This window comes from Danio rerio, chromosome 11 (assembly GCF_052040795.2).
Source record: "Danio rerio strain M-AB ecotype USA chromosome 11, GRCz13ab, whole genome shotgun sequence".
Taxonomy (NCBI): Eukaryota; Metazoa; Chordata; class Actinopteri; order Cypriniformes; family Danionidae; genus Danio; species Danio rerio.
The window spans coordinates 28,829,404-28,973,582 of NC_141031.1; the positions used below are offsets into that span (position 1 = coordinate 28,829,404).

The following is a 144,179-nucleotide window of genomic DNA, read 5'->3' on the forward strand; positions in this document are numbered from 1 at the left end:
ATAAACCTCTTATATTATATTATATTATATTATATTATATTATATTATATTATATTATATTATATTATATTATATTATATTCAATGTTGTATATAATATTTCTAAAATATATATAATAATTACCACCTTTACAACACAAAGTTATAAACCCTGGAACTTTTTTCTATTTAATTTTTTTTAGAATGGATAAATATCACATTCAAGTTTTTATTGCACCAGCCATAAATGTATGCAAAATGATTTACAGCTACTTCTTAACCCTGATTGCTTAAACAATACTGCCCCCTGTGATCCTGGAGGTGGACCACATGTTAAACCCATGCCTTGCATAGGCATTTATTACAGGTTGAATGGGTAACACTGTCTATTGTCTATAATAAATAAATAAAAACATTAAACAAATAATTCAGTAAAGTCTGTCTCTTTTACCACTGCTGTCTTGTGCACTTACTTTTGTCCCTCATCCGCCTGTGCTCCTTGTACACTATAAAAGCAGACAATAATGGAAATCTGAAACCTTTATTTTGGAATCTACGCAGCAGCCCTGTGAAGGAGCCAATCACAACAGCGAAAGCTGCGCATGCGCACTTTCAATCATAATAAGTTGTAGGAACTGCTCCTGCCGATCTGTCACACACTCAGTTCAAGTTTATAAGGGTCATTCGCAAAGGAAATATTTTAGTCCGCAGGTTATTTGTGAGTGAGCAAACAGGTAAACCTTTACTACGCTTGTTATGTTAATTGTTCTGTATTAGCGCGATTATAAGAGTAGCATATACAATGACATCGACAATGTTATATTGCTTTTAGAAAGCCACAGGTTTTGTATAGTACAGATTTTTCCTACTGATGCATTATACTGGTGAAAGATGACAGTGATGATACTATTTCTAACATTTAAGTTGAAATTAGTGCAAGTGCTGGGTCATATATTCATTTGACACTCGTTTATTTATTATTAGTTAAAATGCTACTTAGTAATAATTATGTAAGATATTATTTTGGGTCTGGAATCGGCTTTGGTATATTTTATTCAAAGGTTATATACCCGTAATCATTTTACTCGTGTTACACATCATGTGCAGTTTAAAATTGGTGAATTTATAAGCACTTGGTTATTTATTTATTTCATTTATTTATTTATTGCAAAATGAATGAATTCTAGTTGTGGCTAAAATTGAAAGTGTTTTACAAAATAACCAAGGCACTTCAACAAAAAACCCTTTATCTTTCGTTAAACACAATGATCCAAATTTGGAGAACAGCAATAATTACAGCACAGAGAAATGTTCAAGGTAAACTTTCTTGTTACAGCAGTCAAAAATGAGTAGAAATAGTGAAATACATTAATCTTTCTTTACTAAAGGGAACTTTGTACCAGAAACGTTCTGAAACGTTGTAAATAAAAAAAAATCGAAAACATTTCACATTGAAATGTTTTCAAATTGAAAAGATTTTACATGCCTTATAATAGGTGATTGAGTTTAAGAGTTTTGGAGCAAAAAGCAAAAGGAGTTAAACAGTTAAAATGGCAGAATCAGAGGAACGGAAACTGGAGTGATGTGTTCTTTAATTTTGGTCTCTTTCAGAATTCTATCAGCTGAATTTTGGACACAATTTATTTATGGTGTTTTTTGAAATGCCGGCAAGCAGACTATTGAAGTATTTAATGTGGGAGAAAGTAAATGTGTTAACCAGTTTTTCAGCCACCATAAAGGACAGCATGGGTTGAATTATTTTTTTTTTCAGTTCAATTAATCTTTATTTCTATAGTGCTTTTTACGATGTAGATTGTGTCAAAGCAGCTTAACATGAAGTTCTAGTGAATTAAAACTTTTTCCGTTCAGTCGTCACAGTTAAAGTTCAGTTTAATTCAGTTAAATGTAATGCAAATGTCACTGCTGAAAGCCAAAACACTGAAGAGCAACTTTCAGAGATACTGTACACTATTACAAGAAAGTACAGCTGAAAGGTCTCCAGGTTTTGAATCAATGTGGATTTGAAAATCGTCTCCACAGGCCAAGAAACCTAAAAGGTGACCAAAAGGTGAAATGTGCATGGAGTTGTAATGGACTTAAGATTGAACCATAAGCTGAGCCAATTTTGGACTTGTATCCACACCAGGTGACCAACTGCATGTGGTTTAAGATGTGTGATTTGAACCAGTTTAGTGCAGTCTAAGCAATGCCAAACACAGATTATATTTGAGATGTAAAAAGAGTCATCCATCATGTTGAAAATGCACCAAGGTCAAGAAGGATAAAAAATGACAAGCAGCCAGGATCCACAGCTAGAGGCAAATCATTTCTATGCAATGAAACTTGCAGAGGCCAGATTGAAATGGCTCAAATAAATGTTAAGTGTACAGTGAGTTTGTAATTAATATGCCAAAATTCACTCAAGAATTTTGTGTAAAAACATACAAGTTTGACATGGGATCGTAGTTATTGAAACTGTTCCAGGCATTGTTGATCCTTTTTGGAATGGGTGTAATCGAAGCAGTTTTAAGAGGCTTCTCTTGCTATGGCTGAAAGGCTCATCCCTTTTTCTGTACAACCTGCTGTCAGAGGGTTTCGGGCACGATAGAAAGTTTCAGTGAAAACTGGAAAGTTCAGCTGCCATTTAAATAAAGTTTGTCAGATACTATAGGTACCAAATTAATGACCATACTAGGAGGAGTCTAAAAGTGTTCTCTAATTTTGATCAGTTTTTTTTTTCTCAAATGTATCAATTAAGTATTTTATTCTGTTTCATGAAATATGCTTTAAAAAACTTCTCCTGTTAGGATGTCTTCAAACAAGGCTGAACCACTTCTTAGCCTTGAAGATATCCTAACAGAAGATAGATATTCTAAAAAGACACCTACAGGGTGGGCCATTTACATGGATACACCTTAATAAAATGGGAATGGTTGGTAAAATTAACGTCCTGTTTGTGGCACATTAGTATATGCGAGGGGGCTTGTAAATAACTCATTAAAGTATAAAGTTACGTTAAAAAACCAAGCACATCATTGTTTTTCTTTTGAAATTCCCAATAAGGTTTGTTGGGGTGTATCCATATAAATGGCCCACCCTCTAGAAATCTACAAATGTAGTTTTTTAAATTTTTAGTATGTTTAACTGATCATAATAAATTATTAACTGTGATAGTAATTAAGTTGTAATTAATTTGCAACCTAAATTATTTATAATTGCATGCAGTAACCTTAAACTGAACCCTAGTCCTAACCTTCTAGAACAGAGATGCCCAAAGGAGCGCCCGTGGGCCAAAGTTGGCACATGGTGACTTTTGATTTGGTCCTCTGTCCCTTCTGAAAAGAGAGAGAAGGGATGGGAAGGTAATTTTGGTGAATACCTTTGACAGAGATTTGGATTTCAAATTTAACTAAACTTTTTTGTTTGTGTTTGTTTGTTTGTTTGTTTTATTCCTGAGCAACAAAAAAGCCAACTGCTTAATTATATATTGTAAAGGAATCAGACTTTTAAAATGTAAATTCTGCCACTTGACAGATGTTTAGGTTTTTCTAGCTTTTTACATTTTTTAGTTATTTTTAAATATTAGCAAAAAAATTTACAAATTTCCCATGGCAAATTTAATGTAATTTGGTTTGGTGTAGATACATTCGGCCCACAACCCTCAATCAAGGTTGTTTTTGGTCTATTATAAGAAAAACTTTGGACACCCATGTTCCAGAAAGTTAAAGAATGTTACTAATTGTAAAATAATTTGTAACCCAAAACTCTCATTCATAGTCATATGCACATTAATACCATTTTAATAACTAAAATGTTTTCATTCAGGTTTGCCATGGCCCACTCCAACCCCTCAGCCTCAAGTGCAGAAGACAGAGGACTGTCTGAAGAGTTTGCAGTCCCCTCTCACGTGGAGGAGGTTAAGAAACTCATGGCAGACTTTGCCGAACATCATGGGTCGGCTGGCCGCAGAGTAGTCCTCATTACCTCTGGAGGAACAAAAGTACCTCTGGAATCCCGAACGGTCCGATTCCTGGACAACTTCAGCAGTGGTCGGCGAGGGTCATCTTCTGCTGAGTATTTTCTGGACTCGGGCTATGCAGTGATTTTCCTGCACAGGCATCGTTCTCTCTATCCATACACTCGCTTATACACAGGGGTCAATATACTGGACAGCCTACAGTTAGAGACTGATAAAGGGGACACTGGTCATGTACTGGTTAATAAGGAAGCACTTCCAAACATTGCCAAGGTTTTAAAGCGCTATCAGGCGGTGAAAGTGTCTGGATTACTACTTCCAGTGGAGTTCAACACATTGTCTGAGTACCTCCATCTTCTCAAAGCTGCAGCCCAAGCTTTAAGCTCCATTGGTGAACAAAGACACTTTAAAATGATTTTAAAGCAAATAAATTAGTAGTGGGATTACTTGTTATATTAATTTGTGGCTTTTTTTTCTAGGGTCCAAGGCTATGTTTTATTTGGCTGCTGCCGTTTCTGATTTCTACATCCCAGCGTCTGAAATGCCAGAACACAAAATTCAGTCCTCGAATGGGCCACTTCAGGTGTAGTATAATAAATACAATGTTATTTAGTCTATGAGATCACAGGATCTAGATCTAATTAAGCTATTTTCACTTATGTTCATCACATATAAATGGAAATAAAAGGAAAAACACAAGTCAATTAATTTTTAATTTACAAAATCTTTATTATATCTTCGTACTTTGTATACTAATATAGAAAAAGCACTGTTTGATAATAGATCTTTTTAAAATATATTTTATAATATACATTACCATCAAAAGTTTGGGGTCAGTAGGATTTTTAAATGTTTTAAAATAAGCTTCTCCTCCTCAACAAGGCTGCATTTATTTAATCAAAAGTACTGTTAGTATTACAAATGGTAAAATTGTGAAATGTTATTGCATTATAAAATAACTGGTCAAAAGTAGTTTATAATTTAATTTAATCATTTATTCCAGTGATTTTAAAGATAAATTTATAGCTTCATTACTCCAGTCTTCAGAACCACATGATCCTTCAGAAATCACTCAAATAATAATAATAATTATTATTATTATTATTAATGGTAATAGTAATAAAAGCAATAATGACTGGATTAAAAATTTCATTCAACTACATACAAAAAAGCAGTTTTTTGTTTTTTTTTTAATAAATATTTAACAATTTTTTTACATTTAATAAATGCCGCCTTAATGAACAGAAAAAAAAAACTGACCCCAAACTTTTGACTGGTAGTGTATTAATTAATATAATTCCTTTTTATAACAGTTGTGGACAGGGTTATTATAGTCAATTACAGGCAAATAACTTTTTCTCAATTAGTTGCCAAGCATGATACATGAACAATAAATATGTACAGCATTTTTATTATTTTAGGTAATTTTCATATTCATTCAGTGTATAAACTTAAGTATTTAATAACGTAGTCGAACATTTACCAGGGTTTCTGCCGGTTTCACCAAGTCAAATTTAAGATTTTTTAGGACGATTATGAATTTCATACCTCCATTAAGACCATTCTTTACCCCTTATGGTCTACAAATACATGGAGAACTTACAAATGTTATTGAATCATATTGTTAAATAGAGTTGTAAATAGAGATTTGTAAAAGTTTTATTGAGATGTGGTGTTAGGTGACTGTGTACAGCAGGGATGTCAAACTCAATTCCTGGAGGGCCACAGCCCTGCAGTTTAGTTCCAACACTAATTAAACACACCTAATTAAACTAATTGAGTCCTTCAGGCTTGTTTGAAACCTACAGTCAAGTGTGTTGGAGCAGGGTTGGAACTAAACTGTGCAGGGCTGCGGCCCTCCAGGAATTGAGTTTGACATCCCTGGTGTACAGGATTTGGTCGGACTGGGTAGTTTAACAATGGGCAATGGAAAATTAAGTCCTGTTTAAAAAGATTTAAGACCTACAAGTCAATGTTTTAGCAGATTCAAGACTTTTTAAGACTCCACAAACACCCTAATTTACAAATCAATATTAAATACGTTTGAACAATTAATACACTGTTACATAAGAAAAGGCATTTATAACTAATAAACTCTCATTCAAAGTGTTACCAAAATGTTTTTTAATCGTTATGAATGTATTAAAAGTAACTAAAAATAAAATAACAGTATTTAAATTTTTCTTAAATAATACTATAGTGTATTCAGACTCCAACAAGTCAATGCTCGGGCTGTTTTTGTGTCCTTTAGATAAGTATGAAGATGGTTCCCAAGATGCTGTCTCCACTAGTGAAGGACTGGGCTCCTCAGGCGTTTGTCATCTCTTTCAAGTTGGAAACGAACCCCTCCATCCTTCTGGAGAAAGCACGGCGTGCATTAGAAACCTACAACCACCAGGCTGTGGTTGCGAATGTTCTTGACACACGTCGCGGTTATGTAGTCGTGGTCACCAAAGACACTCAATACGAGCTGCTCCTCACAGACGAGGAAGTGCAGAAAGAGGCCGAGATTGAGGACAAGATCGTCACTAACCTGACCGCTGCTCACAGTCAGTTTATTTCTCAACAAATATGAAAAACCTTGCTGCGATTGCATTGCATGTAGACTCAAGTTGCTCTATGCGGCAGATCTAGCATCAAGTTTTTTTGTTGTATTCTAACAATCATGCTTCAAATTTAAAAAATAAAGTTGATTCTGGAAAGCTGGCTTCTGCAAATAAGGAAGTTTGAACTTAATTATTTAAGATCTAATACTTCAGATTAATTTCCTCTGTTAAAATAGATCAGCGTACAAGTCTTAATTTGTCCTTCAAGCATAGCGTTCAAAATTATTATATTATAAATGTATGCCTTTGTAACTATAATCTTAAGCCTAATATTACATTTGTCTTTGATAATAAAACTTTAGACTGATGATGGGAACTACACTGTAAAAAGTGATTAGTTACGTAAAGTGTTTACACCGATTGCCTTAAAAGCAACAAGTTGACTTTAAGTAAACCCATTGTAACTTGAACCAGTTAAGTTGACTTGATTTTTATAATTATGCTACTCACATTTTTTTAAAATGAACTAATCCTTTATACAGTGTCAGACTATTTTAGCACGTCTGTTTGTAATTATTACAATATTACATATTTGGTGACTCACTAAGTCGATAAAATCTGCAATTATAGCCTGCATTGAATTCAGAAGACACACTGGAGTCTGGAGGAGCAGATTTATTTTACTGTATGTCATTTTGCCTTAAGCTGGAAAAAACTAATATAATAAAGAAATATTGAAAAAAAGTGATTAGTTTACTCTTATTTATATTTTAAAAAGTGAGTACAATTAACATATAAAAACTTAAAAGTTCCAAGTTACAATGGATTTACTTGCATTATTTTCTATAAGTCAACTTGTTGCTTTTAAGGCACTTGGTTTACTCGCTTTAGGTAACTAATCACTTTTTACAGTATATATTATGAAGCAAGTATGTATAAATTATATATTTCTGCAATAAACATTAAATGCTTCAATGACTTTGAAGTTCAAAACATTTTTAATATGGCAACATTTTAGCATGTCGATGTTATCAGAACTCATTTTATCTCATTGTACAAAGTGTCATTTGCATACACAAAAATAACTGATCGTTAAAACGTCTTGCGTAAAATGTGTAAAAAGAGTATTTTTTACGGTTTATTTGGGACAATTTAATTGTTTTATGTTCAATCCACTTAAATTTGTAAAAACAATTGAGTTAACTTAATTGATTTGTGTTGGGAACCAGCATTTTTTACAGTGTATGTTGATGTTTGAAAAAAATAAGTATAATATTTTTGCAGAAACACTAGAAAAGTCCATTTTAATAGCACATTCTATCTTTTATGAGGATCATATGTAGATTGATCACTTGAGTTTGACACTTCTCTTAACTCCAGCACGAATACCAGACCATTCTCCACTGTATCTCGCTTCCTCACGCCGCACCTCACGAACCTGACAAACAACCCCAAAAAAAGCATCAATTAGTGCCTGTTTTAAACGCCACTGCCTTACATTTTAAAAATGAAAGTGATGAATCCTAAGACACTTACCTGACCCTTGCGGCGAATCTGAGCACGTCTAAATTTCTCTCTGTGCTTGACTCTTGGATTCCGGTCAATCTTCTTCCTCTTGGGTGTGAGTCCTTTATTCTTGGACATCTGTTGGTAAAAAAAAACAACAACAACAAATGATGGCTCTGGATATAATATTTCATATGTGGAAAATGAGTGTGACTTCCAGGTCATTTGTTGCTAAAACCGAAATATAATTTGTCTGCAAGTTGCATGGATAATTTAGACCACAACAACACCTCACCTCATATGTGATTCTTCTTTTAGCATCTCCCTCCATTTCTTCATTCTCCTCCAATCTGAAAATGAATCGGTGACAGTCACATTTCTGAAGCAAGCGTTTAGCTAAAAGTATACACTATTAAATAGACTTTTTTACATGTATAGTGCGTGTGTGATGTGAATTTTGTCATCAGAACATATTGCATGTGCACAAACCCAGATATGTAACACTAGAGATGTTCTGCTGTAGTAGACATTCACATTGGGAGCTTCTCAAGATACCAAGAACAAACTAGCTTGTTCTCATGGAGACCTCAGAAAAACGTAGTCGGAAGGGGCGTACTGCTTGGCGATTTTCAAAAATCAAATTCACTTTATTAAACTATTAGAATTACCATATTTTATCCATAACCTACAGTAGAAAAAAAAATAGTTAATAGGTATCAGGTGGTTCTCAAGAGCTCCCTGTGGTAAAGGAGGAGAAGGGGTGGATGGGGGGGTTTCTTCGGAAAACAAGGTAAGGGTGTAGTTCTAGCTAGGCTACTTATAGTGAGTTTGGATTAATCTGATTGGCAAACTAATGATTGTAGATGGCTGCAGTCAATCATATCACATGCTCCTTTTGAAATTAGTTTGTGAAACTTCACTTAGACAGCACATTCATTTTATGGCACCAGGATGAACTTCGACACCTCTATGGCACTCACAAACATATAAAAAAAATTAAATATAGGTCACAACTGAACATGGAGGATGGTCTCCGAGTGACGTTCTTCAAAATGAAATGATGAATAAACTTGGGCCTATTGGTATGTGTGCACTGTTATGTGCAAGGTTTATATATTTAAAACCACCTCATAGGATATTAAGAGTCGCGAGTCTCTGGCATTGTTATTTAGGGGGTCACGGGGTGAAAAGTTTGGGAACCCCTTGTCTTAAGTACTGGAAAAGAACTTTGGTGGTTAATAATGATGTTCCACGAGAACACACGGATGCAAGATCGCTTAAGCACCCATATTGACAAATAGCCATTATGTAACACTATAAATACTCACTTGTCGTCGTTCTGCATCTCACTCTTCTTCCTCTTGAGTTTCTGTTTCTCCGCCATGGCGTTATAGAAGCGCAAATTTGCTTCCTCATCCGATTCTGACTCTTCGGCTTCTTCCAACCCAGCCTTTTCTGTTAACTAAAAAATAAATAAATAAATAAAAACGTCAGATTTAACATAAAAGGAGCCCATCCTATAACTGGCTAATTCAATTGGAAAAAGTAATTACTTTGGTATGTTTGCTGCCTGGTAATCTCTTTGGCGGTCTGTCTGGCTTTTCTCCAGAGAGAAGCTGACGCAGTTGAGGAGCCAGTCTAGCATCTACTGCTCCTAGTTCATTTATCAGCTGTAAAGATAATAAGAGATTTTTAGGTTTTGAGAGCTTACAAATTTACAGATTTTTTATTTATTTACTTTGCTAAATAGAAGTGTGTATTTGATTGCACTTACATTTCTGTAGGTCAGCAATCTTTCAATCACAGGATGGTTATGTGCAGGAATTCGCTTAGCTTTCAAAACCAAATAGAAACTAATGTTTGTGCAGTAGCTGGAAAGAAAAGAATATTCATAGTGAAAAAGAGAACCGCACTAAAGTTCAAATGTTTTCAGTCTGTACAATTTTCTAGAATCAGCCAAGCTGCATTTATTTGATTAAAAATACAAAAATACTGTGTCTTATTATAATTTAAATTTAAATTATTATAAAATGTAATTTAATTCTATGATAGCAAACCTGAAGTTTCAGCACTCTTACTCTATGCTTATTTGCACTGTCTCAACCACGTTCCTGAAGGACCACCAGCTCTGCAAATGTTCCATGTCTTCTTAACCAAACACACCTGATATAAATCATCAGTTGATTATCACAAACTGAAAGACCTGTAATGGGTGTAAGAGACTAAGGTGACATTGACAACACATGCAGTGCTGGTTGTCATCCAGGAACGTGGCTGAGAAACACTGCTCTGTCATATTCTTCAGCAGTCATTCTAAAAAAATAAGATTTACTCATCAATTAATATTTAATAATATTTTGAATATTGAAAACAGCTGTGCTGCCTTATTTTTTTTTTACAGATTAAAGAGTTATTCATTTATTCAGTACTCATTTCATGCATTATTGCTAAATAAATATAGAATTTACAATCATAAAGTTCTACTGACCAAAGACGTTTGATCTGCAATGATACAATTTTTGTAAATAAAATTAATCGTTTTTAAAAAGTAAATAAGGCTTACTTGAGATAAAGTTGTTGTTTTGTAATGATGTAATTGGCACCCTGGTAAATGAAATGGAAACAAAAATAACTTGGTTATTATCTTTTTAAAACCGTAAAGTCCAATTACATAAAAAAACCTAATTATATATTTTTATAAATCAACAATTTAGATAAAATTTAGCAGATTTAACTTGCCTTTCCAGGAGGAATCTGTCCATTCTTGACCATCTTCACAAGTGGCTGAACTTCATCCCTCAATTCTGTAAGCTGAATATACAGTAAATACTCTAATTTAGCATAGCATTAACAGAATTAAGAGAAAGACCTTGGTAACAAATGTCATTGGTGCAAGCCTCTACCTTCGCTTTAAAATCCTGAATAAGTTCCAACAACTCTGGTGATTCTTTCTTCAGAAGTTTGAGTTTTTCCTTTTGTGACAAGGTCTTTAAATCTTTCACAATCCTTTCCTCTTTCTTCACCTCCTTCTCCACTTCAGCGTCCACAACAAACTCCTAATAAACCACAGGAAAATTACAAATACTAAGCAGAATGATGGAAACATATGGCCTCTACCAGTGCCTTTATTAAATAAATAAAATATAGTACCTCAAGCAGATTTAAATCATAATCTTCTTCGCTCAGTTTAGCTGCTAATCTCTTTTGAATTTTTGTGGCCTCGTCTTCCTCTTCTTTGTCTTCTGCCTCAATTTCTTCAAGAGATTTGCCCTCTGCAAAATATAATGTAAACATGCTAGAATGTGTTGATAATTCTATATATATGCATCTATAATATTTCAGCAATATATATTAGCTAATATATAAAATGTCTTACTTTTTGTGGCATAATCAGTATCATAGAAAATCTTCTTTTTGTTTCCCCAAGCCAAGTCATTCGGGAGATCTGTAAGAATAAAAGTGTCAGAGACTCAAATATTTGAATAAATGAAATAAAAAACTATTTTCTAAAATACTGTCATAAATATGTATTTAATATCACTGTGATGTATTCAAAACTCAGTTATATTGAGGATATTTCATTTTAAAGCACATTACCATCATCTTTCTTTCCTTCTAGATCGCTCTCCATGTCTGTCCCATCTTCCTCATCATCATCTTCCTCTTCTTTTTCTTCATCATCATCTTCATCTGACTCAGAAAGTGTCAAGGGCATGACCTCCACCTAGAAAACATCATCAAAAGCAAGCATGAGACTCAAGTTAGTAATAAAAAAGTCTTATTATACATGATTAACTAACTATTCCCTTGCTTACCGCTTTATCTTCATCCTCTTCATCACTGATTTCTGGAACTCCTCGAGCTAAGAGTTTCTACAGATCAAAGTTAATGGTTAAATATATATAATTTGGCAAATACAATTACAAAATAACATGTAATATATAAAACTCACTGATATTTTTTCATTGTGGAATTCATCTACTTTATCTTCCACATAAGATGAAGATTTCTGAAAGGGAAAATACGACAAAGTTACAATTATAAGGCGCACATTAATAATGCAAGCAAAGTTTAATCCAAAAATGTACCTTATCAGGAATGGCTTCATTTTTATACGCTTCAGGATCATCACTGTCGTATTCTTGTTGCTTTTTTGTTCTAGGCTTCTTTACTGCCCTTTGAAATGGATAAAGTATTAACTAAATTAGTACAATGTAATGGTTAAATTATACAGATCTGAATTGCTATAGACGTTTGTGCTGACATAATGTGCAAGTGTCAGAATTTGAAATACTCCTGCATTCCTGTATCATTATCCATGTGCGACTATACAATTTGTCTATGTATACATATTAGACGGTCTTAAATCGTGTTTTTATATGTTTAACGCCCCGAGAGATCGAAGTTATATCATTGACTTAACGTGCAGAAAAGAAAACATTTAAAAGTAAGTAAACATTACGTACCTTCTTGCTCGGACCATTTTGCCGAAGAGTTATAAAAGTACTGTTTAATCTAATTACCTGATTATTACAATAGTTCCCTAATAGAATATCGCTCATCAAGCAAGATACAACAGGGTGAAAACAGACCAAAAACCACCCGCGTGGACTTTCCACATGAGTACAGAACAGGAAGTAAACTATAAAGGAGTACTTCCTTTACTAGCTGTCAAATTAAAAGTCTCGGAAAGTAAATATATATATAGATATATATATATATATATAAAGTTTATATATCAGTGTGTGTGTGTGTATATATATATATATATATATATATATATATATATATATATATATATATATATATATATATATATATATATATATATATATATATTAAGAGTTTACTTCACTATATTAGCTTGTCTGAGAAAATGTACATCTATCTATCTATCTATCTATCTATCTATCTATCTATCTATCTATCTATCTATCTATCTGTCTATCTGTCTATCTATCTATCTATCTATCTATCTATCTATCTATCTATCTATCTATCTATCTATCTATCTATCTATCTATCTATCTTTTTTATTAACTCACAAGCATACAGGATTATATGATGACGTATGTAACAGTCATGAAAACTTAGCCAGTGATGCAGAACATAAAAATAAATAAAAAATTAAATAAATAAATAAATAAATAAATCCATCCATCTATCTAGACCTGCCTACTCCGCTTTGCGTCACTGTAGTGCGTTTACAGATTGGCCCACAGCAGCGCATGCGTAGTTCCAGCGTCGAAACTGAACAGATTGAGCACGACCAGACGCAGAAGATCAAGAGTTGGAAGAACACAACAGGAGCGCCTCGTCTTTATTATTTAAAAAAGATAATTTAAGACAAATTATTTCGGTAAGAATATGCAAAGTACACCAGTTCACACAAACGTATTTTTACACACAACACTCTCGACATTTGCTAAAATGCAGTGGCTTTCTAAATGTCACGGAGGGCAGGGTGATTGTGAGCCATAAGCAGACTACATAGTTTTGTTTAAATGGGCAAAACGCAGATAGCCAGGCATTTGTGCTTTTACGTGCAATTGTTGTATTTTTTTGGTTTCTGAGAAGTGCTGTGTTTGATCAAGTAATGAGAAAGTATTTCCGAGCTTTGTTTCTGCTGAAGACGGCATCGGTCCATTTACGGTGGCAGATACAGACGGCGCCATTTTGTCGTCTCGCTGGTTTTGAGGTTTGAATGGCTTATGACGCCATGCCATGGATGTTATTGTTAACTCTCTTTAACTAAATAATATAAAAAAATCAGAGTGCTGTGTTTAGAAGCTTTTCTTGAACACCTGGTTATGCTTGCCCATTTTTGTTGTTTTCTGCTATACTTTGTTGTTTCAGTGGTTCCTTGTATAAGTACGCTGCAAACGTTGTATTTTGATGGCTTGTTTCATCTTAAACGTTATTTAAAATTTCTAGTCATATTTTTGCATCAGCAAAAAATTAACACATTTTTTCTGATATTGGGGAGTTCTTTTTATTTTTTATATTTAAATCTTGTTAAAAGCGTTGCTCCTATAGAAATGAATAATTGTGTCTGTAATATTTTTAAACAAATTAACAGGCATCATCCCTGAAGTCTTATTGTGAGGATTTGGGTTTTAGTAGGTTGGCCTAAATGTATTTAGGTTTGATTACATGATTATTGGCCTTTGGTTGTGACCTGCTTTTACTTGGTGTGTAAGGTCTGGCAGAATTTCTGAGGCATTGATGGTCTTGCATTTCTGAACTCTGTGATTTTTGGACACTAAGTGCTGTAAGTTTTTGAGGTTTCTGGTAGAAAGTACTTCAATGCATTTTTATTAAGCAGTTCACCTCAAAAATAAAATAGTGTAATTTGTGCCCCTTTGTTTCAGTTAAAACTTGTTATTGTTGCATATCCAAAATTGCAAAAAACTGAACCATAAACGGATTATTTTGATTTTAAAGTTTGATTGCATGGAGGGAACAGTAGTCTTTCAGTTGTGGGGCATTGATTCAGATGTGGCGGTTGGACTCTTATTCACAAGCTCAGATTCTAATTTAGATAATATTCTTAATTTGATCCTTGATTAAAATTAAAAGTCTTTATTTTTATAGTTTATAATAAAAAAGGTGTGTATTTATTTGCCCATGTCTACTTTTATTGAATGGACACATTTGTTTTCTTTTTGAATGTGTAACTTTTTCAATTGTTGTGGATATCGTTGGTGGCTCATTCTGCTGGCTTTGGTGACCCCTTATAATGAGTGGAATAAGCTGAATGTGAGTGAGTTGAAGGTTAATTTAACATGTCTAGTATGGTAGAGTAGAAAGATTTCTTAACATTTGCTGTAATTTATAGTCAAACAGGCTTTTTTGGTTTTTGCAATGTTTAAAGTTCAGATTAATAATGCACAAGTTAGGTTGAAACGAGCTCAAGCTAGATGCATTTAAAGGTGTTGTCTAAGTTCATTTTTACACATTCACAACTTTTACTTCACTACATGGAAAGTCTCAACCTGTTTTTGTAGCTTAATATGCTTTGACATGTTATATTCTTTTTCACATTTGAAATGGGAAATGTTCAAAAATGTGTTTAACGTGTGATGCTGTTTAATGTGGATGTTTGCTGGGAGTCATGAAACATGACATGCATGCGTTTTAATTTTTAATGTGTATGGCTTTTGCGAAGCAGCTGGCCATCGTCTATGCACAAGTGGTGGATTAATAAATTTTTTTGCTGATTCACAGTATGTTATACTAAATGGGCTGGAAATGGCTGGCACTGAATGGTTTTCTTGGAGACTCTTATGGGTACACTTGTTCTAATGCTGTTTACATATATTTCCCTCCGTTTATTCTTTTTATTACAGTCAAGAATTGATTTTAAATGATTGCCGTCAGGATTGGCTTGGGTGTCCTGTGCATCTTGTAACGAAGCAGCACGTTTAATACAGGTAAGCATTTGAGGGATCTGTCCGTTAAATATTTGGTGTAGAATTACCGTTCTTAATGGTCTAAAAAATAATAAAACATTAAGAGAAAGAATTGACTTTAGAGTGTAGACATTTTTATTGTTGTCTAGAGTAATATAGTATTGTAGTATTTAATAGTTGCGATTGGTTTAAAATATATATTTTTTTTGTCATAATATTTATATTAATGCTTTGTGGGACAATAGGAAATTTGTTGCTAAATTTTCTTTCAGGTTATTGCAATTTTAAAAAAGCTAAGTGGTTTTTATGAGTCTGAAAAAATTTATAATTTCTGTTGGTGCTTGCCTCATTATGAATTCAAGTTTGGAACTCAAGTTATAAATTGCCTTTTGTTTTTAAAAATGCTTATGCATCAATTACGCATGACAAAAAAAAACAATGGAAATTCATTGGCCAAAAGGTGTGAGAATCTTGTGATTTAAGACAGAGAATGTGTAGAGTTTTCTGCACCATTAGTTTGGTCGGGCGCCCAAAGCACTGCTCCACTTTTTTTTTTGAAAACAGATTTGGTTTATAAGCTCATTAGGAAAAAATCTCAATGTAGTGGACATGGTTATATAATATAACTAAATATTCTGGAGTAGAGCTGCATGATTCTGGATAAAATTAGATTTTTTTTCTTTGAAAATATATAATTGTCCTTTATAGATTTTCATTTTTACAATTTTCAAAGAAATATTTAACCATGTGCATCATGCTCTTAAGCAAAATGTTAATAAAATAAGACCATATTCTTAGCGCTTTCTTTTTCTGTGTAATACCACTTATGTCAGTTGGAAAAACATGCATTCAAATCAATTACTAATCACAATGCACATCCTTTGACTGAGCTTTTACGAAGCTAAATGATCGCTCCGTACAACAAGCTGGATGTTAATAAACCCAAATACATCATTATGCCACAGTACATAGACAGAATTTATGTTTTTGTGAATTATACCTTATCAATACAGTAAGCTGACTCCTTCAACGCCATTTCGTCACATGTCTGTCTGCATGCTTGGCAACGTATAGCAAATGTATGTAAAGACGTGTGACCCCCTTTATGCTTGTCTCCTGTAATTTTCTGATTTGTATTAATGCTGGATTAAGATAATGTGGGGTGTCAAATTGAGATAGCTGTCTTTTTTTAAAGATTAATCGTGCAGTTCTAAGCTGGAGTGATATGGATCCTTGTGAAAAACACCTGGCTACATGATATTTGCTTAATACAAAAGACCCCTATATTAATGTTGTTAGTGGTGATTGTTAATTTGGTATATTTGAAATTTTTGACTTTAGTTCTCCTTTAAACCACAGGCATTTGTCGTGTTTAACAATGTTTTATTTAGTGATTTGAATGTTTAAAAAAAATGTTTTAAGTGTTTTGTTCAGTTGAGTCCATGTTTTTAGATTCTGTTGTGTACTAAATTGTTGTTGCATGCTATAAAGTGAAATGCTTGTATGCTTTGGCTACAACGGTAAAACCACTAAATGGTGTGTTGAGCTCAGAATCTTTGTTTCAAATGGGCTTTGCTGTGTTTTAAAAAAATCAAGCTCTATATATTTTGCTGTTGACGTGATTTTTTAATTTTATTTATTTAGATAATTTAGTCTTGCTGTTTATTTATTGATTTTTTTTGTGGTTTGAATTCTGGTTCTGTGTTATCTTTTTACTTTTACCATAGCCTGACAGTCGTTGCCTTCTTTCATCTACAGGTGTGTGTTGTTGCACCTCAGCATGGCTGTGGTCATCCGTTTGCAGGGTCTCCCCATTGTGGCTGGGACTATGGATATACGCCATTTCTTCTCTGGATTGACCATCCCGGATGGTGGTGTGCATATTGTAGGGGGTGAACACGGTGAGGCTTTTATCGTGTTCGCCACAGATGAAGATGCAAGGCTTGGAATGATGCGCACAGGGGGGTCAATCAAAGGTTCCAAGGTGTCTCTGTTGCTGAGTAGCAAAACTGAAATGCAAAATATGATTGAGCTGAGTCGTAGGCGCTTTGAAACTGGTAGCGCAGATGTTGCCGCAGGAAATGGCAGTAGGCCTGGGCCACCTGTTAGCACTGGTGGAAGTGGAAGGGGCAACTTGCCTACCACAGCACAAGGGTTTAGTAACACAACTTCTACTACTTCCACAACAGCAGTGTCAACACATGAGCCTGTTAGCAACAAGACTGTCCCTACCTTTTCAACCACAACCATGGGCAGCATGCCCCCAAACTTTAATAATTTCACCAGCCCAAGCCTTAGTTTGGGATCCACAATGACAACAGCAATGTCATCCTTGAATTCTGTACCTCCCCCAATACCTCCGTTGCCCGCCATGCCAACACTACCACCAATGCCCCCTATACCAGTACCACCACCAGTATCTGCATTGCCACCAGTACCAACTGTTAATCCACTAACATCAGTGCCTCAAGTCCCTCCCATTGCACACATGCCTCACCTGTCTGCGCTTCCACCATTCAACCCAGGCATTCCTCCACCTGTTGGCCCCGTCCCTGGTGGTTTAGCTGCCTCTGGTCCACTGTCTCTCGGAAATTCCAATCCAATGTTCCTGAATCCGTTAAACCCTCTAAACCCCCTGAACCTCCAACCTCACATGAAATCAGCCATTACAAACCCAGATGACTTTTACGTTCATCTGCATGGCCTTCCCTTTTCAGTCCTTGAACATGAGATTAGAGATTTTTTCCATGGACTTGGAATCGAGTCTATTCGTTTGCTCAAAGACAACTTGGGTAGAAACAGTGGCAGGGCATTAGTTAAGTTCTACTCGCCACATGAGTCTTTTGAAGCCCTAAAAAGAAACGCAGGAATGATTGGCCAAAGATATATTGAGGTTTCTCCAGCTACAGAGCGACAGTGGAGAGAGAGTGTTGGACATTCTAAAGCAGGTGGAGACAGTGAACACAACAGACATCGTCGCAGAAGCGCTAATTCGCCAACACCCTCTAGTGGTGAGCGAGCTAGATCCCGATCTCCTCACAAACTAGACTATTGTGTATATTTGAAAGGACTCCCATATGAAGCAGAAAATAAGCAGATCTTTGAGTTTTTCAAAAATCTTGACATTGTTGAAGATAGCATTTACATTGCATATGGACCCAATGGCAGGGCAACTGGTGAGGGATTTGTAGAGTTTAGAAATGAAATGGACTATAAAGCTGCTCTTGGATGCCATATGCAGTACATGGGTAGTCGTTTCATACAAGTGCATCCAATCACAAAGAAAAACATGTATGAAAAGATTGATGCCATTCGCAAACGAATGCAGGGCTCTCAGGGTGATCAAAAGAGTAGTTCTGGAGGGGGAAAGAGTGCCAAGAGTTGTGCTCACATAACCAATATTCCCTATAACGTGACAAAAAAAGATGTTCGACTGTTTCTTGATGGCATAGAGTTGTTTGAAGAAAGTCTTAAGGTGCTAGTTGACTCTAATGGTAATGGTCTTGGCCAAGCTATTGTGCAGTTTAAGTCAGATGAGGATGCACTTAAAGCCGAGAGGCTGCATAGGCAGAAATTGAATGGCAGGGATGCCTTTGTTCATTTGGTTACTTTTGACCAGATGAAAGAAGTTGAAAGAAATCCACCTCCGCAAGCAAAAAGAGGACAGAAATCCCAACAAAATGCCCATGCTCATCTCCATTCACATGTCCATGCACATGCTCATGTTCAACCCCAAGCCCAAGTTCCCCAGGCACCTCACGCTTTTCCAACAATGACAGGCGATGAGTTCAGTTTTCTAAGAAATGCTGTAGGGACTCTTGGAAATGGTCCTCCTTTTGTCAACCCGTTTGTTGCTCCAGGCAATGGTCTGACATGTCCGCCACCTTTGCCCCCCCTTGGCACAGCTTTGGCTGACGTCTCGCTTAGTGTTCCACCACCTATGGTTGGAGGACCTCTGCCTGGTCCTATTCTAGAGCACCCTGGTTTCAGACCCAGTGTCAATACGGCACCACCTGGTTTTGTTGGCGCACCAGAGCCTTTAAGGGTGATGCCACCATTTGATAATGGGTCTTCTCGTAAAGCTGTCACTCAAAATCGCGCTGGGAATCAAGGTCAGAGGCCACCTTCTGACAATCTTAGAGGACCATCCCCTGGTGGTCCAGGTAATTCACGGCCTACAATTGTCAAAATTCAAAACATGCCATTTACTGTGACTGTGGATGAGATCATCGATTTCTTCTATGGCTATCAAGTTTTGCCTGGTTCTGTATGCTTGCAATTCAGTGATAAAGGTTTGCCCACTGGGGAAGCAATGGTTGCTTTTGATTCCCATGATGAAGCTATGGCTGCTGTTATGGACTTGAATGATAGGCCTATTGGGGCAAGAAAAGTTAAGATCACTTTGGGATAAAAACAAGAACTTTGTCATCGCAATGTGTCTTTTCTTTTGACACAGTTTTTTTGAAAAACTGACTAATCTTGTTGTTTTTATGTACAGAAGAAGAAGCTGACAAGTATTAGATTCTTTTTCAATGGCCACATTATTTATCCAAGACTGTCGTTACATGAAGCATGACATAACTGAGAAAAGACTGTTTATTTTAAAACTTCAAACAGCATTGTTTAAGACTTTAGGCCAATAATGTGTTTGTTTGCATATGCAGATCTGAATAAGGGGCATCTTTATAGTGGTATGTATGTTTAGTAGAGTTTAATAGCTGCGCAGAGGATTAGTTGCTTACATCCCAGAATTATTGTTTTGCATTTGTGCTCAAGGTTTACACATATGTATATGCTCCATGCCGAGTTTTCTTCTGAGGTAAAGAAAAAAGTGCTGCCATGCATTGTTGAATACATGCTCACACTTCAATTTCAATGTTTGCTCTGCTGCAAAGTTTTTTTTTCTATGTCAATAAAAGGCAACTGTCATGTCTTTATCATTTTTTGTTGCTGTCATGTTGGATTGTGCTAAAAGCCTGATGTCAAACCATGAATTCATTGTAAATGCTAGGCGGAGATGTGAAGCAATTGCAGCATTGTAATATAATGTATATGAAAGCATTTTACTCTCTTTGCTTAGCTGTCTTCATAACATGTTGCTGTGGTGTTTGATAGCTTTCACTTCATTTTTTTTTGGAGGTTTGGCTTGTTTTAAAATGTCTAAAATGGATCAGTTGTTATACTTTTTGTTTTGTTTTTTGACTTTCCAGCGCTTTTCTCTTGTAAATACTTTCCAGCTGAACTATTTTGTCAATAAAATGCCATTCCTGAAATGATGACCATTAAGGTATTGTATTCTGTCCTGTCCTTCTTTTTCCTTCAGTTCAGATATTAACAATAAAATGTTTTGCTTTGACTTTCTTGTTTCTCATATTGAACTGCATATGTATAATTGATTTTTTTTCCTCTAAAGATGTGTCTCTTGTTGCTTTAGACTGTTGTCACAATATAGGATCATCAACCTTTTACGACAATGTGTTATATTAAATATTTGGAGCAGGCACTATTTTTAATTGTTTCAGATTTTCTGCTATCAGCATTTGAGGTAAAAATCATGCAGGTAAATTGGGGTTGTGGTGGAAAAATACATAATGTGAGCAGAAATAAATTAATTTAGCTTGTATTGTAATTAAAAACAAGCTAGATTTATTGTACGTCATGCCTAAAGCATTACCCAGAACCCTTTTTAATTGTGAATGGATCAAAAAGACATGAAAATGCCACAGGTGGCTTTATAAAGGCAATTTCTTACGATAAAAATGTTAAAGAGGAAAATTGCTTGTGGAATGTCTCTTGTTTTGGCTGTGGTTTATGATGGCAAATAAGATCTTGCATAAAAGCTTTTAAGAAGATTTTCCAAGAAGCAAATGCTTACAGTTTCTCTCCTTGTTTTCAAAGAGATCTCCACATTCTCTGTGCATTTTTATCAAAGCAGGTCAAGTGGGATTGCTCTCAAACGCTGGTTTTGATGCTTTGAATCTGCTTGCAATGGGTCTTTTCAGAAGCCCATAAGTTCACGGTTGTTTATTCACTTTTTTTTTTTTTTTGGGTTGAGCTTTTGTACTTTTTGTTCTGAACGTCTCGAGTGGTTCTTGTGCTTTGTGGACTGTATATTTTGCTTTGTGCCTTTTTTGATGCTGAGCCTTGCTTCCTGATTAACGTGTTAATGTTCAGGTAAGTTCAAATAATGGATTTTAGTACTGTTATAAACTACCTGTGAGAATTTGAATTCATTTCAGATTTATTAGGGTTGGCTTTTTGTTGATTTGAAAAGAATGCATTGTGTGGAGGAAAAATTGGAGAGATTTTGTGGAGGTATGCAATTGAAATATGCTTGTGTAAATAAAAGTTTTAACAATGTTTTGTTGTAATGATTAAATTGAAAAGAAAAAAGTCAAAAAGCCATTCGAGATGTAGGTGACTTATTTCATATTTTAAATGGAAAATTAAGAATGTGTAGTTAAAAGTGTAGTCATTGGTGTTTTATAAAATGTAGGTCAAAGTTACTGGCACTTTAAAGAGTCATGCAGTCAACATTTCACCTTCGCGTCTATAAAGCTAAAAGTTCTGTGTGTTTCAAGAAACTGAACATTATTTCCAGCATTACCTTAAATCCAAACCTTACAGCACACTGTCCTAAACACATTCAAGTCTACCAATTGTGCAGTTTTTGTTGCATCTAAGATGTATGTGTTATTGCAGACACGCACATGAGCTTATTTGGCAATGGAGAATGGGAAAGTGTGAATTGGATTGTTTATGAATAAACAAAGATTGATATATTTTCCCAAGTTTGTAAATTATTGTTATTGGACAGCAAGCTTGCTCTCCTGACAGGTAGAAGTGTGTGGATTTAAAGCTTGCAATGCTGTAGTTCAGTTTTCTTAAACGACTAGTTAACTAGAATTTTACCATATTTGATCATAATATCTCAATCTGCAGCTCTATACAACAGTACTAACCCTCATTAGATTTGTTTTAGTAATGGTATAGGGGCATTTAACATTAGCAGTGAGTCCTATAGTAAAACATTATACAATACAGATGTGAACTGCCCTAAAGTCCAGCATGTACTTGGGAATGATGCTTAAAATAACGCTTTTTTTTAAATAATTAATTTTACAAGTAACTGGAGTTAACTAGTTGAGATTTATTTCTTAATCCATTCAGTTACATTAATTATATCAGGGCTGCCCAAACTTTTTCTTACAAAAGGCCAAAAACCAAAGTTGATTGAGGGATGTTGGCCGAAACGGAAAATGTTGCATTGTATAACATAAACTTTGCTATGGGTTATTTCCTAATTTTCTTGCTAATATTTAACAATAACATGAAAATGTTGATTTGAGTCAAATTAACTAATGCAGTATAATATTTAACATTTTATAACAAAGTTATTATGACAGTAAAAACAATCTTATTTCTTCCACAATGGAGTTCAATGCTGAAAACACTTGTCGACCTGCGCCCGCCTTTTCCTTGATTTGCTCGCCAATGTCTTCTGTGTTGCTTTTTGTCAAGTGACATTTTTTCCATTTTAAAAGTCTGATTAATTTACAACGTTTGATAGAAACTTTTATTTTCAGTTGCCTTTTTTTTTTGTAAGCTCAGCAAAGGGTTACGTTCAAATCAAAATAACAATCTCTGTCAAAAGCTTTCGCCACATCCATCATTCCCTTCCCCTTTTAAATTAGATGGTGGGCCAAATGGGCCCTATTTTGGGCATCTCTGCATTAAAGCATTAGCATTTCACTCAAAAAAAAAAATTTTTTTTTTTATTTAAAGCTTGACTTTTGTATTTAAATTGTGTGTTAAAAATTAGATGTTAATATGGCTTGGAACTGTATTTTGTACATTGTATAACATTACAGTACCTTGATTATAACGCCGAATTGGGAGTATAGATCCTAGCCATATTGACCTAGAACAAAGCAACTTTTAATTTGACATTAATCTAAGTGCACCATGTAATGATAAAAGAGTAGAGGTTTAAAAAGAGAAAATATCAAAAAAAAAATCTAAGTTTTTTTTCTAAGTTTATTTCTAGTATAGTTGTAAAATTGGTGTTCTTTTTAAATATAGCAACCAGCGTTGATAACTTTGCCCACAAAGCATTTTTACATTTTTTGGCGTCTAAACATTGACATTTTGATTAAAACAAGGCTAAATTTGGTCTTTCAGTGAGTTTAATAGTTGTTTTAGAACCACCCAAAACTAAACTAGTCATCAAATGCACAGATTAGACTGACTTAACATGTGTAGTCATTCACTCCTGTCGATTCGATAATTAGTCTAGTTTTGTGCTATTAAAAGCGTATTAGATTTTTCACTGACTGCTTAAGATGCAACATTGTTACAATTGTTGTCTGTTAGAAAACCATATTAGAGAGTAGCAGGGTCATGAATTTGGATACAAATGTAAATGTTTTATTACCAAACACAGTACAGTTTTACAAATTGCAAGTCTTATCTTATGTACATGTGTAAATCATCAGATTGATTGATTATAGCAACCACACTAACCATAGTTTTAAAAAATAGCTAAACTTTTTACTTTCTACTGCATTTCTATACTTGTGGAAAAAACTAAGGAGGTTAAGTATAAAAAGCACAACCCTGCTCAAAACCCCCCAGCTTATACCATCCTGGTTTTAGAGGGGTTTTGGCCATTTCCAGCCTAGCAAGGCTGGGAAACCAGTCAAACCAGCTAGTACAGCTTTAACCAGGCTGATCAAGCTAGTTTTAGCTGGTCATTTTCCAGCCAGACCAGCTAAGACCAGGCTGGAAATAGCCAAACCCCTCTAAGACCTTTTTTTTTTCTTTTAGCAGGAAACTTCTAAGCTGTAGTAAATATAATTATACTGCTTTACTCCGTTAATATACTTCATATATTACGACCATACAATTTTCTCTTTATGTTTATGCCAAGGATTCACTTTAAATCCAAAAAGGGATTGTTATATAAACAATGCTAAAACAACAAAGCTAGTGACCGGCTTAACACATTAAGAACATACAATCCCTCCAATATGTTCAAATGTTATGCCAATAATTCACTTTAGCATTACTAGTTATATCATTGTAATTAGGGTTGTCGAGATACGATTAATTTACGTTACGATACTATACCAGCTAAAGTTTTGTGATACCAATTAGTATTGTGATACTGTAATTCATAACTCTTTTAAATAAAGAATACTGTCAAAAGTACTATATTTTGTGGTATAATAGGCTCACTTAAATTGAATTTGTAATTCCTTAATTATTGAAAAAAGTATTTGCACATCACTTCACCTTTTGTAGATAACTAATCCACAAAAAATACATTAAAATAAAGATATAAATTGTACCAACGAAATTCATTACTAAAAGTATTTTTCAACATTATTAGGCTATATAAAGTGTTCAAAATAGTTTTAATGCTTCCATTGACAGGAACAGGAATAAACTGGTTCAGATGTGCCTTCGAACTGAAACCTCAAAAAACGTGCAATAGGCTACCATTAAAAGTGAAAATTCTACACAGTTTTGCTCTACAGACTATTTAAATAAAATGGTCTATTGTTGCACAAACATGTGAGCGTTTTAGGGACTTTTCCACTCACATTATTTATTTTATACAAACCGTTAATGACGATACTACCGTTTACAAACTACAGTAGCACCGTCAGTATTTTAGAGCCATAACATCATGATACTACCATAGTACTGGTAAACCGTGCAACCCTAATTGTAATAGTTGGTTATTTGTAGTTAATGTAACCTAATGTTTGTTTGTTACGCTATAAAACATAAATATGAATTGTTAACAAAAAAAAAAGCTATGCTTGAACAATAGAGCTTGTGGCAGCTTAACTTTTTTCAGAAGATACGGTTAATATTTTTATTTTGCTTACTCTCAAAATGCTGGTAACTTTAACTCGAGTATAATATGAGTCTGTGAGACCAAATCAGAAAAAAGCCCCCTACATCTTGAACAGGCTGAATTGTTTATTTTTAAGCAAAGACTTCTTGTTTATATTGTTTAGCAATATTAAGAAGGAAGAGACTATATTAATTTGCAGCAGATATGGGCTTATCTGGCCTCTATAGCAACATATGCAGTGTTTGAGCATTTTTGGAAAATGATTTGGCTCAGTTGGGGCAAAGAGCTTAGAATGATGATGCTCTTTGGTTGGGGGATGTGTGTTGCCATGGAGACAACTGTCACACAAAAATTCTCTCTCTCTCTCTCTCTCTCTCTCTCTCTCTCTCTCTCTCTCTCTCTCTCTCTCTCTCTGTGTGTGTTAAACCAATTGCCACAACTGGTTCATTTAAACCAGTTAAGGCTAGGTACTACCCTGTGAAAAAGAAACTCAGAATTTGTAACCTTAATGGATACAGTGGGAGTTGCTGTGATGTGATTTAATGGAAACCGAAATTATCTTTACTGGTAATTCCTTGTTTTGTTTTGTTTTTTTTATTGATAGTTCCAAACCTTTATCTTTTTTTTCCAACCAGAGGGTTCGTTTTTGTATGTAATGTCCACAATTTTTCCTTTAAGAGATGATTTGTATTATTGTAACGATATTTGCTGTGGAAACCGTGTGTAAGAGTTAAATTGTTGTCGAGTTTTCATGTTGTTTATAAACTGATATTTTGTGGTTTTGTTTACTTGTGTTAAAACGTGGTGTGTGAGGGAAAGCGTTAGATTTATTACGCTGCGATGCTGTTATACATAGACGGTGTTATTTTGTGGTTTTGTTTACTTGTGAGTTTTTTAAGTGTCTTGTAGTTTAAGGCGTTTATCAAAACTAAAGGCTGTTCATAGTGTTCAGTGATGAGTCAGTCCTCGCTGGTTTCAGGCTGTGAGAGTCTGTGCTCTGCTGCCGGCTGGTGCGGTGATTGACAGGAGTTTAACCAATTGCAGCGTAGTTTAGCTTCCTCGTCCACCAATAGCAATGCACGTCTGGAACGGAACCCAATGGGACCGCCTTTCTCATTTTATATTACATGAACGTGTCAGACAGGGTGGAGACGCTAGTATTAGGCAGTTTTGGTGCACGGTATATACGAGCAGTTTCAACAGTTCGACAGTTAATAAAGGGTATGATATTTTTAGATTCACGGACGCATTTGTCAGCTTGTACTAAGCGGGTTGTGTGTTTTTTGTGTGCGGTTTGCTGAAAGTTGACCATTCTTATGTAGATGTACTTTAATCTAGTAAGTAATGGCACATTAAAGGCGTGCCTTCAAGAAAGTTTTCTTTTTTACATTTTAGGCCCTCAAATATGACATTTAGCAGCACTTTGTATGCTTATTTTGCAATAGTTTCAAATCCTAATTCGTGGAACCGCTAGCAATGTATAATGTGGTATGTATGAGTCGAATGTTGTTGAACTTTTGTTTCACTTTACAACGGAACGGAGCTTATTGAACTTCCTCACGTTCATTAAAGCGGTTTCAGCTCGAGGCCAAATCTTAATACATGTTTTTATCTGTTGTGGTTTTTTTTCAGATGGCCGCTCAGTGTGTGTCCAAAGTCGAGCTCTCCATCTCTTGCAATAATCTCCTGGATAAAGATGTTGGATCCAAATCTGATCCTCTCTGTGTTCTGCTGCAGAGCGTCGGGGATGACAAATGGACAGAGGTATGGGCTTTAAACCTGGAAGTGCAGTATAATAACTGACTCTCTCAAAAGCCACCGTTCATATGGGGGGAAAATATTTTCAGTTTGCTAAAGCCATACAACAAAATATAACCACTATATGTCCTTTTTTACCTTCCATGTACCTAATATGGTAATTACAGTTATGCATAATATTTTACTTAACCAACCAATCTGCATTAACTATATAATAAATGCAGGGGATAGTTAATCCAAAAATGAATATTTGCTCACTGGAAGTGGTTCCAAACCTTTGAGTTTCTTTCTTGTCTTGAACACAAATGAAGATATTCTGAAGAAAGCTGAAAACCTGTATTCATTGCTATTCAGGGTAGGAAAAACAAACTGTGGAAGTCTATGGTTACAGGTTTTAAGCTTTCTTCAAAATATCTTGTTCAAAATATTAAAGTCAAACAGGTTTGAGCGAAGTATAGGATAAGTAAAGGATGGTAGAATTTTTACTATACTTTTAAAATAGTAACCGCACATTAATTCTTTTAAAAGTGAATGTTGAAGAAATTATTAGAAATTGGAAAATTGTCAAAAATGTGAGTAAGAGTTTCAGCATAATAAAAGTATTTATGTAATAGAGTAAAATTCTATACTGTACATATTAAAATGTGTAAAAAGCAATTAAGGTAAATTGTATTATTTTACATTTATGCAACTTTATTCAGATAAAGGTATGAAAGTGTATTGTAGAATAATGTTCTAAAGTGACGGGTAATTCATAATTATTATTACCTTAAATAGTTTTAAATATTGTATTTAATTGTTCAAAAGCAGCAAAATCAAACAGGACAGTTTGATATTTTGTAATTAATTTCACAATTTTAAAAGAAATCCTAATTTAAAAAAAGTATCTTTCATTTCAGTGATTTAAGTAACCTTACCTCCTTCGTAAACCGAAAACGCATCAACAGAAAACATTCACATTAGCATTGTAAATGCTGATTATTTACTTTAATACTGGTGCATATCTAATATACATTTATTTATATGACTTGTAAATAATATGTTATTATTGCAGGTAGCACGCACAGAGAGAGTGAAGAATTGCCAGGATCCTCAGTTCTCCACAAAACTTCACATTGACTACTACTTTGAAAAGGTGCAGAAGCTAAAGTTTGGTGTCTATGACATTGACAACAAGTCTGTGGACCTCGGTGATGATGACTTTCTGGGAGGCTTTGAAGGCACCCTTGGACAGGTATGTATTGTGAGGAGCAAAGCTTTTGTTAGAAATTGTTTACCATGAATAGTATATTTCAATCTCAATACACTGCAATGACCTGATGGTTTCGTTCACACACCAATTGTCACAATAGATCGTGTCAAGTAGGAAGCTTACCAGACCACTTCAACTCAAGGCAGCAAAGCCAGCTGGGAAAGGCACAATAACAGTAAGTGTTCTTAAACAGACTTGGGTCGTCTTTATGCAGCTGGTGTAAGGCGGCCTTAAAGCGGGCCGGTGTCTGCTTTAGTGTAAAGAAGGTATGCCGCATTAAACCTTTCATCTATATACACATTTTTGAAATGTATGCCACTTCAGGTTTGGTTTATGTGCTAACTTTGCTGTTTTCAACATGGCAACACTGATAGAAGTCTTGCAACGTTCCTGGTGAACAATTTTCTGGCGTCACTATTTGAAAGAATTTGCATCTACAGTATCTTAGGAGAGTTTAATGGCTTCACAAAAAATTATTTATTTGCATACAGAACAGTTTTTAACAACTCACAATAACATTTGCATATCTGAATTTATGGAAAGTTGTTAATTCCTTTATATTATCCTGTAGCTATTTACTTTTGAGTTATAGTGGCAATTTGTATTCTAATGCAGCTCTGCCAGTTAAAAGGTTTTCTATGTATAATCTAGCAACGTTGTGTCATTTTATTTTTTATTTCTTACGTGTAATGTATAGATTACAGCTGAGGAGGTGAAGGATAACAGGGCTATTGTGATGGAGATAGAGGCCAAAAACCTGGATAAAAAGGTAAACAAAGTCAGCCTTTTTGTTGCATCTTTTAAGAAGCCATTGCAGTTTAGTTAATTTGTTATTGCACAAAAATCGTTGTAATAATTGACGTTAAAGACAGTTATTGGATTTGGCATCAATCTCTTCCATCTTTTTTTTTTTTTTTTTTTTTTTTTAGGATTTGTTTGGAAAGTCTGATCCATTCTTGGAGTTTTTCAAGCAAGATGAGGATGGGAAATGGCAGCTAGTTCACAGGACAGAGGTTTTTGGTCACTTTTATTCACTTAGAAAACTAATGTTGGTTTGCACATGCAGATTTTGCTGACTTTCTTTTACCAACCACTCACTGTAGGTCATCAAGAATAATTTAAACCCATCTTGGAAAAAGTTTACTGTCTCCTTGCACACATTCTGCAATGGTGATCTGAACAAACCAATCAAGGTAAATACATGGTGTTATTATGCCCACTTACATGTGCATTGGTCAGGGAATCTTGTCAGTATTATATATAATTTCACTACACATTTATTTTGCTTTGCACATTTATCTTTAGGATAAAAAGGCAGTTGTTGCATCTGACGCTCAAATATAATGTGGAATTTGAAAAAAGCGTTATTAAAAGAATCACGTCAAACATAATTTTTTTTTTAGCAGTTATTTATGCTCTTATTTCTATTAATTATAGTATTACATGTGTATGCTACTGATCAAAAGTTTGTTGATTAGTAAGATTAGGAGTGTTCAGTATTTGCAGTCTATATCTAACATTGCTATTCTTATTCACATTTTTTATTTTTTGATAATTTTTACTTTTACATGTTGGGTAAGATAAAAAAGAAATACATTTACCGTGCTCAGCATAATTGAGTACACTTCATTGTGAAAATTAATAATTTTATCCATTTCACATTGAATATAGGCAATGTATTTTGGTGCATTTAAACAAAACAGATTTAATAAACAGATATTTTAGTCACTAAAGATATTTAGAAATTGAAAGATAGATAATACAGTTAAATTCAAGCAAAATATTACTAAAAAAATTACAACCTGCAAAATTCTCTTTCAAAAAAGTTTTCCCCCTTTTTTTAAAAATTGTATTTAATATCTTCTATAACATACATTTGGGTGTAATAGTTTTTTTTTCTGTTATCATAAGTTATTTTGTTAGATAAGTTCCAAATTTGGCTTCAGTACTGACTAATTTAAGGTATATGCACAAATATAATATTATATAGCTTCCTATTAAAAATATGAATTTTAAAGATTGATTTGTGATGGCTGTACTTATGAATGCTGACCACTTTATGTATTTATATACATTTATGACAAAAGCACGGTTTGCTCTATGTCGCTAGCCAACTACTGAATCAGCTGCGTAATGTGCGCGAGTGTTGCTGTTGTCATTAATTTAATTAGAAAAATTAATAATATTGTGAAATTCAAGATTTGTGAGTCATACAACACTGGATAACTCAAAACGGCAACCACAAGTCTCTCCTCCATCTTTAAAATCTCTGTAGTTGTCTTAACAACACAAACACTGCAGGCACTCAACGGAAACCCCAACTCTGTTTTCATTTGATTGGGAAATGAAAAAAATGCGGCTGACGTAATGCACTTTTTCCGCTCAGAGTTTTTAACTGCAACTGCATTCGCGCAGGGTGCATAAGCAGCGTGCCCACAATGCTCGCGGCTGTTAGTAAATCATTTTTAAAAAGGCGCCTCTCGACGCAAAAGGTGTGATAAGAGTGCATTTATTTTATTAATACTACTGAACACTTTTTTTTTTTTACACGTTTTTCAGGGATAATAATAAGTTTGGTGTGTTTTTTTCCCCCCAAATAATTTGCTTTAGTTTACTATGTGAACTGTTATCCAATCATAGCAGTCAGTGTTTCCTTCAATGCAGCCTTTCCATAAAATCTGATCGTCTGATGAACCAGCATCAAAACCAGAGTAGAAAATAAGCTTAATCATTGATTTTGATGTTTTTGGATGTACAAAACATCTTTTGTTGTTTTAAGATGTACAAACCATTCAAACATCATTCGTGGACTTCAGAAAACAGTATAAAGTAATTGAAAAGGTCAGTTTATGACCACTTTAAATATAATATTTCGGAAAAACATTTATTATTATTATTATTATTATTATTAATATTGTTATTATTTATTTATTATTTGTTCATGTACAGATGTTAAAATCTAAAGTAACAATCAGTTTTTAGTGGTCATTTGGAGAATATAATTACTATTTCTTAAATTAAATATTGACCCAAACTTTTGAACAGTAGTGTATACAAAAGGTCAGATAAAAATGCTTACTATTAAAATAAAACCATAAAGTACCATGTTTTGAGAGGACAAAGGCACTATCAGTTTCAGTTTTTCTAGTTTTTAGACTAAAGCTTTGTCTAATTGCTAGGTAACTTGTTACGATAAGGATGAAGACACGAGTTCAGACATGATAGGAGAGTTCACCTGCACCACCGCTAAGCTAATGGAGGCTAAAGACAATGCGGTGAGCAGGATGCATGTTTGTTAGTCTCCTCTAAATGGCTCTCTTTCTCTTTCTGTTTGTCTGTCTGTCCGTCGCTTTTTGTTTTAGGTTGAGTGTTTTGATTATGATAGCGATGGCTCTCATGATCTGATTGGTGTGTTTCAAACTAATGTGTCAGATCTGCAGAAAGCAGTTCATGGCTCACCGGTGAGACACCTTCACTGATCCAAGCTTGCTTTCGGTCCTTGTTTTAACAGTAGAAAGTTTCCTTTTCATCACATAAAATTGGTTTCTGCTGATATTATATAGGTCAACCACAGTTTAAAGCCTAAAAAGTATTTAAATAAAAAAAGAATGTCTTAAATTCTTAAAGACAAAACATTCATGTAGCATTTCACTCAATATTTTTATTTTACAGGGCAAAATAAGCTTAAATTAAAATGTTTACTTAAGTAAACATTGTAAAAAAAAAAAAATCTAATTCTTAAATCAAATTTAAAAAAATTAAGTAGTTATAACAACATTAAGTTTATTTATGCTTAACAGAACAAATGCTTGTTAACAAGTATACAGATTTTCTTTTTGATATGTTGGATGAAGATTATACTCAGCCTTTTGACATATCCTTGTTTTAATGATAAAGTTATCTTTTTTAATGTATTAAAATAATTTTTATATTTCATATTGATGTTATGTAATTTTGCATCCCAAGTAAATGCATCTGGAAATAAAAAATGTTTGCATTGGAAAATACTGAGGGAGGATATTACTTTCTTATAGTGTTGTCAGAAGGTGCAATAAAAAAATATTTTCTTTATTTTGTTTTTGGAGCAAACCTTTTTTTTTTTTGAAAAAAAAAAAAAAGTATAATGTAATGGAGATGAGTGCAATTATTTATGTTCAACTTTTGGTGTGTGCTCCCTTTAAATGTTCATTTAGAAACAAACAGACACATTGACACCCAATTTTCATGACTTTCAAAACAAAAGCTTAAATGATCATCATAATACCTGCAGAAGCCATGGCTACATTTCCATTCTGTTTACTTCTATTATTTCTCTGAATTTTGCTGTAGAGTGAATGAGAAGTTCTAATTTTTTGTAGGTTGAGTTTGACTGCATACACCCAGAGAAGCAAAAGAAGAAAAAGAGTTATAAGAACTCAGGAGTCATCAAGATTAAAGATTGCAAGGTTTGAACAACCTTTCTGTAATGTTAAAAAACATTTGATTGCAGAATAGTTTTACAGTAATCATAATAAATCCCCACACTGTCTTTCAGCTTGAGACGCAGTATTCATTTCTGGATTATGTGATGGGAGGTTGCCAAATTAACTTCACGGTAAGATCAGTAACTGATAGCAGGTGGTTTTTCTTCATATTAAATAATGTTATTAATGGACCTGAGGCAGAACATTTACATCTTGTTTGTAAATATGGGGTTGTATAGATTAAGCTGTAAAGCAGCTGTGAATATTGTTTGATTTTTAGGTGGGTATTGACTTCACTGGCTCAAATGGAGACCCCCGCTCACCTGACTCTCTGCACTATCTCAACCCTAATGGTGTTAACCAGTATCTGTCTGCCATCTGGTCTGTTGGCCAGGTGGTCCAAGACTATGATAGGTAAAAGAAAGACTTTGATTATAGAAAGTCCACCAACTAAAAAACTAAAAGGCAACATCCAGTCAATGTTTATTCAGCGTTGTGCTTTGAAATAAATTTTTTTAAACCAATTTATACCCCTCCAGCCCCACTATGATGTATTAAATTGATAAAAAGTGAAAGTAAAGACATTTATAATGTTAAAGGTTTTTATCTCCATTAAATTTCATTGGTTATAAGTTATAACTTGTCAATAACCACATTAATGTTAAGCAGCGATTAGTAAAATTATCACATTGACATTAGGATGTAAAGCCATTATTTCACATTATATTATATTTGACATTATTTGTTTTCTGTATGTTTAAATACATTCAGCATGAGATTTTTTGGTAGCACCATATTGGAATAATTTGATCTGCTATTATTTAGTTAAATGATGTATTTGCTTTCTGTCTTGTTTTGTAGTGATAAGCTTTTCCCAGCCTTTGGATTTGGTGCCCAAGTGCCTCCGAACTTCCAGGTTAGACCTTATATGTTAGTTTTGCTGCATGATTCTCAACAAATGGCGAGTTAGTATATATACATGTATTGTGATTATGTAACCCTTTATGGAAGAAATGACAACAACAAAAAACAGTAGTACTAGAAGTTTAAACCAATTCTAAACAAGCAATATGCTTGAGGTTCTGACAGCTTCCCTCTATGTATTTTTATTATTTGGAGTTTAATGGGGAAATTTTTTTGAATGAATGAGACATTTGCTAAAGACTTGTTTTGATAATAGTTGAGTTGGCATTTTATAAATGATATCATGATTAAGCAGGCACTTGTCACCTTCTACTGCCTTAATGAGTTCATCGATGTAATTCATTGAAGTGTCAGAATACTTGTGATCTTCTCTAGTGACAGTTTAGTGGAACTATAAACATTTATCCCAGTAGAGTCGCACAAACCCAAATTTGAATGCTGTATTATGATCTTTGCTCTTTCAAAGGTTTAACCAGTCTGGTTTAATTTCTGTTTCACATTATACACGGGGCATCAATTGTGCAATTTGAAAGTGGAAGTAAAATCGAGCATGCATTCAAACGAAATTTCAGTACAGTATATGTTGATATGGTTATTGGTATACTGATAGACTGAACGGCATTTGGTGTATCAGTCTATATTTAGATCTTTAGCATTAGTTACTTTCCTTGGAAATTAGTTGCTTTTATAATTATGTTTTTCAGTTGCTAACTCACCCAACTCACCCAACACTGGTCTTAATTTAATCTTACAATTTTTTAGGTATCACATGAGTTCCCATTGAACTTCAACCCTAACAGCCCATATTGCCAAGGTGAGAGTTAGAATTAGAATGCAGAAATCTTAATTTAAAGACATTCGCTAATGTATCTCTGACGTGCTGATGTTTCATACCATGCAGGAGTGGAGGGCATTGTAAATGCCTATCGCTCAGTTTTGCCTCAACTTCGTCTCTATGGACCCACCAACTTCTCCCCCATTATAAATCATGTGGCCCGAATTGCATCAGGAGCCGCTCAACAACCAAATGCAGCAGTGAGTTACTTAAAGAAGCATCTTTTTTATGTTGTGTACTGACATTTGTAACAGGATGTGGTTTGATTGGCTTTTTTTTTTTGATTCTGTGGCCTGCAGTGGTGTATTTAGCATCAGCACTGTGTATCTAATGTTTCTTTTTTTCCCCCCTCTCTTATTCGTAATTAGCAATACTTTGTGCTGTTAATCATCACTGACGGAGAGATTACTGATCTCGACCAGACCAGACAATCCATCGTAAACAGCTCCAAACTGCCCATGTCCATCATTATTGTGGGTGTGGGTGAGGCAGACTTTAAGGCCATGGAGTTTTTGGATGGGGACAATGGAGTGCTTAAATCTATAACCGGAGAGTCAGCGGTCAGAGATATCGTGCAGTTTGTGCCCTTCAAGCAGTTTGCCAATGTATGAACCCCTTTTTTTTATTATTATTTTAAATGAAACAAAATGTAAGGTTTTAACTCTTTAAATGTAACTTTTTTTTTTAATCAAATTAGTTAAATTGTGTTTTTGACACTCCTGTAAACAAATTGAGTTTTTGTTATTTTATTGCTAACCTATTGACAAAAGGTCAGCCAGGCAGTTACTGTTTAAAGCTCCCAGTTATATAATTTTTAAAAAATCTTAAAGGCAGACATACACAGTACAAATTCTAATGGCCAGAAGATTGTATGCTACTGATGCTAAATGGTTGGTCTGCTGTTTACAGTTTGTCAGACACTAAACAAATAGCAATGTATATCCACTTGTATGATCAGAAATGTTGGTGTTGCTTTTACTTCATCAATTTGATTTGAAGTCCACATCCTTTAAATTTAGATAGGCATGAAAAGTTGATTTGGTTTTAAAGCACAGTGAGTATGTTTATGTGGACCCCAATTCTCGGATATTAATACGATTAAGACAATACTCTGATTAAGAGTCTAGCATGTAAACAGCGATTTTTATTTTTTTAAAATTTTTTAATTAATTAATTTATTTTTTAAATATTTGTTTATTTTGATTGATTATCTCCGATTAAGGTCATAATCGAACTAAACGGAAATCGAATTAAGACGTGGAGTATGCCAATTTTAGTAGCAGTGCAGTACAGACATATAAACACCTTAATCAAACTGTTCGCCACATTTTGTGACAGGATATTTCACACACACACGGCTGTTTGACACTATTCTCTGCACCTATTGAGTCAATAAATAAACACAGACAAATACACACTCCGTGAAATGCAGAGGGTTTTTTCCCGTACCATATTAAATTTAATAAAAATTAGTGGTGGGCCGTTATCGGCATTAACGTGCTGCCTTACTGCTAGACTCTTATCGCGCGATAAAAAAATATTCTTAAAGACTTATTATTTGGGTAGCACACATTCAACACTGTTTCATTTACTATGATCTTTTATGTGAAGCTGCTTTGACACAATCTACATTGTAAAAGCGCTATAGGAATAAAGGCGAGTTAAATTAAATATTTAGAATGCCTTCGGCTGAATTTAAATGAGCCATTTTAATTCAGATCAAACTAGATTAATTCTGAGCTTAATCTAGATTTTAAAAATGTATATATGCCCACCTATATTAAAAATACACTCTTCCAGCAATTTATATTGACATTCAATATCTCGTTTGTCACAGGGGACAAGCATGAGATGTTCCTGAATGAAAGTGAAAGTGCCAAACTGCAGTTAAAGTCGATGAATTAAAAATAGAATTTCCTGAAATTACATGAAAAGAAAAGAAATGTGGATAGCGCAGTGGCACAATGACATTAATCCAGTTATATGCTATAACTTGTAAAATGGGATCCTGAAAGGAACGTACTAAAAGCAGGTCATGAAAACACCTTAATCATATTACTGTCTTATGCAGAAAAAGACAAATAATTTGATTACTGAGCTCCATGTAAACAAAGTCGGTGTCAACAACACAAGCTAAACTCTAGTTATTATTAGTTTTTAAAACTAGTCTTTTTTTTAAACTAAGGTTATACTGAAAAAAAGTATATGTAAATAACAAGAGTTTTGACACATTGCTTTATATGTTGTGTTAGAAATGGCTAAATGTTAATAGTGTAAGAAAATCATTTGCACTGACCATTAGAAAAAAAACTTAGCATTTGACCCTGCTTAAGTCTGAAGTGTACTTTATAATGGCCTTACAAATGTCTTAAGTCCTTCATTTGACTTGTGAAACCTGCAGAAAGCCTTCAAATAAGCCTAATTTAGGCATGTTTTCTTTAGTTTTCATTGCTGTCAGTACTTACACCTTTCCTCTTTTTGCATCTCAATTTCTCTTTTAGGCTCCTAAAGAAGCACTTGCTCAGAGCGTTCTTGCCGAAGTGCCATCTCAGCTGGTGACATACTTCAAAATGAGAAATCTGCCTCCTGTCAACCCACCTGCACCGACAAAATAGACACAGGCTTGCTCTGAAGAGTGAATCATATGCATCTATAATGCATAGAAGTTTGAGTAAGTATGGATCACCACTAGAGGGAACCACAGCTCCATGGAAGAACTTGTAGAAAGACCACTTATCTTAATTTCCCTTTTTTTATATATTATGCAATCATTTTATTTTCATATATATTTCTTTAATCTTCCAGAATGAACATTATTCCTTATTATTCTATTCCAACTGGAAAAGAGTTTCTTTTTTTACAGAGCTATTTTTCTGTGAAGTTGCATATATTATATACATATGTGATGCTATAGTTTACGCACACAGATGCCTTGATTTTCTTTAGCCAATATTTGAAATCACTTTGTTGGCCTTGCCTTGCTTTTGGCACACACATATGCAAAATCTCAATCAGGAATGCTGGTTTATGTAATTCTCCGCACTTTCTGCTGTATAATAGTTGTCAAAGCAAAGTGAATGATACTCATTTACCATCTGCGCTAAAATAAATAATCATGCTGCCCTTATAGAGATGATTAGTAGCTAGAGACATACCAAAGAAATCACTGCATGCCTTTCACTAGCAAATTAGAGCTTTCAGAATCTTTTAGTAGAATTATATTGCCAATATGATTGTCGTTTTGACCAGGATATATAACATTCATATAATACTTAATATATAAAGTATGAACAATGGCTGAATTAAATAGAATTTAAAATGCTATTTTACTTTTACAAAGCATTATGTTGATCATAGAAATGCCTTATCAGATATGTTTTTCTAAACAGCTGTTGTTATGTTGAGGATCTAGAAGTTTTACAGTTTCCTTTGTGCCAAGAAGAATCTTTTAAAGATTTGTTTTGAGAGCCAGAAATTATGTTGTTCATTTGATTCCTCTAACACAAATCTTTGCACCTTAATCGCACAGCAAACTCAATCTGCATATGTATGTATGTATGCTCGCACTTGCCATGTAAAGCCTTATGGGACCATTAGCCTGATTAAAGCTTCTTTTTTTAATGTAGTGATTTAAAGGGAATGGGTTCTTAATCCTGTTATGAGCAGCCATTGGTTTTTCCTAATGATGAAATCTAATGTTTACACTGCAACATGTTCAGTTCTTCAGAAGCCGTTGTAGCTATTACACTGCTTTTTATAACTGTCTAAAAAGAAATAAAGACATTGCCTTATTAACACACATTACATTCTTGTTTGTGTGCTTTTTTACACTGAATGTGTGGTTTTTCATGTGATTTGCCCACATACAATAGTTTTATTTGTTATTGGTTAAATCAGTGTATCCAATACCCACTTGTATTAATTAGTTAAATCAATGTACCCAATACCCGCTGGCTCTTTAGGTGGTCAAAGTTTTTGTTCAACCTAGAAAGGAAACTTGTTGTGTCATTATTTACTTGCCCTTATAAGAACTGAATTTGTGTTTGGTTGAGAAATTAATGTTTGGTTAAATTTAAAATTCTGTTCTTCTGTGTTTTCTCCAAAAAACTTAAAATGCTCCTAAAGAAAGAAAGAATTCCATCTGAAGTGGTTTAATCCAAGTCTTGAGAAGAGGCACTATTACTTTATATGTCAAACCGATTTTATTTAAACTTGTATTCACATATAAACATTGAGTAACCAATATTTGCGTCTTTGTCACATAAGCTCCAGTAAGTTTGTTTGATGCGCGAAAACTAATGAAGTTCATTCTTGCCTGGCATGACAGATTAATTTAATTTGACGTACAATAGAACTACAGGCCCAGAGCCAGGGGGGTTCATGTGGTTCGAAAGACCCACCACCCACTGACAAAGTCCAGAATTTGGCACCTATATGAACTCATTTGTCCCATTTTTGACAGTACGTCATCATATATAGTGAAAAAAAAAAACGATAGAAGAAGCCTTTCAGACTGTTGTGCTGGGGTGCGCACCCCTGACGTAAAATGCACCCTCTCTGAAATGTGCATCTATTTACAGAAATTGATTTAAAAGAAAAAAAAAAACTATATATCTAATGAGAGTGGGGACTGAGGTGAGTATCATGAATGGAACTCTTCCCTTACTGAAGATAAATAAATAGATAGAATGACTTTAAATACAATGAAGATGAGATGAAGTAAATTGTTTAATGTGTGGTTTAGTAAAAAATGGCAACAACAATTTTATGTCTTCCATGTCTGTTTAAAATCAACCAAAAAGCCCAAATTTAAGCTACACAGTCATTATTAATATTTTACATTTATTGGTTAATCTATAGAGCGTTTTAAAATGTATTTCACTTTTTGTCCTTTATCCATCAAAATAATAATCTTTTCACATTTAAATCAATTATGCCCTTGATTTAAAAAAAAGTCTCTATGAGGGGGTTCATTTAGCAGCAGGGGTGCATTTATTTTTTTTATGTTCAAATGGACAGATTCTGAAGGAAATGAGCTGGGCTGCGTTTCCCGATAACGATTGATCTTAGCACTTAAGAGCGTTTTCTACGAGTCATTTTGCGAACGTTCGTTATTGTTTCACGTGCGTTTCCCAAAAATGCACTTAACACAATTGCACGTAGCCCAGCTTTAAGTGCAACTTAGGAGTCGCTATCCGTTTGTTAAGTGCTGAAATGTCACGCTATAGAATGGCTCGTTATTGTTGCACATGTTATAGCAATCCATATAATTCTTCTTCTACTTGTGTGAATGTATATTCAACTCGAATAACATAAAAAAAAATATTTTTGAGCCAGTTTAAAAACATAAATTAACTGGAAATGTCGTACTGTAAAAACACTGTCTTGCTCCAATCTCGCATAAAACTAATTCTAACAGTCCTTGCCGGAAATGACATCAGCATCATTTTCGATATTTATATGAAACCTTAATTAAGTAGAATTATTTATCAATTCATGATGATCAGCCAAGACATGTTCAATACATGGCTGGGTTTGGGGCACGCCAGCAAGTCATTGACACATTTTTTTGAGTTCCTCCTTTATTTGTGTCATCTTTAAATCACATTAAATATTTTCTGTTAAATACAACATATGTAGCCTACTACCCTCGAAATGTCCATATACAACAGTGTAATTTTTTTTTCATTCTAACATTTATTATGTAATTTTTATTTTTTTCTTTATTCATTATTATTTGTATATTGAATTGTGTAATGTGTAGAAAATATAAATGAATAGAGATATACGTACAAATAAAATGAATAATGACTTTGAAGAGAAGTAAATTGTAGGTGCAATTTGCCGGTTGTCCAGCAGGTGCCCTCATAACTCTGTCTCCTTACGATGCACTTAAGGCTTTACGATTACTCCAGAGCACTCGTAGATCCACTAAGATTTTCAAGTGCTACTTAAGTTACGATGCTTTTGGGAAACAGACCGTAATATTAAGATCAGTCGTACGATCATTTCTACGAACTTCTTAGGCTTACGATGCTTTTGGGAAACGCAGCCCTGACCAGTTAGTAATTTGCCTTCAGGTTACAGTTTTTTTTTTTTTTTTTTTTTAAGTATAAACAGGTTTCTAATTTTATTTAGTTTTTTAAATAACGTATAATAAATTTGTATTTTAAAAATATTTCAGATTTTTTTTGTTCAAAGTGTTAAATTTGAATTTCTAATCATAGCAATTTTTATAAAACTAGTTTAAATGCACATTTGTAAATTAGCACTTTGATAAAATAGTATGGTAAGCATTTTCACAAAATTGCAGGAAATATTTTTGTTGCATCAAAGTGTTGTTATATCTGACAAGATTAGTTTTTAAAATGTCACAATAATGCAGTATTTGAACCTCAATTTAATAAAGAATGAAGCAAATAACAAAAACCAAAGGTCGACTTTTTTTTTTTTAAATAAAAAGAACCAACCCTTTCATTACGGACCTTAACCATAACTTAAAAATACGGATTCTGTTTTAAACTTTTTGTATAATGAGTGTATTCACAATATTTGTGGTAAATATTATTTGTGTTTGGAGCTCACAAGTTATGAGAGCGAGTGAACGATGGCAGAATTTTCATTTTGTGGTGAACTAACCCTTAAAATGCTAATCTGAGGCGAGCCGGTTCACCATATTCTCAAATTACGCCATTGCTTGACTGACAATTCATTTGCTAACTTTTAAATTATCATAGGTAAATATGTCGTCTGGGGAGTTTCCTTCAGATGAGATTCCTGCACAGTTCCTCGAGATGAAGGATCGTGTGCTTTAACAGTGTATTGGAAGGCCTCGTGTGGTTTGGATATTTGAAAGCAGGTTAACGTTGAGGTTTGTCGTTCTGTCAGTTATTTCATGTAAGAGGTGAGCACTGAGCATCGTATTTGCAACTTTTAACAATGAGAACCAGATTCATCCAAAGATAAAACACCTGCTCAGGAGGATTACAAGACACAGAAACACCGCATCTCTCAAACATGTCCATCACTGTGCTGTTAAAGAAGATATTCAATCTACCCGGGAAATATGACAGGAAAGTGGAATTGTCTTTTAGAGGTAAGTAATAAGCATGTGATATATAAATAATAACCGTGGGTCAAAGTCAGAAATGGGTTACATGAATCCAAACAAAAACTAACAAATTATGGTTATCTTTTTAATCTGTGGGTAATTTACTATTAGCCATTCACTAAAATGTTCAGTGTAACAATAGTTCACTTACTAATAAATATTGTCTTAAAGCCTATATTTAAATTAGATAAAAATCGTTTAATTATATGTTAAAGACTCCATTTAAAATGATAGTTCCCCTAAAATGTAAATTTGCTCACCTTAAAGTGGATTTTTCTTCTGTTTAACACAAAATACGATATAAGAAAAAGCTGAAAACCTGTAACCGCCATTAACTTCCATAGTGGGAAAAGCAAATACTATGGAAGCCAACGGTAACAGGTTTCCAGCTCTAGAAGAAAGAAACTCGGTAAGGTTTAAAATGGTAAGTAAATGATGACCGAATTTAGATTTTTGGGTGGACTATCCCAGGATCACAGTGCAGCGACAATAATTGTAAATTTTAATTTATATTTTTTTAAAATTTTGCCACTTTTCTTTGTCTTACATTAAGTACTTCAAATATATATAAAAAAATATTATGATCCTATGTTCATTTATATTTGTGAAAAGTACACTGGTCAGAATAATTATGTTTCATGTTTATATGAATATGTACCACTTTGCAATAGGGTTATATTACTTACTGAATGTACTAAAGAATGAATGATGCAATTACTATATTTAATTAATCTTTATTAACATTATTTAATAAAGGAAGTCATTCATTGTTAGTTCATGTTAACTCAGTGCATTGATGTTAACTAGCAAATTGGATTTTAATAATGCATTAGTAAATGTTTAACTATGATTAATAAATACTGTACAAGTATTGTTTACATTAGTAAATAGAACTAATGGGAACTTTTTGTAAAGTGTGACCAATACAGTGCTCAGGATAAAGGAGTACACCGCTCACAGATCTCTCTTTATTTATTTTTATTTTCTATAGGATACTTTACATGAATATATTAGTGCATACACATTAGATTAGTCAGTACCAAAGCCAAATCTGGATCTATGATCCAACAAAATAATATAAGATGTTGGGGGGACATATTAAATAAACATTTAATAAACAGGAAAAGTGAAGAGAAACAAAAAAATACATTGTTTAAATTTTTTAGTATATATATATATATATATATATATATATATATATATATATATATATATATATATATATATATATATATATATATATATATATACATACATACATACATACATACATATATATATATACATACATACATACATACATACATACATACATACATACATATATATATATATATATATATATATATATATATATATATATACATACATACATACATACATACATACATACATACATACATACATATATATATATATATATATATATATATATATATATATACATACATACATACATATATATATATATATATATATATATATATATATATATATATATATATATATATATATATATATACTATATTTATACATATACTACAAATTTAATTGAATATTATTATACATTTCTTTTTATTTTATAGTATAGTAACATTTTTAATTTCTATAAATTTTAGTTTTGTTATATAAGAAACAATATGAAATATATATGTAGGAATTCACTTTCTTGAATGCCATATTAACTGCTAAATATGTTTGTTGTTGTTGTTGTTTTACTGTGTTTACAGGTTTTACTCACAAAACCAAGATTCTTCAGTGTGAGAATATAGCCATCTTCAATGAGGTAACTTGTACTATAGTGTGTTGTACTGTAGTTCATTTCACCACGGACTGTTTGCAAATGTATGTAATTATCACTACGGAATGGCTACAAAAAAACTCTACAAGTCATTTTAGCTCACATTAAAATGACTTTCAAACAAATTTAAACTTGTTCAATTAAAAAAAAAGAAAATGAACATTTCAATAACTTTACATATAACATTGATAACATTGATCCTGAACTACACGATCAAAAAAAAAAAAAAAGATTATTTATATACAGTTAAAGCCAGAATTATTAGCCCCCTGCATATTTTTTTCACCCAATTTCTGTTTAATGGAAATATTTTTTCAACACATTTAAACATAATAGTTTTAATAACTGATTTCTTGTATCTCTGCCAAGAGGACAGTACATCATATTTTAATAAATATTTTTCATTCATTCACTTATTCGTTCATTAATTTTCTTGTTGGCTTAGTTCCATTATTAATCTGGGGTCGCCACATCAGAATGAACCACCAACTTATCCAGCAAGTTTTTACGCAGCGGATGCCCTTCCAGCCGCAACCCATCTCTGGAAAACATCCACAAACACTCATACACTACAGACAATTTAGCTTACCCAATTCACCCGTACAGCATGTCTTTGGACTGTAGGGGAAATCGGAGCACCCGGAGAAAACCCACGCGAACACAGGGAGAACATGCAAACTCCACACAGAAACAACCACAGAGAGTCCAGACGTCAGTTTAACGTTTAATCCGAAAGGTAGCGCTTACTGAGCAGTATAGAGTTCCCTTTACTATTCTGGGGCATTAGGACCCATACAGACCACAGGTTGGGCGCCCCCTGCTAGCCTCACTAAAACCACTTCACGCAGCAACCTAGCTTTCCCATGTGGCCCCCATCCAGTTACTGACCGCGCACAGCCCTGCTTAGCTTCAGTGGGTGACCATGTGAGAGGTTCAGAGAGCTAGCTGCCAGCAAATGTACAGGAGGGTGAATCATTTTGACTTTTAACTGTGTATATATATATACAGTTGAAATCAGAATTATTAAACTCCTTTTGATTTTTTAAAAAACTTTTTAAAATCTTTCCCAAATTATGTTTAACAGACCAAGGACATTTTCACAGTATGTCTGATGATATTTTTTCTTCTGGAGAAAGTAAAAAAAAAAAATTTAAAACCATTTTAAGGTCAAAATTATTATCCCCTTTAAGCTATATATTTTTTTCGTTTGTCTACAGAACAAACCATGGGTATACAATAGCTTAATAATAATTACCCTATCCTGCCTAGTTAGCCTAATTAACCCAGTTAAGCCTTTAAATGTCACTTTAAGCTGTATAGAAGTATCTTGAAAAATATCTAATCAAATATTATTTACAGTCATCATGGCAAAGATAAAATAAATCAGTTATTAGAAATGAGTTATTACAACTATTATGTTTATAAATGTGTTGAAAATATACATAAACATACATAGTCAATATTTGAAGTGGATCAACGAGACGTGAACGGGTGTTGTTTAATAGTTCGATGTTTAACCTTTGATGAAAGATGATGTTTCACTTCAAACGTTGACTACTGTATATCTGTTACAGTTTTCATATATTTTAAAATATTATTTATGTTTTAAATAAGATTATTTTTCACCCATTACTTTAATCCGCAGTGAAAAGAATATATAAAGGAACATCATTTATTTATTTTTTTAAACATGTAACAATATTTATGTCTCTATTGCAAATTTGAGATCTGAGTGTACCCTTGATCGAAAAAAGTGTTCATTTCTAAAGAATTTCTTTGGACCAACCCTAAAATCATAAATGGTATATTTCCTCAGTGCAGCATTAATTTAGTACAGAGCAGGTGTCTCGACAGCCTTTTATAAAATGTTATATTTTCTAAATACTTTGCAAAATGTTGGGAGAAAAGCTGAAAGCAAAAACGCAGTTGCCCATTGCTATACATAGTGAAGCTGAAATCAGTGTTTGTGAATGTTGTGAGGAGATCTTCATGCTATCCCCACCTTCAGGCTAGTCACCAGTGCCAGATCTTGAACATTCCTCAAGACTTGTAAACAACCACTACTATGAGCTCAGATACAGTAATGAAAATAAAATATTTGACTAGTGGTCTGTCACGAGGTTATCCTTTAACTTAAGCTAACAGATATTATAATGATGGGAAGGACACGAAAGAAAAGCCGCTCATTCTGAGTGACGATAAATCAGCGCTGGCTTTATGAAGAGGAAGTCTTTTGGAGCTTTTCCTTTATGAAGAAATACATAGAACATAAAGAACGGAAAGACTTAACACACAGATGAATACAGGGCCAAAAATGAACTCAAGCAGCATCAAATGCGAGTAAAAATCTGGTTTTGTTGTGTATATAAAATGATGTTCTTCATCAGCAGGCTTTTTTTAGAAGTTTGTGCTTTTTTCTATTTTTTAGTATGTGAGTTTTATCGTGTCAATATAAAATCGCAAAAACTGTGATGTCATCCCGTAAACACATAACCAGTTGTGCAGGATCGTGATCTATTGACGTGAGCAGCTTATTAAAATTGTGCTTTCTGTGGCTCTGTTTGCAGTAAATCATCCACACTAAATACACAAAGAAAGATCGCTGTTGGACTCACTTACAAGTTATAACGTGGTTTTGAAAACTATTAATGTGTAAGTTATCATCCCAACTTTGAAAGGATGATATATAAATCTGTTCTTTTGTGGTTTCCTGCTAAAATAAAAGTAACAACATTACAAATGATATAAACAAAACATGTATTTTGTAATTTTACTGTTATAATAATAATAATAATAATAATAATAATAATAGTAATAATAATTTCATTTGATTTATTTTAAACAAAAAAATACACTTAACTAAATAAAGTGCTCAGCATAATTGAGTACACCCCATTTTGAAAATAAATATTTTTATGCATTTCTCAGTGAATATAGGCGATGTATTTTGGTGCATTTAAACAAAACAAATTTATTAAACAGATATATTTATTAAAATAATATTTTAGTCAACAAATGTTTAGAATTTGAAAGATAATCCAATTAAATTCAAGTCAAATATTGCAAAAATAACAAATTACAACCTACAAAATTTAAACTAAATTTTCAAATTGTTTGCTTCCCTTGATTTTTCCTATTTTTTAAAATTTGTATTTAATATTTTTCTATAACATATAATTTGGGCGTACTCGTTTTTGGACTGTTATCGTAAGTTATTTTGTTAGATAAGCTCCAGATTTGGCTTAGGTACTGACTAATGTAATGTATATGCACAAATATAACATTGTATAGCTTCCTATTAAAAATATGAATTTAAGATTTATGTGAGGAGTGTACTTATATATGCAAGCACTGTACATCAATCGTCTATGATTTTTTTACTCATCTCTTCTTTTTACATGTGTCCTCTTTCATCCTTTTGGCATCTTTTACATATTATATGGTTAATTCATCATCTCTTTTTAACACAGATCCAAAACATGCATGATACTGCAAACAGCCATCAACTGAAATTTTCTCATACCTTTCTCATTTTGTTCTTTTTTACAATCACATCTATCCATCAACATATTCCATTAATAATATATTTCATTACATTTAATACATTTTTGCAGTCACCTCTGTTAATCAATGCATTTCTATAATAGTATATTCTTACACAACATTTTAAATTGATTACTATCCTGACATAAAAATAGTAATACTAATAATTATAATAAGTAGTAATTTTTAGATGCTATAAAAATATTAATTATTTTATACATTGATACAAAAGGGGTATAAATATTTCCCAAGTGCTGTTTAACATAGAAATTTTAAACTTAAAAAAACTATTAATAATGTCAATAACTACATTTTGAATAGCTAAATTCTTTTGTTTTTGTCATAATGACAGGACACAAAATGTAGCTAGTTATGTTGCAAGATACTAGTATTCAGCTTAAAGTGGGGTTTCAAGGCTTAACTAGGTAAGTTAACTAGAAATGTTAGGTTAATTAGGCAAGCTTGTTCTGTAGACAATCGAGAAAAAAAAACGTTTAATAATATTGACCTTAGCAATTTAATATGTATTTTATTTATTCCAGACAAGCAAAAAAAATAATTCTATGATAATTTATACATAATTCAGAAATTCTGTGAAATGTATTTTGTATTTTTGTGTTAAAAACCACTTATTAATATTTGAAAAAGAATTAAAGAATAAAAATTTCACAGGAGGGCTAATTATATTGTCTTCAACTGTATGGTGCAAAAGTTTTTTTTTATTACTAATGAAACAAACAAAATAAATTACAAATACTTTATTGGCCATGAGTGTGTGTAAATTACTTTACATCACAAATATGATACATTATTAATAAGCAAATAAATACTATATACATAAAATATTTCAGATTGTTTTGACAGAAAAGCAATATGCCACAGTTCCTTCTTTCATTGAATGAATGAATGAATAAAGGAATGAAGGAAGGAATGGAAAAGCGAATGAACGAGTGAACGAGCGAACAAACAAGTGAATTTCTTTTTGTGTAGCATTTCAGATGGCCTCACTATGGGAAGGTGGAGAGGGATGAAGTTCTGTCCATCAGTGTATTCAACTGCAGTAAGATGTTCAGCAACAGGTCAGAGCATGAATCAGCCCTTACACTGAAAATATCCATTCTAGATTTTACAGCAGAAGGGAAATGAGAAGATTGTAAGACTCATAACGTGTAACACATGTTGTTCAATGTATAGATTAAATCAGAGTGCTGTATGTATGTGTGTGTGTTCAGACTGCTGGGGAAACTGGTGATCAGCCTGCAGCATGTGGTTTCTGTGGGTCAGCTGATCCTCCGAGAGCCTCTAACAGACGCTCAGCACAGTCTGACTGATGTGAGTGTCTCCTGACGCATATGGAGGTCCAGGAGTGCCAGTTAATGAATGAATAATTTAAGATTAAATTTAACAATATAAAATATGTAAGATAAAAAAAATAAAAGAGTCATATTATGTATTTAATTGAAACATAAAAATGTATGAATAAAAAAAATAAAATTACTGTTACCATCACAAAGTGTTGTTATTAGATAAAAAATACCTCGTCTACATTTTTATCTAACATTTTTAGAGAACTTGTATTACAAAATGTTGTTTTACCTGTATTCCTCTGCAGTGACTTCCTTAAATACAGCTGCTGATATTGTATGAGTGCGTGTTGCTCTTGTGCTGCAGATGTACATTGAGCTGGAGGTGAAGTACAGTCCTCTTCAGGGAGCAGCAGGAGGCTGGGACAGTCAAGACTTCATCAGAGAAGAGGACAGCGATGGGTTAGCAACAAACTACACATTTCAATCTATTCATCTGGTCATTGTTTTTTTCTGTATTTCTCTGTTTTGTCCCTCTTTTCATCTTACTTCGTTTAACATTTTTACTTTCCAATTTAGGCAAGTCTTTCCTTCCATCTGTTCAAATGCTTTCCTTTTTTCCTCTCTTTTCCATCCATTCTTCCACCCACCTAATCTCTTTTTCCAATCAATCAATCAATCAATCAATCAATCAATCAATCAATCAATCAATCAACTTTGCCTCCAATAGTTCATCCCTCCTTGGCTCCTTCCATTTATCCTTCTTTTCTTTTTTCTTTTAATGTATTATTACTTCTTACCTTTTTTCATGGTTTGTCAATTCATTTCATTTTCTCTTTTCTTTCACCACTTCCTTTTATTTCTATTAATTCATTACTTAATGTCTACCATTTTTCTTTATTCTAATTTTCTTTATTAGCATCCATCCATCCATCTGTTTATCTGACAGCTCACCTACACTTTTACCTCTTAATCCTCTATTTCCTTCCTTGTTGCTTGCTTCTTTCCTTCTTTCAATCTTTCCTTGTAAGAAGGAAAAAATCCACTGATCATTCTTGAGAAGTTTCAGCAGCTTAATTGGAGTTTACCTGTGGTAAATTCAGTTTATTGGACATGATTTGAAAAGGCATACACCTGTCTATAAAACGTCCCAGGGTTGACAGTGCATGTCAAAGCACAAACCAAACATGAAGACAAGGAATTGTCAGTAGACCTCAGAGACAGGATTGTCTCGAGGCACAAGGCATGGGGAAGGTTACAGAAAAATTTCTGCTGCTTTGAACGTTCCAATGAGCACAGTGGCCTCCATCATCCGTAAGTGGAAGATGTTTGGAACCACTAGGACTCTTCTTAGAGCTGACCGGCCATCTAAGCTGTGTGATCGGGGGATAAGGGCCTTAGTCAAGGAGGTGATCAATAACCCGATGGTCACACTGTCTGAGCTCCAGCGTTCTTCTGTGGAGAAAGGAGAACCTTACAGAAGGACAACCGTCTGTGCAGCAATCCACCAATCAGGCCTGTATGGTAGAGTGGCCAGACGGAAGCCACTCCCCACCTGGAATTTGCCAAAAGGCATCTGAAGGACTCTCAGACCATAAGAAACAAAATTCTCTGGTCTGATGAGACTAAAATTAAACTACTTTTAGTGAATGCTAGGTGTTACGTTTGGAGAAAACCAGACACCGCTCATCACAGTGCTAATACCATACCCACAGTGAAGCATGGTGGTGACAGCATCATGCTGTGGGGATGTTTTTCGGCAGCCGGAAATGGAAGACTAGTCAGGATAGAGGGAAAAATAAATGCAGCAATGTACAGAGACATCCTGAATGAAAACCTGCATCAACAAAGTATTGAGCAAAGGCTGTGAATACTTATGTACATGTGATTTTTCAGGTTTTTTTATTTTTAATACATTTACAAAAATAAAAAAAAATCTGTTTTGACATTGTCATTATGGGGTATTGTGTGTAGATTTCTGAGGAAATAGATGAATTTAATCCAATTTGGAGTAAGGCTGGAACAAAACTATGTGGAAAAAGTGAAGCGCTACGAATACTTTAATATTGTCACAGTAATCTTAAATTCAGGCGATGCAGTAAAGCAGTAAGTAGTGCTGTCACCTCACAGCAAGAAGGTTGCTGGTTCGAGCCTCTACTGGGCCAGTTGGCGTTTCTGTGTGGAGTTTGCATGTTCTCCCTGCGTTCTCCCTGGTTTCCTCCGGGTGCTCCACTTTTCCCCACAGTCCGAAGACATGCGGTACAGGTGAATTGGGTAGGCTAAATTGTCTGTAGTGTATGAGTGTGTATGGATGTTTCCCAGAGATGGGTTGCAGCTGGAAGGGCATCCGCTGCATAAAATATGTGCTGGATAAGTTGCCGGTTCTTTCTGCTGTGGCGACCCCGGATTAATAAACGGACTAAGCCGAATTGAAAATTAATGAATGAATAATCTTCAATTCATCCCTTCTCCTATCTTTTTCTATCCATCCATTTCATAACTAACTGAAAATTCATTTGTAATTTTGTGTTTTCTCTATTCTGTTGCAGCTCTGAGCTTGTCATTAGAAACACCGGCTTCACAGAACCGAGGCAGGACATCTCCAGCACATTCCATTTATATACACTATCATATCCTTTATTCAGTGCATTCAGATTGATTTTCTTTAAATAATTCACAGCTCTTCAGACGGTCTGCGTCCTCAGCAGCTGGATCGTGAAACCAGGATGATCGGTCGCGGACTTTTGAAAACCGAGGACGAGAACGGAGATGAAGACGATGATAATGACTATGATGATGATTATGACTTTGCAGATATGGAATGTGCCAATGTGACATTCACTCCCATTTTGAGGTGCCTTTCAATTCAGTGTAAAACATTCCTTTAAATGACATACACCGTTATACTATTGAATTTCAGTGACATACAATGAATCACACATTGCAGAACTCAATCTCCCATTATATTTTAATATCTAGATAGACGAATATACCTTATATTCTTATATTTGAAACCTAATAAGAATGTTCGGTCACACTTTATTTTAATGTATAATTCACACTATTAACAAACAATTAACCAAGATTTTTAGCTCAATAAACTACTAATTAATAGTTAGTAATGTAGTAGTTGGGTTTAGGTATTCTATACAATTGAATTCAAAATTATTAGCCCCCTTTTATTTTTATTTATTTTTTATATTTCCCAAATGATGTTTAACAGAGCAAGGAAATTTTCACAGTATGTCTGATTTTTTTTTTTTATTCTAGAGAAAGTCTAATTTGTTTTATTTCGGCTACAATAAAAGAAGTTGTTATTTTTTTATGAACCATTTTAATGGTCAAAATTATTAGCCCCTTCAAATGGATTTCCCCCTCGACTGTCTTCAGAACAAACAATCCTTATACAATAACTTGCCTAATTACCCTAACCTGCCAAGTTAATCTAATTAACCTAGATAAGCCTTTAAAAGTCACTTTAAGCTGTATAGAAGTGTCTTGAAAAATATCTAGTAAAATATTTACTGTCATCATGGCAAAGATAAAGTAAATCAGTTATTAGAAATGAGTTATTTAAACTATTATGATTAGAAATGTGTTGAAAAAAATATTCTTTCCTGTAAACAGAAATTGGGGAAAAATATACAAGGGGGGCTAATGATTCAGGAGGCTACTAATTCTCACTTCAACTGTACTTTACAAGTAATAAGCCAATAGTAAAAAGTGTGAATTGTTATTTAAACTAAAGTGTTAGTAAATGTTTCACAAGTAATACTGTAAAACTTATGTCTGTTTGTGTGTGTAGTCGTTGCAGGGCTCTAGCAAAACATGAGCTTGCTATCACACCTAAAGTGAAGTCTTTCCAGGTAAAACAATTTGATGAGGGAAACCTACTTACTATAGACAAAGAGTTTTGTAATTGTTATTTTTATAGCTGACTCTGTTTGATGGGAATTTAAAGAATCTTTTATTTCACTCTTTATTTTCTTCCCCTCAGGTGAATGTAAATGTGATTGAAGCTCAGAAACTGGTTGGGGTGAACATCAACCCAGCAGTGTACGTGACTGTTGGAGACGAGAAAAAGCACACAGCTACTCAGAAATCTACCAACTGTCCATTTTACAATGAGGTAACCGATTACAAAGATTTCTAATTTAAGAATCTAAAACTTAGATTAAGCTTCTCTCTGATTGTTTGTCTCTTTGTTTTGGTCCTCAAGAATTTCATGTTTGAATTCCAAGAAACACAGGATGTCCTCTTTGATAAAGTGATTGAGATTTCTGTAAGTATTTGCCGAGACAAATTAAACAGGCAAACATTGTGTGAAAAGGATTTTATGAAACTCCCCTTTATGTTAAATGTCACTGACTGCTCTGTTGTTTAATCCTTTGATACAGTGCACTTATTGTGAGATTCATGTATTTAGATTGTACTTCCTACTCTCAAAAAAAGACATTTGCTGTTTGTTTAAACTACTTATTTAAATTGAGCTGAAACAACACATTATTGAGTTTTTGGAGGGACAGCTTAATTGTTTTATGACCAATCTACTTAAATTTGTAAAAAAAAAATAATAAGTTAACTTATTTCCCTCATGTTGTTCTAAGACAAATCGATTGTGTGGAACCCAACATTTTTTTACAGTGTATTTTTTAACAATATTACATTTTTAAACTTTTTGTTTTTTAAAGAAAAAGAAAATTTACATACAGTACAACAGTAAACATTACAGTTTTCTTTTTACTATTTTTGTTTTAACCAAAGCCCCACCCTCAAGACCTGAACATGCCAGGGCAGCTTAACACAATAATTAGGGTCAAATATAATAATTACATAGTCTGAAGTCATATGTTGTAACAACAGTGGTGATGAAAAAAATTAAATAAAATAAGTGGGCCCCAATAGCCTAGTGGTTAAGTGCGCTGACATATAGCACCATGGTGCTCACGGCGACCTGGATTCAAATCCTGGCTTGAGGACCTACGCCAGTCCCTTCCCTCTCTCTGCTCCCCATGCTTTCCTTTCACGCCCCAAGTCTGGGGGAAAACAACATGGGCATAATAAACAGAAAAACAAATGTGTTGGGGTTGTGGATTTCCCAAACAAAATAAAAACTTAAGGCAAAAGATCCCCTTCGGTCAACAACCAAACTCGGACACTGCATTGAGAGTTATGGAATAGGTTTTTTATAAAAAAAGTAAAATTTTAAATGAGCTTTTCTTCAGGGTGGCCACAGGCCAAAATAACAAAACGAATCTGCAAAGTAAATGAACTAAATTACCTAAAAATATTTAAAGAAAAATACAGGAAGCTTACCTTTCTCCCTAAAAATAAACATAGTCAAAAGTAATCAAATAAATAGGCAGGCCACCCCTACAAGCTCAAACTCTCAAAAGAAGTTAAACGTGTGAACAATGTGAACAGGGGTAAGGGAAATCCAGGAGCTCCACTCCCAGCTACTGTCGCACCACAAATGAGCTCCTCGAACTCTGCCGGAAGTTCCTTTTTATATAGGCCTCCGAGACCAGCAGCCAATCAGAGCACGAATCACGCTGGAATGGGAGTGCATAGGATAACAAAAAAAAAACAACGAAACAACAAAAAGCAGGACAAAGAAAAAGACACATGCAATGCGCAATAAAAAAAAAACTTTAGCCTAAGCACCTGGCTGTTCTCCACTATCCTATCCCAATAAAAGGTGAAAAAAATTTAATTTAAAATATCAATAAAGAAAAAAACTGGGAGAAGAAAACAATTTGCAGGACAAACTACATTAAAGACAAAACACAATGGAGCATGTACAATAAAATATAAATGCTGTACAATAAAACATGATTACAAATATTTTTTTTTCAGAAACTTACACTGAAAAAATGCAGAGTTCCACACAGCTCATTCATGTTGTCCCAACACAAATCGATTAAGATAACTTAACACTTTAAACAAATTTATTTGGGTCGAGCATTAATTAAGTTGTCTCAGTGAAATCTCAAGAATTGTGTTGATTCAGCTTATTTTAGTTGAATTACTTATAACTACTTAGTTATAAGTAGTTTGATCAAGCAAAAAAATATTTTTTTAAGTGTACAGTTGGTCAGTATAACAAATGTTTTCCTTGTAGTCATTAAAAAATAGGGTTTGAATAATTTGAATTACGTTAAATTATATAAAATTAGGTATTGTGTTGTCTTAAAATGAATATAAACATATGAATACATGGCATTTTTAAATTATTTGACCGATTGTCATTTCATCCAATGGTGTATATGCACTAGAATTTTTAATTTTAAATAAGCCAGCTCAAGTTCTCAGACCAGACAAGAAACACTGCATTAAATTACAATTTTAAAATATGGAAATTAGAAAAATATTTAGCAGTTTTCCTGCTGCTGCTGATTTGATCTTTCATCTCATTTTACACCTGAACTTCTAAATGCTGAAGTCATTTGAGTGCTGAAGTCTATTTAACTGATTATACTTTAATTACATTATAACATCAATGCTGTAAAAGGAACGGTCAAATTAACTGAACAGAACAACTGAACAGAACACATTAACAGAAGTTTATCGTTGGCTGAAAACCAACAGCTGTCCACATACTCCATTGATGCTCTATATGTGTTTTTACTTGATATTTAGAAGAAATATTGTCCGCAGAAAAAAAAAATTCTTTAATAATTTTTTATACAAATAATTTGTTTTCATCCCTGTTGTTATCACTAAAACAATATATGTACAAGGTATTTGTGTTCTCTTGATATCTTTCCATTCTTTTAGGTGGTTCATAAGAAAGTCCTTGCCTTTTTGATGACTCACATAGGATCCTTTAAGATTGACATCAGCACAGTATATCAGCAGCCAGGTACTGTAGCTTGATACTTATTAATATTTACCTAAACCAGCTTAGGAAACCATAAATTCTAATTGCTTTGATATACATATTACTACAAAAAAACAGCCTGAGTGTTCAGTGCACTGCTAAAACAGTAATACCATTCCCTAGGCATTTTAATGGCGATAATTATCTCATCACCAGTGGAGAAAAAGAATGATTATAGGTCTACTTAGAAACAGCAGCATTGATTGCAACAACTTAACACGGCTAATATATCTCCCAGATCACCGTTTTTACCAGAAATGGGCTCCACTCACTGACCCAAAAGATACCCGCTCGGGTATTAAAGGTTATGTGAAGTGCACAGTGAGTGTGGTGATGAAAGGAGACCCCATGGGCATGGCCAGCCTGGCACCAGCTGGCAGCCAGAACGATGACATTGAAAAGTAAGAGTTTGCTTTGTTTTACATGTCAGTGTTCCTCACTGCTCTTTACTGTAACAGAAACCCCCTGTAAATTCAACATAGCACAACATTAGAGACAGATTGATGGCTCCCTGGGTTAATCTGGGTTAAAACACCCACAATAGCGTTTCATTTTAACATTTATTTTCCTTATAGTCTGATGTAGAGGATGCCAGATTAGGTTTAGCTTAATACATTAAAATTTTGAGTTAATGTAACAGTAGTTCAACAAAAAATAAAACATTTACTCACTTTTTACTTATCATCAAGTGGTTTCAAACCTTTATAAGCTTATTTTTTTCATTGAAAGAAAAAGCAGATATTTTGAAGAATGTTGAAAACCAGTATGCATTGACTTCCATAGTTGTTTTTTTTACTATGGAAGTAAATGGATAAGACATTTTATATCTTCTTTTGTGTTTAAAGCTCAAACAGATTTGTGACAAGTGAATGAGGAGTAAATGATGACAGAATATTCAGTTTTGGGTCAACTATTGCTTTAAGTACAATGCACTTTTGTGTGAAAGTTAATCAATTGATATAATTTCATTGTTCTGTTTCACAGTGTTCTCGTAGACTCATTCCCCTGAAGTGAAGACATTAGTATTAAATATTTGGTTCTTAGGTTACTAGCATTGATGTGTTTGGTTTAATATACATTTTTACATGTCTTGTAGAAACCTTCTCCTTCCGAAGAGGATGCCATCCGAACGGCCCTGGGCTAAGTTTATCCTGAAGATCTACAGAGCTGAAGGTTTGCCCAGCATGAACTCTGGTTTCATGGGGAAGATAATGAGAGACAAGAAGGTCTTCCTTGATCCCTATGTTCAAGTTACATTCGCCGGCCAGCAGGTGATTATCTGTTTCTGCTCTTTATGTTAGCTATTTTGTTTGAAATATATATATAAAGGGTAGGTTTGGCTGTGCTTTATTTTGGTAGTCTCTTTTAGACATTCTGTTGACTGTAAAAGTAACTTCACTACTACATGTCATATAATACTAGAATGTATTCTGAACGTTTGACCTTCAAAATAAAGTGCTGGCAGATTTTTTAAATCTGTCAAATTTTATGTCTAATTAGAGCTGTAGAATTATAATATTATTAGAGGTTATCATCATTTTATTTAGACGTAAATTTAACAGAGGGGTGGCACGGTGGCTTGGTGGTTAGCACTGTTGCCTCACAGCAAGAAGGTCCCTGGTTTAAATCCTGGCTGTGCCAGTTGGCATTGCTGTGTGGAGTTTGCATGTTCTCCCTGTGGGAGTTTCCCAGTATTGGGTTGTAGCTGGAAGAGCATCTGTTGTGTAAAACAAATACCAGAATAGTTGTTGGTTCATTCTGCTGTGGCGACCCCTGATAAATAAGGAACTAAGCTGAAGGAAAAGGAATAAAATAATGAATGAATGAATGAATATTATTTAACAGTCAAAATTATTTTTAACTGGAGAAAAATTGTCGTAAGATCAACTTCTCATTTGTAAAACATTTTTAAAAAATTAAGTGAAATTAAAAGTTTGAAATGTTACTGTTTTTTTAGAATGGTATTTGGTTAATCCTATTTTTTTTGTAAATTGCACATAAAGTGAACCTAAAGATGCATGTAAATGAACTAAAAGGGTTATTATTTTATTATTTTTTATTACCAAATGCATTACTAAAGTTTTAAAACAAAATAAAAAGTTTTTATTTGTTCTAACATTCACATTATCATGGAAAAATAACAAGTTTTCAAAACTTTGAACTCAGATTTTCAAATACTATTCCTAAATGTGTTTTAAATGTGAAAAGGCTAAAAAAAATTATTATTAATTATTTTATCTGCCATTGACAGTAAATGATGTTTGATTAGATATTTTTTGAAACACTTCTATCCAGCTTAAAGTGACATTTAAAGGTTTAATTAGACTAATTAGGTTAACTAGTCAGGTTAGGGTAATTAGGCAAGTTATCGTATAACGATGGTTTGTTCTGTAGACTATTGAAAAAATATAGCTTAAAGGGGATAATAATTTTGACCTTTAAATGATGTTTAAAAAATGTAAAACTGCTTTTTCCAGAAGAAAAAATATTATCAGACATACTGTGAAAATTTCCTTGCTCTGTTAAACATAATTTGGGAAATGTTTTAAAAAGAAAAAATTCAGAGGTGGTTTAATAATTCTGATTGCAACTGTATATATCTTTAACAAATGTAGCACTAATAAACCTTTTACATAAAGTATTTTTGACATGTAAATGTACAGCTTATATACCCTGCTTTAAAATGTCCCCATCCTGAAAGATTTACGTTTTTTAAAATGGTTCTTACTTATATAAATCTAATAATTGTAAAATTTAGATTAATAAATTTAAAAAGCATATAAACATGTTTTTCATTAATTTTAAAGCACACGATAATGATCATTCCTATATTAAACACTGTCTGTCTCTATGGTCAAAGCAAACCCAAATACATTATGAGAGTTAAACAGGAAAAACCTTCTCACGATGTGTTTGCTTGTGCTCTTTCCTTGATATATGCCTAGATGGTACTATTTATACAGTCAAATGATCAAATGAAAACGCTTCCCATGGCTTTCTTTTCCTAATATTGTTCTCCTCACTGTGTTTTCATTCTTGAATTCATTTCAGCATAACATATAACCTTGTGAAATATCATTTGGTCAAACGCCACACACTTACACACACACCCTGATGGTGGTTTGTTTGTTAAATGGGCAGAGGTGTTCAGTATTTGAACTGTTCTCGGAGTCTTGCTACACAGGGAGTTAGCAAACATTTCAGCGCTAAATAAATCATTATGATGTCAGAGCTTGTCTTATCTGAGAAAAGTTCAAGTGAAGTCAAACCTGAACCCTCTCTTCCTCATTACAGCCTAGATAGATTACAGAACTACATAGTAAAATTAACTAAAGTTTAAACTGAATGTCTTTATATGTTTGACAGGGGGAAACGTCAGTCGATAGCAACACCAATGCTCCAGAGTGGAATGAACAGATATCCTTTATTGAACAGTTTCCTCCTCTTGCTCGACGAATCAAAATCCAGATCCTTGATGATGCCAACATTGGAGATGTGGCTGTGGCAACACACTTCCTGGATCTTCTTCAGATCTCCAATCCCAACCGAAATGGTTAGTTTAAAGGTAGACCAATGAAGTTTGAAGTGAAAGTCCAGCCAAAAATGCTAATTCCTTTACTAACTCATGTTGTTTCAATCTTAGATTATTTTCTTTCTTATTTTTAACATGTAAGAAGATATTTTGAAGAATGTTGGTCAGCTAACCCTGTCAGTTTTTATTCGCCTATTTTTTTTATATATTTTTTTTCAATTGTAAGGTCAAAAACATATTTAAAGCCAATGGGAATCCAAACTGTTTGGTTTACAACATTTAAATGATGTTGGGACAAAAGTAGCAGGATTTGCAATTTTGGTTGATCTGTCTTTTTCCATATTTGTTTCTGAATTTTTTAATTACTTATTCATAAAATGACAATTCTGTGAAAACCAATGATTCAGGATGTCCTTTAGTCAAAAAACAACTCAAAAATACATATTTTAAATGTGTTTTTGTTTAATTAATTGATAGTATAATTCTTAGACTTTTGTAGTTAATTTTTATATTATTATTGTTAATCTAATCTAATATAATTTACAATATATGAAGAAAAAATCACACATTTCATTTTTGAATGTATCAAAAAATTGGAGAGAAAACATTTTAGAATGAACTTAAAAATATTATTCCACATTTATAAGGAATAAAAACAATGTCATAAATATTTTGTCCATGCATCAAATCAATGGATGTGTTATGATAAAAACAGAAAAGAAAATGGAATGTAATCGTAATTGAATGAGGGGACAATTCCAAAATCAGCATTTAAAACAGGCAACATTTTTTTTTGTCTGTTTATTTTAACGTAAACTTATAAATGTTGCTATTTTTAACAAAGTCTAATGTAACTATCTTCTTTTTACCAATATTTAAATCAATATTATTATAGGAAAATTATAGCTTATAACTTACTATTAAATGTCTCTTGTAAATACAGAAATAATCACAGCCTATAAAACTAAAATACAGTCAAAAAAAGTTAAACTGGGTTCTCGCCTGAAACTAATGCGTTATAATTTTTTTTTAATCATTCATTCATTTTTTATTGGTTTAGTCCCTTTATTCGTCAGGGGTCACCACAGCGGAATGAACCGTCAAGTTATTCAGTATATGTTTTTCAAAGCGGATGCCCTTCTAGCTGCAACACAGTACTGGAAAAGATTTATTCACACACATACACTACGGCCAATTTAGTTTATTCAATTCGCCTATACCACATGTCTTTGAACTGTTGGGGGAAATGGAGCACTTGGGGAGCACACGAACTTGGGTAGAACATGCAAACTTTACCAACTGGCCCAGCCAGGAGTCGAAACCAGCAACCTTCTTGCTGTGAGGCGACAGTGCTAACCACTGAGCCACTGGGTTGCCCTTTAATTTTTTCTATATACTTGATACATTTTTTATTCTTGATGGCATTTTCAACTGAAAATAATCTGCAGCTGAAAAATCAATGCATCCCTAATTTTAGCATTAAATTCCTTCTGGTGACCTCACGTTTTGACTCTTTACTGAACAACTTTTACTTCATTACACATTATGCAACCTTCTTCCCATTTTCTTCCCCACCTACCAGGTTTCAATCCCACCTTTGGTCCTGCTTGGGTCAATCTCTACGGCTCCCCCCAGAACTCCACTCTGAGAGACATCCACCGGGACCTTAATGAAGGTCTGAGTGACGGCATCTTCTACAGAGGTAGAATACTGCTGTCGCTCAGCGTGGAGGTTTACTTCTCACCTACGGCTGTGGTGACGGAGAGCAAGGCCATCGCTAATGTCAAGAGCACAATCAGCAGGCTCAATCTGAAACGCAGGAGCCGGAAGTCCAAGGAGAAGAAAACGGGCAGCAAAGAAGGTAGTATCATACGATTAAGGAAAAATCAGTTAATTGATCTTAAAGTCTGCATGAAGTTGTAGCTGTGACCGTTTTTTTTTTTTTTGACATATTGTGATGCAATTTTTATGGAAACGGAAAATTAAATGCGAAAACAGTGGTCATGGTTTATTCAACTGGAAGCTGATTGGATGTAGTAAACATGGCATTTTATTCAGAAAGCTCGAAACCTGCTTCTCACCATTTCTGTTTGACAGTTGAAGGGGCGGGGTTAAGTATGTTAACCACGTTCAATACCTCAGACCGACATAATCTGAAAATTTTACTAAAAACAAACAGGAAGTGCATTTTCAGATTTTAATTTTAGATTACAAGGGGAAACAATCATTTTTTCTTAATGAGATGCACAGATGAATTGTTCACCACAAAACCATCAATGTGAGCTAACAAAATCATAATTTTGATTTCATTTTTTACTTTAAAGTTGCCATGAAACAGAAGTTAAGACTGTCATTTTTTTAATATTGTGACGTACATCCAATTGAAACGGTCCTGAAATTAGAAAAAAAATGTACGGGTGTTCAATATTTCATTAATTGGGAACTAATTGGATTATTGCATTAAAATGACCAGAAAAAAAGCTATTTCAAGAGTTTTGGTATTTGATAGAAGATTATAAACCTTTAAAAACATTTTTCAAAATAATGAAGTACACAGATACATCATTAATTACAAGCACTACTTTGTGAATGAAAAATAAAAAGAGTAAATTTTGATTTCATGGCAACTTTACATACTGACTGTAATCATTTAAATCTGAACCCCTAGTGGTACTAAAGTATTTTTTTTTGTGCTCATCGATGTTTTTTTAAAAGTATTGGCTCCAGAAATATATTTTCTTTACAAAGAAATTTGTTAAAAAATAGATTCATTTAAGCATTACAATCATAAATCAAACCAACTAACTATGAAATGAATCTCAGCTTTACAAACTTTGATTTAAAGCATAGAAGTACATGAAATTTGGACAAACATGTAAGGCCTAAGATAGAAATCTAAGGCCTAAGGCTTTAGGTACTGAAAGGCCACATGATTCAGAAGTTGCTGAGACTTTTATTTCAGCATATTGATGTATTTCCAACTGAAATTGAATATTAAGTTGTTCTTTTGTGCATCATTCTCTCATAGCAAACTAACGATAAGAGGGGCATGGTTAAGAATATTGTGACTGAAGTCGTCAAGCTGACACCAATAGAGAATAACCACCACTGCATATGTAGAAGCAGATGATCAGACATTGGTTGAAGATTACCAAAACATTTTTTTCAGTGAAGTAAATTAGACAGTGGGCATCACTGTGGCGCAGTGGGTAGTATGATCGCTTCACAGCAAGAAGGTCACTGTTTTGAGCCTTGGCTGGGTCAGTTGGCATTTCTGTGTGGAGTTTACATGTTCTTCCTGTGATCGCGTGAGTTTCCTCCGGGTGCTCTGTTTTCCCTCACAGGTCCAAAGACATGCTGTATAGGTAAATTGGGTACGCTAAATTGTCCGTAGTGTATGTGTGTGAATAAGTGTGTATGGATGTTTCCCAGTGATGGGAAGAGCATTCACTGCGTAAAACAAATGCTGGATAAGTTCAATCTGCTGCGGCGACCCCCTATTAATAAAGGGACTAAGCCGACAAGAAAATCAGTGATTGAATTAAGTTAGACTGATTATGTGCGCCAGCGAAATAAACATTGTAAATTTATATTTTACACTAACTTTTTTTTTATCAGTGAAAGACTGTAAATGACACAATCAAGTAAAAAAACTACAGGAAACAGTTTTAAAATCGTTTATTTTTTTAGTGGAAAAAAATAAGTACAGCTTTTCCATACACAATGTTGGACTTTATTGGCCAGGTGTAACAACATTAGCCCAGCCAGGCATGAGGTTTTGGGGCGGAGCTACCTGTTTGTTCGACCAATGAAGAAAGTGTGGGAATTGCATTTGACAGTGGTGAAATAACTTATAGGGCCAATCCCAATTCTATTTTTGTACCTCTACCCCTTCGCCTTGGTCATTGAAACAGAGTGCGAAGGGGAAGGGCTTCAAAATTTACCCCTAAGAAATGGGACACCACCACAACACCTGGACATGCCTTCATATGTCATTGTGATCTCTTACTTCATATGAAATCGACGATCGCGACTGCTGTAATTATTCCAGTTTTTTGGTATTCATCTTTAGGAAATCACTGAAGGCAACAATATCATGTTATCATTGTGATATATTATGTCAATAAGCTTGTAACTGTACTGTGCATTTACACAGTGGCTATATTCATTAATGTAACAAACCAAAAACTACATTAACATTATAGCAGACACGGTAAAAAGCTCATACCCAGCCACTAGACCTTTCTGACAGGGTATTCGAGTGTGGGATTACTGTACAGGAATTACTATTAGGGATTATAGATAGCGAAATTTAGCAGTTTTAATTTTAGCGTTTTTTTAAAGCATGATGATGAAACATGAACGCTGTTATTAATGTATTAAAACATGTGCCTGTTTGTTGTAAAAATGAAAAATAATGACCAATTTGTCATTTGTGCTTCTCCTTACTTCCGTGTGCTGCCATGCTGCTGTTGTGAAACTACTATACAGGAGTTATTATTAGGGATTATAGGTAGCGAAATTTAGCGGCATTTGTTTTAGCAGGGTTTTTTAAAGCACGTTTTTTAAAATGACGTTAAAACACAAACGTCTTAATGAATGTATTAAAACATATGCTTGTTTTTTGTAAAAATTCATAATAATGACAAATAATACTACTTTGTGCAATTCTCTACTTCCGCGTGCAGCCATACTGTCGCTGTAGATAATGTATTTTGGGAAATATTCTTACCCCTTTGTTTCAAGTGTGGTCCTGAAAAATCTCAGTTTGAGGGGTATCTAGCCCTTCCACTTAGCCCTACGCCTTCAAGCTAAAGAGAATTGGGACACCCCTACCACGTCACGTGAATGTGCAAACTGAGGGGTAAGGGCAAGGGCTAAGGGGTAGAATTAGGATTGGATAATAATATCAATATGTAAAGTCAACTGTTTTTCACATATTGGAATTATAGATTCATATACCCCAATAAATGACAAGCGTTCTTTATTTATCAGTGCAGAGTCCCAGCGGGCCGGCAGAGGAATCTGAAGATGTCGGTGCTGAAGTACCAGCTGCCGTGACTGTGGAAGTGGAAGAAGTTCATCCTCTTCCTGAGGTCTGTGACCACTCTAGCTTGTTTAATATAATTAAATTGCCTATTTTTACCATTTTTTTGTATGTGTTTGTTTGTTTTTTGATTTTATATTGATTATCTTTTTATTGAATTTATGATAGCAACATTTAATTACTGTAACTGACACAGTTTGGGAGGGGAAGGGAAAGGCGCCATAAAAAGCATGCTAAAATTTATAAACTAATGGTGCTGTTAAATTATTGAAGAAAATTTTAAAAAGTGAATCATAAAAAACATATAATTAAACTTTTTATACAACAGTTAGTTCTGGATTTAGAGTACACTGTAAAAATTTTTTTGAGTCATCTCAACTTACGTCAAGCACAGTGACTGAACAATTAAGTTTTAAATGTCATAAATTCATTTAAAACATTGAAATAAAAACAAACAAATAGGAGGATCAACGAGTGAGTCGTAGAATTACTCACTTGAATCTCTTAAAACAGTGAATAGTTCCATGATGATTCACCACTATTGTGTGTGTTGTTTTAAAACTTGTGATTGATTTTCTCACTTGACTTGATTGTCTATTTCTCCTCTACATTCAGTATCACACTTGCAGTCATGCTGATGTTCGATGTTAATCACTGCTGTATCTGTTATTTCCTCTTGCAGAATTTCACTGGAGAGAAGGATGAATTTTTGTTGTTTGCTTCCTTCTTTGAAGTGACAATGATAGATCCTTCTATTGGCTCCAAACCTGTCACCTTTGAGCTCTCTATAGGTAAGACTAATCCAGTGCTATTTAGTATACTCTGTGGTCACTTTAGTGTAAATAAACTATTATTTTATATTTTACACAATTTGAGACATTTTTGTATTTTTCTTTTTATAATTAAAGGCTTAGTTTACCCAAAAGTTCAAATTACTTTTCGCATGTTCTCCCTGTGTTTGCGTGGGTTTCTCTGAGTGCTTCCTTCCCCACAAGTCCAAAGACATGCGGTATAAGTGAATTGTGTAAGCCAAATTGTCCATAGTGTGTGTATAGCCGCTTTTCCACTATCGTGCTGAATCGTTCTTTAAACAGAACTGTTCCATTCCGTGCCAAACCGGGCCAGACAGCACGGATACGGTTTCATTTTCCACTGTCGTGCTGCGACAAAGCTCTTTAAAACATTACACAAAACGCATCAGTAGTTGCCTTGGTAACGCAATGTAAACGGCTCCCTTTGTTCAACTAAAGTTAAATAAGAGCCGAAACTATTTATTTTTTTTTTTTCATAAAAGCAAAAGCAACCATGTGACTAAACACTGTTATGCCGCTCTATGAAATAGGGGTGCTAAATGTGCACCCTTATTTATTTATATGTTGCGCAGCTCTGGCTAAATTTTATTTGGAGGGAAAATTACCAAAATGTAACGTGATGATTAAAAATAATTGGAGGGGATATAAATAATATTTAAAATCTCTGAACATAACAGAAAAATAAACAATGATAAGACAACAAAAATAGTGCATTTGTATTATAGTGGCAGAAATATAATAAAAAAAAAAAATAAAATAAAATAAAAACACAGCACATAAATTATTTCATTTTTAACAATTAATTAAATTACACTGCGTTTTTATATCAAAAGTTGATAATGATATAAAATATACTACATTTTGATGGTAAAATGAAACCAGTTAAGCGATGGCTGTTATTTGTTTTAGTATTCAAACATTAAATAACGAATGCAGCAAGTGAAAATAAAAACGAATATGAAACAACACGTATATTGCAGGATTTAAAGCATTTAAAGCACTATTATATTTAGCAAAATGCTGCTCTATTATCTTTTTATTTTGATCATTTTATTTTTATTATAATAATTATTTTTGTGTTCATATTAACTAACAAGCTGTAGGCGAATTATTGCTAGACGTTTTAGAAAATATTTGCGTAGCTAGCCTATATAAAGATCACCACAAAAAAACTAAAACACAGAAACATACATGCCTCATAAATGTCATATAACTTATGTATAATTGAATCATATAATTGCCTATAGCTGAAATGATAAAAATGCTCATTTTATTTTTATAAAACATTTGTCAAAACGTATTGATATTTTTTGAGGAAAAGCAATTCTGACATTTAAGAATCCATATTTATTTAATTCATTCATTCTTTTGACTTGTTTATTAGTGCATATGCTATAATATAAATCATACAACAGTACCTTGGACAGTTACAGTGCCGCTCCGAAAAGCTTTCAAGCAAAGTCTTTTGGACGGCCGACATTACAACACGACGTCCTTCAGGTGGTCTCGCCGGTATTAACACGCTGTCCTGGCTTTGAATTAAAAAGTGCAATTATTTCCTCGTTGTTAAAAGAGTCTGCAAGTTCGTGTTCCATGGATATATATATCGTGATGTTGTTGTGGAATTTGGACATCGACGATGCTAAGCGTGACTTTATTCGCTTTATTCGATGCGCAGCAGGAAAAAAAGTCAGCAGCGCAAGTCGCTGGCATGTTTCTCCCAGATCAGAGCGAGTTTTGTGCTGTGAAATACAGCGCTGCGTGCAATAAACTCACATTCAGCAGGCGAAGTAGGTCTGTATTCAAGTCAATAAAATAATAACGTTAATGAATAAAATATCTTCGTAAGAATGTGATGAGTTATTCACTTCTCTGCCAGAGACTGCTCTATGCTCTCATCCCATACGATCCCATACGAACCACTAACATCATTAATTTAGGAAATCATCCACCCTTTTCAAACTGTATCGTTTAGACCTGGATCGTTATTTTATATTAAATGTACTGTAGTTTATTGAGGATGTCTGATGACTAGCGCGCTTCTGCTGAGCCAGCTGTGGTAGCTTAGCAACCGAGTCGCGACGTCAACACACATAATCTGTCAGCACAGTTCAGCACGGTTGTCTAACCGTGCCGAGAATTCCGGGCTGAGAACGGTTTGTAATCGTGCCGCGCCGTTCCAGGCTCAGTGGAGAAACAACCGTAACCGTACCGAAGTGTTCTTAGAACGGTTTGGCACGATAGTGGAAAAGCAGCTTATGTGTGCGAATGAGTGTGGATGGGTTTCCCAGTGATGGGTTGCGGCTGGAATGGCATCCAATGCATAAAACAAATGCTGGATAAGTTGGCGGTTCATTCCGCTGTGGTGACCCCAGATTAATAAAGGGACTAAAAGGAAAAGAAAATGAATGAATGACTAAAATGAATAATTTCACATAAATGATGAATTGTTTGCAGTAATAAAGTAGAGGTAATAGCATGGTTAAAACATTTTAATTTAATTTAAAACATTTGATATTTACTCACAAATGAGAAGTTGCTGATCAGTCAAAATATGATTTAAGAAAAAAAAAAACGCCATGTCTGTTTTATAAAACAATTATTATTATTGCCCAAACACACCTGGAATAAACTGTATTGATGTTTCCCAGTACTGGGTTGCAGCTGGAAGCATATCCGCTGTGTAAAACATATGCTGGATAAGTTGGCGATTCATTCTGCTGTGGCAACCCCGGATGAGTAAAGGGACAAAACCGAAGGAACATGAATGAATAACAACAGCAACTATGTGTTCACAGGGAACTATGGTAAAACAGCAGAGGTGGTAGTGAAGTCCAGCAAGAGCGGCAGTCAGGAGAATCTGGCTGAGGACAGACAACCACTGCTGGAGTCAGATGATGAACTGGAGAGAGATGAACTTGTGAACCCTCGAGACCAGTCCATCACAGCACCCAGAAGACCTCAACCCACTGAATATGACAGGTCACATGATCATCTCAGGCTCGACTGCTAATCATTTCATGCAGTGCTGTAAACAATTCTTTCTATCATTCAGATCTTTTAGTTGCATTCCCCTTTTTCGAGAGAAACCGTGCATCTTTGTGTGGAGCTACTTTGAGGACCACACTTTCAGATTCCACAACAGCAACTGGTTGTCCAAGATGGCCGAACGACTGGCAAGTCCTATTTAGCAGATATTACACTCTTCTCGTTTATGAATACAACATTTTAATATTCAGTCCCTCCAGAATTTTGTGTCTTGTGATTGCAGATTTAAATGCAAAGTTTACTCTTGTGTATTGTTCAAATTTATTACCCTTTCCAACATAGGCTCATTCTGAAAACGTAGCCCCATATACATTTCTGAAGATTGCAAATGATGTAGCAAGAAGTATGTGTGGCTGCATTTCTTCTTTCAATCAAATGCTACGGGATGGTATGACGCCGTTCCTTTTCGCACTTACCAGCTGACCGCTTATCTTGGTATAGACTGCTTTCACGGTGTTACTAGTTTGTCCAGTAGCTTGCATGTATGTCGGCAAACTTGAAACGCAGAGAGGAGTTAATCACGACAACGGTGTTTGAGTCTGGCAAAGAATGGTTCCAGAAAGCAAGTAAGACAAAAACCGAAACCAAAAAATAAATAAGTAAATAAAAGGTTGAGAATGAGGTAAAATATGAAAACGTGGTAAAAAAACAGGCAAGGGTTTTTCTTTTTCTGGATTGCTTTTTAAAACTGTCGGTTGGGTTTAGGGAAGTAGATGGATGGGTCAATCAGTGCTTTTGAAAATACTTTAGGTTGGGCTCAGAGTAGGAGGAGGGTGACTCAGTCTATTAGTCGGTTGACAGCGGCCGCTGGTGGATTTTTATGTAAACAGCAAGTGCAAATGGCACTCACGAGAGAAATTTGAGATCTGAAAAAGCATACTCAGCGGCCTCTGGTGGATTCACGAATACAAAAACTGCTAAAAATGTACCTCCTCAGATGTATTTGCAGCTCTCCAGAAATGTATATAGCGGTGCGTTTTCAAAATGAGCCTGGGTTGACCTTTTGATTATGTTTGTGTCTGTTTTACCCCATTGACTTCCATTATAATGACATTTTTTGATTGGCAAGCCTGAAGGGGTAAAGGTGCCAACTGATGATCATCAGTAAAAATTGAAAATTGTAGCTCTTCTCAACAGGGAAAACCTGTTAAATAGTGTCATGGCTTTGCAATCCAAAAATGTCGTTATAATGGAAGTCAATGGGGTCAAAACAACCAGGAAAATAACAATATGGTTAATTTGCCCAGGGTTTATTGTTTAGTTTTTGAAAAATTCCAAAGCATTTCCCCAAAATAAATGTCTGATTTGTCACCAAAAATTATTTCATTTGCTGAAATGCAGAGAAAGTTGTGGCCAAATTAAGACTCAATAGCCCCAGCGTGGATGAAAACATCCTGACAGCACACAAGAGCTTATCAAATTCCACCAAATATTTGCTTTCACTTTGACATTTTTGGTCACACTTTGTTTTAATGTACCATTCACGCTATGTGCAATGGCCAAATACATGAATTTTATGTGCATGACCACAAACGGTAACCAATTATAAAAATCCAAAATCAAACAAAAAAGGCTCAGGGTTAGCTTAAATAATGCGTCGATGCTCTTTGGGTAAGGGATTCATCATAATAAACAACAAAGGTCAGTCCAAGGCACTCTAAACAGAACAGAACAGCCCAACACAGAAACAGTGTCTTCCCTCAGGCAATCCATCTCATAAACACTTGATGATAGTAATTGTGGAACCAACATTACTACTTGCTATACACTTTTTACAGACATATACACCTTTTTAACAACACACTTTACATGCCAGTTTGCACATAACAGTTGCACATATAACGTTGTATACAGTAATATACTTGTACATACGCTCGTCAATTTGTATATTTGCATTTACTACTTACTTCTATTTTTAAAATATATTTATTATCTGTTTTTTTGACCTGTTTCTGTAATTCTGTTGCAATGAAGCTCTGTCACCAAAACAAATTCCTCGTATGTGTGAACACATCAGGCAATAAAGCTTTGTAATTCTGATTCTGATTCTAAAAATGTTGAAGAATATTAAAAAGCCTTTATTGATTTGGCTATTTCTTAAAATTGCCTTCAAGTGTGTGCTAAAACGCGTTGCCTTGGACTGACTTTTGCTGGTAATCAATTATATAAATTTTTTTTATTTATATTTTAATTAAAGTTCAGATTGAAATATCTCTAACTTCTCGATTTGCATTGTCTATTATTAGTTTGAAAAATTGGTGACAGTTTATTTTGTATATTTTTATTTTACATTAAAACAGCTTACAGTATATCATATATGATACAGCAGGCTTCATACGCTTAGGAAAGAAACACAGCCAGGCCAGGTTCTCCCCACTCACAGGCTGTTTCTCAATTCCAAGAACGCAGAGAACGGACTTGCGTTCTTGTCAAGACCAGTATCGGGAGACCACAAGAACAGAGAATGTGTCCTGTGAGAAATAGGATGCTGCATTCTTCCTGAAGGTCACATGACCTTTACGCAATTTTTAAAATGAAAATTATTTACACATTACAGCATTCATACAACATTTTTTTCGTTTTTTCCTGTTTCACAATATATACTATGCATAAAGACTTTACAAATATACGTTTCACAACATAAATAAAACAGATTTTAATATGAATTTCAGCAAATAAACACCCTTAATGTGTTCCTTTTTTAAGATTTTCATGATAATGTTCTGTTTAATTTAGGGAAACTCCTGAGATAAATGAGTTATATCTCTGAATTTTAATAATAAACCCATATAAAATGCTGGGCTTTTTCCCCCTTCAGTCGCAATGACCTCATGGGACCTCTAGTGCGAGTTCAGTGCTCAAGTCTGCATCCAAGCATCCTCGATATCAAGAACACATCCAGGAAGTTTCACTCGTTCTCTGTTCTTGTGGTCTTGAGTATTGGAACTGAACTCTGGCAGTTGATGATGATGTTACAGGAGAACACCAGGACGCAAGATCACTGAAGAACGCATATTGAGAAACAGCCACAATAACCTCAATCACCCTGATCACAGTCACCTGTCTACTAATCAGTCACGCACCTGCACGCCAATAAAACCCCTCACTGTCCTTTACTCAGTGTCCGGCCTCATCGCATAAGGCTTCACGGTTATACTTACCTGTTCTGTTCCTTGTGGTCTCCAGTGTCTGAGTCTCTCCTTCTCCTAGTGTGTTTCCCTTCTGGTCTCTTCTGGTTGTGTGTTTCTCTATATTCTACTCATTCCTGATCTTTACTTGTTCATATCATTCCTTTTAATATCTAAAATAAACTGTTGTTCTTACTCACAGCTGTGTCATCCCCCTTATGTGACATTTTCTCTATTTGTTTCTCTCAGTTTCCTAAAGATAAAATACAGTGCCCACTGTTTTGCAAATTTGACAATATTGTGTATATATTTCACAGCAAACATCATGGGTCAAGTAATGCCTCAGACATGGGTCAAGTGTTGCCTCATTTTTTGAGTAAAACTGCCTCAATCATTTAGGCTTCGAAAGTCAGAAAAATGTCCCTCAAAACCCTGGAGGAGCTGTATATAATACTTGCAATCACATCCATTTCATTTTTATTCTTGGAGTTCTCCAAGATTAATCTCTGCCCTACTTTCTTCAAGGAATATGGCATTGATGAAGTGGAGATGCTGTTGAAAAGATCGAAAATAAAGGCTAAAGAGCGTCTGGTGGATGTTGTTCTGGAGTTCTTTTCCTCTTGCAAGTAGGACACATTTGCATGATTTTTGTGTTGTGCGGCTGTTTCTTCCATTATGGATAACACAAAGCCTGTTCTCAATGGTCCTCAGGCAGTACAGCAGCAACTTAGAAAGGAAGAGGAATCCACGCCAAAACAACCTGGATAAATGCCGCGTGGGGCTCATCAAGAGGAACATTGTGAGTGGCTGGATTGATTTTGGTATAATAGAAGTACACCAGTGATGCTGTGGTTTAAGTGGGACAAACAGAGTATATTGGGAATGTCATACAAAAGGTTTGGCATGATATATTATTTAATCACTATATTATTGGTAAATTTGTTAATTTCATATTGTTATTTTCTATGCAAGAATTATGTAAGTAGTCATTTATTTGTGGGAAGGCATAGCTGACTTTTCAGCATCAATACTTCAGGCTTCAGTGTAACATGATCCTTCAGAAATCACTCTGATATCCAGATTCGATGCTCAGAAAATGTTTATGATTCTTAATGCGGAAAATAGTTGTACTGCTTCATATATTTGTAAAAGCACTTCATTCAAATTCATTCAAATGAGACTTTCTTTTAAATTACATTAATATTTGGTAACACTTAGGTTAATAAGGTTGAATTAGTTCATGCATTTACAAACAATGAACAATACAATTATTACCGTATTTGTTCATCTTTGTTAACATTAGTCAATGGTAATAAAGTCGTTCATGTTAACTCACAATGCATTATCTAACGTTAACAAGCATGAATAAATTTTTTATAATGCATTAATAAATTTTTTCAGTACAAGTATTGTTTATTATTAGTTCATTTTAGTAAATACATTAACCAGTGAAACTTTATTGTAAAATATGATCTAATATTTTTATTTGACAAGGATGCATTAAAATCACCATAATGAATGAATGATTGAGTTAATGTATTTTCAGTTGTGCTCGAAAGTTTGCACACCCTTCAGAGAATTTGTTAAAATGTGAATAGTTTTAACAAAATAAGAGAGATCATACAAAATGCACATTCTTTTTCATTTAGCACTGTTCAGAGTAACATATTGTATTGTACAGGTTTACATAAAGTTCATCACACAAATATTTAGTTGAAATTATTAAAATAACCCCCTGCAAAAGTTTACATACCCCTGATTTTCAATACAGTGTGTGTTGTCCTGATGATCTACAAGTGCTTTTTCAGCGTTGTGATGGCTGTTCATGAGTCTCTTGTTTGTTCTGAACAGTTAAACTGACTGCTGTTCTTCAGAAAAATCCTTCTTCTGCAGATTCTTCTGCGTTCTGGCATTTTGAATCTGAAGATCAAGTTTAGCACTTAATTTGTGTTTCAGGATGAATCCAAGTATTTTCTGTTCCGAGGGGCAGTACTAAATTATAAAAAGAAAGAATATTATTCTTATTTTATCCCCAACCTCCCGCTTCTGGAGCATCAGTGAGGGTTTAAACCTTTTAAACAGTAGTGTTTGAGTCCCTCAATCATCCTCTGAGCGAAAAGATGAAAACTGAAGAGTCTGCAGAACATGGAGGATTTTTTCTGAAGAATGGCAGTTAGTTAACTGTTCAGAACAAACAAGAGACTCGTAAACAACCATCACAAAGCAGAAAAAGCACTTGTAAATCACACACAGTATTAAAAATTAAGGGTATGTAAACTTTTGCAGGGGGGTTATTTTAATAATTTCAACTAAATATTTGTCTAGTTAACTATATGTAAACCTATTTTATGTACAATATCTATCTATCTATTACTATATTACCTACCTATATACTATATATATATATATATATATATATATATATATATATATATATACTATATATATATATATATATATATATATATATATATATATATATATATATATATATATATATATATATATATATAACATATTCATTAAAGATTCCTTATAATGACCACACTTTCCACATAAATATGTAATCAATGTAATTCAATGTAATAATAGCATTAATAATAGTTGTGCACCAATAATCAAAACATTAAATGTGCATATGCTTTCTGAAAAATCATTAGACACAGGGGTTATTGCTGCTAAAAAAACATCTTTTACAGGAATAAATTAAATAATTACATATTTCTTTTTATATTTATTTATTTTATTATTATTATTTTTAAATAATTTCCCAGTATTTTTTTTTCTGTAGGTTTGTGATAAAAATCTGAAACCTCACATTTTTTTCCCCTGACAGGTTTTGCTGGCCAAGCAGACACTAAGAGTGAGAAAACGAGTCACCAGAAATACAGTTAAAGACCGACTAGCAGATCTTAGAAATATCACCAAGAGACTCCGCTTTCTGGCTATTGAGGTAATTCCATCAGTTTTAATATAAACACACTCTACATAAGTCTATATTTGAGCAGCAGATCTGTATGTGAATGTCTGTGTTGTGATGTGTCAGCCTCAGAGCACTCTGCCTGATGTGTTCCTGTGGATGTTGAGTGGAGGGAGACGTGTGGCCTACGCCAGGATTCCTGCACCCTCTGTCCTCTTCTCTCTGGTGGAGGAGGAGAAAGGAAAAGACTGCGGAAAAATCACTGCTGTGTACATGAAGGTGAAGCATTATATCACACAGTCTTCCTTTCTTTGAAGCAGTTTATTTGCTGTTTTCTAAAATAAAACTCACTGGTAAAAGAGGCCAACCTGAAGTGTTTTTGTTGATCTGATCATAAATAGACATGCTAATTATAGATATAAACAGGCTCTGAAAGTTGAGCTTTTCCACTTTTGACAAAAAAAAAAAAAACGCATGCAATGTTAAAACAAGTCAAATACTCATAAGATCAGATTGTTTTTATTTTAGTGTTGACACTCATATTCCTTAACAATACAGGACAAGATATTGAAGCACATTGATTATAAGGGATTAAATCTTTGGCTTTGTAAGCTGGGTTTTAAAGGGGAAAAATATAAAGAGCAAAAGTTTTAACACAGACTAGAAACATTTTTAGTTTTGTAGCTATTAGAGCAGAAGCAAAACATTATCTCCTTTCATGAATGCTACATTTTAACAGTTATTCAGTGTCTATAGAAATACTAGAATAATAAATATTATGCTACCATAATAAAATCTCTATATATCACTAAAATGATGTCTCTAAAATATTTATATACTGTATATATTAGGGATGGGAAGATTCATCGATATGTATCGATACGCGGTCATGCGCGTGCACGATGCGAGTGCATCGGTTGAGCAGCAGAGGACGAATGAAATTTTGGAAGCAAATCGAGATGCATCGGTTTTTGCGAGATGCATCGATTTTTCCGAGATACAGCTTATATTTTTAATATAGAATGTATTTTTTATTTATTAACAAGTGTTGTCAACCTGTTTTTGGCGCATAATTTAATCGACCTACATAAAGTAAGCCTTAGCAACGGATTTGCGGATGTGTACACTCACACTACAACTCAGTGTATCAGGTGTGCGGATGAAGCTAGTGGAGCGCCCTCAGAAAGCGCGAGAAGCAAAACAAACATTTTATTCCTCACTGAGTTTTAAATCTAAAGTATGGCAAGCAACATTATGGATTTAAGGATGGACGACATGACAGGACAGATGCAATTTGCAAAATGTGCCGCTCATCTGTAAAATACGCGGGCAGTACAACTAATCTGAAATCTCACTTGAAGCGGCGCCACGGTGTTGTTGTGAAAGCATATTCCAGTGTTCATACATCCCCGGCTTTCGCACTGCTTCAACCAGCTCCAAAAGTGGTGAGAAAAGCATTGCAAGTTTTTTTTCCGTGCGCAACAGTTTTGTGCGCTCTACGCCAATAACGAATGCTATTGCATTGTTCATCTGCAAAGATATTCAGCCTAGTGTCACGGAGAACGAAGGTTTTAAACATCTCCTCCTCTTAATTTTTCTTTAATTATAATAATTATATTAATAATAATAATAATATTAATAATAATGATGATAAAAATAATGGGTGTCACGGTGGCACAGTGGGTAGTTTGACCACCTCACAGCAAGAAGATTGCTGGTTTGTTATATTTTTATTAGCCTGTTGTTTACAGTGATAGTGATGTTTCAAAGCAGCATAACACTGCTAGTTCACAACCTTAAGTTTTGAATATTCAGTGGCAAAATATCTTTGTAAAACTTGTTTTCATAGTTGAAAAGTTAAATCACAATTCTTGTTGTGCAATGGTAAACCTTTATGTTGAAAGAGTGCAAATATATATATATATATATATATATATATATATATATATATATATATATATATATATATATATATATATATATATATATATTTAATATATATTGCACTTATACATTCTGTTTATCTTGAAAATACTTAAATAATATGTGCTATATGTTCTAAAATGGCCCTCTACTGTAAACTGACACTCTGGCTCTGAGAGAAGAGCCAGTTTGTAAAAAAAGTCTTGGTTTTGCTTGGTTAATAAATAATCAAACTCATTCAATGGCACAGCATCCTCTTTCACATCATCTCATAAACTTGATCTAATAAGTTAGTGCTGAAATATCGCATCGTATCGTGATATGGGTGTGAATCGTATCGTGTTGCATCGCAATATGTCACAAATGTATCGCTAATATATCGGATCGTATTCTTTGTATCGAGATGCGTATCGGATCGGCATTATAGCTTAGATGCCCAACCCTAGTATATATGTAAGGATACATTTATAGAAATAAATTGATATTTAACTACAAAAGAGATTCTTGCAATTTAGTTTTCTTTTATACTCTTCCTACAGCAATTTTTACCAAATATTTTAAAGCAGCTCTTAAATTGGTGCATTTCTTGATTTTTTTATTGCACACATAAAATGATGAATGTTATACTATACAAAACATATGTTGTATATTCAGATTTTCCACGTGATGAAAATGTATGTATGAGAGAAGAGATGTTGTTGCAAGAGGCATGGAATGTTATTTGGAATAAATATTAGAATTGGACTTGAATTATATAGATATTAAAAAAATATATTTACACTGATAATTTGTGATAAGCACTATTCTATAAAAAAAGAAATAAAATAATTAAGTTATAATTATTATATAAAAAAAATAATATTATAATGTTGTATTTATTAATAATATATACTATAGTGCTTTAGTATTTATTAATAATATATTATATATTAATAATTAATACTAATAATACATAATTAAATAATAAATCATAATAAAATAATAAAAAACAGTTTAATATTGCATGAGTGATTCTTTTTTTTTAATTTTTAAACTCTCAAAAATATATATTGTTTTAATTTGTGTTTCTTTTCATTCTATAGACCCCTGGAGGGCCAGTGGGGGAAATCTTCGCCAAGCTAGAAGTCTATATGTGGCTGGGTATCACAAAGTATGCCAAAAACTGTGTCACCAGTCTTCCAGCAGAGTTTAGACCCATTTACGAAGATGCGACATCTGGTGCATCAATTCCCCGTAACATGCCTCCCACCAAATTAGCAGTGGAAGGTACTTCATCCAATACAAACACACTTCTCCATAATTTACCTCAGGCAGCTTCGAAAAACCAATATATTTTTACTAGGATGACATTTGAATTCATTTGCCCGAAAATTACAGTCCTGCTCTCTGTCTTTTCATCCAGACAGTCGTTACTTCCAGTTACGTGCTCACATTTATCAGGCGCGGGGCATCATTGCAGCTGATGACAATGGACTGTCAGACCCCTTCGCCAAGGTTGTGTTCAGCACTCAATGTCAAGTCACACGGGTGAGTTTTACACACACACACACACACACACACACACACACACACACACACACACAAACACACACAAACACACACAAACACACATATACAGTTAAAGTCCAAATGATTAGCCCCCCTGTTAATTTTTTTTTTTTAATATTTCCCACATCATGTTTAACAGAGAAAGGATTATACTCGTTTCTTTTATTCCTGTCAACGTAAAGCACTAATTACCATTGTGTGTAAAAATGTGTTATATAAATTAACTTGCCTTGCCCTAATTAAGTACTTTAAGCTGAATACTATTGTTACGATTTATAAAGTTGTCTAGGGGGAGAAAACATAACATTTAGAATACTATATTATTACTAAAGGAAATGGATGGAAATAAACAAGGACACACAATATAACACTGAAATTGTTTGTTCCTCTATAAGGAAAAATTATAAAGCCAACAAAGGAGAGGCATGTATGAGCTTTGTACAGTGGATTTGAAAATAAATAAAAGCAATCATAGAAATATAATCAAACCAAAAGTTACAGGGGGGAAAGGAACTAGAGTGGTGCCAAAGCAAAGAACTAAACAAAACCAACAGCCACATAAATTAGAACTCAACATCCCCTCTAAACTTATTAATAAAAATAAAAATGTGAAAAAGAAACTGAAATGGACGCCAATAAAGTACACTTCCAGAAACAATAAACAAAATTTAAAAAGCTGCGCTGACCCACTTACATAATGTTTCTGAACAATTCAAATAACTACGGGCAAAGTGTATGTTGCGTGACTTGTTAACCTATGCCTTTTTCCCCAAAAAGGAATGAGAAACTTATACCATATTAAATTTTAGTTGCTTAGACTTATTAAGAGACACGAAACAAATACAGAAACAGAAACAAACGTACACAGCACTGAACAAACAAGGCCTGCTGGTCAAATTTAAAGTCAGTGGACAGAAGCCTGATTGGTCAACGAGGAAATGTCCTAATGAGGAGTGGCTGGCTCGGGATCCAATCAGAAGATACCTTTGAAGGAAAAAATTGCGAAACAAATGGTAGATAGGGTGAGACAAAGAGCAAATGATAGATAAGGAGAGAAAGAGCGACAGAGAGGGAGAAAGCGACAAAAATCCAAACTCCCACAGTCCATAAAAACTAGTATCTTGAAAAATATCTAAAATGTTATGTACTGTCATCACAACAAAAGAAATCAGTTATTAGAAATGAGTTATTAAAACTATTATGTTTAGAAATGTGTTAAAGAAAATCTTCTTTTAAAGAGAATTGTGTTCAAAAACATATAAGGGAGTTTAATAATTCAGGAGGGCTAAAAATTCTGACTTCAACTGTATATCACCTCATGTGTCCCCAATAAAAAGCACTGGATATTAAAACTAGCTCATTTTCAATTCCAAAGAGATTTATTGTCCATTCGTGACAGGTCCATTAAAGGATCTGAATGGGCAGTGAAATGAGTCTTTCAGCTTTCATTGATTGCAGTTTTGTGTCTTGAGGGACTGCTAAAAGACTTTATCGTTTGTAGGTGATGGAGGAAACTCTGTCCCCGACGTGGTGTGAGTTACTCTTCTATGATCAGGTTCTGATGGAGGGCAGTAAGGACGAATACAGGGAAGACCCTCCGGTGGTCATCATCAACATCTATGACTACAACAAACTAGTGGGTTCTGTGTGTTTACTGCTTTTAAATATGTGATTTTTTGAGATTGGCCATAGTGTGTGTGTGTGTGTGTGTGTTTATAAATGTGTGAGTATATGGGTGTTTCCCAGTACTGGGTTGCAGCTGGAAGGGCATCCGATGCATAAAACATATGCCAGAATAGTTGGCGGTTCATTCATCTGTGGTGACCCCTGATAAATAAGGGACTAAGCCAAAGGAAAATAAATGAACGAATAGTCCACCTGTGTGTTCACTATATGTAATCTGAAACTGTTGTACTTATGAATATTTACTATACGCTATAATTCATTTGCTTTATGTGTGATGTGTTTGATTGTTGCATCAGGGAAGTCCACAAGCCCTTGGTCGTGCATTTGCCAGGCCAGAGCTGAAGTTTGTGGAAGAGCCGTATAAAAAACCCCAGCTGCAGTTTTTCGAGATCACAAAAGGCAAGAGTAAAGCTGGTGAAATTCTGGCCGCTCTTGAGCTTATTGAGCTGGATTACTCAAGCTTTGGAGAGGTGGGACCTGATTTCTCTCTTTAATTATACTGCAAAAGAAGAGGATTTAGCTTAACACACTCATTAAAACATTAATTTGTCTGTTTTAGAGCAGTGTTTTAGTGTAAAAATGTCCATTGTCAATCGGCTTAACAGATATGTTTATGTGTAAAAACTACATTTTTCTTTTATACATTTTAATAAGTACAGGTTATGATAAGTAATCATACAAAAGTATATTATATTATATTATATTATTTTATATTATATTATATTATATTATATTATATTATATTATATTATATTATATTATATTATATTATATTATATTATAGTTTGAAGGATAGCTGCAAAGTATGAGGAATTGAAATGACTATTAAATAGAGTCTGTTTTCTATTGTAATATAGTGTTTTGTATTTTTATATGCATTATAGTAATACAAAAATTGAAAGTTAAAGAAACAGTATTTATTTAAAATAGAAATCTTTTGTAAGATTATAAATGTACTAAAGTTTATAACAGGGAACACATATTTTCTAAAGACCAAGAATTTTTTTTTTCTCAATAAAGTAAATTACTACAGTTAATTGATCGTAAGTAATGGACAGTAGTTGTGGTAGCAGTATGAGGTTAAGGGATTTAGAAGAATATGTTGTCCAGAAGAAAGTATTCTTTATAATTACTAATAAATAGTCAAAATGTTACAAAATATACATGTTAATAATCAAATGTATGATAAAATATATATGCAGTGGTGGAAAGAGTACTGTAAAATTACATACTCAAGTAAAAGTACCATTACTTGCCCAAAAATGTGCAAGCAGAGTAAAAGTACCTGTTGTATATTTCACTCGAGGTATGAGTAAAAGGTTACCCTTTTAAAAGTACTCAAGAGTAGTGTGTATTAGCCTGTGAAAGGTTGATGCCTTTACATGAAATTTGTGCATGTGTGTGAAAACGTAACATTCTGTAGTGCATTTAGTTCTTGTTTAAGGCCATTTGGCGATTTCAGTCATCATACAGTAAACGAACATGCATCATCTTCTCATTAGAGACATGCTGTCTAAACAGTCTCTAGGTCATTTCTCTATTTCTCTTTTTTTTTGTAAGCGCCCAGGCCTTGAGGTTGTTCGGTATGATGTGATTTTTTTCCTGTTTGTTATTTGACTGGACAGGAATCACAAGACAGATTTTTCTACTTTAGCCAATCCTCATAGACAAGAAAAAATAAACCAGTGACTGCAGGTTGATGTAAAATAGTGGAGTAAAAGTACAAATACATCAATACAAATGTACTCAATGCAAAGTAAAAGAACACATTTTTAAAACTACTTAATAATTACAATTCCTGAGAAAAAATACTCAATTACAATAATTTGAGTATGTATAATTTGTTTCTTTACACCATTGAATATATGTTGCCCAATCAGATTTGCGCAAAAATCTTTATAAGTAATTAGGCTGATCCTATGATAGCATATACAAACAGTACATATACTCCTTATATTTAAAAGAAAGGTCACAACGACTTAAAGCCAATCCTCTGCCAACCTCTCTCTCTCTATATATGTATCATAAAGTTTTAAAATATGCCTTTTAAATGTCATATTTATGTGCTCTGAATTGATCTCAGCCAGCTCTGCCAGTGGATGTTGACCCCAAGGAACCACAATACATGGAAGAAGAATGCTATTATATCATTCCTGAGGGAGTGCGACCCGTGCTGAGGAAATACAGAATAGAGGTACAACCTTGAGCAGATATAAGCTGATATCAAGTCTTTAACTTAACAACAACAACAATCTAACACTAGATCTACCAAGGTAGGCAGCCATTCTGAGAGAATAATTGCAGTCTAATAACTTTACTGAAATAAAAACCATATAACTCTAGAACCGCGACTTTTCAAACATGCGCACTGTAAAAACTATCTGTTAAATAACAGGTTCCATATTTTGTGATTCACAAGTGTTTTCTGTTTATTTCCAGTTGTTAATTGCATTATGGGTTGTTGATCTCTGCTCTGTCCAATTTTGATGTTGAAAATTCAATTCTACAGTTTAACAAAGAGACTTTTATTGACATTTTAGTCATTTGAAGAAATAATATTTAGAGAAACTATTTAGTTTGTAAAATAACAGAAAATGTACTGGCAGCTTATTACCAGGTTTTTGTAACTTAATTTACAACAACAACCCAGACATAAAATCACTTCAAACTATTAAAAATGTCAATAAAATAAATTTAAAATTGGTCAAATTATAGTTGCGCAATATAAACAGCATATTATTTCAGCGTAGGCTACTTTTTTAGATATGTTCAGAAAAGTTTTTACTGTGATTTGAAATCATATTGGTGATGTGTTGTTAATTTCATACAAAGAAATTAACAAATATTGACTTTGAATTTGTGTCTACATAGATACAACAACAGGTTATGTTGTGGACAGTAAATTAATACATTAATTTATAAACATTATATTATATTTATTATATTAAGACATTTTAAAATTATATATTATATAATAATAATAATAATATAATATAATTTATTATATAAAATTAAATTATATTAACCTGTCATAAAATATCACATCTATTTATTGAGGGACTTTTGATTCTAGTAAGGGCTCCAAATGGATGGATGTAAACGCAAACTGTTTTTATCCACCAAAATATTCTACTCCAATCCATATTTGTTGCCATTTAGACTTTCGAAAAAAACACTTTGCCTTTCTCAGTAGCTCTTACACAATGGGCTATATGCACAAGGACTTTTAATTTTAATCAGCCAGCCCCTGGGCATCCAGTTAATTGTCATGCCATACAAAATCATTGCGTTTAAGATCAGGTTTCTTTAAAAACAGTGATCTTCACTGCCTGGCTGAGATACGATATAAAGTGGGTATCAGTCCAAACAAAAAGCATTGCATTAAATTTTACCCCCCCCCCCCCCATGTCTTTAAAATATGGTAATAAATCTTACCCCAGTATTTTTAATGGCATTTCTCTGCTAGCCTGCGACTAATGATGGTGCCTACATTTAAATGGTCTTTTTACGCTTTAACAGCGAAACTACTTAAGTCTGTTTAACTGATTATATTTGAATTACATTTCAACATCAATGCTGTAAAAGGAACCTTATGAAATTAAAAATATTCACATTAAGCTCTCACTGGAGTTCATCATTGGCTGAAAACACTAGCTGTGCATATAGTCCATTTAAATATTATTAAAAAACGATCACAAAGTATTGCTAAGCTTCACTCTAAACAACACTGGAAGATTCAGATATAAGTATGACTTATTTAGTAGAATCTAGTATCACTGCTATGATTGAAAAAGTGTAAAAGATCTTGAAAGCACAACAATAAATCAATATAGTTTATTCAAATATTAGATCAATTTATCACACAAAGAGTGTTCAAAATAGCAGCACATTTTCACCTTTTCCACAAGTTTTTGACTTTTGACAGTGTTTTGAACTCAAACTCTTAAATGACAGGTGCTGTACTGGGGCCTGAGGGGCTTGAAAAGGGTCAACCTGTTTGAGGTGGAGCGTCCTCAAGTGAGGATGGAGTGTGCGGGACAGATGATCGAGTCGGAGGAAATTCAGAGTTACAAGCTGAACCCAAACTTCAGTGATGTGGTTAAACACTTTGATGTTGTAAGACTCCCTCTTTTTAAAGTATTAGACCTTATCTTAAGAGCTGTGTTCAGAACAGGCTGCTGTACAAGCTTTGATCACATCCCGTCTCAGAATTACCAAGTTAAAAGCAAAGCCGGTGAGATCATGCCTTCTCTTGAGCTTTTTCATTTGAAAGTCTGATGTCTTTTTTCAGCTTGATTGACTGTGCAATAGGTGGTTATTATTGCATGTTATTTGGTGTAATTGGCAATTGTTTACGTGAGGTTTTTCCACTTTATTTCTACAAACATTAAATTACATTTTCTTGTTTAAATGAACTAAAAATAAAACTAAAATTAATGAATTAAAAAAATCACAATATTTATTTTACAAACAAACTTTCACAAAAATGAAAACAGAAAATATAAATTAAAAACTAATACAGTTGTATTAATTAAAATACTGGACTAATACAATGACATTAAAATAAATAATAAACTATTTAATAAAAAAATAATAATATACTATTTTGTATTTATTTTATAAACTATTTTGCTGTTTTATTCTTGAAATTAAAAAGTGAAATAAGGTTAAACATAAACGCTTATTTTAATTCTGTTTAGTTTTTTTAGTTTAGTTTTGGTGTACTTTGAAGTAAAATCTGATGAATTAAAAATAACAATAAAATTAAAATAGTTTAAAAGTACAACAATTTTAACTCAAAAACAAATGTGAAAACAAAAGAGAATTTAAACTACTAATAAAACTATAACAGTTACTTAAAAATAATAAAATAATAAGTTAAACTAAGCTGTTATGATTTAGTTTAAATTAATAATAAAAAATGATATATATATGCATTTATAAAGTGTGCTTCACACAGTTGAGTAGGCTTGACAAACCACTTGTAGAAACACTCTTCCATCTCAATAAAAAAACTTACTATAGCACCTAATTCTCTAAGCACTAGCAGTTCCTTTGTACAATTAGCACTTATTGTGTGCATTGCCTCTTCTTGTTGAATTTCTGAGATTAAATTGCTTAATGCAAATGTCTCATTATAAACGGAACAATGTTAAACACAACATATTAAACATTTGACGAAAAATTGACCTGCTTACTTCAATTGCATGCACTTTGCTTGAAAACTCATGACTGGTGATGCGTCCTCAGGAGCTGCCAGAGCTTGTGTACCTTCATCCTCCTCTCACCATTTTCGTAATGGAGCAGAGGGCCTTCGGGAGGCTGGTGCTGGTGGGAACTCATGTGGTTCAAAACCTTGTGCAGTTTGGGCCCAGAGACCAGGAGGAGTGGAAAGACGAGGAGGAGGAGCCTGAGGGTATGGAAACTTCTACATATGTTTGGGGTTTACAGGTCATAATAAAAGCATCTGCTGTTCTGATATTCATGCATTAATATTTTACTTTGTAAAAAGTGCACCAGACTCTCATGTTTTATAAAACAGAATGGCACTAAGCTTCTAAAATGAGAAAAGATACTGAATGCCAAATATGGTAACGTGCTTGAAAAGGTAATAACGCTGTAGATGATTTTTTGTTTCTTGTACAGACTACTTATCGTGTTTCAGTAGACCCCATGTGTGTTCATTTTGCTTTGCCTGAAAGTTTTTTTGGACTCTCTAAATCCTAATAAATATTGACTTGTATTTTTATGATTCACAGGTAACAGTTTCAGCTAATAAATATTTAATGTTATTCTGAAGGAATAAGTCATTCAGAATAATAAGTCTTGAATGACCTTAAGATGGGTAAACTTACAGCATATTTTCATTTTTGGTTGAACTCCCAAATGAAAAAAACACTATAGTAATTTATAGGAAATACTATAGTGTTTTGAATCATAATAAACTATAGAATATTGCACTAAATTATGTATATTATAGTATAAAACACAACTTTTTCAGTGATTTGAACTTTTTATTGAGTTTTCTTATTTGCACTTATTTGTATTTTTTAAATTTGCTTAAATCACTATAGTTGTGTGACCATAGCAACTATAGAATTAGCACAACATATTAATTATAGTACTCCACTATAGTATTGTTCAGAAACAGTATAGTATTTACTATACATTACTATAGTATTATTTCATCTTTGTGAACTCATTTTGATCCAAGGAAAAATGAATATTATATAATTTATCCACCCTCAAGCCATCTTGGCTGTATATACAGTACTGTTCTTCTTTCAAACAAACACAATCAGAGATATAAAACATAATGGTAACACTTTATTTCGATAACCCATTTGAGTATTAGTAGACTGTCTGCTTAATATCTATTGATACTGCTCTTTAGTCAGTCATTTAACTGACTATAAGAAACTTTGCAAGTACATGTCAACTTACACTAACCCTAACTCTAACCCCGACCCAACAGTCTAATCATAATCTAGTGAGAATTAGATGGCATGTAGCTGCAATGTAACTTAAATTCAACAAACTGCCCATCAAAATAAAGTCTGACCTAAGTAATATTTCTTAGTATTGCTCTATTGAATAGTGTCCAATTTGTTTAAGCTACTAAAAGTTTTCATCAGTCATTAAAGCATCTGTCCATTACTAAAGTAATCCATGGAAACTCCAGTTGGTTTATTAGTGCCTTGTAAAGCAAAATGATGGCTTAAAAAAAAAGTAAAAACAGATTCAACTGCTGTAAATACATTGAAATGAGAGTTAAATGATGTTTAACACAGGAATAGAGGCGGCCAAGGTGAGATTTGATGCCTTTCTTTGGTTTGGAAGATGCTTTGGCTTTACTGTAGATTTGTATTTGTGTATATCTTAAAAGGATGTGTTTGTATGTCTACCTGACATGCTTCAACTTAAGTGAAGTCATATGTTTATGTTGACCTACATCAGCGAGAGATGAAAAATGTACATTTCACAAGTTCCCTATAAATTATCATGAGCGATTGAAGTTTTGTCTGCTCGCTTTTTGCTTGGATATGAATGCACTCTGGGTAAAAAAACAAGCTCAAAAGATCCAGGCTGTGCAGTAAACATTTAACCCCCAAGGATTACAAGTCTTCTGAAATCGTCAGCTGTGACTGTTTCTGTACTGTTTTTTCAACCAAAATAGCTATATTTTGAACTTTACTGGTTTGTTTGTTGGATTTAAGTTGTTAATAGTTAGACAACTCTTTAAAAGTGTAATTATGCTCAATCATCCACACTTTCATTTTCATCTTCATCAATTGACACCATAGCTTCTTCTGCACCTACAGTACATCACACTTCAAAACTTGTGAATGAGAAAATGGCAATTGATATAACTGACTTTTGGTGTAAATATGGATTTTTTCTATCCTACAACACTGTAGAAAAACTAAAACAATATTTATAAATATAAAAAGCATAAAAATCCTTAGAAACAATCAGAAGAATAGAACAGAATCTCTGAATAGCATTGCTTAACTTTATAGCCTTAAAAAAGCCGGAGGCTGTGCACATTTTAAATGATTACAATTAAAAAAAGGTAAAGCAATGATTTAATATTGGCGGTGTCCCCAAAGTTTAGGCAGCCAATTGGTTGCCTTGCAGCCCTATCTTGGACTCAGACAGACTTCTGAGACAGCATATATATATAAACAGAGAGATTTTTTGTGGTGAATAAGTTAATATTTGCTCACTACAAAGACTAACTTCTCACTAGAAATGTCATCAAAATTTGAAAACACTGGTCAAAAGTGTACGTTTACATACAAATTGACACCCAATTGCTGCTTTGAAATGTCATGAAATGTTTAGCTATTATAAAAAACTGAATAAACAGCTTTGTGGAAAATTTTAGATCAAATTTTGAAGGCAGCATACAGATAGATAGATGCAAATTCAATCAGAAGAATGTATCTCCTGAGACAAGAAGTTAAGCATAATTTGGATTCAGATGTCCCTTGTACACAGCCATTGATTAATATATCCCAGCTTCCTTTGTGGGCGGCACAGTGGCTCAGTGGTTAGCACCATTGCCTCTGAAGGTTGCAGGTTCGAGTCCTAGCTGGGCCAGTTGGCATTTCTGTGTGGAGTTTGTATGTGTTCTCCCCGTTTTCACATGGGTTTCCTCCGGGTGCTCCAGTTTCCCCCCACAGTCCAAAGACATGCTATAAGTGAATTGGATGAACTAAATTGGCTGTATGGTATGACTGTGTGTGGGGATGAGAGAGTGTATGGGTGTTTCCCAGTACTGGATTGCAACTGGAAGGGCATCCACTGTGTAAAACATGTGTGACGACACCTAAAAAATTAGGGACTAAGCTGAAGGAAAATGTATGAATGAATGAATATATCTTACTTTGAAAGAGTGCATAAGTGCTTCCCAGAACTAGATTGCAGCTGGAAGGGCATCCACTGTGTAAAACATATGCTAGAGTAGTTGGCGGTGACGACCCCTGAAAAATTAGGGACTAAGCTGAAGGAAAATAGATGAATGAATATTTCTTCCTTTAAAATTTTTAACATTTTCTTAGTTTTTGAGACTTATTTAAAGGGGACATCTGACCTCAAAATAAAAATAACTATTTACCATTTACTCACCATGTGTTTTAAGCCTTCAGGAGATTCTTATTTCTTTTCCGCACAAAAGAAGATATTTTGGTAACCACTAGCCACTGTCATAATCTCCACTATAAAATACTATGGAAGTTAATGGCTACTGGTTTCTAACATTCTTAAAAAATGTCTTCAACAGAAAAAAGAAACCTGAATAAGTTGAGTAAATGGCAACATTTTCATTTTATTTTCACCTATATGCAATGTGAGATGCAAGTGTGGTTTTCCCCACCCATTATATTGATTGTCAGGCACCATGTTTCTATAAAAATACTTATACACATGTCCACAGAATTTTTTTTGGAAAATAAATTTAAATATTTGTTACAACTGTGATTTTTAAAATATTTTTTGTAAGTTTAAAAACGTTTTTAAAATGTTTGTTATAAAGAAAGTAAAATCGAATCGCCATGTAATTCACAAGCGATATTATCAGTAAACGCTAATATATATATATATATATATATATATATATATATATATATATATATATATATATGTGTGTGTGTGTCTTTGTGTGAGTGTGTGTGTGAGTGTGTGTGAGTGTGTGTGTGTGTGTGTGTGTGTGTGTGTGTATACAGTAAACAGCATTTGTGAGACTCAGAAAGGCTGACACAATCTCAGGGCAATTCGTAATTTTTTTATTTAGTGGCGAATTCGTATGATCTAATTTGTACAATTTAGTACGATTTGCTCATCACCTAATGACGGTTGGGGTTAGGGGTGGGGTTAGGTGCCACGCCTCCTTTTTAAAATCGTACATTTTCGTATGACTGAACTGTTTAGTATTTATAGGCTAACTTTAGCCACTAAACTGACAAAACGTAAAATACTTATGCTTCCTCGTGAGATCAGGCTGGAAAGGCTTGAATAAACTCTACCACAAAAACATGAAATAAACTTACTTGGTATTTTTGACTAATGAGCTGCATTTCAGCTTCATCTGAGTCCGTCACTGTGCTGTTTATCTGACTTAAGCCAACTTTTAACTGCGCACGACATTTGGACACGACTGTCGAAATACACCCCCTTGTGGAATTCGCACAGAATTTTCAGTGTTGTCGTGCACCATGGGAGTGAAGCTGATTCTCATGGTCTCCGAAATAATTTGCCATGGTTGAATGAATTAATGAATGAATCAATACTAGAAACTCAAATATTATTAGAATAATATAATAATAAACTCAACTGTTATTATACTAGAAGTTCAAATATTTCAACGTATCCACAGCTCAAATCGGATCTGAAATTTCCGCATACGGAGATGATCAAAACTCCATGCAGCTCCCGGACTGCTCTCCATTGGAAATTTATGACTTCCGGTCTGTCGCTTGTTGTTTGCAGTCGAAAGGCAGCTTTAGCGCATGATGAGAAGCAGTGATGCATGAGGGAGCGCTAGGCTGGGAGAAACAGTTAATTTTCATTTAAAGCCACAGTATACAAAAACAGCTACAGTATACTCAGACATCAAAATGGGCTTTACAGACACATCTTGGCGACACTAAAGGCTTATCTTACATCTTGTAAAAGGGAAAAGGTTACTTTTAACACCTATGTACATGTTAGTTATGGTGAAACTCAGGCAACATTCACTTCTAGGGTGAGCCAGTTATGGGATAATTTTCATTTTTAGGTGAACTGTCCCTTTTAATGTCAGTCTTAGAAACATTGCAACTACCTTGTCTGTTTTTTAAAACAAAACAACTCCTAAACATTCACTCTCAACTTTAGAGAAAAAGCCTCCTAAGAAGTCCACTCCATTAACCACTGTGATCAACATGGATTTGGGAGGCCTTCCTCTGAAGCACACCAAAATTCCCATCAACCCTCTCAACTTAGTCACGGTAAGCTTCTCCTTATTTTTCAGTTCACTAAAATGACCATGTGTGCAGAACGGTTTTAAAAAAAGCTACCGTCTTCCAGCACTTTTCAGAGATTTTACTAACCTTTTTATTCACCACCACAGCTGCCGTGTGGTCTTGGAGTATCTAGTCTGGGTGCGATGACGTTAGTTGGCTGCTTTTTAATGTTTGAAATAGCTCCTAATGAGTACTCAGCGCACATGTTTTAACCATCCACAGTCTGCAGTTATTAAATGTGAAGCCCTTTGCACCCATTAACCTGTTGATTACAGTGTGAACGTGCGCAGTGTGTTCCTGTAGCAGTTTGAGCTCCTGCTGTTCGATCACTCTGATTAATTGGGCAGCCCCTGCATAGCCAAGACTCCTGCTGACATCCAAATGGGACGCGTTCAATCATAAGTGTGTGCGTTTGGCTGTTAAAAATCTGTGTTTGCGTGCAGGCTTGTTTGCAAATAAAAGGGACCTATTATGCAAAAATCACTTTTAAGGAGGTTAAACACAGTTTTGTGGTAGCAGTTTGTGAGTATAAACAGCTTCTAATGGTAAATAATTATACATTTTATTTTTTATAATTGCACTTTATAAAAACACCCTGCAGAATCACTTTGATTGACATTCTCCCTTTGTACGTGTCATCAGAGGGGGAAAGCCCCGCCCATCAGTGACTCTCTCGATAGCATAGGGCGTTAATCTTGTTTTTGAATCTGCTACTATGCTGACATGTAGGCATATCTAGCTCCGCCCACTTTTAAAAAAAGGGCTGGGAGCACAATCTCATTTAAATTATAAAGTGACAGTCACTAAAATGGCTTAATTTGGATCAAAGCCTAAAAGGGATTGATTTAGAGTTATAAAACGTTATTTGGGTCTTTTTTTAAGCTGAACCTGCAAATACACACTTATGAACGGTTGAAATTGACATCAGAGTGAGTGAATGTTGGTATTTTAATGTACAGTGTTTCGTTTTTTTCAGTCTCCAATTAAAAAGGTGATCAAAAAGGAGGAGGAGTTAGAGGAGGAGCCACCTGAAAAGGAGGAGCTTGATTGGTGGTCGAAATATTATGCGTCTCTGGCTGAACTCGAAAAACAGGTGAACACTTACATTAAAGGATATGTAATACTGATTTGGGTACTAATTGTTAATTGAAGTTGTAATTATAATATTGTATAATTAAGATTATTAAAAAAAGTTTCACAATTTCAGTTATTCAACATTTTATGCTTAATGAATTACTTTGTAATTAATTGTGAAATCTACTAACAACTTCTAAGGGGATTTTTTTTAGTGTGCATTACTGTTTTACTTAATTGAAGATTTTGCAAATACAGTTTTAATACTTAGACAATAAATTCAAAATTATGAGAATGAATTTGCAGTATTACAAGAATAAAGTTGTAAAAATATGAGATAAACTGTGAAATTGTGAGAATTAAGTTATTTAAATGCTTATTTAGAGTTAGAAAATTAGTATATTAGTAATTTTGAGTTCTCAAAATATGATTTTATATGATTTAATTACAATTTATTTAAATTATTATTTGTTTATTAATATTTTTTTAAACATAGCACTAAGATTGCGTTATATATTCCTCAACATAAAAGTCTTGTTTCCCTTTCTTCTTTAGGAAGAGAAAGAGGATGACTTGGAAGATGGACAGGATGGAGGTATTATACATGTTAGCAGGATTAAATTGTGATCACTACAACAAATTCAGCCAAAATGGAAAAAATTGAGGCTTCAAAACTTGTTTAAACAATTTAGCTATGCTTAAAATAATCATCAAGCTCATTACAAAACAAAACAGCAAAATTAAAAAAGCAAAACCCATTTACTCTCCTGTGAGTGTGTGTAGATCATAGGTCTCAAACTCGATTCCTAGAGGGCTGCAGCTCTGCACAGTTTTGCTCCAACCAAGCGGCAACCTCCCACTCTCCCTCGTGAAACAAATATTCTGCTAGCCCTGGCTCCATAATAGAGCACATTTCTATTGACCCCCCTGTTAAAATGGCCAACTTTACAGCAGAAAAAAAGGTGTTTACAGCCTGGTACAAAGAAAGATTTTGTTTCATATAGCTTCATGAGAACTGTGAGAGGGGTTTTATTTAACTCATCCGTTTCCTTTATAATAAGTTATATTAAGCCTGCATATTGAAGGGCGTGGCCACTTGAGTGACAGCTAGGTACCACTGCTTATCATCTCAGCTGATTCCAGCTGATTAGCCGCTGAACTCGGCAAATACTGTATTTTTGTATTTTTGTTTCGTTTTATGTAGCTTTACACAGTCAGTTGCTTTTTGGAGTTATTTCTTACAATTATCAGATAATATGGCATGCTGTGTGCACTTAATTGTGCTCACAAACCATTTACATGGCCTCCATTTCCCAGGTGAGTAAGATTATACACTTATACCATCTCTATAAATGTATTTGTTTTATTTTATATAATTTATAATTTACTTTAGACTTGTAATGCACTCCAGAATCTGACAGATGGATTAGCTGTAGGCTCTAGAACTGTCATCTGAAATGTTGTCATACAGTGTTATGCCTGGATTTCATTATTAGCCTTGCATTTACTGACACAGACTACATTTGAAGCACTTTGAAGCAATTTGCGTTTTCCTCCTGTAGAAAAATGTCATAAGAGCATCGCTTAGTGGTTCAGTGAAATACAAAAGTGTTTTTAAAAGTCTTAACACTTAATTGATATATTATACAACCAAGCACATGTGGTCAGAACACAAACGAGTCGCAGATAATAAAGTATTAAGCAATTCTCCCTAAGAAAAGCCTGTCTAAACAAAATGCTAGCAGGCGTCTGTAACTCCTCTCATGCTCAGCCTCTTTGTTCTTATTTGGTATCCCTCGGTTGGTGCGATGAAGCGAACTGAAATGGCAACGCTTGGCCACGCCTACTGGTAGCTTCTTTTGCGTTCTTCAGAAACCTATGGGTGATGTCACGGATACTACGTCCATATCTTTTACAGTCTATGGCTCCAACCCTAATCAAACACAGCTGATCCAATTAATCAAGGTGTTCAAGACTGCTAGAGACTATTAAGCAGGTGTAAGTCTGAGGTGGTTGGAGCTAAACAATGCAGCTGTGGCCCTCCAGGAATTGAGTTTGACATCATTGGTGTAGATAAAGATAAGCATAAAGATAAAGATGAACTGAAACACAAAACAAAATTGCTTTAGAAATGACAAATTTAGCCAAATTAACACTGCTATATTTTTATAAGTCACCACTCTGCTGTCTTCTGCAGACCTCTTTGTAGTTGAATTGAACCTTTGCTTAATTAACAAACTTAACAATTATTGAATTGAAATTAATCAACACCAAGTTGTCTTTACATAAATAATGGCACTATATCGAAACGATAGGTGTTGTAGAAAGTGCTATATTAATTAAGAAGACTTGACTCAATGTATTAGTTAGCATGAGTTTAATGTCTCAGATGGAGCGCCGCTGACCATGTCTGCACTGGAGACAGAGGATGATGAAGGTGTGACTGAAGTAGATTCTCCTGCTCCAAAAAGGAAGAACATTTGCACCTTACAGGTTTGAAAATGTTCTATAAACTGCTACTTTTCAATTAATATGTGTTTACAGCGCTTCAACTCTTAAAGCATATTCCAGAATTCATTTCTGATGCTTTTTGTGCAATTTTAATTGCGTTCCTTCAGCTTTACAAGTTTGAACTGGAAAACGACTTCAGTCAGTTCATGGACTGGTTGCACATATTTCCTGTCTACAAAGGCAAATCTAGTCTGGAAGATGAAGAGGAAGATGAAAGTTCGAGATATATGGGTAAATATAAGGTAAGATGCGCGAGCTCACATGCCTTAGATCAACAGTGTGACAGCGTGCATGAAGGAAGCTGTGGATTAGAGGTTAAACCACAGCTGTGCTTCGTTGCAGGGATCGTTTCTTATATACCCCATTGCTCCTGAAGACGAGGAAGCGGACTGTCAGATCACTAACGGGATTCCCAAAAATACACCTATCAAAGTCCTTGTGAGGGTGTATGTTGTAAAAGTGGGTATAAAAGTTCACATTTTACAGTTCTATTTTGCATATACATGTTACATACTTATCAGGGATTGAAACTGCTTCTGAGCCAAATTTTAAAGTGTATCTCTTCTTAAGCCTCTCAAGCTGTAACAACCAAACTCTCATCAGAACTTCAGATTATTCTAACTTGGCTTGCTATAGCTTTTTTAATTAATCCGATGTACAGTTTTCTGACGATAATAATAATTATAAAAACTCCCCTTGACTTGCCATTGGACTAAAGTTTTTGAGCTCATACCTCCACGTCAAACTGTTGTACAGACTTGTGGCTGGGCTCATTTTACTCTGTCAAGAGAGCAGCCAATAAATGATGACTTTTTAACTTTGTAACCATACCCTAGCAACTAGTTACGTCACCCTATCAACCCACCGCATAGACTTTTATTGTAAAAATTGTAAAAACAAATTATTGTCTATTGTAAAAAAGTTTTATTGATCCGATCTTTGAATCAGAGTCACGGCTAGGTCAGTTGGCATATCTGTGTAGAGTTTGCATGTTCTCCCAGTGTTTGCATGGGTTTTGTCCATGTGCTCCGATTTTGCCCAGTCCAAATACATGCGCTGTAGGTGAATTGGATGAACTAAATTGACTGTTAGTAAATGAATGTGTGTGTGAATGTAAGAGTGTATGGGTGTTTCCCAGTGCTGGGTTGCAGCTAGATAGAGCAACATAGCTAGAGCATCCGCTGCATAAAACACATTCTGGAATAGTCGGCGGTTTATTCCACTCTGGTGACCCCTGAAAAATAAGGGACTCATCCGAAGGAAAATGAATGATTTAATAAGATCTTTAAATCAGAATATTGTCTTAAAGCTGGGCTGTTTGAACTGCCAACAATATTTTCAAGGCAGCATCTTAGCCACGCTTTAGCAACCATTTAGACAACAATAGCAACCAAAATGATTATCTTTGAATCTGAATAAAGGCAGTATGTTTGTTTTCTATCATTTGAAATGGCAGGCAGTTGTCTAGAAACCACCTTCAACACCCTAGCAAACAAGTAACCACCAAGAACAGCAGAGCAACCACTCTGAATACTTTTAGAACCACAAAACAACACCCTGTATCGTTTAAAAATATTCAGAGTCATCGAGTTGTAATAAGCAAGTGTTAATCTGCACCTTATATATAATCATACCTCACGTAGTTATAATTTCCAGATAATTTTATATTTCCGGTAACCTTTTTTTTTTAAAGATATACATGAAATACTAAAGAAAATAGCTGTGTCTAATTCTATACTTTTTTTATTTAGTTAGAAATTATAAATTTCTTTATCCATGATCCCTCAACAGATATTTTACTGACGTTAGGTAAATTTGCAAGTACTTTATTTACTAACATTAAACTTAACAGACTAGTAATACTCTATGTGTATTTTATTTATAAACCAATTTCAAGAAAAGTGCATGCTTATGTTTGAACACGGCTGGTCCAGCATTAGCTAATACATAATCCACCAATCAGTCAATTCCTCACTCACCATAATTAACCAGAATTCCTTACCTCAGTGTCTTCGTTTTTAAGAATCCTGCCTTCCACCCCTACTCATTTTTTCTTTCTTAACATGGTGGCACGGCGGCGCAGTGGTCAGCACTGTTGCCTCATAGAAAGAACGTCACTGCTTTAAGTCCTTACCAGGCTAATCGACGTTGCTGTGTAGAGTTTACATGTTTCCCCCGGGTTCCCCGGTTTCCTCCCACAGTTCAAAGGCATGCAACATAGGTTAATTGAACAAAACAAATTGGCGCTATAGATAAGCTCTAGCCAGCAGTATACTGTATTTCCACAGTAATTGTGTGAATTATAGCAGGGAAGTTCTTGAGATCCACCCGAGCTCAAACTTCCCTCTCACCCTTCAATCGGGAGGTAGCCCCGGGCTCTAGGATCTTTTGAGCTCAGGGCTCTCTCCCGGGACAGCATGTCAAATATGCTTTTTTATCAATCGTCAGCTGAGTGTGAACTCCTGAATGATAGTTGACATGTTTTTGACAAGTCACTTATAATCAAAATAATGTCTTTAGGGCACTATCAAAATAAATGTAACCATTTTCATTGATACTTTCTATGCATTTGTTAGAATTTGAACTTTTTCTTCTTGTGAACTCAAAGGCAACCAATCTGGCTCCCACAGACCCAAATGGAAAGGCAGACCCCTATGTGGTGGTGAAAGTTGGCCAGCAGCAAATGGACAGCAAAGAACGCTACATTCCTAAACAGCTGAACCCAGTGTTTGGAGAGTAAGTGCCATCTGTTCACAAGACAAATAGTAGACACCATTAAACCTTAGTATGTTAATAAGCATCAAGTAGTAACTGTAAAGTACAGATCCTGAGGAAAACTACTCAATTACAGTCATTTGAGAGTTTACAATGCATTACTCTACATCACTGACAATACCATATCCTGGTCTTTCCACAGAGTGTTTGAACTGACCGTGTCCTTCCCTCTGGAGACAGAGCTCACGCTGTATGTGTTTGACCATGATCTTGTGGGATCTGATGACCTCATTGGCAAAACTCGCGTGGACCTGGAGAACCGTTTCTTCAGCCGCCACCGTGCCGGGTGTGGCCTGGCCCTTCATTATGATAAGTGGGTAATGGTTGTGATGATGGTGCTGATAATGATTCTAATGATGATTAGTGCTATTATCTTTGTCGTGACCACTACTATCACTGTCATTATTATTTTTGTCAGATTCTGAAATTTCTAAAAGTTCATCAACTGCTTACTTTCACAGAGCTCTCGGCTGATTGTTTGCAGCTGCTGCGTTTTAAAAGACTGAGACAAATCAAGCAGTTTTTTGGCCTGATTTTCGTTTGACTCCACAGGTTAAATCAGATTAAGCTGTCTTGTGATTTCAGGGATGGCTATAATAAATGGAGAGATGCCAAGAAGCCCACTGCGATATTATTGGAGCTCTGCCGCAAAAATGGGATTCCTTCTCCGGAGTATCGAGAGTCTGAAGTTAAAGTGCTCAACAAGATCTTCAGAGTTCCCAACGAGGCTTTTCCAGAGGGTAGAAGTGCTATTTTATTCATTCAAAATAATGATTAGGAAGTGCCTTTATGTAAAACAAAAAGTAATGTTGTGTTCTGTTTTCTGAAAGGAAGTTTAGTTTTGGTCAAAACAGAGATACAGGAGCTGTAAAAAATATTCACATACTTTTATTGTTTTATGATATTGTTGAAAAAGTATAAATGATGGAGGGTACGAAGAGAGAACCAGGTCCAGGAGACTCAAAACAAGCAGAATTCTTTAATTGAGAAGTGTTGGTTAATCTGCAGTCATACAGCGTCTTTAAGTTGTCCATGTGTCCACAGAGCCTACTTTAGGTCTGCAATCTGCAAGTTCTATTACAAGTCTGAATTAAGACAAAGCTGTTCTGTCTATAATGTGTTCTTAAGAGGAGAGTAAACTGCCTTTTCAGGCCTGATCTCATCATGTTCTGGAGACAGAAACCGCCTGACCAGTTGACTGAAAAGAGAACACTTTGCATTACTTTGGAATATAAATTTATATTCCCACAATATTCACCCATGACATTTGCCTTTAAACTACTTAAAAGAAAAATATTTTTTATTTATATTATTATATATTTTTATTCTATTGTATATGCAGCAGGCACTTTATTTGGTACCCTACATCAGCTGTTCATTAATGCAAGCATTTAATATCTAATCAGTTAACAACTGATGGATTATACTGGAATAACTCAATGGATTTAGGCACAACATAGTCAGATGTTGCCAATATCGTACAGTATATGCTTGATGTATACATTACTAACATGATTTACCTAATGAAGGAATATACACACAAACTAGCCTATATTTAAAGTGGATCAAAAGTTTTTTTTTTTAATATTGTAGTAAGACAATAATCTGTGTTGTTCCATAGTCCACTCTAATCCGCTTCAAATGATGACTAATATATAAATATATATATACACATACAATAATTGTAGAGAGTTGTTTACTTCTCTGCTTCACTCTATGTCGGTGAAGTTAAACAGAAGAGTATAGAAGAGTACAGAAGAGGCTGTACAAGTCAGCCAATCAGATTCGAGAGCCAGACAGAACTGTTGTATGTATATACATTTACCGGCCACTTTATTAGGTACACCTGTCCAACCGCTCGTTAATGCAAATTTCTTATCAGCCAATCACATGGCAGCAACTCAATGCATCTAGGCACGCAGACATGGTCAAGACAATCTGCTGCAGTTCAAACCGAGCATCAGAATGGGGCAGAAAGGTGATTTAATTGACTTTGAATGTAGCATGGTTGTTGGAGCCGGTCTGAGTATTTCAGAAACTGCTGATCTGCTGGGATTTTCACGCACAACCATCTCTAGGGTTTACAGAGAATGATCCTAAAGGCTACAGTTTGCACAGGCTCACCGAAATTGGACAGTAGAAGATTGTAAAAACATTACCTGGTATGAAGAGTCTCAATTTCTGCTGCAACATTCAGATAGTGGGGTCAGAATTTGGTGTCAACAACATGTAAGTATGAATCCATCCTGCCTTGTATCAACAGTTCAGGCTGGTGGTGTAATGTGTGGGGGATATTTTCTTGGTACACTTTGGGCCCATTAGGACCAACTGACCATCGTGCCCTTACCTGAGTTTGTTGCTGACCATGTCCATCCCTTTATGACCACCGTGTGCCCATCTTCTGATGGCTGCTTCCAGCAGGATAACGGGCCACATCATAAAGTGTAAATCATCTCAGATTGGTTTCGTGAACATGACAATGAGTTCACTCTAGTCAAATGGCCTCCGCCGTCACCAGATCGCAATCCAATAGAGCACCTTTGGGATGTAGTAAAACGGGAGATTCGCATCATAGATGTGCAGCCGACAAATTTGCAACTGTGTGATGATATCATGTCAATATGGATCAAAATCTCTGAGGAATATTTCCAGACCCTTGCCATGAAGGATTAAGACAGTTTTGAAGGCAAAAAAGGGTCCAACCCGGTACTAGTAAGGTATCCCTAATAAAGTGGCTGGTGAGTGACACAAACTTGTATGTGACATGGGTATGACCTAGGCATTAAAATGATAAGGTAGTATATGAAGTCATTCCTGAGTCCTTGTAATTCAAATTTTCAAATTTCAAAAAAATTCCAGTCAAATTTTGCTACAGGTGTGTTGTGAAAGTTGGGTTTGGGGGAAGGGATACAGTAGGGTAAGGACAAATAACCATTTTTTTACAGTATAAAATACATAATTCTTATAAAGAGTCCTCATAAACCACCTAAACCAACATATGTGTGTATAAACAAAATGCTTCTGATGGAACACCATGTTTGATGTACTCTATCTGATGTGAGGTATACATAATTATGAATATATATGCTGTAGAGTTGCTGAAGAAGAATAAGAAGACAGAGGAGGACTACGCAGAGCTAGATGAGCACAAAGCTCTGAGTGTCCTGCATCGCTGGAAGGAGATGAGAGAGTTCTGCGAAGGAGCCTGTCCACTGGTTCCTGAGCATGTGGAAGTTCGCTCACTGCTCAACGCGGAGAAGCCAGGCCTCCCTCAGGTCAGACTCCAACACAACATACACAGCGGCTGGAGAGCATCCTAGGTCATAGCCTTTTTTGTCATAGATGTATTGTTTTTTGTTTTGTTTTGTTTTACTTTGTTTAGTTTTCTGTTTTCTTTTGTTTTTCTTTTCTTTTTGTTTTTTTGTTTTGTTTTGTTTGCCTTTGTTTTGTTTTGTTTCCCTTTTGTTTCGTTTTTATTGTTTTATATGTTAGTTCTTATTTTATAATTTTTTATTTTCTATTTTGTTTAATTTAAAAAAAAATCTTATGTTTTATATTTCACTTTTAGATATTTTTGTATATTTTATTTTTATCATTTATTTTGAAATAAAATAAAATAAACAATTAGAAAATAAAATAAAGATCATTGGAATGGATATATTTAAAATATAGTTCAAAACACTCTTTTATACGGTGTATTGTAAATTTTATGTCCTCTATTTTACTAGTTTTTTTACTGAATGTCTTTCCTGAGGTAAATGTAACTCGTTATATGACATTCTGCATTTGAAACACTTATTCAGTGAAAAAACGAGGTACAATATTTCAGTAATTTGTACTGATTCTGTCAGTATACCTTCTAATGTTCATTCAATTTTAAAATCTTGTCATAACTATAGTAAATTTGCTCTTCGTCTAACTTCATCTCCTCCCTGTTCTTTTTATTGACACTGAAATCTGATGTCTGATGCCACAGGTCTCGCCTTCTCTATCTCAGCTTACATGAAAAAGTGATTAGATGATAATTTCATAGAAGATTGGCTGACATTGATTAGACAATAGACTTTGTGAGACAGAAGACCTCTACTAGCAATCATCAACTAAGAATTGTGAAATACAGGAAAACACTGATTTTCATGATATGTTGGAAAATTAAAAATAGAAGTGGAATAGGACTGTTTTTGAAAGGAAAAACTAGATGTGCGGTCACCTTATTTATGACCCATGCAATGTGTTAATAAGTGAACTTTTTAGGGTTATTTTATAATTAATCAACAGCCTGAAAGCCCCGCCTCCTTCACTGTATGGTTAAATCACTTGAGTACATGTCTCCCATACTTCACACTTCATTTTTTTCAGGTTATTTAAGTGCATCATTTGGGTATTTAAAGTGCCTTTTTCACTTTTTTTATGTGAACACACCACTAGCACTATTTATACCTAAAAAATTAAAGTTCATAAATACGTAAACATCTTACGTTACACATCTTATGGTCACATCTTAAGGTCACTTATCTCTGTTTGTCTTTTGTATGACAGGGTTATGTGCACATGTGGATTGACATGTTTCCTGTTGATGTTCCTCCACCACCACCTGTTAATATTAAACCTAGACTTCCAGAGAGGTAATCAAGATTATTTCCCTCATTATAATGAAGCGATACAGTGAACTTTTTAAAAAGTCATGCAATGTTACCAGAAAGACTAACTACAATGAATTAAAGATCTGATTTTCGTTTTTTTAACACAAAAGAATATAATTAGTCTGGTCTTTTTAATTAGCATCTTGCTGATGTGCTGCATTTGTGTAATGAGAGAATATTTATCCCCATGTGTCTAGTTATGAGCTGCGTGTGATCATCTGGAATACTGATGATGTCGTGCTGGATGATGTCAACCCTTTCACTGGAGAGCCTTCAAGTGACATCTATGTTAAAGGGTCAGAATAAACAAGAAATAAATAGCAGATTTTAAGATTTAAAATCTCTCCATTGCATTTAAAATTTCTTCAATCATTTTGCAAGATACTAGTATTCAGCTTAAAGTCGAATTTACTAGGTTAATTAGTTAACTTGGTAAGTTTGGTTAATTAGGTAAATCATTGGCAGAGCCAGATGGAATCTGCGGACGTTTTTTGCTATCTCTGCAGAGAATTTTGGTAAAAATCTGGATTTCTTCTGAATTATTTTGGGAGGATCATAACTAAAACCTTAATATGTGAAATTAAAAATAATACCTTTTTAACTTTTATTTAATGTTTAAAATGCAAATCCAGTTAGATTCACTTTATTTGGTAAACAAAGCAAGTCTCTTACACAATATCTCTACTAAAACACAGAATATATATACAGAATTTATATATATATATATATATATATATATATATATATATATATATATATATATATATATATATATATATATATACAGACTTTACAGACTGTATTGTACATAAATCAGATGAACATTTTCATATTAGTCAATATTATTACTGTAATTAATTAAAAAACTGAATAAATATGGATTTACACACATTTACGCAATTAAATAAACAGAATTAATAAAGGGCTAAAAATCTGCGGAATTCTGCAGATTCCTTGTGGGCCTAATCATTAGACAACAGTGGTTTGTTTTGTAGCCAATTTAAAAAAATCTTAAGGGGTTTAATAATATTGACCTCATAATAATTATTGAAAAAATATTCCAGTTAAACAAAAAATAAAAAGACTTTCCCCAAAAGACTTTTTCCAAAATATTATAGAAAATACTGTGAAAATGTTCTTTCTCTGTTAAACATCACTTGGGAAATATTTGAAAAAGAATACTAATTTCAAAGGAGGCCTAACAAGTTTGCCCTCAACTATACATATATATACAAACTGATTAAGTTAACTTAATCGTATTTACTAATTCAAGTAGATTGAACATAAAACAATTAGCTTGTCCCAAAAAAACCTTATGAATTGTAATGTTTCAGGTCATTTTAGGGTGTTTTCACACCTGCCTTATTTAGTTTGGTTAAATCGAACTGGAGTTCGTTTTCCCTTTTGATGTGGTTTGTTTGGGCAGGTGTAAATGTAGCAATCGCACTCGAGTTCTCCTCAAAAGCAGACAAAAAAAAACGTACCAAGACCGGTACACGTACACTCGGTACACTCTCAAACGAACCCTGGAGCTGTTCGTTTGTAGTGTGAACATGATGCGAACAAAAACAGACCCAATCGCAAAAAGTGCTGCATTTTTTGGACTAATACAACTGCTGTAGTCCAATGCGCTGTCCTATCTTATGGGGTGTGGAGAAAAATACTTGCTGACAGCGCTTTACCAACAATTTAAACAGTGAAAGAGAGAGGGAAAAACATTACCTGATGGATCGTTGGTAATATTTTCGGAAGATGACAATGTCGCAGTTTAGCTAAATTAATTCACACCTCCTCCTGAAGTGAATTGCGATGCGCCTTCGTTGTTTGCAATGCATTAAAACATTGTCTTCCAGCTGCAGCTGCAGCTTCATTCTCGAAATGTATAATTTATCTAAAGTAATTTATACGAACTATATTGTATATTATGACCAGGGATACAATCAGCCAGGGCAGTCGTCCCTCCAAACTAAAAAGCGACATTTTGTGTCTGCCGGTTTGTTTACTTGCAAGAGTTCCATTGGTATTTTCTCACATGGTAATTCTGACCAATCGAGTTTAGGAAATACGTTCAATAACATCTGGCCAATGAGTGATGTGGATTTTGTCACATGACTGCATTTTGGTTCTTTTCAACTGGTTCGGACCAAAGCAATCTATGTGGTGTGAAAAGAAAATGGCAGAAAAATGCTACAATGGATCATTTGGTCCTGACCAAATAAACCGAACCACAGATGTGAAAGCACCCTTAAATAATAAGTTTGAACAAACAGCAGTACGTCAATTGTACGTCAGTGCTACTAAAAATCACAATATTTGTATAAATATATCATGCATGATTAATTATATGAGGGAAATATAACATTTGCTTTATATTTTATATGCTCACCAGCTGGATTAAAGGTCTGGAAGATGAGAAACAGGAGACAGATGTGCATTTCAATTCCCTGACTGGTGAAGGCAACTTTAACTGGCGCTTTGTCTTCCATTTTGACTATCTTCCCACTGAGAAGGAGGTCATTTACAAGAAGAAGGAGTCTCTGTTCGCCCTTGAGGAGACAGAGTTTCGCCAGCCGGCTGTTCTGGTACTGCAGGTCTGGGATTATGACCGCATCGGCTCCAATGACTTCTTGGGTTAGTAATGTAGTTCATACACGAAATCTATGTATTGTCTATAAAAACATAAATTAATGAAATTCTTGTGGCTTAGGGTCCATAGAGTTGCGTCTTAGTGATATGGTCCGTGCGGTGAAAACTTCAGAGCAATGCAGTGTCAAAATGGCTAAAGACAAGGCTGGCCCTCGCTTCTCCATCTTCCGCAGCAAGAGGATGAAGGGCTGGTGGCCACTCATCAAACTGAAAAGCCAAGAGGATATCGAGAGAGAGGAGAGGGAGGCTGAGCAAGAGAAGAAAAACAAGAAGAAGAAGAAAAAGAAGTCAAGCAAACGAAGCCAAATGAAACCGGAAGATCTGCAGTTTGTGGACAACAGCGGGAACACCTTCCTCTTAATGGTACAAGCACTTAAATAGTAGCACATATAGTTTCTTTTTAAAGGTAAACTCACAGTTTTTCATTTGTTTTGTGGTTTTAGGGTAAAGTAGAAGCAGAGTTTCACCTTGTGACCCCTGAGGAAGCTGAAAAGAACCCTGTAGGAAAAGCGCGCAAAGAACCTGAGCCTCTGGACAAACCAAAGTAAGGAGATAAACATATTTGAGGCAAAAAAAGCTCTTGAAATTTCATAACAAAATCAGGCCAAAACAAGAGTTTTGAAACACCCTTTGGACAGCCATTGGTTAGATGTAGTAATACATGGGTGTGGGTCTGAGTCTCTGCCTTCTTTGATAGGGAAATCTTCTCTAGTTCATTTCAATTCAGTTTGATTCATGTTTATTTCTAGAGCGTTTTTACAATGTAGATTGTGTCAAAGCAGGTTAACATAAAAGTTCTAGTAAACTGAAACTGTGTCAGTCCAGTTTTCAGAGTTGAAGATCAGTTTAGTTCAGTTCAGTGTAGTTTAAATCCATCGATGAGCAGCTCCACAAGTCCCAAATCATGCAAGGAACAACCTTTACCAATTGATGAAAGTGAAGGAAAAAAATCTTTGTTCTGTTGTTATGAACCACAAACTTGTTTTAGGACTATTTGACATGAGAAGAACATTGAAATCAAGTAACTGTTCCGTTATCTTTTGCTTAATTTCAGCTTTTTGATTCTGTCTGATAACTATCAGTTTTAAATGATCAGGGATCAAAACCAAGTCCTGATTTTGACAAACGTTAAGCAGTTCAAACAAAGCACTCTTAAATTCTTCTAAACTGAACATTTTAAATTAAAGTGTAAAAAATAGTAAAAAACGAACAACAGAAATTTCAGCGTCCAATTGCGTCGAATATAGTAAAATAAAGCGAACAAATGACCATGTTTTTACCTACGCAGTTTGGAACTTTATTAAACTTTTTCGTAATGCTGGAATCAGAAGGAAATCAATTAAAAGATTGTTACAGTGTTTCAACTATTCATCCTAAATGATATATTCGAAAATATAATTATTATATAAGTCATGGTATGTCGAAATGAGTATTCCAATTTACCAAAGTTACCCGGATGATCTACTATTTCCGTTACAAATTCGAAATGCAGATTCGTGCGTAATCTAACCACTAATACCCACAATATATTGCGTGTTGGATGTAAATAGAGTGGAGGAACTATGACATCTCTTTGTAGGATAATCGGCTGCTAGTATAAAACTGGTTCCCTCGACAAAATCCCCATAGGCTTTTTAAAGATTGCAAATAATAAACTGTGTTCAAACACTGTTCATGACACTTACACGTTTTGTCTAGCCGGATAATCCTCACACGAAAACACAACTGTAAGCACTTTTGGATCTTAAATGCAAACGCAAGAACTAAAAAGCTAACATTAGGCTATAAACGGACTACAGTGCCCTCGGGGCGCTCGCCTGTGACGTCAGCACCACCCTGCTACAGACAACTTTCCAAGCTTATTTTTAGAAATATGCTCCATGACAAAGAGTTAATCTCTCTGTTTATTATATTATAATCCACGCAATATATTATAAACAAATAAATTCGCAAAACACATAGACCTACGTGCCTTTTGGATCTTTTTTTTACGTGGGAAATACAGTACAGTTTTGCATTACGGTTGTTGTAAAAGTTTTAAAGCTGTATGCATAAATGTGCCTACATAGTATTATCACAAGACATTTAAATAAGTGTATCGCTTGGTGCATACAGCCCCCTTACCTTAACAGATGACAGAAATGAGGTGTGTGGAACAGGTCTATCAAATGTCTGCAAGTTCCATCATTAACACAGAGCAACATTCAATATTCTTTTTATGTCACGAAGTACAGCGAAAAGCAGCCCATACAGTTACATCTGCTATACATTTTCAGGAGTTAAATGTGTTCAGATAAAGAAAAAAATGATGAAAAATCACTTGATCAATATAAAATGACAGGTAATATGTATGTAAAAACACAAAAAACTATAAAATACTATTCATGAAAATACTTAAATAACACAAAAATCCAAATACCCAACACAAGCGAGCTCGATGACGTATAATGTCTCTGACACTGCCTGTAGCCCTATTTAGCAACTTGATAGCAACCGTCTTATTAAAGAAGCGTAACCGATTTAAAAAATCAAGACTGTGCTGTAACTGATGTGTTTTATGTCGTAGAATAAAACGTGAAAGTATCTTGAGTTAGGGTTAGGGTTAGAAACCTTATTTAAACACTTTAACTGAAATCCCATTCAAAAAACCCATTGATTTTGGGACGAGGGAACCGGAACTGCTAAAATGCTAACTCGCTTCCGGGTTTTTGCATACAAATTGATGTCATAGTTCCTCCACTCAATTGTTTAGAACTACAAACATGGTTAAAAAGTGCTAACAATCTACAATCATGGTAGACTTGCGAGATTGACAATTCAGCGGGGAGGCTTTGGTAAGATGTTTGAATGGTTGGTAATTAATATCTTACCCAATTAAAAACATTTATTTTAGATTTTCTACATTATATTCCATCTGTAACGACAATGTGAAGTTTTATAAATACAAGTTTGGTCATTAACTTCTGAAGGCATAATAATTATGCAAATGCCTGAGGAGATTTCTATGCATGAAAACCCCCAAATGGCAGATTAACATGCTGCTGAATCACCAGTATGGTAGGGAATTAAATATGGAAGAAATGTGGATGATGTGACATGATGATTGACAGGGTATGTAACTAAGCAATAGAAAGGTTTGTTAATGAGGAAGTAGTCAATCCCAAAGCTTGCACAAACTACTGTTACACACTTTCTTCACAAAACATACCTTTAAGATGTTGTATAAATACGCTCAAAAGAGCTGAAATAACACATTTTTTTGGGGACAGCCTAATTGTTCTGTCTTCAATCCACTTAAAGTTGTAAAAACAATTAAGTTATCTTAATTGATTTCTGTTGGGACAACATGTATGAAACATGTGGAACCCAGCCTTTTTCAGTTTAGGCAAATTGGGCAAATCATAATTTTTATTTGGTTTCAGTGTAGAGCTGCTGTGTAAATCAACTTGAATCAACAAATTAGTGGGCGGAGCTAAAGAGACATGGCTTTTTCTTTTAAGGTGGAGTTTAGACACACTATTACATAATAAAGAAGCACATTCACAGTCTGTTGGCAGATTGGCTTCAGCATTATCTGGTTTTAGAAGAACGAAAAAGTTTTTAGTTCTGAAACTTGCAGGATTTTTTTTTTCTTATGTATTGTGGCCAGGGTGCGAATTACAGGGGAGTTTGAGTGGGATTGACCCCCTAATAAATGCTTGATCCCCCCTGAAGGACATCAAAACAACATGTATGGGGGGGTCAGCTCTTTAATACTGAGAAAAAAATTCCTCTGCTTTGTGTTTAAAATAATAATCTAATAATTAAAATGAATATAAAAAAATCAATTAATTTATTTATAATTAAATTAATAGCATAAATATACTTTTGACCACCCCTATAATCGTTCATACCACAGTGAATGCATAATCGCGCCAATCAGTCTGCAAGAAAAAAACACATTTAACAGTCAGAACCTGGCAGATCTAGAGCACCGATAGACAACATACTGTAACTATTTTTTTTTTTAAGTAAAGTCAAATTAGATGCATAGTTTGACGTACAGCAACCTGAGAAGACACAAATCATCCCACAAAATTCTGAAAACTTAAATACATTTTATTAATAAATGAGATGTAATTTAAATAAATACATACATTTGATTCACTGAAGCATGTTACAAATACTAACATTACCAAAAAAAGTTATAATTCACACCCTTACTGTGACCACTTGCATGTGAAAAGATGAAGTGAGTTTTGATTTCTCAGTTCATGACCCCTTTAATTGTAAATATTGTAATTTTTATAAATATGTTTTTGTTTACTTTAGCCGTCCCAAGACATCCTTCAACTGGTTTGTGAACCCCATGAAGACCTTTGTGTACTTCATCTGGAAGAAGTACAAGAAGTACATCATTGCTTTGATCATTCTGGTTATCCTGGGGCTCTTCCTCGGCCTCATCCTCTACACTATGCCGTCACACATCAGCCAGCTCATTGTTAATGGATGAGAAGGTGGAAACACACAGAAACACAGACAGACATAATGATGCCTGTTTTATGTGCACATAGGAATAATTTACATTCAATGGAAAAGCCATAACAAATAGAGCAAGACTTAAATTGTAGTTTAGTGCTTGATTTAGTGTACATTACAGTTCAGGTATTTTTTCATTGCATATGTTTTACACTGCGGATGCACTTCCAGCTGCAACACATCACTGGGAAACGTCCATACACTTTCACATTCACATTCATGCACTACAACCAATTTAGTTTATTCAATTCACCTATACCACATGTCTTTGGACTGTGGGGACAACCAGAGCACCTGGAGGAAACCCACGCGAACACGGGGAGAACATGCAAACTCCACACAGAAATGCCAACTGATCCAGCCAAGACTCGAACCAGCGACTTTCTTGCTGTAAGGTGACAGTGCTAACCACTGAGCCACCATGTTTCCTGTCATTAAGATCTTTTTAAATCAATAATTTTAATTAGATATGACAAAATATAACTTTAAAGTGTACTGTAAAGACTTTACAAAGACTTGTGTTCTTTTAAAGAGCCCTAAAAACTAATTATATTGCATAAATATTGATCACAATAATAATAATATTAATAATAATTATTGTTTCTTGACCACTAGCTTAGCATATTAAAATGGTAAGAAGTAATGGAAATTCAGCTTTGAATCACAGGGAATTTGTTCCCATAGAAAATGGGTTTAAATGTAAATAATATTTCATAATATTATTGTTTTATTGTGTTTTTATTTCAATAAATGCAGTCTTAACAGAAAAACACAAAATCTACTCCAACCTTTAAACAATAATGTAATTTCTAATGACACTATTGTTTTTATGTATAAATTGTTATATTTTAATATTGTTTTGACAATAAAATGATTTTATGATTATTAACTGTAATGGACTTATTACATTTAACACCATTTTTATTATTATTATTAGCAAAGCATACAGACTGAAATAACACACTTTATTAGGTACACCTGTCCAACTGCTCGTCAATGCAAATTTCTAAGCAGCATATCACATGGCAGCAACTCAATGCATTAAGGTATGTAGACATGGTCAAAACATTCTGCTGCAGTTCAAACTGAGCATCAGAATGGGGAAGAAAGGTGATTTAAGTGACTTTGAACACGGCATGGTTGTTGGTGCCAGACGGGCCGGTCTGAGTATTTCAGAAACTGCTGATCTAATGGGATTTTCACACACAACCATCTCTAGGGTTTACAAAGAATGGTCAGAAAATGAGAAAATATCCAGAGAGCAGCAGTTCTGTGGGTGCAAATTACTTGTTGATGCCAGAGGTCAGATGAGAATGCCTAGACTGGTTTAAGCTGATAAAAGGCAACAGAAACTCAAATAACCACTCAGCACAACCGAGGTATGCAGAAGAGCATCTCTGAACGCACAACATGTCCAACCTTAAGGTGGATGTGCTACAGCAGCAGAAGACCACACCTGGTACCACTCCTGTCAGCTAAGAACAGGAAACTGAGGCTACAAGTTGCACAGGCTCACCAAAATTGGGCAATAGAAGTTTGGAAAAATGTTGCCTGGTCTGATATGTCTCTCTTCGGATGGTAGGGTCAGAATTTGGCGTCAACAACATGAAAGCTTTGGGATTTGGTGGAACTGGAGATTTGCATCATGGATGTGCAACCGACAAATCTGGAGCAACTGTGTGATGCTATCATGTCAATATGGACCAAAATCTCTGAGGAATATTTGCAGTACCTTGTTGAATCTATGCCACAGAGTATTAAGGCAGTTCTGAAGGCAAAAGCAGGTTCAACCTGTTGCTAGTAAGGTGTACCTAATAAAGTGGCTGGCGATTGTATATCAATTCACCACTCTCCCCTTTACTCTCTTTAAACTAGGTATCCAATAAATTAAAGTTAACAGTAAAACTGGAGTACAATATCAAAAATAAGAGCTCAATAGAATACAAAATACACATAAGGCAATCATTCTGGGTCCAGATCATTGCTTTGTGCACTAAACATGGAGATTTTGTCAGCAACTGACAAGTCCATATCCTTAATGTACACATTTGTATCAAGTTCACTGGAGCTGTAGATAATTCCAACATTATAATGTTCCGAAGTTGTACCAACTGTTCGTACATGTCCAAGTTATGTGAAGGAAGCCAATGCTGTGCTACATAAATAGCTCTCTGTAGCTTGGTAAGATTCAACACAGAATCATCACTAAGTAATCATATGGAAGGATTCATCGGTATACCATCGGTATATTAATATCAGGATAATCAATAGCATCCAATTAAGATAGGATAGGTTAACGCACACCTCATTACAAACGTTTTGCACTGATATATCTGATATAACATTTTTCATATCTGTGAAGCCATTGTGCTATTTTAGATTTATGATTCATATTCTACATTCACACCTTGCAAACAATTCGAAAAAAAAAAGAGATCCAAACTCATTCATATAACCAGGAACATTTCTCCAGCATCATTAGATGACATTGACCAGCCTGCTACAACAATTCTGTTTGTCTCATGCATAGTAATAATATAAAACACGATACTAAGTGCCTTAATGATAGTAAATTATGTGTTTGACTGTCTTCACTCCAGAAAACAGCGCTCTGGCTTACACTGCAGTACATCTAAACCCACTCGTGTGAGATAATTGCCTGTGATATAGAGAAGGGTAATTATATAGAATGCATCATTGAGGCTTGACTGTCACTTGGGAATGAAACTAAAAACAGCTAATGGACATGCAAATGATCTCTTAATTTTAACCACCGTTTCCATGGTTATCCTCAAAAACTGAACTGACGAGTCTATGTACATCTGTAGGCTATATAGCTTAACATTTGGAATAGATGTAACGATCAACCTTAAGACATTGTTGAAAATACTGTATCACGTGAATTAATATGGAAATGATCTGAATTGCCATCAGCATGATGTGCCGCAGGACTTTTTGTGAGGAGATCCACTTGATGTTCATCTCAGTTGTAATTTGACTGTCAGTTTCATTTCATCAGCTCTCATCAGCTACTGTAACTTTTAGGGCGAGTGAATGAATTTATGGAAAAATTTAAATAATCTGGCTGATATTATATACGCTTGAGAGATTCAGTTTCTTTGTCACCCCTTTATTCTTACTATAGCCAAAGTGTTCATGAAATGCAGTTTTTGAAACTTTAGTTGGGCAAATTTCAAATGTTGTGCAATTTTTTTTAGATGTCTGTGTTTCTGTATGATAACCGTCTGATGTTGTTTAGTAAATAGTCACGTGTGTTGTGTGTGTGTTTTAATGAAGGTACTGTATTTTGGGCTGCTCAGTGTTTAGCGTGGTGACCTCACAGCAAGACAGTCTATGGTTGGAGTTCACACTGGGCCTATTTATATATACATTGGTATAACATACAATAAACATTTGCAATAAATGACAAAGATGTCATGTTTTTAAGATGTTTATATTCATTTGAACTTCAGAGGAGTTAAGAAATCCATAGTTGTTCGAATAACCATGATTGTCAATCACAAGAAAATAAAAACATTTTTTATATTGACCAGCTTTAAATGCTATAAATGGCAACATTTTTATAGAAATTTGAAGTTTAAGTTTTTTTTTCAAGTATATATTTTTATTTGCTTTTTCAAAAGTTAACAATACAGACTCCTCTCTGAACCACCACCTTATTGTGGTGGAGGGGTTTGAGTGCCTGAGTGATCCTAAGAGCTATGTTGTCGGGGGCTAATGCCCATGGTAGGGTCTCCCAAGGGAAACAGGTCTTAAGTGACAGGTCAGACAAAGTGCGGTTCAAAAACCGCTTATGTGTTCGATAACATCAAGAACTGTGACGTCGCCCGGTATGGTGCAGCCGGGGCCCCACCCTGGAGCCAGGCCTGGGGTTGGGGCTCATATCCGTGGGAAAAAACCTGGCCGGCCCTAGCCCGAAGGAGCAACATGGGACCATTCTCCCGCAGGCCCACCACCTGCAGGGGGAGCCGTAAGGGGCCGGTGCATTGTGGAATGGGTGGTGGTCGAAGATTAGGACCAAGACAACCCGATCGTCGGGCACAGAAACTGTCTCTTGGGACATCCACATCGAAATAAGTCAGCTGAGGTGGCTCGGGCATCTGTTTCGGTTACCTCCTGGGTGCCTACCTAGGGAGGTGTTCCAGGCATGTCCCAGCGGGAGGCGGCCTCGGGGAAGACCCAGGACACGCTGGAGGGACTATGTCTCTCGGCTGGCCTGGGAACACCTCTGGACTCCCTCGGAGGAGCTGGAGGAAGTGTCTGGGAAAAGGGAAGTCTGGGGTTCTCTCCTAAGACTGCTGCCCCCGCGACCCGGCCCCGGAAAAGCGGCAGAAGATGAATGAATGAATGAATGAATGTATAACAATACAGAACATTGAAACTAAGTAACAAACAAACAAACTAAAGTAAAACATACGCACACAGTATATAAAAATAAACAAATAAAGTAAAAATATATACAGTTGAAGTCAGAATTATTAGCTCCCTTGTTTATTTTTTCCCAAATTTCTGTTTAACAGAGAGGATTCAACACATTTCTTAACATGATAGTTTTAATAACTCATTTCTAATAACTGATTTTTTTTTATCTTTGCAATTAAAGATGTTATCAGATCTTTATAAAGCAAAACAAATATTAGTATTTTATACAAACCCTTACATACAGTACACTGTCAAAAGCGCTTAGTTACTTTACTTAAAAAGGAAATCCTTTGTCTTAAAGGGATAGTTCATCTAAAACTGAAAAAAAGTTTGGAACCACTCAAGGGTGGGTAAATAGTGAGTAAATATTGATTTGTTGGGTGAACTATCCCTTTAAAAAGGACAGGTTAGTAAGCTTAATAAACGTTCTCCCACTTCTCTTTCTGTAAAACTACTGTCCTGTCAAATAAAGGCAAAAATGATTTGGGCCTGTTGGTATGTGTGTGCCGTTGTGTGCAATGTTTTGTATATTTATTACCACCTCAGAGAATATTGGGGGTCGCGAGTTAGTGGCATTGTTATTATGGGGGTTACGGTCTGAAAAGTTTGGGAACTGCTGCTTTAGATTAATGAAAAAAAAATATTGAACTTAAAATGATTAAAAAATTTTTAAATCTGTTTTAATTAAGGCCAAAATAAAACAAACGAGACATTTTCCAGAAGAAAAAATATTATAAGAATTACTGTGAAAAAATTCCTTTCTCTGTTAAACATAATTTGGGAAATATTTGAAAAATAAAATACATTTTCACTTCTGTAGATGGCTGTAAATGTAAATGTACCTTTTCATCTGAGTCATTCACAGATGTGTGGTCTTGCTAAAGTTATCAGGTTTCATACCATTCTGACGAACTTAGGATTATAAAAAAGATTTATTTTTTGTCTGAAATGGCCAGACAACACCAGAGGGTTACGCTAGACACTTTTGACAGCACACAGACAGCAGGCGTCCCGCCAGCACGATGTAAGGTAGCGTTTCTGTTGTGAATGAACAGCTTGGGAATGTGCAGCGGGGGTCACATGGCTCTCTGCAGGGCCGGTTTGGGCTTTCTCGAGTAGAAGCATGCCCACGGCTGACTGAGTGAAACTCTAATCAGAGGTGACAGCTGGGATAGGTGACTTCCAGGCTTTATTAATGATGCGCTATGGTTATGCTCTTTTCTACACTCTTAGACCAGGAGGAAGGGAGTATGTGGCTTTAAATGCCCTTATGAATATATATATTTTTTTATTCTCTGTTGTCTTAAATATCAGCGGTCACATTTGTTTCATTTGTAACTGGATGAATGAAAACACATTGACTGAATGCATCAAAATTAGCTTGAAGTGAAACAAACAGTACTAACCAGGAGTGGACAAAAATTCAATAGTATCTGGATGCAGCCTTTATGATGCAAGCTGAGACTGCATTACTCAGCGATGCAATGTCAGACACAATGCACTCAAATGGAGCTAGTGACGTCACTGTGACGGGTAGGGTTAGGGGTGGGGTTAGGTGAGCCCATTAAAAAGCATTGGATGCAGCCCAGATTGCACTGCACCAGGTCTGCAGCCAGACCCCTCTCCAAAAAAATTGAAAATGTATTAATTCATTCATGTTCTTTTCGGCTTAGTCACTTCATTAATCAGGGGTCGCACAGCGGAATGAACCGCCAACTGGATAAGTTGGCGGTTCATTCTGCTGTGGTGACCCCTGATGAATAAAGGGACTAAGCTGAAAAGAAAATGAATTAACGATTTGACCAAAACACAAACACACACAAAAACAACATTTGTAGCCACCTACTGGTATAATGTAATCAACAATCACTGGATAAATCGTAAACTAAAGATTGTAACAAATCTGTTAAATCATGAACAAAGAATTCAAAACAGGAACAAAGAGCATTTAGCACCACCTACTGGCAAAACTGGTAAATGGATAAATGGGCTATATGCACAGCTAGTGTTTTAAAGCCAATGGTAGACTTCCGGTGAAAGCTTAAGGTGCCTTTTTTCAATTTTAAAAGGTTGTTTTTACAGCATTGATGTTATAATGTCATTAAAATACATTCAGTTAAACAGACTTAAGCATTGATTTAGTTGTTCAAGTGTAAAAAACTAGATGTATGACCGTTGTAACCACTAGCGCCCGTCAGTACCAACAGGCTATAGCTCAGAAATTCCATTGAAAATACTGGCGTAAAATAAACTGTCATGTTTTAAAGAAATGGCGGGGGGTAATGGAATTTAATGCAGTGCTACTTGTCTGCTCTGAGACCCACTTCATATCGTATATCTAACAGGCAGTGAAGGTTGCTAATTTTTAAAGAAATCAGAGCGTAAACGTGACAATTTTGTAATGGAAAGACCGTTCACTGGAAGCCCTTGGGCTGCCTGGCTAAAAAATTAAAAGTCTGTGTGCATATACTGTAGCCCATTCGTGAACAGACGTATCCAGATGTTATTAGTTTGAAAGATACTAGTTATTCACTAAGACGTGAATAAAAATACTTGATGTCTCAAAGTCTTCAATGGTATTCTGTACATTTAAAGTCACCTGTACAGTCATACAGCGTATTTATTTAGTTTTTTTTTTTTTTTTTTTTTGACTTATGTGATTAATTACATTTAGAAAAATGTCAACAAACAGCAAGCAGCAAATGTCATTTGTCATCTACCAGGTCCTACTTACAGTTTTTCTCAGTGGCTTTGGTGCATTTCTCACAACACTAATTACATTTGCACAAGAGTTAATGCATTTCTTAAAACAATACAAACTGCAAAAGCACGTCACTTGCTTAATATGGATAGCTCATCCCTCAAAAACAAGTATTCATGTCAATGAAAGTGTCAGTGTCATCAAGATGAAAAGTCCTGACACCATTGTTTATAAACAAGATAGTCAAATGAAGTTTAATGAAGTTTAATGTCCAATGCAAAAAAAGTCAGATTTTGGTGACACTTCCTGAAAATGCTCAAGACAGCACTATATACTTATTTACACAGCCATTTGAAAACTACAGTAAATATTGACATCACTGCATTTAGTGAGGTATCTGAGTACAAGACACTGAATATGTATGTTTCACATTTTTACTTCATTTGCTCTTTGCAATTCTAATTTATTCACAGCATTGAGCAAAAGAATAAATACACCCTTATTTATAATAAGCAGAAACTCTTTGGGTAGAGCTGTGCACAACAGTAAACAATATTGCAGTACATGTTGAAACTGAACCTACAACATACACAGGTCTGTAAATCATGAAGTTGATCAATTTAGAAGAAATTCTCAGGAAAAAAAAAAAGATTTTAAAAGTTTTATAAAATTTGCTTGACAGATTTCAACAATTTGTTGAACATTTTTCTATAATGACTCAAGTAATGAAACAAGGACTACACTGCAAAAAATACTTTTCTTGCTTAGATTTTTTGTCTTGTTTCAAGTCTAAATATCTAAAATTTCTTATATCAAGAAGCATTTTCAAAACAGGCAAAACATATTATCTTGTTTTGAGAGATAATATGCCAATATTAAGTGAGTTTTACTTTAAAACAAGCAAAATAATCTGCCAATGGGGTAAGCAAATTAATCTTGTTTTTTCTTTTGACGTAAGATTATTTTGCTTACCCCATTGGCAGATTATTTTGCTTGTTTTAAGGAAAAACTCACTTAATATTGGAATATTATTTCTCAAAACAAGACAATATGTTTTGCTTGTCTAGAAAACTCTTCTTGATTTAGGAATTTTTAGATATTTGGACTAGAAACAAGACAAAAAATCTAAGTGAGAAAAGCATTTTTTGCAGTGTATTAGTTTTATATGGAATGACTTTTCAGCATGAGGTTTAGTTAATTTTGACTGACATGACATAAGCAAATGATTATGTTATAAAACAGCAGAGTTGTATGAAAGCAATTGATGCATGCCCAAAAGCATTTGCAATTTGTTGGAAGGAATGGGAAACTGCTACTATGATGTGCACAAATGACTAATTGTTTTGAGAAATGTATGTGCTGTTGTGCAAATGTAAATAGTGTTGTGAGAAATGCACCAAAGGCACTGAGAAAAACTGTAAATTCATACACAAAAAAGAACATTTGCTGTTTGTTCAAAATAAACTGAGCTGAAACAACACAGTTCTTTAATTAATTAATTTTTTTTTTTTTTTTGTGGGACAACTTAATTGTTTTATGTATAATCTTACATGTAAAAACTAATCTGTTTACTTAATTTCTCCCTGTTGTCCCAACACAAATCAATTGTGTGGAACCCAGCTTTTTTACAGTGTATCCTGTAATTGTTTTTTTTAGAATTTTATTTGATGTGAAATTATGAATCTTTATCTTTAGTTATTATATTATTATTAAATATATAGTACACTGAAAGATGATTCAAATATTTCAATGACCACTGAGATGATTCAAAGTTAAGTGGCTGTAAACAATATTATGTGTGTTGAATTTAAACAAACAAATGAAGTTATACATTACTCAATTTCATTTGTTTAAAATAAACCCATATATATTGTTTGCAACTTTGCAGAAATTAGTTTTTCAGTGAATTATTGTACATTGTCAGTCATTGCAAAACAGAAATGTCTAGTGGTGTGCTTTTTATGCATATAATTTATTGGTCACACTTTACAATAAGGTTTACTAGTTAATGTTAATTAATGCATTTACTAACATAAACAATGAACAATACATCTACTACTGTATTTGTTCATGTTAGTTAACGTTAGTTAATGAAAATAGAGTAGTTCATTGTTAGTATGTTAACTCATGGTGCATTAACTAATGTTAACAAGCATGGACTTGGATGTTAATAATGCATTAGTAAATGTTCAGTTATGATTAATAAATGCTGTACATGTGTTGTTCATGATTAGTTCATGTTAGTAAATGCATTAACTAATGAACCTAATTGTAATGTGTTACCAATTTTTTTGTCTCTACCCTACCACCATATCCGGTAGCTGCCAACATATTGACCACAGGAGATGCTTATAATAGTTCCACCGCTGTTAACCATCCCAGCCATTGATGTGCTTTGTGGGGACCGTGGACCAACTGCGCATGCGTACTATCGAGCACTCAGCGCTAGACTGACACTAAAACCCTCCTGTTTCCTCTTTATGAGCTTTCGCCACTATAGCCAAACACAAACACTGCCGCACTTTACTTTGCTGTCGTGTGAACTTTTCAGACAGCCTGACATTCTTTTAGCGACACACTTCCTCACCGACCGGACCATCCTTTTTAATGGGCTTGCTGTGAAACATTTTTCCTTGTAATTAGCGTTTTCCTCATTTTCCTCCAAAATGCCCGAGTTCATATCAGTGGATGAGTTTATCGCGGAGACTTTGGAGGACTACAGCTCTCCCACCACCTCTTCCTTCTACACCAAAATGACAAGTTGCCGAAATTCTGCCAACAATATCGAGGAGGTATGAAATTACGCTTGTATTATGAGCCTCGCTTCTTATTATGTCTTTGACAGTTGAGTTGTACGTCATGATGAATGAAACGAAGCTGTTCAGCCTTGTCCAGCATAAGAATCAGTTTAATGTGCTCTGTTTTATTGAAGAACTGCTTCGTCCACTGTGCATGTTGTATTATAAATGTTTTTTCTTGCTTCAAACATCACTCCGGCAGATACTGATGCTCTTTGTCTGGTTGAATCATCTGGATTGAGCGCAGTCTGTTTCCAACACCCCAAACCATGTGATTTCAAGCTAATCCTCAATTAGAGTATTGAAAATGGTTGTGGACATACAATAAGCGTGCTTTATAAATAGTAAAAATGATCAAATATCGCATATCCTCTCGTTTTCCTGTGGTGCAACTGAAAGAGGAAGAATATCGCATTACATTGCCCTTTTATATATGCATTTCCTTGTCGTTATTAGAAATTAAAACGTAGTTGTTTTGTTGTTTTGTAGTAACATCGCTCTTTACTCTATATGCAGTGCCTCTTATCGCCTATCCTTTACCCGTGCGTCAATACACGCTACTGCTGTATTATCACAAGCACGTGCCTTTCATCAGTGTTTAATGAGCTGCATAAACAAAAGCCGGCTTATGATCCATAGATCTTCTGGAGCTGAGAAACCAAGCCATGAATATGACCGTCATCATTTTTTCCTCAGTCTGGATCAAGCATCCTTTGTTGTTGTTGTTAAATCAGCCCCCCTGTCAGCCAATCATTGGCTTCTAGTTTTAGGGTTAGGGGTGGGTTGATTGGTTGGTAGAGATGTTGCTCCAGGACCAACAAAGGATGCTGATCCAGAACCATGTCCCGTTAGAGTAAATCACATTTTGCATGTGACTGAAAGCATAGTGCGTTTCACAAAACTACTGCATGCAACAAACACCTACTGTTAAATTCAACAGAGGTGTTGATAGTGCATAATAACAGAAAACAAACAAACAAACAAACTAACAAACAAACAAACAAACCAGCAAACAAACTTTAAATGGATAAATAAACAGATTGATGAATATATATTTTAATATACACACATTTTTTTCTTTTCATATATATTTTGCCAGTGGGGAGATGTGATATGGATTGTAACATTATCAATAATTTTTATAATTTTACATGTGTGTGTGTGTGTGTGTGTGTGTGTGTGCATATTATAATATCACTAATTAATTATATATTACAAATAATTATAATATTTAACCTATATAGGATATATGCTATTATACAATGTGTGTGTGTAAATTAATATATACAGTATATACAGTTAAAGTCAGAATTATTAGCCCCCCTTTGAATTTGTTTTTACTTTTTAAATATTTTCCAAATTATGTTAAATAGAGCAAGGAAATTTTCACAGTATGTCTAATAATGTTTTTTTTTTCTGGAGAAAGTCTTATTTGTTTTATTTCAGCTAGAATAAAAGCAGTTTTTAGAAACCATTTTAAGGTCAAAATTATTAGCCCCTTAAAGCTGTTTTCTGAAAGTCTACAGAACAAACCATCATTATACAAGAACTTGCCTAATTACTCTAACCTGCCTAGTTAACTTAATTAACCTGGTTAAGCCTTTAAATGTCAATTTAAGCTGTATAGAAGTGTCTTGAAAAATATCTGGTCAAATATTATTTACTGTCATCATGGCAAAGATAAAATAATTCAGTTATTAGAGGTGAGTTATTAAAACTATTATGTTTAGAAATGTGCTGAAAAAAATCTTCTCTCCGTTAAACAGAATTTTGCTAAAAAAAATAAACGGGGACTAATAATTCAGGGGGCTTATACTGAATTTACTGTGTGTGTGTATTGAAAGGAGTGGCTTTCCTTTTTTTTTCTGAAAAAGTTTTTGCAGTTATTCGCCTCATTTTCTATTCACACTCTAAAAAACAGATTATTTTAACCCAATTCTGGGTGTAATAGGGACTAACCCAACTGCTGGTTTAATTAAAAAAAAAAATTAACAAGACCAAATGTAACCAATGTTTGGTTAATCTATAATGTATAAATAACCCAGCATCTCTTAGAGTGCAATTATGCATTTTGTGCTCAATGTACTATTTTACTACTAAGTATTTATTTAAAAATTTGGATTTAAACTGTAAGTTAATCCACTTTTATAAATATTGTTATAGGATTAGTCATTCATTCATTCATTTTCTTGTCAGCTTAGTCCCTTTATTAATCCGGGGTCGCCACAGCGGAATGAACCGCCAACTTATTCAGTAAGTTTTTACGCAGCGGATGCCCTTTCAGCCGCAACCCATCTCTGGGAAACATCCACACACACACTACAGACAATTTAGCCTACCCAATTCACCTATACTGCATGTCTTGCAGCACCCGAAGGAAACCCACGCGAAGGCAGGGAGAACATGCAAACTCCACACAGAAACGACAACTAAGCCGAGGTTCGAACCAGCGACCCAGCGACCTTCTTGCTGTGAGGCGACAGCACTACCTACTGCGCCACTGCCTCGCCTTTATAAGATTAGTGTTTAAAAAAATGAATAAAGAAATATGAAAAAACACTTATTTTTAAATACAATTATTTTATCATACACCATTTAAAAAATAGGAATCTTGTAAAACTTGTTTTAAAATAAAAACTGTAGCCTATGGGCAAATAAAAACTATCCAGCTCATTCAACTTTCTTCAGTCAAAATGTTGCCACTTGACTAATTAAATTTTTCTTAAAGCCATATATAATTATTTATAATTTTCACAATTTATAATGGGATAGCAGTCAAAAATGAGATAAATGAGCTAATATAGGGGTCCAATTCTGGACTTTGTCAGTTGGGGTAGGGGGATGGGGGATTTTTTGAACCTGAACCCACAGGCCTGTACATATATTCTTTTCATATATCTTGCTGATGGGGAAATGTAATATGCATTGTAATAATTATCAACGATTTTATATTATTATCCATAATTTCTTTGAGTCAACATTTTTCAAAGCTACTTTTCTTTGTTTTACGATGTAGTTATTTTTATCTACTTTATATTTTATGCATTGTTTATTATAATTCTAAACTCTTTATTGAATGATACAAATATTTATCATACATATTTTATTTCTATATTTATTTTTTCCACAAACTATGTGATTAATGTCCCATCACAAATCTTTGACACATCATTCACCCTCTTCCTAATAGACTTGCTAAGTATTGTCTTGCTCATCATTGTATTTTATACATAAAGCTGGATTTATGCAAATTGGCTTTTGGTGGTATCAATTTTGGCTTTCATGTTTTGCCAATTTAGAGCATCCAGTGGGCTGCGCGTGGTAACAATTGAATGATGACTGCTTTAATAAGAGTGACAGTGGAATGTGAAGTAACTATGGTGATGACCTGGTCTGCTCAATACACAGCCATACAAATTGAACAGCACACTGAATTACATGCTTGATTGTTTGGGCTTCATGTGACAGGAGGAGACCCTTCATATATAGTGAGCTTTTACACACACACACAACCTCAGGGGGATTCAGGACAAAAGAGCTATAAGAGAGTCTAAGCAGTGGTCTGGTAGAGTCAGTATTTCATCTGAATCATTCATTAGCTTTTATACTGTAGCAAAAAAAAAACTCAGCACCATTCTCACTCTAGAATATTTTAATAAAGGATACCTTCATTTCATCAGCCTTATTCTAGATTTACAGCACATCTTGCTTCTTAGACAAACCCCTTAAAACGACTTATTAAGAGGGAAAACAGGAAAGTTAATACAAAAAATGACATTTGTCTGTACTTGTCTGCATGAGTTTATTTATGTATTGTTAGTATTTTTTTGTAAATAAAACATTTTAGGGCAAAACATAATTAAGATGCAATGCAAAACACTTAACTAAAAGTATGTAGTTATTTAAAGAGTGTGTGTGCGTTTAAATTTAAGTATATTTATACTTTATTGATAGTCACTAAATATACATTTGGAACTGTTTGTAGAAAGATAGATGTAATAAATATTAATATCAAAACATATACCTTAATATACAGTATATATATGAGCAATATCACACGAGTAGCAGTGCGATATGGCTGTTTAACGGCACTGGTGGGAGGCGTGCGTGTGCCCCCACCAGTGCTGATATACAGCCATATTGCACTGCTACTCGTGTGATATTGTGTTTATACAACAGTTTGACGGCATAATTGTGTATAAAAAACTAAATCAAACATGGAGAGTCTCAAAAACCCTTGTGTATGAGGAACTACTTTCTTCCGCCTTGGATTCAAATCATAAGCTGACAGTTAAACAGTTGAGCAAGCATCTTTTAAACTTTAGATCTGTAGTGTCTGCTTTTTCCTGATTATATGTGGGCAGAGTAATATACAAAGGGTAAAGAGGCTTTACATCACGGCTATCAACCAATCAGATTCAAGAACCAGACAGAACTGTTGTATAAATGAGCAATATCACACAAATAGCAGTGCGATATGGCTGTATATCGGCACTGGTGGGAGGCGTGCGTTGGCACGAGGCCGCAGGCATGTATGAGGACTACATTCGAGGCCGCAGGCCTGTATGAGGACTACTTTCTTCCTGATTCAAATCATAATCTGACAGTTAAACAGGTGAGCGTGCATGTTTTAAACTGTAGATCTGTAGTGTCTGCTTTTTGCTGGCTGTATGTGGGCGGAGTAATACACAAAGGGTAAAGAGGCTGTAGGGGTTCTGATATTGCAGAATACCGCACGGCTATCAGCCAATCAGATCTGAGAACCAGACAGAACTGTTGTATAAATATATATAATGTTTAGACTGCTTGTTTATTTTTTCCCCAATTTTTGTTTAACGGAGAGCAAATTTTTTCAACACATTTCTAAACATAATTAGTTTTAATAACTCATCTCTAATAACTGAGTTATTTTATCTTTGCCATGATGACTGTAAATAATATTTAACTAGACATTTTTCAAGACACTTTAATACAGCTTAAAGTGACATTAAAGGCTTAACTGGGTTGATTAGGTTAACTAGGCAGGTTAGAGTAATTAGGCAAGTTATTGTATAATGATGGTTTGTTCTGTAGATTATCAAGAAAAAATATAGCTTAAAGGGGCTAATAATTTTGTCCCTAAAATTGTGTTCAAAAAATTTAAAACTGCTTTTATTCTAGCCGAAATAAAACAAACATGACTCTCTCTTGAAGAAAAAATATTATCAGACATACTGTGAAAATTTCCTTGCTCTGTTAAACATCATTTGGAAAATATTTCAAGAGTTCACACTTAGCTGATGATTTATAAAAGCTTGTTTGGCATGCTGTCCCGGGAGAGAGCCCCGAGCTCAAGGGATCCGTTGGCAGAGCGAGAGGGGAGCCTGAGCTCGGTGGATCTCAGAACTCCCCGACTGCGGTAGCTAAGGGAACAGAGGGGTTAGACAAATGCTTGATTGTTATACGTGTTGAATGTCTTTGGATGGTGGGAGGAAACCGGGGGACCCAGGGAAACCGGAGAACCCAGGGGAACCCACGCAGACATGGGGAGAACATAAAAACTCCTCACAGAAACACCCACCGGTTCTGAGGGACCAGGGCCGGCAGTGTTCTTGCTGTGGGGCTCACAGTGCTAACCACTGGGCCGCCGTGCCGCCCAATCAGAGGTAAAGGAGGAGAATAGAGGAGGAGGGGGGTTTCTTCCAAACGAAGATAAAATGAGCTGAAAACTGTGGTTATTTATAGTAGCTTAGGACTCATATGATTGAAAGATATTGATTAGCAAATATATATATATATATATATATATATATATATATATATATATATATATATATATATATATATATATATATATATATATATATATATATATATATATATATATAATAGCATCACACAGTTGTTGCAGGTTTGTCGGCTGCACATCCATGATGCGAATCTATGGAACAAAATGAAGTGTCAAAAATATGTGATAGTACAAAAACACATTTCTTTTGGAACAAATAAATATATCTAAATAAAATGCATACAATTAATAATATAATAAATTCATATAATATAATTAGAATTTTATTGCACAATGTTTATACATTTTAAAATGCCCAAAATGTCACTGGGGCAGTACCTTTTCAAAAGATACATATTTGTAGTCAAAGAGTTCACAGTGGTGCCTCAAAGGTGCATAAAAGTGCCCAGATGTACTGTACCTAAAAAGTACCTTTGATGGACCATTATGGACCCTTAAGGTTAAAATATGTAACAGTAACAGCTCCAGTACCTTTATTTCTGAGAGTATATACTGTATATGATTAAATGTACAAATTAGAAACAGCTGTATTTCCAAGTATGTTTATGTAAACAAGGAATTAGTTTTTTTTTCGTGTCAGAAGTTTCCACAATGGAAGAGAATGACAGTGACGGGACAAAAACAGATAATAAAGGATTTTTTTAATAGACCCTTTTCACATTTCTGGGTTTCTCAGCAGCAGAAGTCGCCATGGTTGGGTAAACTTAGAGTGCAGTGAATGGGAGAGTACTACAAAAAAAAAATTTTTTTACAGTCCCATTTGCTGAAATAATAATAAAAAAACGCTCCACAATTGTGTTATCAAGACTTTCAGAAAAAGGAAAAAAATAGTGTCAGACTGATGATGGCAGCCAGAAAAGAGAAGTACTTCAAATTTACTGTCCTGTCCCATAGATGCTGCATTAGAAACTCCTCGCACAAGCAGTAAATCGTTTTTTGTAATTTGATGCAAAGATTATATAATACAGAGCAAATCCGTGCAAATGTCAACCTTGCCATGAAAAAAAAATGTTTTCACCAAAAAATGGAAACCATGTCTGGGTTTTTTGGGCAAGCAAGTATTTTAAAGCACTTTAGAAATACTCAAACATGCATCTGTTAATGTTTTCAAACTAATCTATTTGATTTACCAAAGTCACACAAGTGGCAATTTCACATCCGTCACATCCATAACGGAGAGACGTCACATCCATAACGACACTTTTTTCTCATAAATGTAAAAAATATTAAATAAAATAAAACCAATCATTTTTGTTTTATAGAGAACCAACTCTTATCATTTTGATTATCACTGTTTCTTTTGGTGTTGTGCAGTTTCATTCACAGATTTTCTACTTAGTATGTTGTATACTGTAAACTCACAGACTTTTTTTGTCACATCCATAATGCATGTTTATTTTCCTCGTTTTAAGTACAAAACATGTTTACAGATTGATATTTTTCTGGTCCTTTAACTCTGTGGTTGGTTATTCTGGAAAATATAAACAATATAATATTAACAAATACTTTCTCTGTGAATTTATGTTTTAAATTTATACAGCAAATGTCACATCCATAACACTGGAATTGCTCTTTTTTTAAATCAAAATATTTAGAACTTTAAGGTTATGATGACCAAATAAACATCATAACAGTCTTGTGAAAAGGGTCCATTATCATAAACCGATTTGAATACAATTTGAATAATTTTTGTTTTTTAAGTTTTCTCCCCCTAATTTTTGGGTTAACTGTGCCGTCTATTTTAAATCTTCTTCACCTACTCATTTAAACTCACAATAATTTTGATGAATTACCAACCTGATATTTGATCATACGAAAGAGGATGAATCGAGAAGAGGATAATAAAGCACAGATGCTTCGCTTTAATCTGCACTGACCTCAAGAGAGACAATGGGAACCCCACGCAATAATATAGTCAGAGTTTAGGTCATGTGACTTAATGACAAAGCAGGAACTGGACAGATTTCCCTCTTCTCTCATTAATACATCTAACACCTCTGCGATATCTCTCTTCAGCACAGCATGGTGCTTGAGCCTTCCCATTGTTTGTTTGCTGAAAGTAAATCGAAATGAGGGGCGATGTAGGATTAGCAGAGGCACCAGAGAGGAGTAATGAAAGATAATTGGAGTACTCAGATAATCTGCTGAACTGAAGTCTGTTGTGTTCCGCTTGTTTTTCCGTATAATGTAATCCAGGGTTACCCATTCATTTATTCAGACACCTGATATTACTGTTATCTTTGTTCTTGGAGAGTTTGGTGAGAGTATAAGAGGAACAAAAGCAATATGCTGTAGTAGGGTTTTTCCTCCTGCTCTGGTCTCTTAAAGAAACACACACATATTCTTTTACCCTTTATTAAAGTTTTACACAAAAGTATTTACATCAAGATGGCATGCAGTGAATCATATTGAACTTGTAGGACAATTACACTTCTGAAAGTATCTCTCTATTTTTTTCCTTTATTTAGTTTTACACAAAGTATTTACATTAAGATGACGTGAAATTATTCATATTAGACTTGTAGAACACTTATACTACTGAAAGCATCTTGTTCATGCACTTTTTAGTGAGCTTTTTAGCCTTTTGTACTGTAAAGGAAACATCCAGAGTATTATAAATGTTCTTTTGTCGCACTTTTTAATTACCTTGTGTCTGTAGATTTAAATCACAATACATATTTTCTGTTTCATTATACAATATATAAGTCTGTTTTCTCAAAAATGATTTTATTTGTCCTGGAGTGAGCTGTATACAGTAAATCTTCACTTCAGCAGCACTTGCATCAGCTTTCACATTTTTATTTACATCTATATTTAGATTTTTACCAAGGGATATGTGTCGCACATGTAATTAAGTTTATACAATTTATTTTCTTTTCAATTTATGTGAATTTAGCTGGCGGTTCCTTCCACTGTGGCGACCCCTGATAAATAAGGGACTAAGCTGAAGGAATATAAATGAATTTATGTGAAATTATTTCAGGCTGCTTACATTATTTTCATGTATTTCATGGATTATGGAGTGATTCACAAGAATTTTGAAGATTTTTGTGTTAGAAATGTGTTTTTAATGCCATTAAATAATGCTAAAATTGCCCATTTAAACAGCATATAAAAAGTTTTCAATGCTTTATGTAGTCAACCAACTGTGGAACTCTGGGGATTATTATTAAACAATTATTTGTATTAACCTGCAGTGACTTGCCTTAAAATAAAATGAATAGGTAGAAGTAATTGATACCCTATTTAACCTGACCCTGTAGCACTGATTCCCCAGAGATCCTGCTTTAATGCATTATTGTGAATTTCTGCAGCACTTAGTGTGATAAAAGCCAATTTGAGGCACTTAGTGTTTTTACAAACATGGAGCCCATTTTCTTTTAGATGCACAGGGTCTGTTCAACCTAAAGTTAACATTCTGTTATTGTTATTCACCCTTGTGCCACGTTAAACCTGTTTGACTTTAGTTCTGTCTGTTCTGTTGTGGTGAATGATTAATTTTTGAGGCATGCAAGGACACTGTTTTTCTCCCAGGGAAAAGAAGCTTTTAAGATTAGTTATGATTGTAATTAAAATGTGAGAAGCAGCTCAGAGGAATATGTTTACTGGCACTTTACACAATCAAGGGGATTTTTCTTTCTGGTGAACTGTTTCTGTAAAATTTGATAAATAACAAATTTTATGTGCTCTATAATATTGTGATGTGATTTTAATGATCACAAATAAAGATGATTATTTGAGCAATCAATGTTATGTATATATATATATATATATATATATATATATATATATATATATATATATATATATATATATATATATATATATATATATATATATATATATATATATATATATATATAAATAAATATTTTTTTGTAAATGAACCTGAAATTGCATGTTAGATACTTAATATTATTTATTATTATGCCTGATCATATATTATTAGAAGATTATTCATGCTGCCTGATGATTTCATTTAGTTTTTAATTTAATTGTAACCCTCTGAGTCACAATTCACGGTATTAACAAACTGTTAACTAACACTACTACTGTAGCTTAATAAACTACTAATTAGCTGTTTATTAATAGTTAGTGAGGCACAGGTTGGATTTAGGATTTGAGTGGGATTAGGGATGCAAAATAAAATCATACTTTGAATGAACTACTAATGAACAGTTAAAATCCTAATAATAGGCAGGTGTTAAGCCTGTAGTTAATAGCATAAATTTCAACCAAAACTAAAATGTTACCGATTTAATTTAATTTAATTTAATTTGCAGTAATTTAACTTAATAAATAAGAGATTTTTTTGATGAAAGTATTTTTGGGCATTCAGACATTTAATTCCAAATTTAATTGGTTATTATAAGTTTATCCCATATAAAAAAATTAAATAGTATTAGAAAAAATCTATTTATGTATTGAGACACACACACACGGCTAGAGGAAACCAACTAATAATATTAATTAGGGTTAATAATAATAACTGAAATAAAAAAAAATGTATTTGTAAAATCTAAAATAATCTCATATAAATTAAGGTCTGTGGAACAGAAAATACATTTATACAATACCACACAGAAGTCAGTGGGAACCCAAAGTATTTGGTGACTAGTATTTCTTAAAACTTGTTTTTAGTTTCTTAGATCCTTAGAAGAACGGTATGCCATTTCAAAACAACATGATGGAACAAAGATAATAATATTCATACAGAATTATTATATTTTTGAATATATATATATATATATATATATATATATATATACATTGCTGAGGAAATGGCATCAGCATATAGTTTTATTGACATCATGATAGATTTATGCTGTTGAGTTCATCTGAGTGGGTTTTATGCTATTTCTGAACATGTGCGTGTGTATGCTTGCACCCTGTCTGTCTTTTGATTACCATGAACACTATAAATAGCAGTTACCACTTTATATAAGCGGTCAGTTTTTTTCTGTGAGATAAACCAATGGGCTGTCCCAGATGCAAGTGAGAAAATGTGTGCGCTTACTTGCACATTCATAACCAGATTTGGATTCACAGAAGGCTATATTAAGTTTTACATTTAGATTTGCACAAATACACAGCGATACAATTTTTTTACAACAATCAAAATACTGAGAGTATCGTGAAGAAGATGTTTTAATGTTCGATTCAAGATGAAAACCAACATAACAAATAAAATACTTTGAATAAATAAAAGTATTATTATTTTCTAAAAATATTTCTCTCATGATGTTTAACACGGCGAGGAATTTTTTACAGTATATTCGATAATATTTTTTTTTCTGGAAAGTTTCATTTGTTTTATTTTGGCTAGAATAAAAGCTAATTTAATTTTTTTAAAACCATTTTAAGGTCAAAATTATTAGCTGGTGTTTTTAAGAGGGTAAACTAAAACTCTTCAAGTTAGAGAAGAACTGAACAAATCTTGTGAGATTAAGTATGCTGTACAACTAATGGATGGATTGCTGATGTAGATGGCAGGAAAATAAGACAAACAACATTAAAATAAGTCCCTCACCTACAATACTCCATTGGCTGTTTCAAATGCCTGAGAACCTGATCTGCAGGTGGGGTGAATAAGAGGAAGGATGTCTGCCTAAAGATGTCAAAATGTCACAATATATGAAATACAAATATTTAATAATACTCCAGTCTATACAGACAGGTCAAAAACTCCAGACTCCCGCTACACGGCAGCAGCAGGATATATACAGTATGTGTTTATTTGCAAAAACAGATATTTTTGTACTTAATATCATATTTTTATGTTGCGTAGATTATAGAAGTTTTCAGAAATCATGTTTTCACATTGAGTAAAAGGAGTTTAAGTACAAATTCTGTGAATGAAAAATTAAAATGAAGTCTTCCTATAGGCCTATCGCCCTTTTAAATCTAAGATTGCTAATAGGTTTAATAATCATTGAACAGGGATGATAGAAATTTAACTGGCCATGCTATAAATGTTTATATGGTTTATATTAAACCACAGGTTATCATCTTTAAGCAGGACTTTCTGTATGAACGTTGTGCAAAATGTATACTAAACTCAAAGAGAAACACAAGTTACCTTTGGGTTACAAGTCCAACTCACTAACCATTAGGCCACAACTTCCCCTAAAGGTGAACAAAGCTGCAGAGAAAATGTGTTGTTATAAAACATTGTTTACTTCGCAGAGTCAGTTAATGGTGAAGGGATTGATCCAATAGGCTCACTGATGCATTGTTAGCGAAGAAATTTTATGCTCCCTTTTAAAGAGCCCCTATTTTGCATCATAAAAGGTCATATTTTGGTATTGGGGTCTCCAACAAAAGGCTGATATGCATGCAAGGTCAAGTGAAACATGTGAGAGCCCAATGCAGGAATACAATAACGCAATGCAGTTAAACAGCAGCAGATTACTCTACTCTTAACGCTAACCCGAAGTCATAACAACGACAAACATTCAGTATTAATCCACACAGTGGCAAAAGTTGAACTATTTTGAAAATTGATCGCTCCTTGTGTGTGTAGGAACAGCTAATGGTGGCCATAGCAAAGACAAACGGCAGGGGATCGCGAGTACAGAAACGTATTTAAATAGGTAAAGGCAGAAGCAAGAATCAGAATTAGAAGCAGAATCAGAAGCAGAATTTGATTTTGGACACAATATGTGAATAGGTCCATGAAGGTTTAACCTGAGAGATACAGTACCAGCACTGATCTATAATAGATAAGTGATTACAAGCGGCGCAGGGCGATTATAACTTACAACACACAATTAAACACATATTTTGCAAACTACACAAAACAAGGCAATAATTTTAATTACACTTACATGTATGATTTGGAGGAAGAAGAAACTGGTCCATATGAACTGTAACAGTTACCGATAAAGTTCCTGTCAAAGTCTGACAAAGTCCTATACAAAATAGTCTCTGCTGCTCATTCCTCTAATAGCAAACAGTTGGTGAATCCCACGTGGCAGCGTAAATTATTGTATTAATCATCAGAAAAATGACATGAGCAAACAGCACTAGGTTGGCTATACTGTTGTATTGTTGTAACAATGAACCCTTTATGCCCCGCAGCGAAATTTCCATCTGTCAGGGATCATCATCTTTGTGTCATGATCAGTCCGGTGATGTTTTTATTCACTTAGAGCTGTGTACAACAGCTAAACTGTATGGTGGCCGAGAGAGCTTAACGCACTGCGATTTAAGAAAACACATGCAATTACACAAAACACCAGCAAATAAAGAAACAATCTTCTGACAACACACTTGTTGCAAATTGGTCACAACACAAACAACTGAAGAAACCTGCAGCAAATTGGTCAAAACACTTGCAAATATGCACTAACACAACGGGAATTTTTCTAAGAGACCCAAAACCATGACGGACCCTGCTGAGATATGGATGTATTATGCCTTGACTGTTGCTGAGTGAAGTGATTGGTGGTTTTTGAAAGGTGAGCTGTTTTTTGTTTATTTTAATATCCTGATTACACAACATAAATAAAAAAACACATTAATATCTCAGCAAGGTCTGTCATGTTTTTGGGTCCTCTTGAAATATTTTCGTTGTGTTATGTGCATATTTGCAAGTGTTGTGACGGATTTGCAGCTCATTTCTTCAGTTGTTTGTGTTGTGACTAATTTGCTGTGCGTTTCTTCAGTTGTTTGTGTTGTGAGAATTTGCAACACGTGTGCTGTCAAACTGATGAAGAACTGATGTTTTTTGTAATTGCATGTGCTTTCTTAAATTGCATCGCGTTTTGCTCTCTCGGCCACTGTAAATTTGACCATAGTGCATGTGTGTGAATGGAAGAGTGTGTGGGTGTTTCCCAGTGTTGGGTTGCAACTGGTAGACCATTCGCTGCATAAAACATATGCTGGATACGTTGGCAGTTCATTCTGCTGGGACCACCACTAATTAATAAAGGGACTATGCCGAAAAGAAAATGAATAAATGACTGAATGACTGAATGAACACATGAATGAATGAATGAATGAATGAAAATTTAAATGTATTTTTGCCCAGTTCCTGCTTATGATAAGGTTTGACGTCACTGTCATTGGCCATCAAATGAACTGAATCATTAATAGTCATTTTTGTTTGTAAGCACAGTTTGATTGCTTTGGCGGATTACTGATTTGCATGTAAACTAGGATAGCATGATTTTTCTTTAAGCTGATTATTACTAGTATTAGCATATTATATTGGTGTAAATGTAAACGTGCTCACGGACTGTTTCTGCTCATCTTTTACTCTATTGTTCTAGAAAGTGACAGTTGATGAATGTGAGGATGTGAATTCTATCATGGTTGTGTGGTGTTAGTTTGACTTTCACTTTTGGCCTTCTTGGTTAATGTGCTGAAATCCACAGTAAAGTGTGTGTGTGTGTGTGTGTGTGTGTGTGTGTGTGTGTGTGTGTGTGTGTGTGTGTGTGTGTGTGTGTGTGTGTGTGTGTGTGTGTGTGTGTGTGTGTGTGTGTGTGTGTGTGTGTGTGTGTGTGTTCATTAAGCACAAAAGATGGAGATAAACATCTGGTCGTGCTCCTCAATTATAAAATGCCTCCAAGCTCCAAACATGATTACTGCATGTCTTCTGGTGGATTCCTGGCATGAAGCTGTTATGTGTCAGTTCAAGAAGAAGCATTGTGTCTGCTTTGTTGTGGGGAAAGAATAAGATAGAGTATGAGGACAATGTTTTCTCCAGTGGAAAAGAACTAGCTTTTAAGATTAAATGCAGTTTTAATTAAAAAAAGGGAAGCAGTGCTATTGTCAGAATACTTTTGTTATGAGCACTTACGACAAAAATACTTTCATACCGACGATGGCATCCTTTTGTCTATGTGAACAACAGTTTAGTCACAGCTTTTACCACTATATCCGTTTAGATGAGTATTTATGGCTGGTCATCACTGGTCTTGTTCGATCCTTTCTATGTGTTCTGTGGGGACTTTCACAAGCGTTTTCATGTAATAGCTCTAAAAGCACACAAAGGCCAGTCAAACAGACCAGGCACCTCTGCTACCATAAAGAACAAAAGATGTGTGAGGTTTGCCATGCTGAGTACAGGTTTCTCACTCTGCCTAGTCAGGGGAATGTGAATGAGTTCCAGGTGAACCAGCACATGGGTGAATTGTTATTGGCACGGTGTACACATAACCGAGCTGACTGGAAGAGCTAAAAATAAGACAAGTCAAACATCCTTCATGCAAAATAAGCAGTTTGCCAAAATAAGTGTCAATATTCACACACCCTCATGTCCTTCTAAACCTGCATGGGTTTATTTAGTGGAATGCATTTGTATTGAAAGAGAATGGTGATTAAGTGATGTTTCAGGGATGATAAAATAATATGAACTACATAAAGCACACTGCGGGCGATGCAGTGGCGCAGTAGGTAGTGCTGTCACCTCACAGCAAGAAGGTTGCTGGTTCGAGCCTTGACTGGTTCAATTAGCGTTCTGTGTGGAGTTTGCATGTTCTGTTCTTCCTGTGTCCGCGTGGGTTCCACCAGGTGCTCCGGTTTCCCCCACAGTCCAAAGACATGCGGTATATGTGAATTGGGTAGGATAAATTGTCCGTAGTGTATGAGTGTGTATGGATGTTTCCCAGAGATGGGTTGCAGCTGGAGGGGCATCCACTACATAAAACGTGTGCTGGATAAGTTGGCGGTTCATTCTGCTGTGGTGACCCCAGATTAAAAAAAGGGACTAAGCCTAAAAGAAAATCAATGAATAAATGAATGAATGAATAAAGCACACTGAAAAATTAAGTTTTTACTTTAGCGCAAATGTTTCCTAAAAGGATAGTTCACCCAAACTGAAAATTCGGTCATTATTTACCTTCACATGCCACAAACACAATGCAGGCTCATTCTGATTACGTACAGCTATATACATTTTTGAAGAGAGCAAAATAAGTCCCAGGAGCTACGTTTATTTGCAGTATTTGTTTTTGCGAATTCGCTAGAGATCGCTGTGTATGCTTTTTGATGTCTCAAATTTCATGCCTGCTGTTTTCGTGTAAATCCACCAGTGGCCGCTGTTTACTGACTGATCGACTGACTGACCAACCTACCAATTCCCCCACCCTCCCCCTACACTAAACCCAACCAATAGTATTTTGAAAAGCACCTATTTTGATCCGCCCACCCGCTTCCTTAAACACAACTGCAGTGTTATGAATAGCAAGTCTGAAACAGTAAAGACCCCAGATTTGTACTACTTTTTCAGATTTTACCACATTCTTACCATTATTTACTTGTTTATTTTATTTTTTTGCCTTCTGTTTTTGTCTTACCCCCTTTCTGAAACTGTCACCAGACTCAAACCTCGTTGTCACTGTCAACCCACTCTGCAACTCAAGTCCGCCAACATACATTTGAAGTCAGAATTATTAGCCCCCTTTGATTTTCTTATTTAAATGTTTCCCAAACAATGTTCCAACAGGGCAAGGAAGTTTTCACAGTATGTCTGATAATATTTTTTTGTCTGGAGAAAGTCTTATTTACTTTATTTTGGCTGGAATAAAAGCAGTTTTTAATTTCTTAAACACCATTTTAAGGACACAATTATTTGCCCCTTTAAGCTATTTTTTTAATAGTCTACAGAATAAAACATCATTATACAATAACTTGCCTAATTACCCTAACCTTCCTAGTTAACCTAATTAACCTAGTTAAGCCTTTAAATGTCACTTTAAGCTGTATAGAATGAAAAATATTTAGTAAAATATTATTTATTGGCATCATGGAAAAGATAAAAAAAATCAGTTATTGGAAATGAGTTATTAAAACTTATGTTTAGAAAAGTGTTGAAAAAGGGCGAGGCAGTGGCGCAGTAGGTAGGCCTCACAACAAGAAGGCAGTGGGGTCGCTGGTTCGAACCTCGGCTCAGTTGGTGTTTCTGTGTGGAGTTTGCATGTTCTCCCTGTCTTCGCATGGGTTTCCTCCGGGTGCTCCGGTTTCCCCCACTGTCCAAAGACATGCAGTACAGGTGAATTGGGTAAGCTTAATTGTCCGTAGTGTGTGTGTGTGTGTGAATGTGTACTGTATGTGGATGTTTCCCAGAGATGGGTTCCGCTGCGTAAAAAACTTGCTGGACTCAGCAGTTCATTCCGCTGTGGCAACCCCAGATTAATAAAGAGACTAAGCCGACAAGAAAATGAATGAATGAAGTGTGGAAAAAAATCTTCTCTCCGTTAAACAGAAAATTGGGGGAAAAAATTAACAGGGCGGCTGATAATTCTGACTTCAACTGTATGTGTTGAGCTAACTGGACAAACTGGTAACAGTGGGAAAGCAGTCCACATGCAGGTCAGCTGGTTAGCAAGAAAAGGAAAGACATTACACCATCAACGGCCGCTGCTTTGCTCATGTAGCAGAAGGGGTGAAGCTTTCTGGCACTGATGTTGGATTACTTTATTCATTTTGGATTGTGAAAGCAAAATTCTCCTAAGAGAGAGATTATACCACCTCCCGATGGTGAATGCGGTTGTACTCATGGCAGGTATTATTTAGTAGTTTGGTCATTTATTTAGCTATTTTGGCTTAGTTACAAAAACATAAGTGTTCCATTTGGAATGACACTACATACAGTACACATACTATGCTTTTGAGTGTGTAGGTGCGTAAGTACATAGTGCATAAGTATATAGTGTGCCATTTGGAACGCAGCTATTTTGAGTATGGTATAAGTATGGAGCAGAACCAAATTTAAGATGAGCATTGCTTTTTAGGATGAATGTATTGTTTTGTGTCCTGCAGAAGAAAGCAAATCATAAGATTCTTAGGGTGAGTAAATAATGCCAGCATTTCCCTTATTTTTGGAGCAGCTATTCCTCAAAGTGTTGGCGAAATGATGGTGGACTCTTTCTCAGTGTCGTATGATTTCACATCCTGCCAGAATGTTTCTCAATTGTGCTATGTGAGGAGTTCATTACGGGCTCTCTGAACTAATAGCAGAGAATTACATTTCTGCTTCACACTACCATGTGTGACACCAATGAATATTAATTGCATATAATCCTTTTATGCTGGCATTTGACAGGCCTGTTTCCTCAGAGAATAAAAACAGCAAGATAAGACACGAGTGTCAGAGACACGGGTCTTGAAACAGGAAGAAGTCACCATAGAAACTGGGATTTTTTTTATTTTTAAAGGAACTTGATTTCATCAAGGCTAAGGAGAACAAAGAATCTAGTTAAGCTCAGTTTTCTGCATAGTTATGTTGCTGAGGTTTAATCATGTTATGGAATGGTGATACAGTAAAAACAACATGAATGTGATGATGAATGCAGTCAATATTTGAGATCAACACTGTCCCCACAACAGTTTTTATACAATATTCAAATTTCTACTATATAAACAAATATCACTTTTTCACTGTGATACTTTTTTTTATATAACCATGGCCTGGATGGATTTACATAACCACTGCGCTTTGTGGACATTTTCTGGATTTGTTTGTTATCAGTATATCGCTGCAAATATATTTATAGTTAGTTTTCACTAAAGAAAAAGATCTTCTCTGTGAGTTTATCTGAGCATTGAATCATCTTTAGTATATTACTAAGTGAACACAAGGAACAAGTTATGGCTGCCTGTTCTATTAATGGATACTGGTGAAACTATTTGAATTCTTTATATTTCCTCTTTAAATTAAGTTTAAGCATATCAAGATCTTGCATTGGTTCCACTACATAGCCCTGTTTCCTGTATTTTCCATACAAATAAAGAAAGGTTTTGCATTCCAATGTACTTATCTGTTGTTACTTTCAGTAGGAATTGGTTAACCAAAGTCCCTTTCAAGGAAAACCTAATCAGCCCTGTTCAAATGTGCCAAAATGTATCTCCAGCTCTGCCTCTACAATGAAGCACAGTGATTGATGGTCACTTTATGCTCATATTTAAATATTTGCTTACATGTGCATATTTTACAATACTCTTACAATATTCTCCACTTTTTTAAATTCGATTGTGTCATTCACATTGCTTTGTCTGATTTTGTCTGACTTCATATCAAAGTTTGCAGTGTTGTGATTTTCGTTGTACCTGGTTGGGTTCATGCCATGGTGAAATATGAGTGAAAAAACATGGTCCAGAAACAGAGCTGCTGATGAGCTCTAATATAATTTGGAACAATTTAGTTCTTAGTTCTAGTCTTAATTTTATATGGGAATCCAGAGCATCTAATTACAGCTTTTGTGGCGTGATGACTTAACCCATAGGCCAACAATTTATTCTAAAATAAAATACAGAGCTCACCTCTAATAAGCTCTGTATCAATCATATAATAGGCAATTCTGACTCTCCAATAATGACTGGCCAGCTTTAACTTTCAGAATTTAAATGTGCTAGTTGTCAAAAGTCAGAGTCAGTCAGGAGATTGGAAATGACAGATTCCACAAAATAAGTAAGGGATAATCAAGGAATTGCCATGCATTAAATTATTTTAAATGCATGATGTGAAAGAAAAGAACCAATTCATGGTTATGTGCCAACTTATTGACAAGTTAAAATGAGGTTTGCTCTTTGCAGTGCAATACTTGACCGAATTTCCATCAGTTGTGAAATGTTAGATCTCCTATTCCCCTTTTTGAATCAGACACAAGCAGAGAGAGAGAGAGAGAGAGAGAGAGAGAGAGAGCTTTCTAATAACTTCTAGTTGATCATTTGAAAAAGTTTCAGAAGGTAGATTTTTCCAAAGAATCATCTGTTGAACTGCATCCCAATCATCACAAATACTGCAGAAAACCTATTGGAACCCACATGCAGCCAAGATTCCCATAGAAATCAATCAAGTTTGGTAAAGGAGTTAAATGGTTTGGGGTTACATTCAGTACGAGGGTGTGCGAGAGATCTGCAGAGTGGATGGCAGCATCAACAGCCTGAGGTATCAAGACATTTGTGATTCCCATTTCATTACAAACCACAGGAGAGGGCAGGTTCTTCAGCAGGATCCTTCTCATACTTTAGCCTCTACATCAAAGTTCCTGAAAGCAAAGAAGGTCAAGGTGCTCCTGGATTGGCCAGCCCAGTCACTAGAATGAACATCATTGAGCATGTCAGGGGTAAGATGAAGGAGGAGGCATTGAAGATGTATTCCAAATAATCTTGATGAAATCTGGGAGTCCTGCAAGAATGTTTTCTTTGCCATTCCAGATGGATTTTTTATTATGTTATTTGTGTATTGCAGATATGTATTGATGCAGTTCTCCAAGCTCATGGGAGTCATACACGATATTATTATTTTTTTCACTGCACCATGGCTTTATATTCTATGCTGTACATTATTTCTGTCAAGTGACAAAACTTTTGTCTAAGTAGAGTCAGACCTTACTGTCCTAATGAAATAATTAAAAATCAAGGCATGATCATATTTTATTTTGGTAAGCGTAATCTAGAAGACTTTGGCTTTAATATAAGCCACTTCTGAACTAGAAGTCAAGTTATTATTTGTTGTTTTTAAAACTTGGATAGGCGACAAGACTTTTGTCAAGTAGTGTATATTGTAACACTGACTCTTCCAGAAAAATCTAAGTTGTAAAGTGGATTGCAGTCTTTAGTGGGTGTTGTTTTTATTCAGTTCATGTGCAATATAGCTTTTCCATGCACTGAATAATGGTTATTTGAAGTGGGAGTACTGAAAACACTGTTTTGAGTTTGAGTTGTGAGATTTACATTTTGCACCACTATTTTCCTGGAACAAGTGCAGCACTACATCTAATAAATGCACTGTTGTAGATAATAGGCTTCCCAGTTTGATTCTCAGTGGCACAAACACAACATGACAGCTGATCTCTCTCCATTTTTCTCAACTGGAGCAAACAAATGAACCTGCTTAGCCAAAGCCTCTTTTGGGGACATCCTCGATTCTTCAAACCAAAACCTTTGTTAGTTTAAAAGACTTTGGAGATTCTCTCTTGGAAAAGTGATTATGTTAAATCACCTGAATAGTAGATGGGTACCATTTAGTGCACTGCTAAACCAATGGGACATGAGCTAGAGAAGTGTTACAATCCTCAGAAAGGCTTCATTCTACTCCCGGAGGAATAAACTGTTTATCCTGAGTGAAGGGAGGGATAATTGGGATGGACATCCACAGGAAATACTGTTTCCCATTAAGCTGTGTTGATACAGGATTTTCATAGACTGTCACACTGTATGAAATAAAACCTGGAATCTTGTTTATAGGGCTCCAATGCCAAATGTTTTAGTGTGCATGTGTGTGTTAGTGTGTGTGTGTGTTATAAAAATGTGCCCTCACTGTTGTGCTAGGTGTAAATAGCTTCTAAAAAAGTGTCAAATTAGTGAGATTTTGCCTCAGAACAACATACACACTGTTGTGAAGCACACAAAGCAATGTATCATGTTCTCAGACGGCAGCCTGTAGACATGCTACTATGATGCCGGTAATTAATTTTTGCTTCTTTGCTCTGGCTTATCTATTGACAAAACAAACATACTTCATGCTTCAGCTGCTGCTTTATGGAAACCCAAGTGTCGCGTGGTACAAGTTTAGCTTAGAAAGTCCTGTTTCAGAGGGGAAACTCTTTCACAAGCCTTTACACGATTTTACAATCATTTCACGATTGCGTGTAACTGCTGTTTTTAAACAGGAAATGTGCTTCTGTAAGGAACTATTGAAAGTTCTGTGTCATTCTTTCTATGTTCTTTTATTGTATTTAAATAACATTGTATTTAAAATTTGAAATGTTTGCCTAGAATACACTGATTTGGGGTCAAACATTTTATGCTCACCCTGACCTTAAGAACAGACATAATGTATTCTTGTTAAATTAAAATAGACATTTCTTTTAAATAATGAAAGTAAACAAATAGATTTTTTAGTTTATGATTTCCTTGGAAATTTCAGCCATTTCACTTCAGACTACTCAAAATGTAAATAAACGTATGTTTGTTTAACTACCACAGTGCAAGTTTTTTAATGATTTTAAGAGATTCTGTCACATCGGAGATGCTGACAAAGGAAGTGCGGATCCAAACGCAGGTTTAAATGCAGAGATGGTCAGGCAAGCAACACAGGGGCAAACAGATGTACACAGGGAATCCAGAGTCGTGGTCAAATAACAGGCGATAGGTCAATACAGGTAGGCAGCAGGCAACGTAAACAAACAAACAAACATCAGTACACGGCAGGACAAGGCAAGGAAACTGCGTCGTAATGTTAACTAGACAGATAAACAAGACTCAGCACAGATATGTGTAAGTGCTCTCTTTATAGTCCATGTAATCAGTTCACGAGCGGCTTCAGCTGTGAGTGTTTGCAATCAGACAGGATCTAGGCCAGATGTGTGAGTGGTGCATCTTGTAGTTCTTTTGAGACAGGATTGTAGTCTGTGTTGTGAATGTTCTCCAGCAATCTATGAAGATTAGATCGCTGGTAATTGTGACAGATTTAACCATTCATTCATTTTCCTTCGGCTTAGTCCCTTATTTAACAGGGGTCACCACAGAGGAATGAACTGCCAACTATTTCAGCATATGTTTTATGCAGCGGATGCCCTTCCAGCCAAAAACCATTACTGGGAAATTAAATAATAAATAATAATAAAAAAATAATATTAATGCAATTTGAAAGCATTAATACATTGATGAACACCAGTCACCAGCTACAGAAAATTTCTTACTATTGTTATTTATCAGATATTTCTCAAAGTTTGACTCTAAATTATAAGCTTTATCATTAAAATCTGCGTTTTATTCACCAGTCCGGATAAATGTGCTGATATCTGCCGAATATAGTACATGAATCTCAATTTTTCCCTCAATGTTGATGACACCTTTATATTTTATGTTTTTTTTCTTTTAAAAGGCTTTGGATTCCGACCGCACAATCTTGCAGAAAATGAAGAAAGCAGCCAAAGCAAAGCATATCTCCGGTCAAGGTATAGCTTAAAATAACATTGACTCCACTGGATGTATTTGTGTTTAAATGTCTGAAAAATACCTGACAGGGTATCATTTATCGTTAAAGATACTTGGGTCAAGCCATTTAGTCAGAAATGCCAGTCTTCACTGAAATGCAGTAGTTGTTTTGTTTTAACGTCATGCACATCAGACTGTAAGCGGCATTCGTTAGTCTTTTTGATTATGTGTTAGTTCATTAGAAAGATTGACAAGGCATGCAAAACATTTCCTCCAGCCCAGGCACATATGAATATGTATGAAGTGGATGGCAAATGCCCTGTTTTTACAGTATGTGTGTGTGTGGGCCTGGCATTCATTTTATTGTACAATACAGTATGTGTCCATACAAGTGTACTGTACTAATAGCAGTATGTTTCGAACTTGTGGGGACATTTTTTCCTCATGAGGAAAACAGCTCATAAATCCTACAGTTTAAGTTTTTTCAAAATGTAAAGTGCTGAATATTCTTTTAGGCTAGGGTGTAGGGTCGGGGTTTTTTTGTGTAATAGTAATTTCATTTTGTTTACGGGGAAGGGTTGGGAATAGTATTTGTTTCTATTTTTTCTGTAAAACTATCCTGTTATTTCCATACAATTTTGATAAACAGATAAGAAAAAAAAAAAAAAAATATATATATATATATATATATATATATATATATACATACATACAGTCTATACCGTATAAATATATTATGTCTAAAAAAAGTCTCCATAAACTTGAAAATCTCATGTGTATGTGTGTCATGTGCTTTTGAGTCAATACCCATGTTTTCTTCTCTACATTGGGTATATTTACTGTATGTAAATATAAAATATTCTCGCTCCAGACCACATATCACATTTGGAGTCATACATCAATTCCATGGAGAAGCTGGCAGTGAATTTCCGCAACAATGGAGAGCAGGAAGTGGCCTCTGCCTTTAATAAGTTTGCCGAATTCTCCAAAGAACTGCTGACGCCAATGAAGAACTTGGTAAGAGACACATGAAGCTCCGGGAAGGGTTTTCCACTTTCTGCATAATCCCGAATAGTTTTTAGCATTACTCACAGTTTGGACTTATAAGATAGGCCTTATCTGCAAACAGCTCGGCTTCTGCCCCAAAGTTTGTCTCAGTTTTCTGTCCTCAGGGCTTTTTTTTCTGGCAGGTTCTGTTCAATTGATTTTAAAAGTAACAGCATGTGTAATGACTAAATGTGTTTTGCCAGCTCACACACTTTCCATTTGAATATTTCTGTTTTATCAGTTGAAGAGCATGTTGCACAACGTCAACTTCTTCTTGGACTCGCTTGTAAAAGGGGATCTGAAAGAGGTCAAAGGTGTAAGTTGAAATCTATAATATAAGTGACTTATATATGCAATATCACACAAGTAGCAGTGCGATATGGCTGTGGCTGTATATCGGCACTGGTGGGAGGTGTGCGTTTCTCTAGCGTCCCACCATTGATGATATACAGCCACATCGCACTGCTAGGAGTGTGATATTGTGTCTATACAACAGTGTAACAGCATACTCGTGTGTTTATATATATATATATATATATATATATATATATATATATATATATATATATATATATATATATATATATATATATGTATGTATATATATGTGTGTGTGTGTGTGTGTGTGTGTGTGTGTGTGTGTGTGTGTGTGTGTGTGTGTGTGTGTATATATGTATTTGTATATAAAGATTCTCTATAAATAAACTTCATCATGGTGGGGATTTCAGTGACAGCTAGAGTCATTTTAAAACACTGGAAAACTCCCAAAAGTTAAAAGAATGGGCCAGTATAATGACTAAAGCTTCGTATGAATGGTTACTTTACAAATTAGATAATAAGAGCAAAGCAGGGTTCCCTGTAGGTATCCCAGTGTGGGAAGACTTATGGTCTTATGTGACTTTGTCTTGTAAGACAATTTAAAACTACTTACCAGGTTATTTTAATAATATTGTACTTTTGTCCATAGTAACCACTGTATACATTCTGGCTTTACATTTAGTAGGCCACTAGTGATCATTTGTAATGTGTTTGTATGTGTTTGTATTATTTTGTCGTGTACCAGAAGAAAACAATAAAAACTTTAATAAAAAAAATAGTAAGATATTTCAAATAGATACTGATATTTCATTAGGGAAGATATTTCAAAATTACTTTTGTTGGGAATTTTGGAAAATACTGCTTTGTATACTATTATAGTGAATGATAATGGCAATAAAAAATATTACATAAAAAAGTACTGTAAAAGTACTGAAATAAATAAATACAAAAAAGTAGTTCTTTATTTAAAAACGAGATACTCTTGGTCCTTTATTATTATTCCTAGCATATCTGATGCAAATGCAGATGAAGTGTGCAGGTTATTTTCCCCAGAAGGCAATAAAACATGTGTTTTCTTCTTCTGCAAGATGAAATCTATTACATAGATCATTACCATAAGCACGGTGTTTAATGTGAGCAGATGGTAATGAGACAGATGAAGACTTCTCTCAGTTCTTTACCTGGCTTTTACTGTCGGATGATTTTGTTCTAACTCTGTTTTCATCTTTTCAGGACCTAAAAAAGCCTTTTGACAAGGCATGGAGAGATTACGAAAATAAATTGTGAGTGCTTTTTATAACACTTTAAGTGAGGAGAATTTCTAGCACTTGTGCCTTTGTTTTTGTCTTTTTAACATCCACTGTTGTGGTTTATTTTGATTCATAATGCCAGAGATACTGCAAAAGCTTCAAAATAAGAAAGAGAAAATTCATTGATTTTGATCATGACACACTCTCACTGTTTGTGTCAAACAACAACCAGTTTTAGAAACTGTGTAGGATTTATATTCTCTGTGCCTCATGTGTTGCATATTCTCTGTAGCATCACCATCACTTTCACCTTTTTTTCTAGTTTTCTCATATTTTTTCACAGATTGGTGGTTGTGTGGATCAGTATTTCACAACCTTTTTTTTTTGCAGTTTTTACCCTTTTGAAAGTAGAGTCTTATGCTCATTAATGCTGCACTTAAGTGTTTAAAATACAAAATAAGTACTTTTTTATTATTATTACAATTTCAAACAGCTGTTTTATGTCTATGCTGGCAAAATGTAATTTTCTCTAGTGTCACATGTCCATCCTAATTATTTCAAAATGCTTTTTATATTTGTTAGGGTTATTAATCTTCTAAACAGTTGTACAGATCTTTTTTTAAAGACTTTCCTATTTAATAGAAAGCATTTTAAAAATATAAATGTATAACACTGTAAATATCTTTACTACCCTTTCCCTTTGATCAATTGCATTAATGCATTCTTGCAGAATAAAAATATGAATTTCCTAAATGAGAAAATAAAACTGCAACCAAACATTTGAATAATCAGCCAATTCAAATGATATCTCTCGATTGAATGGGCATTATCAATGGTTATTAACTGATAGATATGGGCCAGTAGGGGCCATCTGCATCTACTTGTAGGCTCAGAAGGCTGTTATCATCTATTCACATGGTTAACCAGCTATTGATCACATATGGTTGCGGCCAGAAGTTAACGAGAATTATTTATATTATAGTTAAATTTCCCATTAATTGTATTTTATTAGATTCTACCCCTACCCCAACCCTAAACCTAATCATCACAGTAATGTAAAAACAGATCTAGATCTATCTATCTATCTATCTATCCATCCATCCATCCATCCATCCATCCATCCATCCATCCATCCATCCATCCATCCATCCATCCATCCATCCATCCATCCATCCATCCATCCATCCATCCTGCTTTTATTTATTTTTGCTTTTTTTAAAATCAAAGACTTTCTCCAGAAGAAAAAATATTATCAGACCTACTGTGAAAAATGTCTTGCTCTGTTAAACATAACTTGGGAAATATTTAAATAAAGAAAAATAAATTAAAAGGGGGGCTAATAATTCTGACTTCAACTGTGTGTAAAAACCAGATAACAAAATTTTAATCCTTAAAAAGCTTTTAATACTTTGTCAGTCATAATATATTCAATTTTCTTTTCAGAATTAACTGCACAAAGTTGAAACCCCCCAAT

The 144,179-nt window shown here is 34.5% G+C and overlaps 6 protein-coding genes across 23 annotated transcripts in view; 5 read left to right on the plus strand and 1 right to left on the minus strand.

Annotated features, from left to right (window-relative positions):
• The first annotated feature begins 584 nt into the window (after nt 1-584).
• Nucleotides 585-6,661, plus strand: ppcs (phosphopantothenoylcysteine synthetase). Its single transcript, NM_001045240.1, has 4 exons — nt 585-712; nt 3,804-4,345; nt 4,434-4,537; nt 6,206-6,661. Exons 2-4 carry the CDS (start codon nt 3,811-3,813, stop codon nt 6,527-6,529), a joined length of 963 nt encoding a protein of 320 aa, NP_001038705.1. The 5' UTR covers nt 585-712; nt 3,804-3,810; the 3' UTR covers nt 6,530-6,661.
• Nucleotides 6,662-7,479: 818 nt separating this feature from the next.
• Nucleotides 7,480-12,633, minus strand: utp3 (UTP3 small subunit processome component). Its single transcript, NM_001004595.2, has 16 exons — nt 12,473-12,633; nt 12,095-12,182; nt 11,959-12,015; nt 11,822-11,878; nt 11,604-11,730; nt 11,383-11,451; nt 11,157-11,278; nt 10,910-11,062; nt 10,746-10,817; nt 10,570-10,610; nt 9,781-9,877; nt 9,560-9,676; nt 9,335-9,468; nt 8,302-8,356; nt 8,037-8,144; nt 7,480-7,938 (listed from the first exon to the last, which is right to left on the minus strand). The coding sequence occupies exons 1-16, from the start codon at nt 12,487-12,489 to the stop codon at nt 7,849-7,851; spliced, it is 1,404 nt and encodes a 467-aa protein (NP_001004595.2). The 5' UTR covers nt 12,490-12,633; the 3' UTR covers nt 7,480-7,848.
• Nucleotides 12,634-13,234: 601 nt separating this feature from the next.
• On the plus strand, nt 13,235-38,319 carry cpne1 (copine I). Of its 12 annotated transcripts, none has more exons than XM_087271832.1 (17): nt 13,263-13,365; nt 15,356-15,439; nt 26,916-27,047; nt 28,096-28,275; nt 28,394-28,468; nt 28,991-29,062; nt 29,223-29,306; nt 29,397-29,486; nt 31,473-31,568; nt 32,652-32,738; nt 32,828-32,887; nt 33,037-33,170; nt 33,618-33,672; nt 34,443-34,494; nt 34,582-34,715; nt 34,884-35,120; nt 37,017-38,319. In XM_087271832.1, exons 3-17 carry the CDS (start codon nt 26,916-26,918, stop codon nt 37,128-37,130), a joined length of 1,602 nt encoding a protein of 533 aa, XP_087127958.1. In that variant the 5' UTR covers nt 13,263-13,365; nt 15,356-15,439; the 3' UTR covers nt 37,131-38,319. The 12 variants fall into 12 exon arrangements, with proteins under 12 accessions (NP_955993.2, NP_001263210.1, XP_087127958.1 ...); XM_087271829.1 differs by lacking the exon at nt 31,473-31,568 and adding an exon at nt 31,656-31,754; NM_199699.3 differs by lacking the exon at nt 15,356-15,439 and having other exon boundaries at nt 13,235-13,365.
• Nucleotides 17,177-20,104, plus strand: rbm12 (RNA binding motif protein 12). The gene is given in 1 exon segment (NM_001003856.1): nt 17,177-20,104. A coding segment is annotated over 1 exon segment (2,631 nt). The 5' UTR covers nt 17,177-17,198; the 3' UTR covers nt 19,830-20,104.
• Nucleotides 38,320-38,766: 447 nt separating the features above from the next.
• fer1l4 (fer-1 like family member 4) lies at nt 38,767-110,901 on the plus strand. The gene is made up of 47 exons (XM_087273746.1): nt 38,767-39,550; nt 40,568-41,611; nt 43,357-43,412; nt 47,961-48,049; nt 48,203-48,302; nt 48,642-48,736; nt 50,824-50,865; nt 50,955-51,128; nt 52,080-52,140; nt 52,272-52,403; nt 52,494-52,556; nt 55,052-55,136; nt 55,393-55,555; nt 56,251-56,425; nt 58,521-58,707; nt 60,269-60,547; nt 63,682-63,782; nt 64,416-64,524; nt 67,344-67,527; nt 67,601-67,721; nt 71,247-71,347; nt 71,433-71,520; nt 73,558-73,674; nt 73,768-73,920; nt 76,647-76,830; nt 76,967-77,091; nt 78,614-78,748; nt 79,095-79,268; nt 80,882-80,992; nt 82,753-82,914; nt 84,049-84,214; nt 89,176-89,288; nt 90,280-90,396; nt 90,933-90,972; nt 92,767-92,870; nt 92,996-93,130; nt 93,231-93,347; nt 95,497-95,624; nt 95,806-95,976; nt 96,249-96,403; nt 98,757-98,938; nt 100,203-100,288; nt 100,504-100,602; nt 102,696-102,937; nt 103,014-103,315; nt 103,396-103,496; nt 107,264-110,901. Exons 2-47 carry the CDS (start codon nt 41,533-41,535, stop codon nt 107,442-107,444), a joined length of 6,084 nt encoding a protein of 2,027 aa, XP_087129872.1. The 5' UTR covers nt 38,767-39,550; nt 40,568-41,532; the 3' UTR covers nt 107,445-110,901.
• A 6,197-nt stretch (nt 110,902-117,098) lies between these two features.
• unm_sa1614 (un-named sa1614) overlaps nt 117,099-144,179 on the plus strand; it is a 91,546-nt gene continuing 64,465 nt past the window's right edge. For 5 of the 7 annotated variants that reach the window (XM_087273748.1, XM_087273750.1, XM_087273751.1 and 2 more), the window contains exons 1-5: nt 117,099-117,406; nt 140,038-140,110; nt 140,962-141,107; nt 141,379-141,453; nt 142,689-142,738. In XM_087273748.1, the coding sequence (XP_087129874.1) occupies nt 117,281-117,406; nt 140,038-140,110; nt 140,962-141,107; nt 141,379-141,453; nt 142,689-142,738 (470 nt within the window). In that variant the 5' untranslated portion in view covers nt 117,099-117,280. Of the gene's footprint in view, nt 117,407-121,691; nt 122,028-140,037; nt 140,111-140,961; nt 141,108-141,378; nt 141,454-142,688; nt 142,739-144,179 lie in introns of those variants that run through there. The other 2 variants (XM_087273749.1, XM_087273747.1) reach the window with 2 other exon arrangements.

What these genes read in the sequence shown, in the direction of transcription:
- ppcs (NM_001045240.1), top strand. Translation starts at nt 3,811, where the DNA reads ATGGCCCACTCCAACCCCTCAGCCTCAAGTGCAGAAGACAGAGGACTG. An exon ending in CCAAGCTTTAAGCTCCATTG is followed by an intron (nt 4,346 to 4,433) that starts GTGAACAAAGAC and finishes TTTTTTTTCTAG; the next exon opens with GGTCCAAGGCTATGTTTTAT. An exon ending in CCTCGAATGGGCCACTTCAG is followed by an intron (nt 4,538 to 6,205) that starts GTGTAGTATAAT and finishes TGTGTCCTTTAG; the next exon opens with ATAAGTATGAAGATGGTTCC.
- utp3 (NM_001004595.2), bottom strand. An exon ending in GATTGCTGACCTACAGAAAT is followed by an intron (nt 9,677 to 9,780) that starts GTAAGTGCAATC and finishes TTATCTTTACAG; the next exon opens with CTGATAAATGAACTAGGAGC. An exon ending in AAAGAAGAATCACATATGAG is followed by an intron (nt 8,145 to 8,301) that starts GTGAGGTGTTGT and finishes TTTTACCAACAG; the next exon opens with ATGTCCAAGAATAAAGGACT.
- cpne1 (XM_087271824.1), top strand. An exon ending in TAACAGCCCATATTGCCAAG is followed by an intron (nt 34,495 to 34,581) that starts GTGAGAGTTAGA and finishes CATACCATGCAG; the next exon opens with GAGTGGAGGGCATTGTAAAT. An exon ending in CCTTCAAGCAGTTTGCCAAT is followed by an intron (nt 35,121 to 37,016) that starts GTATGAACCCCT and finishes TTTCTCTTTTAG; the next exon opens with GCTCCTAAAGAAGCACTTGC.
- fer1l4 (XM_087273746.1), top strand. Translation starts at nt 41,533, where the DNA reads ATGTCCATCACTGTGCTGTTAAAGAAGATATTCAATCTACCCGGGAAA. An exon ending in CAGAACGATGACATTGAAAA is followed by an intron (nt 55,556 to 56,250) that starts GTAAGAGTTTGC and finishes CATGTCTTGTAG; the next exon opens with AAACCTTCTCCTTCCGAAGA. An exon ending in GAAAACGGGCAGCAAAGAAG is followed by an intron (nt 60,548 to 63,681) that starts GTAGTATCATAC and finishes TTTATTTATCAG; the next exon opens with TGCAGAGTCCCAGCGGGCCG.